The sequence below is a fragment of the Magallana gigas genome, chromosome 7 (assembly GCF_963853765.1).
Source record: "Magallana gigas chromosome 7, xbMagGiga1.1, whole genome shotgun sequence".
Lineage (NCBI taxonomy): Eukaryota > Metazoa > Mollusca > Bivalvia > Ostreida > Ostreidae > Magallana > Magallana gigas.
In genome coordinates this window covers 50,374,735-50,496,642 of record NC_088859.1, presented here as the reverse complement: position 1 = coordinate 50,496,642, position 121,908 = coordinate 50,374,735, and the positions used below count along the sequence as shown (strand labels likewise).

At 34.2% G+C, this 121,908-nt stretch overlaps 6 protein-coding genes and 2 long non-coding RNA genes across 11 annotated transcripts in view; 4 read left to right on the top strand and 4 right to left on the bottom strand.

The window, feature by feature from the left end:
* The window catches only part of LOC105327706 (uncharacterized), a 5,297-nt gene extending 3,259 nt beyond the window's left edge, over positions 1-2,038 (bottom strand). Inside the window, exons 1-5 of the mRNA XM_011428314.4 lie at positions 1,847-2,038; positions 1,687-1,737; positions 1,417-1,462; positions 988-1,089; positions 504-662 (exon numbers count right to left, since the gene is read on the bottom strand). Of these exons, the coding sequence (XP_011426616.3) occupies positions 504-662; positions 988-1,089; positions 1,417-1,462; positions 1,687-1,737; positions 1,847-2,017 (529 nt within the window). The 5' untranslated portion in view covers positions 2,018-2,038. The remainder of the gene's footprint in view (positions 1-503; positions 663-987; positions 1,090-1,416; positions 1,463-1,686; positions 1,738-1,846) is intronic.
* Positions 2,039-16,777: 14,739 nt separating this feature from the next.
* On the top strand, positions 16,778-33,753 carry LOC105334119 (voltage-dependent calcium channel gamma-5 subunit). The gene is made up of 4 exons (XM_066066158.1): positions 16,778-17,355; positions 29,429-29,506; positions 32,509-32,643; positions 32,831-33,753. Exons 1-4 carry the CDS (start codon positions 17,145-17,147, stop codon positions 33,139-33,141), a joined length of 735 nt encoding a protein of 244 aa, XP_065922230.1. The 5' UTR covers positions 16,778-17,144; the 3' UTR covers positions 33,142-33,753.
* LOC117684468 (uncharacterized) lies at positions 32,937-34,417 on the bottom strand. Its single transcript, XR_004598233.2, has 2 exons — positions 34,259-34,417; positions 32,937-34,047 (listed from the first exon to the last, which is right to left on the bottom strand). It is a non-coding gene; the product is annotated as an uncharacterized lncRNA (long non-coding RNA).
* A 3,952-nt stretch (positions 34,418-38,369) lies between these two features.
* On the top strand, positions 38,370-58,383 carry LOC105334117 (broad substrate specificity ATP-binding cassette transporter ABCG2). Of its 2 annotated transcripts, none has more exons than XM_066065370.1 (19): positions 38,370-38,592; positions 45,271-45,466; positions 46,670-46,729; positions 47,549-47,663; positions 50,059-50,211; positions 50,505-50,662; positions 51,023-51,174; positions 51,345-51,452; positions 51,867-51,884; positions 52,277-52,337; positions 52,725-52,833; positions 54,113-54,178; positions 54,650-54,735; positions 55,010-55,099; positions 55,219-55,343; positions 55,787-55,941; positions 56,613-56,702; positions 57,104-57,177; positions 57,302-58,383. In XM_066065370.1, exons 2-19 carry the CDS (start codon positions 45,297-45,299, stop codon positions 57,453-57,455), a joined length of 1,944 nt encoding a protein of 647 aa, XP_065921442.1. In that variant the 5' UTR covers positions 38,370-38,592; positions 45,271-45,296; the 3' UTR covers positions 57,456-58,383. The 2 variants fall into 2 exon arrangements, with proteins under 2 accessions (XP_065921442.1, XP_065921441.1); XM_066065369.1 differs by lacking the exon at positions 38,370-38,592 and adding an exon at positions 44,662-44,793.
* Positions 58,384-58,473: 90 nt separating this feature from the next.
* On the bottom strand, positions 58,474-75,806 carry LOC105334116 (uncharacterized). The gene is made up of 10 exons (XM_011437449.4): positions 75,165-75,806; positions 71,931-72,164; positions 70,689-70,807; positions 70,468-70,556; positions 67,079-67,390; positions 66,233-66,568; positions 64,062-64,138; positions 63,803-63,907; positions 61,480-61,599; positions 58,474-61,248 (listed from the first exon to the last, which is right to left on the bottom strand). Exons 1-10 carry the CDS (start codon positions 75,351-75,353, stop codon positions 61,165-61,167), a joined length of 1,665 nt encoding a protein of 554 aa, XP_011435751.3. The 5' UTR covers positions 75,354-75,806; the 3' UTR covers positions 58,474-61,164.
* Positions 75,807-78,159: 2,353 nt separating this feature from the next.
* Positions 78,160-82,369, bottom strand: LOC105334115 (uncharacterized). 3 transcript variants are annotated; one of them, XM_066067216.1, is made up of 8 exons: positions 82,024-82,369; positions 81,637-81,688; positions 81,365-81,466; positions 81,097-81,249; positions 78,820-78,885; positions 78,613-78,714; positions 78,387-78,503; positions 78,160-78,293 (listed from the first exon to the last, which is right to left on the bottom strand). In XM_066067216.1, exons 1-8 carry the CDS (start codon positions 82,198-82,200, stop codon positions 78,247-78,249), a joined length of 816 nt encoding a protein of 271 aa, XP_065923288.1. In that variant the 5' UTR covers positions 82,201-82,369; the 3' UTR covers positions 78,160-78,246. The 3 variants fall into 3 exon arrangements, with proteins under 3 accessions (XP_065923288.1, XP_011435750.3, XP_065923289.1); XM_011437448.4 differs by having other exon boundaries at positions 78,820-78,870; positions 82,024-82,362; XM_066067217.1 differs by lacking the exon at positions 78,820-78,885.
* A 4,821-nt stretch (positions 82,370-87,190) lies between these two features.
* LOC136269948 (uncharacterized) lies at positions 87,191-87,886 on the top strand. The gene has a single exon (XM_066065875.1). It carries the CDS (start codon positions 87,191-87,193, stop codon positions 87,884-87,886), a length of 696 nt encoding a protein of 231 aa, XP_065921947.1.
* A 19,111-nt stretch (positions 87,887-106,997) lies between these two features.
* LOC117688976 (uncharacterized) lies at positions 106,998-109,649 on the top strand. The gene is made up of 4 exons (XR_010708099.1): positions 106,998-107,674; positions 108,143-108,212; positions 108,798-108,872; positions 109,348-109,649. It is a non-coding gene; the product is annotated as an uncharacterized lncRNA (long non-coding RNA).
* Positions 109,650-121,908: the final 12,259 nt, after the last annotated feature.

Here is a 121,908-nt window from a genome sequence, read left to right as displayed (position 1 = left end):
GGACATTTGTTATTTCCACAATATATTTGTTTACATAATTTTGTAATTTTTCTCTCTAGACAATTAGAATTGAACATTTGGTTAAACAATATTATATTTCGCTCTACTATATTTAGATCTGTTTGCATTGGGGTAATTCTTTTGGTACGATCGTATATCAGTTTGGTCAAGTGTACCTATCATTTACTATAAAATGTCAAAAAATTGTTTAGTTTATTTTCAATACAATCATATAAACTGTCTGTACATTTTTTACATGTAAGGTATCTTCGAGTTTCTGCAATAACGTGCGGTTGTTTAGACAAGTCATGCATAAAGCTAGAAAGCAGTGAGGACAATTCATCCATACTAGTGTAGAACTTACTTTACATCTTTCTATCATGCTTAGAATTTTTCGGTAATGAAGTGTGACATATTACTAAAGTAATCATAATTAATTTCTGTTAAATTATAAATGGGTTAGTGTGTTTATTTTTTTTTCCACTTCAGATAAGGTCCAATACCTAAATTATTTTCATCTATGTCAAAGGACGCCAACAATTCTTCTAAGTCCTTTTCTTCTTCCTCTTCAAACTCCTCAATCTCTTCCTCAATCCCTGGGTCTGTGTCCCCCGTCGTTCTCTTTGCTTGAGTCATAGCATCAAAAATATGACACGAGATGGCTGCAAAAATTATATATTTTAAGAAGTCAGAATTTCACAGAGAGATTGTTGATGTCGAGTTTTATATACAAAAGAATTTTACAATAAAATTGGCAATAACAACTGTCAACTATCTCAAAAATGATAATAAAAACGATGCTGAAATTATACCACAGGAAATTTCATTACAATATTTACATTTACTTCAGTTGTCATAATTTATGGTCTATTTTGTGGATAGTCTTTATAGAAACTATCTACTGCAACCATGTCAATAATGTAAAAAAAATGATGATTCTAAGTACGGACGTTTTCTTCTAATCTTGCTCACATGGTCAATAATTACCTCTTGCCCAAAGCTCCGCAATATTCTTTACATCATTTAGATTATCCCTCATTTGTTTTTTGATATCAGTCATAACGTCAGTTGTAAGACCTTCCTCATGTTCTAAAAAAACGATAAAAAATAGAGTGGTGCATACAACAAATAGAAAAAAGACAGAATAAAAACCAGTGATACGAGAAAGGAAATACAATGAGAGGGACAGACAGACAGAATGAGAGACGGGCAGACAGACAGACGGGCAGACAGAAAGACGGACAGACGGACGGACAGACAGACAGACAGACAAACAGACAGACACGGACTGAAAATCGGAAAGACATATAAGAGAAAAGTAACTGATAAAAGGAAACAAAGAGATCAAAGAGATATAGAATAAGACGAACGGTCTAAATCAGAAAAGTATTATGGTAGTTCGGTGTATAAGCTAACCTTCAATGAAATTTTCTCTTGAAGTTCCAAGCAACGCCCATAAATCCTGCAAGAGATTTATGAACTTGACTGATTAAATCTATTGATATCACTATCTATCTATCTGAATTAATATATATTATAAAAATGGAAAATATACAAGCACACTTATCACAATTACAAATATTTTGCATTAATTTAAGTTTGATGGATATTAAAACCATGTAAGAAGTCTGTAAGTCTAGTAAACTAACTAATGGCAACCTCTAAACAACTTTTTATCCGACTTACCACAGCAGGCGGAGGCGGCGGGGGCGGGGGGTCCTGTCTCTTTACCTGAGGCTTGAACAAGAAAAAAAACAATATCCTGAGTTTGTGACAAAATTACGTCAATAAATTTGACCAATTTGTTTTTTAAACGTAAAAGGTACAACAAACAACAACAGCTTACCTTTCCTCCAACATTCAAATTATCTCCAGAAAATGACCTCTTCTTGAAGTTATTAAAAGATTGTCGCGATTTAAACAACGAGAATTTCTTCGCAGCCATATCCAAGCAGCTGGAATCGCTGATCAGGAAACAGACCGTAAGGAAACAGACGGAATACACTAGCCTCTCCATCTTGACTGTGGTCCTTAAACCACGAGTCGCCGCTTATATAACAACCTCTCACGTGATATCTTCTTTGGGTGAATACACTCAATAAGTCGGGTTAAAGGGTACCAGGAGAATATATTTTAGAATTAATTTGTTTTCCACCGTATTTTGCCTCTTTTCAATTGAATATAATAAAAATTACGAACTTTCGAAAGTGCGTTTAAAGTTTTTATTGCATTTAAACACCGATAAGTCACGATCTTATAAGTAACTGAATTTTAACTAAAACATTACACACTGCTGTGTGTTTGATGCCAAATTCACATAAATATAACCAAGATGTTACAATCTTAAAAGTGAATTGAAATATTTCTTATCTGAAAATCGATTAGTTCATTTCGATGTATTTAATAATAATTTTGCATGCACTTTGAATATTAAAAACACCATATTTCATTTCTACTTAATTCTTAACGTAAACTGCAAGCGTAAAATTTTTAACTTGAATTAAAACTACATTGTAGCTTTTGAAAATTATTTTATTGAATTTCAGTTTATTTTTGTTGCTTTGTATTCCGAACTACAAGAACACTAAACACTGTGCCGGATAATTATGCCAGTGCCAAGGTGGCATTTTTGCACCCGCTTAAGATGCAGTTTCGGAAAAAACCATGTATACCAAATGATAGACCATTGTCTAGAGAGTATATAACCACTTTTGTTTTTAGTGTGTTTCACCTGACAGGTGAGATATTTACCTTTGAAAATTAATATCCCATCGGAAAATGAAAATTCCCGTAGGAGAATTGACTCTCCTACAGGAATTATTGACAATCCTATAGGATTTTTTAAAAGTCCTGTAGGAATTATATTTCCTATAGGAGAATGGTAATTCCTGTAGGAATTTGATTCAGACATGTAGTTTTCCTATAGGATATTAAGTTTTCCTATCGGATTTCATCAAATCCTATCGGAATTGAAATTCCTATAGGAAGTTCTTGTATTCCGATAGGATATTTCAAATTACCTATAGGAATATTGATTTTCCTATGGGAAAAATTATTTTCCTATAGGAATTTATTTTTGAAAGGTAAATATATTACCTGACAGGTGAGATACATTGATAACAAAGGTGGTTGTAAACTCTTTAAGCAATGGTCTATCATATGGCATATTTGAATTTTTCGATACATGCAGCTTAAGCGGGTGCAAAAATGCCACCTTGGCACTGGCATAATTATCCGGCACAGTGTTACTAGAGTTTTTTACGGTTTAGGTATGTCCTTCCAACATGTTATTAAAAAAAAAAAAAAAAAGGCCCATGGGGCCACATCGCTCACCTGAGCAACAATGACTTTATATGGGCATTCAAAGATTATTGTGCTATATGGTCCCTCGGTAGAATAACCGAAAAAAATACCGTAAAATATCCAAATTTTTACACTTATTTTTGCATACACTTAATCTTTGACATTGTACCTTTATGAAATACCATTTTTAACGAAAATAAGATCCTTTGCAAGATATTTAACTATTTTTTTTTGGTAGGAGTTCACGGTTAACCTCCGGTTCTCTTTGTTTTAGTCCTCCCATCCAACCACTTTATAAAGAGATCAAAATATATGAGAGCATATAGGTACATCTTCTCCCTCAGTTATTTGGTAGTTATTGTATTTTATTTTTAAAAAAAAATCCTACATGTGAAAGAAGAAAATTGTACCTCATTACGCTCAATTCTCGAATAAAAAACATTCAAAAATTTAATAGGTTTTCCATTATAAATGATTGTCGTGTACCTGGTGTGAATTCATTTCGTATGACGTTTCATAACCTTACTCACTTGACTGATGAATAAACTGAACAATGTTGTCACATGATAATTCTAATCAATGTTTTGACAGGCATATCGCTCCATTGTACTAAAGCCCATCCATTATTTTCATCTTCATTAGAAAAGAACAAATGGTTACAAACAAAGATGCTTTTCCGCTGCAATATTTTTTCAAGAACAACGATAATGCTTGTATCCCCATAATAATAATGTGTCAGAACTATGGCAACTGTTTGAAAGCTTTCGTTTACCGGTATTTACTTGTGTCGAAAAAAAACAATCAAAATTGGTGTAGATTTTACATATAATTCATATAAGAAGGGGCACCAGAAAATAGTTACTGCATATCATCCTTTTGGCAAGACATTTGTAATGATTAACCAAAATTTCAGCGTCAGTCGTAGAATTATAAGGAAGATACAGACCTTGGTTTGAGACACATTTTTGTTTAAATGAATTTCTTACATTCAACTTAAGATTTTTAAAATTGATATTTCCTATTCAGCATTTAAGATATAAACAAATTAAAGCATGACCTCAGCTCTTTGTACAAACATAGTATTGTGCACAAAGATCTGTATCTTGCTTATAACTCGAAACTTGACTCTTGGATAAGCCAGTAAATTATAGAAAATTGTAAATAATTAAAACAAGAAAAAATGCACTTAAACAAAGAAACAGCACAATTTAGTTTTCATTATAAATACACCTTTATATTTCTAGCAGCGGAAATTATCTCCCTTTAGACTGAAAATGCTGAGCATCTTAACAAATCACGTTGCATTATTCATTATTAGAGATCGTACCGAATTCGAATGAATAGTACAAATGAATTATATTTTATAATATGCTGTTAGAGCGTCAGGTTTTGCTCATTTTGCGCAGGTAAACAATCAGCTGGCTATGTTTGAATTGATACGTAAATATTCCAAAATACAAGCGATAGTTCCCCTCAAGTTCAAAGGAATAATTAACGAAAATGAAACTAAAATCAAAGCAAGCTAAACCGTCATAAGTGAACATGTCAACGCATTGAAATATTAAATCTCAATGTAATTCACAAGATCGGCACAACTACATTATGCAAGTTTCATATATTTCCTTCCAAGTAAACTGTTGCACAACAAGCAAATTCATCTTTGTCAGTTTGACACGTTTTCGTTCGTCGAACATGGCTGCCTGGTTTTTGATGGGATGGTGTTAAAGTAGTCCAGGACATATGTCGAATCTACACTTTTGTCGAAGGAAAATCGGCGATTTTAAACTTATTAGTGTTTTATATGAAGCAGAAATTATACAATCGACGAAACTTTTTGATATCTGATTAATGGTATTTGAAAAAAAATAACTGACAAATAGACGCGAAATAGAAAATTGGGACAGCGCGTGACATATGGCCTTGACTACTTTTACACCGTCCCGTTTTCGATATACGAAATACCGACCCGAAGTTATAAACTGATCGACCCCCATTCTGTCTTTATTATTATTCTCGTAAATTACTCAAATTTGAAACTAAATTAGCCCATGATTTTTGCAATTTATATTTTCCTTTCCATAATGAATATTTAGGCTAAACTACGTCGAATTTGACTTAGTCGTTTTTGAGAAGATTTAAAAAAAATGCAGCCCCCTTTTTCTACAGTTTCGATGTTTTCTCCGCTTTGAATTAAGATCGGTCTTTCATTTCTGCAATTTATATTCGTCGTATATTCGTCTTACCATAAGGATGCTTTGTGCCAAATTTGGTTGAAATTGGCAGGGTGGTTTTCGAGATGAAGTTCAAAATGCAGAAGTTTACAGACGGACGGACGGACAGACGGACGGACAGACGGACGACGGACAAAATGTGATCAGGAGAGCTCACTTGAGCTTTCAGCTCAGGTGAGCTAAAAAAACATGAATATTTTTAATTCTAAAATTTAATTAATGTAAATGTCTTATTTTATTCCAATGCTTAATTCTGCGATTCCGGTGTTTTGTATCAAATCGCTAGAATATGAATTTGCAAGATTCATTTTTGTTACAATTTTGCGATTTTACGCGGACATTAATTCCTCGCGTTTTATAAGGGATCACAATATTTTAAAAACGAGAGTATTGGTATTCATACCCTTTAAGCATAGAACCTTCAATTTTCAAATGAGAAGTAAACTGCACTAGTGAAGGACCATGATATTATTTCGCCTCTACATAATATACCTTACTTCTGTCCTTGAAAGTCAATCAGCGGGTAAGACGTATAATAGATTGCATGTAACGTAAATAGTATATAGATATTATATTTCTAAAAAAATAATTTATTGTTTTTTATCCTTACATAATTCTAACCTATACATACATGTACCAATTTTAAGTTACATTGATAAATCAAGTCATTATTAATTACACATGGTTCTTGTTTTGTTTGGCTGAAAGGATCTTATATGTATAGATTTAAAAGAACATATTAATTCTTAATTAACTGGTCGTGTGAATTCCAGGTAGAAGCTCTAGAACTAGAAGTTCTCCTAAACAGCCAGGGATGCATGGTTCGCAGAGTGTACGCGATTTCTATATCTATATTTACTAAAGTTTATTGGCATGCAACATATTTTCTTTCGACCCCAATTACCTGAAATTTAAAATGGAAGTTTTTGCTTGGGGTATTTTCAATACAGGTGTAGTTTTGTTCGTTTAAAGATTTTAGTCCCGAATTACAAATTCAAACTTAAGGTCATCTTATTTCAACATTTTGTATTAATTTTGATAACAACTCTCTCAAAAATGGGGATTGTCATTACATTTATTAAATTGATATACACCAGATATAATACATTAAATTCAGTTAATTTTAAGATCGTGACTGATCGGTGTTTAAACTTGGCTTCTGGAGAAGCCTTTCTTTCATGGGTGAATGCTTAATAAATGTTAACGTAAGTTAGGTTATTAATATTCATAAAAATCATGAACCTCAACAAACAACCGTCTTGTATATTAAACTTCTTGCTTCAACAAATTGGCAAGTTAATAAAATGGGTTTTATAAATAAAATGTATAAATCAAGCCAATTTAAAAACTTCGGAATTGAGAGAGAAGGGATTAAGGATTTTATATTTTGTTAATATTGGCATTGAAGGGTGAAAAGATATGTAGGGACACGATGAATTTTTTCATCTATTTGCTTAACAGTACGCATTTTTGTTTACACTTTAAGTAATTAATTTTTCTAAAAAAAAAATGGCACCTTTTATATTATGATACAGAACAAAGTACAGGGGTAATGAAATATTGCCCAAATTCTTAAATAATGCGGCATAAAAATATCAATATAAAAAATTTCTTTTTCCAGACTTGGCTTGAAAGAAACATTTTGATACATTTTAACTACCGATTGAGGCATGTGAGGGAGTAAATAAGAGGTATTGAAACTTCGTTAAACATTGAGGGTTAGGTGGTTGTGTAAAAACAAAAAACCCAAAAGACACGATTTCTTGGGTAAACCAGTACAGGCCAGAAGTGTATACCTTCGTGTAAGGACGCTTTGCTTGAGGACAAGAATCATTCGCTCTGTGTTACTCGAGACTGGTGCCACATAAAATCAAAGTACTGAAGAACTGACGGGAGTGGATTTTGTCGATGTTTATTTATTTTAAAATCAATATGATATGTTATTTTGCATGACGAGTACATGTAGTTTCTAATTTGAATTATGCACATTTTTATAATATAATTTTTGGACTTTTTCGACAAGAATGTCGAGAAGCCTCCATATAAATCATGTTAAATAATATTTAAAGATAAAATTAATTCAATCAAACTATGTATCAGTAATAGAAATATTTCTCGAAAATTGTATGGATCCGAGCAATATTGAACTCTAGTCTCGTTCACCCAAACGCTCGACTGACACCGTATATCTCCCACAAGGATTTACGGAGACAGCCGAGCGTCGAGTTGAACGAGACTATATTGAACTCTGGCGTAGGAATACATACGGCTACAAAAAATATTTAAATTGTTCGTACTATTTAAAATCTGACTATTTTCAAGGTATTTATAAACAAGTTTCCTTGAAAAACAATGCTTTAGCATACATTACATCGAATTTATCAATTATTTTCAAGAACTAATTCTTGTCAGCAGCAATGATTTGTGCTGAGGTCCAAACACTGTTTCACTTTCGGTTTTTCTGAGTAATTGCATAGGAGAGTTGATTAAAATCAACTCCCAAAAACTGTTGCGTTTACCTTTCCAGAACATCTGTAGAAAATGTGGTTGAATGTACATTGATTAATGAAAGTGTTCGAACGCCTCGTAAAAATCCTCTACATCTACAAACATCACTCTTCCTGTTATTTCTGTTAGAAAAACTAAGGCAACGAGTCAAAGGGTTTGTGTAGCATTCCACGTGCAGCATATGCAGACATTATAATACAGTAAGGTGCGCTAGCGTCAGATGGGGTCAAGGGTTGTGTTTCTCATCTGAGAGACAACCACTTGCGAGTAGGGTATGTTATTGAAACGTCAAAAAAACCGTAAAGTTTTCCCAGAAGTCAATCAATCCGGTTTAACTGAAATACCAGTTTTGCAAATTGTTGCTTGCTATGAAAACTTTTCTTTACGATTTTCTGCCGTTATATCAAGGGTTTCCCCATACCTAAAATTCCCAATTCATCGAAAATCACTCTACTGTTTTAACTGCTAAAAACTTTTTTTCTGACTGAATAAAAGATACAGCCATTCTTGTTGTCGACCATCTCAAAAATCCCTAAAAAGAAGTACAAATTCAAAGCAGAGCAACACTGACGTCTAAAAAGATAAAGGTAGGATCAGGTGCCTTGAAGGAGTGAGAATCATTTGCTGACCGGTCGCACCCGCCGTGTGATCCTTATCGAAATTGGGCATGTATTTGCATAATTTTCTTATCCAGTCTAGATATGCATAGTATTATAGCATTTAAAACTAGTATTCTATTTCACCAAATGTACTATTATTGTTATAAAAGTTAATTATAAATGTAACTGTATGACATTGTTTTATATCATGTATACAACAAGGAGAGGACAGAAATGCACCAATCAAAAAGGGATATTCCAAATTGCGAACTGTCTTTAGCAGTTTGTAGAAAATCAGAAGCAGAATGTAGAGAGATATATCAATAAATGAGTCAATTTGTCTTTTTGGTTGAATCGGTAGTAAGCTAAGACGTTGAGTGATCAATCGGACGCGGGTGATGATCACCAAAAAAAACCCAAAACAAAACAAAACAAAAAACAGATTAGTTATAAGCAAAAATCAAAGCCACATTGACTGTGATCAATAAATCCAATATGGCAGCGATTGGTACTTTGTGTATTTTTAAGTAGGGGTTATTATTTTAATATAATTGCATTTTCTAGTGTCTTTGCCTGTGATAACACTACGTATCGATTTTGTACTATATAACCCATAATACAATTGACGCCAAATTGAGGCGCCAGAGGGGTTTGCTTATTTATATTTAAATATTTAATCGTACGATGGCTAAAAATTATATAAATATAAGTAATAAGGAATCATTCTTTGAATATTATGAGGTGATAATTTCGGTCGGGGCGTGATCAAATCTATCATAAAGCCCTTCGGGATTTATTGGATTTGATCACGCCCCGACCAAAATTATCACCTCATAATACTCAAAGAATGATTCCTTATTCCTTATATAACACCACGAGCTTGTGAACAGAACAGGAGCCTCGCCAAATTGACAACAAGCTGTGCTAATTTTTTAAATAAATAACTGACAATATTCTATAATTTTATCCTGTTTTCAATATGTAGGGCTACATTTTAGTATCGAAAAACCATCTTAAATTTTATCATCTTTTCTATAATTTGAAGGTCTTACACCGATGACAATTTTCGTTAAATGTATCACCAAAGAAATGAATTGTAAAAGGACGTGTATACATTAACTGGATAAGCAACTTCTTTACCGCCATGTATACATTAATTTTATCTCCGAAAATATCATGCACGTTTAAAAGAATTCGCAAATTTTGCGTTATCCTCCAACAGTAAGGACCAAATCGCGTAAAACATCCGTACAAACAAGAGATATCAACATAAGAATTTGCTTGTCAGTCGTTGTGAAATAAATGTCAGTGTACAGGGTATAGTTACAAGATTTCTGTGAATCAGAATGAAAATCTTTTAAACCTTATACTTGGTCAAACAGAGGTAAGTCTTATATCTCCCTGGTATTGCAAATGCAAAGTAAGTGCTAGAACTGTTGGGTGCTGTGTCCATGTTGCTTCTGTCTTATGGTATTTAGGTTATGCTCGTAATCAGCCATATGCATGCACAATTATAGTTCTGTTTAAAAATCTACAAAATCAAGATGCCGCAAATACAATTTAGTAAATATTTTTAAACAAGGTATCGTATTCATGACTGCAAACTTCGAGGTGATATGCTGTTTCATCAATATGTTTAAAAATTATGACATCTAAAACCTAAATTCTGCAATTGTTTCGACAACATTACAACACCGTTAGATGCCCGTGGTTCTGTTCAATGTGTTAATGAAGGAATTTCAATTAGATGAACTTGCATATTATATGTGACTAACCCAATGTTTAATCGACATATATAAAATGACGACAGTGTGGGAATAAGATATTTCAGTTTTAAGTGGAAATTATAATGAATATAGAGTCAATGTCAAAATTTACACTCGTAAACACCCGTCCAATTTTCAAATCGTCACAATAATCACGTTTACAATAAGTGGACAATTTCTACAGACATTTCTGAATGTCCAATATCATTCTATGACAACAACAATTTACCGTTCCGCCAATTTAATTGTTAAAGTAAAGAGAATATTTTGAACTTTTATTTACTTTATGTTCATATTTTAAGAAAGACGAAACGTAAACAGAAATATAGCTCTGTTCAGAAGTTTAGTACTTCAGAAAAAAATCTGCATAATCGACAAACGCGGGCTTTGTATTTTCTGCAATATCTTCTACCTTTATATCCCAGGTGAACCAATCTGATTAAACGACGCGACATATCATATAAATGGGAGCAGATTCTGATTTGAAGGAGATCACCGTGTGAACAAACAATTATAATATTTACAAAAATTGTTATGTGGTGTAAGCAGCTTTTTAGGAGCAACCCGTTCACTTTGTGATCAAAGACTCGTTCCATTAATGCTCAGCATTATCGTTTGAAGATTGTAAATGGCATTGCTGTTTTTATGTTATTTTTAATTTTAAACCGGTTTTTAAATATACAAAAGGAGACCATTGCGAAATAGGACGATTTTTCTGCTTGTTTAACCTTGAATTTGACTCAGAAAATAGATGTCTATGCACATATTTTTTTTTTAATTTATACCTTGCTCGGAGCCATAATTTCATCTATACAAAAAACTGTATATTTATTGCGCACAAACTGTCGCGATTGTTAAACTATTAAGGAATATATTCTGTAAATATTTTCATACCAAAATTTTTTTGAGATATTTTACTTCTGATTCACCAATTTACTTGCCGTGAACGTGTTTCTAACCGACCTTGGAAATTTAAGTATGTTAAGTAAATTCACATCGGGATCAAGAGTCGCCATTTTTACATGTAAACAAACCAAACGTGCTGGTGAGGGTTTATAAAAGATATTCAGAGACAAGTAAAGTGATGACATGTAAAGAGAAATGCTACAGGATATTTTTGGCAATAAAATATTTACAGAATATTTCTATATTTTGTTTAATAAGTCAAACCCGTGCGCAACGTTTTTCTGCGCAATAAATAAAATTATACGTTTTTGAATCGTAGAAACTATAGCCGAATTTCCCGTGGAGCTACAATTCTGCAGCTATGATATACATGCACCTAAAATTGCTTTGAACATTGAATTTTTTTTAGTTTTTACCATTAATTTTCTTCAACTGAATACTGTTTAGAATAAAACGACTGTCGGTTAAGGCGAGACCACCATCTCGGCAAAGGAAAATTTCTTGCGTCTTTAATTTATTTGATGAGCATTTACACAATTTCTATCATTTAATGAACCACACAATACAACATTATTTATTACATACTTAGTAATGAATACAGGTTGTTTTTTTTTTGCATATGTGATACATATGACATCACAAAACTCGTATCGGCCTCCGGGGCTGATACAGGTTATTAGCCCTTGGGCTGCACGGATCCGGATCACACCCCTTGCGGAACTCCTCTGCCTTCTTTCGTTTTGGCATTTGTGCATGTTTACAAACGAAAAAATAAAACATTTGTTAAGTCGAAATTTTTAAGTGCAATTTAAAACTACAAATGCTAGCAAATGTTTTGGAGAAGTTAATTTGAAAACGTGGGGAAGTTCTGGTTCTGTAGCTATATGTTTGGTAAAATAATAAAATCTCAAATTTTGATTTAATACATGTACAGACTACTTTCAAATTATATTCAAAATCGATTTGTGTGTTTTTTTAAATTTCATTACTAAATATGTAAAAAAAAATATTTTATTGCTAAATATAATAATAGATACCCTTTTTCCGTATCGCAGCCTCTATCAGCCCTCGACCAATACAATCCCTCTGGACTTCGGCCCTCTGGCTGACATTGGAGTCTCGGGCTGATACTGGCTGTGATATGGAAAAGGGTATGTATCATTCTCTATTTATTATACTTTCATGTTAAATACTGAAATCTGATTGGTTAAGAGGCAGTTGATAATCAGTTCTATTACCTTCAGTGTTAACAACACACTTAGCAACGGGTAACGCAACGAATTGTTACATGCGCGTAAATTATGCGCGTACGGTTCGCCGTAGAATTCAAGTCATTTCTATATAAAAGCAGAAAAAAATTCTCTAAAATTAAAACATTCAGTATAATAAAATAAATAGTGCCTGTTTGGTAAGATAACAGTTGAAATTGACACCCCAAGGTAACCATTGTCAACCGACGCGTCCCAAACAGGCACTATTTATATAATATCATTTTCATAGCACATTTTCGTGGGAAAAATATATTTTTTCATTATAATGCTGTAATTATTAAACATACAATAAATCAAAATTAAGACATGATAATTAATCGTACTTGATGGTTTTTTTTCTTAAATCGAAAAGACAAACTCTTAAACTTTTTTTGTACAGCTTCTGATCTGCAATTAAGGGATGGTTATCTTCCTTTGTATACATTTTATAGTGATTGTTAAGCAATGGTTCCGACCTTTTCTTTAATTGATTAATTTTTCTCATTATTACTCTTTCATTAGAAGAATTCATAAGTAAAATTATAAAACTAGGTTTGGGAAGAGTTATGGAATTAAACGGCTCCTCCTTTGATTTTTTCTCTATTGTGGACACGTAACATTGGGTTGTATCAAAAGTCAAGTACAAAGCATGGCAAATATCCATATGATCTTTTCTTTTCGTATTGTATCATTTCATTGTTTTAATGTATTTTTCAATTTTTTTACTTTACTTTTTTTACTTTAATTTTTTTGTATTAGTATTGTATTAAAATAAAGTATAACATTTTGGATGGTTATCATATAAACCGTTGATACAATTCAAAATACTAATTTAATATCAATGAATTTAGCATGAACAATTCACTTACCGAGAATTTCATATAAATATTCGCTGACTTTGTAACGTGCAAATGGAAAATGGGAAATAAAATAAAATAATTGATAGTTGATAAAATAAAATAGCAACCGGCTATCATCTTTAAAGAGATTATTTGTTTTTAATTCGGGTTTTTTCTAAAATCCATGTAAGTATTCTCCTAAGGCATTATAGGTTTGTGTTGTTTTGTTAATTGCATTGATTTACGATTGATTTTTAGAGCCTATTGTATGGCAACGCTGCAGAATTTGTTATTATCAATCTGTTTATTTTTTCAATTGTATAATTTCTTATGGATTTTTTATCATAGTTTGTTGCAAATATCATCCTTTATCAAACTGCATAATGCATTATAGGTGTCTGGATGACATCATCAGTCTTATCCATTTCTGGCAGGTTAATAAGATACTAGTTTTCATTACACCAATTCTAGCAGTATTAAATGCTGTGATACATCCATGAGACAATATTACGAAGATAACAAATGTCCGATAACTCTTCATTGGGATAGTGTATTTTGTATTTACGTTAAGATAATTAAAATAATAAGTAAGGATTTAAAAAAAATGATAATACTAGCAAAATAACAGTTAATAGGAGACAGCAAAGTTAAAAACAAGAAATAATCAGGGATTATTATATCATAGATCCGTCTAGACAAATTACCCATTAAATCAACAAGTCACAGTTTTATAAATTCAGTAATGAATGTGCCATCCCACTGTATTGACAGGTGCCTTATGTACGATACTTACCCAGTTCTCTGTGAATATTTCGTCACAAAAGGATGGTCTAGGAGAGGCAAGCTATCTCAAATTGACAAGTTTGTTGTTCCATTAAACTTCTATAAGTTGGAATTTTCGGAGCCCCCCCCCCCCAAAAAAAAAAAACAACGCAAATAACAAATGACTTGATGCAGTTCTTTTCTATTTATGTATCAACTATTTATCATCAATCCGCACCGTATACAAAAACTGAGGATAATTGCGTGGACCCTGAGGTCCACGCAGAAAATATATAAGCGAGGTTAAAGCGGATGCTATAGGGAAAATTCAGCCTGCGCATGAGCTAGCCTGGTTCCTGTGCGTAATAGGTAGCTCAGGAAACCAGGTTAGCACACGTTTATCTGAATCGGGATCGGGATTCCGTGCCATAAGCACACATAAGTTCAAAGGCGCTGTGATTGTAAAGTTGTCGGTAAACAGTACAGAAACAAAGTATTCCTTTAAACAAGTGAAAAGCTGTCAATGTGACAGCAAACCGGGTTTTCTTTTATGTGAACTGTATCCATAATCCATGTTATCCCGTATCCAGTGAAATGGACTACCCTATATGCAATATTTTGCCAAAAAATCCTATGCACACCTCTGATATATGTATAATTAATCTGCAAAAGAACAACTTCCAATCTTGAAAACCGAAGGAGGAGTTATCCGTACAATGAGGGTACCCTATATGCAATATATTGCCAAAAAATGACTAAGTTCAAAAGCTGGTATATTTTTCATAATTATCGGAAATCAAAGTCCAAGCAATATGCACACCTCTGATATATGTACAATTGATCTGTAAAAGAACAACTTCCTACCTTGAAAACTGTAGGAGGAGTTATCCGTACAATGAGGGTACCCTATATGCAATATTTTGCCAAAAAATGACTAAGTTCAAAAGCTGGTATTTTTTTTATAAATTATCGGAAATCAAAATCCTTGCAACATGCACACCTCTGATATATGTACAATTGATCTGCAAAAGAACAACTTCCTATCTTGAAAACTGTAGGAGGAGTTATCCGTACAATGAGGGTACCCTTTTGGCAGCCACCCGCCCGCCTGCCCGCCATTTTCACCATTTTAATAACCGGATTTTTCCGTTGGAAAACCCGGTTTAAAAAATGATTGGCATGTGATATGAACTATCAGTATTATGAAATAAGTTAATGTTATGCCGAAACTACAACATGCATCATATAGCATAATTTGCAATGTTTTGTTGTTTTCCGAATACACATGTAGCTTAACTTTACTTTTATAGTAGGCGAGGCTAGAGAACTTCCCGATTTAATTTTTTTAAGCATTTAAGTATGATTGAATAATTATGTCACTGTATAAAAGTTTAAATCTCAAGAAAAATGCATCAAAATATGAAATTTTTAATTTACACAAAGCCTGTCACTGCATAGTTAACAAAGTAGTGCGAATCGTAATGTGTGGGCAAATAGTAGAATTCACCGAATGTCTGATACTATACATGCAAATTTCATTCATAGATAGATCATAATTATTTGAGAAGTATGAACCCTTTAAATTCTGAGATAAAAAGTCAGGGCTATACATACAGGTATACGTAATACAACGTACACATTTAGTGGTTAAAAGCAGAGGGCTAGAGTCGGTGGAATCTCTGACAATCTTAAGGCTTTCACGTTTTCGTTGGAAACACATGCAAATGGTCCACGTATTGTAGTCCTTTTTTAAAGGACAGCAACTTGTTCTACATTTTATTGTGCGCTAATCATGTGCAACATGCAGAGTGGTCCTCATGGTTTCTAAAACTCATTTACACCTATATTTTTTTTAAACAAAAAACAGACTAAACTGATGACCTCCTGTAAACCACCAAAAACACCTTGCGCAATACTCATTTTGAATACAATTAAATGTAAGACAAACACATACATGTAGGAGACCCTTCGTAGCGAAAAAATATAAGCAATATCTGATAAAAAAAAAAACACATGAAAAAATCAAACATGTTGGAATTATAAGTAATGAAAAAGAATATTTATAATACAAATGAATATTGCCTAATACAAAGATAAAATTTTGCAATAAAAATGGAATTTATACATTTTACAATAAGTGATACAATTAAAATATTGAAAATTATAGAATACAAATTGAAATTATGGAATATAAATGGAAATACGCACAAAAATTAATACAACACGCATTGAAAAAATAGAATATTGCCACGGTTGACATACCATACTTTTGATATAAGTATCGTACATTATCTGTGACTATATGGTCACGCCTGTGTAGGACTCACATTTACAAAGTTCTTGTTCTTCTAAAGCTCTAAAAGCAGACAAAATGGATTTTTCAGAGTCCCAAAACAGACAAAAAACTAACACAAATAACTAATGACTTCGCGGCAGTTTTTTTTCCTATTTATGTATCATCCGTTTATCGTCAATCCGCACTGTATACAAAAAACTTAGGATAATATTTGAATAAGCCATTAGCTGTCTGTGTGGAGGGAAACAATAGGCGTTAATGGAATGAGGAATTTTCATCTCTGTGAAACGAACGCTTACTTGCGCGCGGCTTAACAACTGCTGTTAAAGATCAATTTTCCGGTGGGAAATAGTAAACACATCGCGGCAAATCATTTCCACGGAAATTCCTATATAAGTCTGTATGAGGATCGCACCGTTCCATTACTGTGTTTATATCTAAGGTTATTACTTCTGTTTCCAGAGATGCTTAGGGACTCTACTTACCAGGCAACCTGTTCTGTATGCATAGAATGAATGGCTTAATTCCACAACCAACTACTATCGCTATAGACCCAGAACTATTGGCCTGTGCTTATCGTAAAGGGAATAAAATAATGCCAGAGAAAATTCAGCAGAGTTTAACCTGAAGACCAGATATTTATATATAATGGAAGTCTACTTTCTGTGAACATTCACCAACACGATGTACTGCGGGGCTAAAGTGTTAACTCTGATCTCGTTTGTCCTGGGCGCCATCTCTATCGGGACCCTGTCTCTGTCAGTGGCCACCGACTCCTGGCTCTTCACCGAGGAAGAAATGGAGTGTGAGGTTGACAACATCACTGTGATGGTTCCGGTCCAGGTCAGGTCCGGTCTGTTCCGGTTCTGTACCATTTACTCCGAAATGAACTCCGGTAAGGGCATTGTTTTACTTTAAAACTTCTTTTTTATGCAAAATTCGGAAAGTATGAAGTGACTTCACGTTATCTTTATTAAACAATGGTCTCTCACATACTAATGGCTTCGTGACGACAAAAAGATATCATTTCTCTGTACATTGTCAAGGAACCAAATTTTATTGCTTTCGATCACATTTTAATGGCATCTATTCGATTTTCTGCAATGTGTTTTGCTAAAAAAAGAATCTTTCGACAGATATTTTCTTTGAAAGTTCTTTTTTATAATGTCAAGTGAAAAACATCAAGAAATATCTCTCGTCTCTTTTTTTAGCTCACCTGAGCCAAAGGCTCAAGTGAGCTTTTCTGATCACAATTTGTCCGTTGTCTGTCGTTTTCGTTGTTGTAAACTTTTCACATTTTCATCTTCTTCTCAAGAACAACTGGGCAGATTTCAACCAAATTTGGCACAAAGCACCACTAGGTGAAGGGGATTCAAGTTTGTTCAAATGGAGGGCCACGCCCTCTTTAAAGGGGAGATAATTGAGAATTATTGAAAAATTGTTGGTATTTTTCAAAAATCTTCTTCTCAAAAACTATTCGGCCTGGTAAGCTAACACTTTTGTGGAGGCATCCTCAGGTAGTGTAGATTCAAGTTGTTCAAATCATGGTCCCTGGGAGTAGGGATGGGCCACAAGAGGGGGATCAAGTTTTACATAGGAATATATAGAGAAAATCTTTAAAAATCCTCTTCTCAAAAACAGTTAGGGCCAGAAAAGCTCAAATTAAAATGGGAGCATCCTCTGATAGTGTAGATTCAAGTTTGTTCAAATCATGGTCCCCGGGGGTAGGGTCGGGACACAATTGGGGGATCAAGTTTTACATAGGAATATATAGAGAAAATCTTTAAAAATCTTCTTCTCAAAAACTATCAGGCCAGAGAAGCTCAAATTAAAGTGGAAGCATCCTCAGGTAGTGTAGATTCAAGTTTGTTCAAATCATAGTCCCAGGTGGTATGGTGGGGCCACAATGGGGGAATGGATTTTTACATAGGAATATATAGAGAAAAACTTTAAAAATCTTCTTTTTAAAAACTATTAGGCCAGGAGAGCTTAAATTAAAGTGGAAGCATCCTCAGATAGTGTAGATTCAAGTTTGTTCAAATCATGGTCCCCGTGGGTAGGGTGGGGCCACAATTGGGGGACCAAGTTTTACATAGGAATATATAGAGAAAATCTTTAAAAATCTTCTTCTCAAAAACTATTAGGCCAGAAAAGCACAAATTAAAATTGAAGCATCCTCAGGTAGTGTAGATTCAAGTTTGTTCAAATCATAGTCCCTGCGGGTAGGGTGGGGCCACAATGGGGGGATCAAGTTTTACATAGGAATATATAGAGAAAATCTTTAAAATCTTCTACTCAAAAACTATTAGGCCAGGAAAGCTCAAATATGAGTGGAAGCATCCTCAGGTAGTGTTGATTCAAGTTTGTTCAAATCATGGTCCCCGGGGGTAGGGATGGGCCACAAGAGGGGGATCAAGTTTTACATAGGAATATATAGAGAAAATCTTTAAAAATCTTGTTCTCAAAAACTATCAGGCCAGGAAAGCTCAAATTTAAGTGGAAGCATCCTCAGATAGTGTAGATTCAAGTTTGTTCAAATCATGGTCCCCGGGGGTAGGGTGCGGCCACAGTTGGGGGATAAATTTTTATACAGGAATATATAGAGAAAATCTTAAAAAAACTTCTTTTAAAAACTATATATTTGACCAAGAAAGCTCAAATTGGCGTGAAACCATCCTCAGATAATGTAGATTCAAGTTTGTTCAAATCATGGTCCCTGGGGGTAGGGCGGGGCCACAATGGGGGATAAATTTTTATATATAGAGAAAATCTTTAAAAATCTTCTTCTCAAAACTATTAGGCAAGGAAAGCCCAAATTTGAGTGGAAGCATCCCCAGATCGTATAGATTCAAGTTTGTTTAAAAAATAGTCCAGGGATAGGATGAGGCCACAATGGGGGATTAATTTTTACAAAGGAATATAAAGAGAAAATCTTTAAAAATCTTCTTTTTAAAGACTGTTTGGCCAGAAAAGCTTAAACTTGTGCAGAGGCATCCTTGGGTAGTGTAAATTCAAGTTTGCAAAATCACAGTCCCTAGTGGTAGGGCGGGGCCGTGATGGCGGTTTGAATTTTTACATAGGAATATATAGAGAAAATCTTTAAAAATATTCTGGGAAAGTTTTCGGTCCAAAACTCAGTACTTAGTGTGAAAGCACAGGTTATGCAGATTTAAGTTTGATGAAACCATGATTCCCTAGAGAAAAGTGGGGCCACGAAATTGGGGGGAGGGGGGGGGGGGGTTATATAGGAATTGAGAAAAATCTTCTTACAGGTACAACAACAAAAGGGGCTTGGTATTTACCAAAAACGAGAGGTGGATAAAAATTGGCAGATTTTCAATTTTTTTTAGCAAGATCTACTGTACTTAGTTGTCAAGATGTTTTGATAATGTAATGCTAATTTGATCAGAATTAAGGCAATTGTTGCTCAGGTGAGCGATGTGGCCCCTGGGCCTCTTGTAAACGTTTGCCATTGGTTAGTGGAATCATGTAATGTTTTAATCTAAACTGATTTTTAAACTTCAAATGTATCGAAGAAATAAACATTAGAGATCTAAAACATGCATCAAAAATTCGAGACAAAGCTTTTATATTTTGTTTGAATTTTTTTATCACTTTTTAACAAATAATTTACTTTTTGATTTTCGACAGATTCCAATGACTATAACCCTTAACTTTATTCGAAGGCTTCCAACTTCTAATTTAATAAAAAGGTCCCCTGTTAGGCATGTTGAACACTTGTTGTAATATACATCAAATGTGTACGGACAGAGCACGTGAATCAATAGACATTTCTCTTTACTACGGCAGGATCCATCTACAATTAGATCGACTCAAAATATTCTCACTCTGGTCACATAACCAAGTCTTTAATTGACAGGATAAGGAAAGAGCATTATTTCTGTTTCTTCATCCTTCGGAGAGGCGGGTCCGAGGACCTATTACATATTTTGATATATATATTTTGAATTGTTTATATCAAGAGTCCTCAGATGTGATTTCTCAAAGTTTCTCTGAGATTCGTTCCTTTTATTGTCTCCACAACTATGTAATGTAGGCATATTATAGTTCACTTTATGAGATAAATAGGAAGTCTCAAATCAATCCCTGCGTATCGTATCCCTCTATTAAACAGAAATCACTTACAGGATCCGCTGCCAACACATCCACCCACGCCGCCCTTTCTTTTCATGACTGGGTTTCTGACCACATTTACTAGTTATTCTGAATGATTTGTTCTAATAAAACTAATGAGGCATATAGGGAATGTCCCCACTTATTCAGTGTATTGAGTTACCATAAACTCTATTGATTGGCGGAAATACAGAGGTTTACAAGTCTCAGAGCCAGCAGTAACCGTTAAATTCAATTAATGTGAACCACGAGCCCGATTCTGACAGCTTCCTATTTGTAAGCACTGGTAAGACAACCTACAGTCTGAGTGATGGGCTTTCAGAACCTCGGTCATGCGTAAAATAAATGATACAATGACGCTTCGTTTAATTAAGGATAATAAGTGTAAAAACAGTATATTCAGAAAGGCTTACAATCGGACAGATTAGAAGGGCATGGTCACGGTTTGGGTCAAATTCTATTTTCTGCTTTTATAATACATTTCTAATGATCATATGAAATTTGAGAGTTAGTCGTAGAGCTATAAGCAAGATACAGAGCTCACAATTCTTTGTCATGTAGACAAGGGTCGTGCCCTGGTTTTGTTTACATAGCTTCAATATACCAGTAAAATCTTTTTCAAGCTGATATGTCTATCTTTTTAATTGTTTTAAGCACCAATAAACAGTTTTTAACGTTTAACACATTTATTGTAGGTCTGAAACTGAAATTTTCATTCTAACTTTAAATATATAAACAAAAGCTTTGTTTACATAACAAAGAACTGTAAGCTTTGTATTACTCGCTTTTAATTCAACGAAAGACGCTTAAATTTAAGTTGCCTATAATGCCTTACTGAAGCATCATAAACATTAAAATTCGGAAAAATAATTCCTGGTAGTAATTGTAACCTTGAAGAATAAAGTTAGAAGACGGCTCGATGGTCGTGGCCATTTTTAGACTGTATTGATCTCCAATAGAAGAAGAGCTCTATATAAAAATATAGAAATATATCCATTTTTAAAAGTTACAATTTATGAATTTTTCTTTTAGTTTAGTTTATAGGTAAACAAGTGATATCGTAAATATTTTATGTAAATCTGATGGTTCATTTGTTGACCCCGGTGTCTCCTTGAGGAGTGTCTTGGTCGAGCTTATTGTAGAATAAGGTAGGCTCATAAAAGTGTATGATAAAGCAGTTTAATGATTAGGGTACAATAAAGCTGCTTTACAAATAAAAATGTGAACAATAAAGAAGCTTTACAAACAAAGGGGTACAATAAAGCAACTGTACAAATAAAAATGTGAAAAATAAAGAAGCTTTACAAGCAAAGGTGTACAATAAAGCTGCTTTACAAAAAAAATGTGAAAAATAAAGAAGCTTTACAAACAAAGGGGTACAATAAAGCAACTTTACAAATAAAAATGTGAACAATAAAGAAGCTTTACAAACAAAGGTGTACAATAAAGCAACTTAACAAATAAAAATGTGAACAATTAAGCAGCTTTACAAATTAAAAAGTGTACAATAAAGCAGCTTTACAAATAAAAATGTAAACAAAAAAAACCCCAGCTTTACAAATTAAAAAGTGTACAATAAAGCAGCAATGTAAACAAAAAAAACCCAGCTTTACAAAAAAAAAATGTACAAATAAGCAGCTTTACAAATACAAATGTGTAGAATAAAGGTAGCTTTGGGTTAACTGTACAATAATGCAGCTCAAAAATATCGTACAGCTTCTAGATCAGCGTACAATGAAGCAGCTTCGAGGTTATTGTTAAAGGGAGTGACGCACATATATATGATTAAGCAAATATCGAATTTTTACACGATTTCCACATTTTTTATAAATCATGTGAAAAGATGAACTTTGAAAAATTATTGTGTTCAAAAGTAAATAAATCAAGTTTAAAAGAGAAAAATAGAATTAAGCGTTGGGCCAACAAAACAATATTGAGTTTTCCTTCCGCTTCATAGCCACGCAAACGCAGGGGAATGTAAATACTGCAGCGTGGCATATATCATACCAGAAGCCTCATATTGAAAACTGATGTCTTCATGAACTATATATTTAATATGATGCATTCTTTATTTATGCATATTTCTTACCACAGACATCGAATAGCTTCAAATTCAAATTCTTTTCACAGTGTGTCAATTCCACTGTAACTATCTTTAGACAGAAATCGCGACTACGTGACACTAAACCAATGTCCAAAACAACTCGGTTTGTTTATGTGTTTAATTCCGGATGAGTTTTAATGACTTGTAAATTGACACTAGAAGGTGATGACTTATGATGCGTGAAACCTTCCGTATGATGAAATTTCGTGAAGCTCTTCTTATTTTGTTGTCATGATAAAAAAGTAAAACGTCTATTTTGAGTCACCGTGCCACATTAAACAACGTCATAAAAACGATACAATTAAGCAGATCAAGAATAAGACTGCTTAAGAATAAATTACACTAAAGCAGCTTCAGGATAGATGTGCAAAGAAACAAAAAGTACAATCAGGTAGCTACCATACTTGGGTACATAAACAGCTTGAAAATTAGAGTTTGGTAGCTTCAAGACTAGGGTACAAAAACAGCTTGAAAATTTAAGTTAGGTAGCTACAAGACTAGGGTACAAAAAGCAGCTTGAAAATTTAAGTTAGGTAGCTACAAGACTAGGGTACAAAAAAGCAGCTTGAAAATTAGAGTTACATGTAGGTAGCTTCAAGACTAGGGTACAAAAAGCAGCTTGAAAACTAGAGTTAGGTAGCTTCAAGACTAGGGTACAAAAAGCAGCTTGAAAATTAGAGTTAGGTAGCTTCAAGACTAGGGTACAAAAAGCAGCTTGAAAGTTAGGGTACGATTAAACAGTTTCAAATAAGTTTACAATAATCTAGCTTAAGGGTTAGTGTACAATCAAGCCGCTCTTCGGTTATTTTACAAAAAAACCCTTTAGAAACAAAGTGTACGATATGTTTAGCTTCGGGATAAGTATACAACAAAGCATCATTCAATATATTTCAATATAATCATATGGAATATTATTGTAACCGAGCAGTCAAGGAAAATGAAGAGGGTGTACTGTGTATCTGATGACTTTATTTTTATTTTGAATATAGAGGCATTGACCTACAAAATAATACATTATATGAGAAAATTGACAAAATGAAAGTAAATACATTAGCTATAAGTTACCACCAATACATTATACGTTTCATAAAAAATCAATTACAGTACGTACTGTAAAGAAAGCTAACCTTTGAACTTTAAAGACACATTCCAAGTATTGCTACTTTAATTACAAAAATACACTTTAGTATTGACAATGCAATTAAAATAAAACCAGAGACTAAACATTTACACTGATAAGTAAAACATAAGTTAATATGAAATTTACATACCATAAGATGCCACAGATATCGACTGGATGGTATTTTCTGGAAACGGTTTACTGCTCTAACTTAATTAGAATAATAGGTAACTTATTTATACACCTAGCTTCAATGTAATTGGTTAATATTATGAACCAATGAAATTACAGATAGAAAGAACTCAATTTACTTGCGCAGTAAAACTTTGACTGATATAAATTTCAGATTCTATTGAACAAAAAGAAAAGTAGAAAAAACAAAACGAATAAATACACATAGACATATTACTCTACTATCACATTATGATTAATTCATTTACTTTAACTCTATAAAATATAGATTTTTTTAAAGCAATATGAGCTGTATTTTTTAGAATTTGATTTTGCTGCAAAAAGCTGCTAGTATGATAAGTCTGCATATAACTTAAACGTTTGTGATAAACAAGGTTTGAAAAAAATCAATTTTTGTCAGGGGAAAGATTTCTCTTCTAAAGAATATATAGCAAATCAAAGGTGTACAATAAAGCAACTTAACAAATAAAAATGTGAACAATTAAGCAGCTTTACAAACAAAGGTGTACAATAAAGCAACTTAACAAATAAAAATGTGAACAATTAAGCAGCTTTACAAATTAAAAAGTGTACAATAAAGCAGCTTTACAAATAAAAATGTAAACAAAAAACCCCCAGCTTTACAAATTAAAAAGTGTACAATAAAGCAGCAATGTAAACAAAAAAAACCCAGCTTTACAAAAAAAAATGTACAAATAAGCAGCTTTACAAATACAAATGTGTAGAATAAAGGTAGCTTTGGGTTAACTGTACAATAATGCAGCTCAAAAATATCGTACAGCTTCTAGATCAGCGTACAATGAAGCAGCTTCGAGGTTATTGTACAGTTAAAGGGAGTGACGCACATATATATGATTTAGCAAATATCGAATTTTTACACGATTTCCACATTTTTTATAAATCATGTGAAAAGATGAACTTTGAAAAATTATTGTGTTCAAAAGTAAATAAATCAAGTTTAAAAGAGAAAAATAGAATTAAGCGTTGGGCCAACAAAACAATATTGAGTTTTCCTTCCGCTTCATAGCCACGCAAACGCAGGGGAATGTAAATACTGCAGCGTGGCATATATCATACCAGAAGCCTCATATTGAAAACTGATGTCTTCATGAACTATATATTTAATATGATGCATTCTTTATTTATGCATATTTCTTACCACAGACATCGAATAGCTTCAAATTCAAATTCTTTTCACAGTGTGTCAATTCCACTGTAACTATCTTTAGACAGAAATCGCGACTACGTGACACTAAACCAATGTCCAAAACAACTCGGTTTGTTTATGTGTTTAATTCCGGATGAGTTTTAATGACTTGTAAATTGACACTAGAAGGTGATGACTTATGATGCGTGAAACCTTCCGTATGATGAAATTTCGTGAAGCTCTTCTTATTTTGTTGTCATGATAAAAAAGTAAAACGTCTATTTTGAGTCACCGTGCCACATTAAACAACGTCATAAAAACGATACAATTAAGCAGATCAAGAATAAGACTGCTTAAGAATAAATTACACTAAAGCAGCTTCAGGATAGATGTGCAAAGAAACAAAAAGTACAATCAGGTAGCTACCATACTTGGGTACATAAACAGCTTGAAAATTAGAGTTTGGTAGCTTCAAGACTAGGGTACAAAAACAGCTTGAAAATTTAAGTTAGGTAGCTACAAGACTAGGGTACAAAAAGCAGCTTGAAAATTTAAGTTAGGTAGCTACAAGACTAGGGTACAAAAAAGCAGCTTGAAAATTAGAGTTACATGTAGGTAGCTTCAAGACTAGGGTACAAAAAGCAGCTTGAAAACTAGAGTTAGGTAGCTTCAAGACTAGGGTACAAAAAGCAGCTTGAAAATTAGAGTTAGGTAGCTTCAAGACTAGGGTACAAAAAGCAGCTTGAAAGTTAGGGTACGATTAAACAGTTTCAAATAAGTTTACAATAATCTAGCTTAAGGGTTAGTGTACAATCAAGCCGCTCTTCGGTTATTTTACAAAAAAACCCTTTAGAAACAAAGTGTACGATATGTTTAGCTTCGGGATAAGTATACAACAAAGCATCATTCAATATATTTCAATATAATCATATGGAATATTATTGTAACCGAGCAGTCAAGGAAAATGAAGAGGGTGTACTGTGTATCTGATGACTTTATTTTTATTTTGAATATAGAGGCATTGACCTACAAAATAATACATTATATGAGAAAATTGACAAAATGAAAGTAAATACATTAGCTATAAGTTACCACCAATACATTATACGTTTCATAAAAAATCAATTACAGTACGTACTGTAAAGAAAGCTAACCTTTGAACTTTAAAGACACATTCCAAGTATTGCTACTTTAATTACAAAAATACACTTTAGTATTGACAATGCAATTAAAATAAAACCAGAGACTAAACATTTACACTGATAAGTAAAACATAAGTTAATATGAAATTTACATACCATAAGATGCCACAGATATCGACTGGATGGTATTTTCTGGAAACGGTTTACTGCTCTAACTTAATTAGAATAATAGGTAACTTATTTATACACCTAGCTTCAATGTAATTGGTTAATATTATGAACCAATGAAATTACAGATAGAAAGAACTCAATTTACTTGCGCAGTAAAACTTTGACTGATATAAATTTCAGATTCTATTGAACAAAAAGAAAAGTAGAAAAAACAAAACGAATAAATACACATAGACATATTACTCTACTATCACATTATGATTAATTCATTTACTTTAACTCTATAAAATATAGATTTTTTTAAAGCAATATGAGCTGTATTTTTTAGAATTTGATTTTGCTGCAAAAAGCTGCTAGTATGATAAGTCTGCATATAACTTAAACGTTTGTGATAAACAAGGTTTGAAAAAAATCAATTTTTGTCAGGGGAAAGATTTCTCTTCTAAAGAATATATAGCAAATCAATTTTTGTACAGGACGACAATAATTCAATTATGCTCCAATTAAGGCTTCTTAACGGTCTCTTTACACAAAAATATGACTAAAGATATTTAAAAATCATGATATTCTTGTCATTTTAGTAGAAAATAACATTCACATTTAAAATAAAATTCAACATGAAAATTGCAGCTCATATTGCTATAATAAATTTCATATGATAAGATAAACACAAGTCCGAGCACTAGCCAAGATTCCAGTCTATCCCAAAATAACCCCAACTAATAAACTTGAAATATGATATAATTAAAATTATATTAATTTGTATGTATAATCATATTAATCTATATAATTATAATATTATTATAATATATATTAACTATTATATGTATTTTGAAAATGTGACCCCTCTCGCATAATGCATCTCTTAGAAAAAGATGGCAGACATAAGCTGTCTGAAGATGTACAATTTATAGCAATATAAATGTATGTCAAAATGATTCAAAATACACGTTATTTAGCAATGAAACTGTGTTGAGTACTTAAACAGAACAACTTACAAACATATATAATATAAATAAACAGAGGTAGTTAGTGTCATGGCTGGATGGGGCAATACCTAGGAAAAATCAACTGTCAAATATAAATCCAAACAAAAAGTGGCATTAAGTATCACTAATTATTTTTACCCGCACCCTTTACAAATTTTAACACACAAACATATATAATATAAATAAACAGAGGTGGTTAGTTCATGGCTGGATGGGGGCAATATTGGAAAAATCAACTGTCTAATACAAATCCAAACAAAAAGTGGCGTACGGTATCACAAATTATTTTTTACCCGCACCCTTTACATAATCACAATCAATAATAAACATATATTATAGATAAATAAAATTCTAATTTCAAACCTAAATTAATGAAAAAAAATAGTAACTATGATGCGGTTAAATAATGCGTTTGGAGTTAATTAAAGGCGTACAATTGAATTTAAATGGCGAGATCCTGATTGGTTTATGTCAGTGGCTATATGAAAACGGTCCAAGTCTTTAAGAAATAAAGCAGTCAATGGGAGAAAATGTAAATTAAAACCAAAGAAAACAGTTTCTTGAGTAAATAAAGTGGCTGCAAGCCTTCCCTTCGAGAGGGAAGTGTAGCAAACACTCTTATGCACAGACAAAGTGGCGGACACTTTAATGGAAGTACTAGCCAGTAACACACCAGATGTCATTCCCTTTTAAACTGTATTCATATCTACTGACCTATTTAGGCAGCAATAAAACGCAGATAACTGATATTGAATAAGAAATAATTCAAACAAGGTGACGAAAGAACTATCCAAGTGTACGAAAATAGCCTTCTCATTTCAACACAACGCTTATTAGCCTCTAAAATTAAACACACTCGTCTGACCTCTCGGGACTCCTCGTGGTTCTTAGAATACATTCTTCTTTACACTGTATCAATTAGATGACATTTAAACGACTTTGCAATCATCTTTTCATTAAAACATCAAGCTTATTAGGATAAGTGATCTCAAATTAAAAACCTTCATGTCCTTATTCGAAATCCCTTGGTATTCTTTGATTGCATTCTTCTTTACACTCTTCCAAATGACAGTAAAACAACTCTACTGTCTCTAAACTTTAATCAGACTAGTGTGGAAATTGTCCGTTACACCTTGACGCAGCAAATAAATCCTACCACAACTGTCAGCGAGTTTTGAAGAAAGCTCTCGATTGAAATAAAATTGTGTGCTGTTACGAACAGATGCAAAGACTCCAAAGAAAATATTTATTAACATTTACTGCAGCAATTCTTCGAAATAACGTTTTTCTTAAGAAGATATGAATATACATGGTCTTGTCGCTCAACAGTTAGATGTTGTACAATTGAAACAGGAAAGGGATCTCTGATGCTAACCTATTCAAATTTTTTTTATCTCTTTTAAAAATTTAATAAAAGCTTTAAGGTTTGAAGAGAAAATCCCCGGAAACCATTTTATCCCAATAGGTTTGTTTTAAAATACAAATAAAGCTAAAACGTATTGCACTGAAAAGCTTTATCATAAAACTGCATTTACTCGACTTCCGCTTCAGCGACACTTACCAGTTTGAAATCTTAATTGAGTTACATGTACTAGTACTCATGCTTTAGGAAATTGAATCACTAGAAGCTTTTAACGCTAATATGTTCTTGAAATAATTTGTTTCTCTGTTCATTGATACATTGATAAATGTTACATCAAGTAAATCTGATCGTTTTTGCTTCAAAATGTAAATGAAGGCATTCATGAAGGTGGTTATACAAAATTAAATCAGGAATATAACTTTTAAGGCCTGTAAAAATTTCTCTTCAAGAAAGATATTGTCATCCGCCATATTTTACACATTCTTTGATTAGATTTTTTTTAACGCATGTGCTCCCTGTTTTGGTATAAAGTTGGTGCTTCTGTTCCACACATTGACACCTCTGCGTGATACGAGGACTCTGACGATGTCGCCTCTTGTCTTGTAGATGACCACTGTGTCACAATGAGTATCGACCTGAATGAAGAGAGACTGGAGGAACGACTGACGTCCACCGCCATCATGCGTAAGTTGATTCTAGTGACAAAGAGAGATAAATACCCTACGTTATACTTCTACATATAATAGTTTCATAGTTATCATAGTTGTTAGTTAATAAATCTGATTGGTAGGCTTTTTATCACGTGGTAAATTGTATTTTGTGATGCTGACTTGGGTTAAATATAAAACTGAGGGTGAATGTTATTGAAAGCATGCAGATTATTCTGGTGTTTGTTGTTTTGTTCCAAAGATAAAACATAATTAATACATTGTTCAATGTAACCTTTTCATGAAGTCAATCTAGATGCATCTTTTTTCCTTTCATTTCATTTCATTTCATTTCATCGACTTTATCTAATCTAAACCAATTATCTCCTGCTTCTTGTTCGGTCGATATCTTTTTTTCTGAAATCAATATAACATTTAATGAAGACACTAGTAGACCATCATGTTTCAAATACTTTCAAAGGAAGCATTTGACAAAAATAAAGTTCAAGTTATGGTGTGCATAGATATAGAGGATTGGAACATCAACACATCCGTAAACACCCCCCCCCCCTCTCTCTCTCTAAGATAAGGCGTCCGAGATGAAAATTAAGTTACTATTTACATTCATGCAGCCAGAAGATTAATTTGAACTCGGAGAGTCTGAGAGTATAATTCTGGCAAATGTAACTACACAGTGTTCCCAATAGGGTTAAATGCCAATTAAATAGCTAGCTAAAAATAGCCCCATCTGTTGGAATCAATCTCATGTTGCCGATGTGAAACAATGGTATAAATAAGACAGACACAACAGGTCCTAAGGGCTCGGGAATGGAATCAAGATTCAATATCAGATAATGTAAGACATATCAAAAATGGAAAAACTCCAGACAATCGCTTTATCACATTAAACAATATATAAAAGAAGAAGCCGCGATATTGAAAGACTGATGATTATTGTGAAGGATACATTTGTATTTGTAACGATATTTCTAATTCTGAGCAATTCCAATCCAAGTGTGTGCACATAATACATGTTATTATTATACTTTCATGTTAAATACTGAAATCTGATTGGTTTAGACGCAGTTGGTAATCCGTTCTATTACCCTCAGCGTTAGCAACACACTTGGCAACGGGTAACACAACGAATTGTTACACGCGCGTAAATTATGCGCGTACGGTTCGCCGTAGAATTCACTTCATTTCTATATAAAAGCAGTAAAATTTTCTTTAAAATTAAGACATTCATTATAATAAAATAAATAGTGCCTGTTTGGGAGGGTAACTGTTGAAATTGACACCCCTCGAAAACCATTGTCAACCTCTGCTTCGCGTCGGTTGACAATGGTTGTCTCGGGGTGTCAATTTCAACAGTTACCCTCCCAAACAGGCACTATTTATATAATGTTAACTAGAAGGTAACTAACAACTTATATGATATGTTACACACATTACTTAAAATTATATAATTCGTCATACACAATACTTCTAGTTACACTTATCATGATGAGATGATATCTTATAAACAAAACGTATTTTTACATGTTACACCTAATGCTTACTTATGGATCTGAATAATGTTAAACACACACAATAAGCATAGTTACATTTTATGTACAAACAATACTTTAAAGTAACATAATGTGTTACAAACAATACTTATAATATTCATAATATATTACACACAATACCTGTAGTTAAATAATAAGTTACACACAATGCTAACTTATAGGTCTGAATAATATTACACAGGATAAGCATAGCATATTTATGTGTACAAACAATACTTTAAATAACATAATGTGTTATGAACAAAACTTAAAATATATAATATTAAACACACAATTTCAGTAGTTAAATAATAAGTTACACACAATGCTTATACATATAAAACATGTTATACATAATACTTAGAGTATCACTTTTTGTAATATAATGTTACACACAATACTTATAGCTATATGATATGTTACTAATAAAACGCATTGTAACATTATATGTATTGTAGCATAATGCTAGCTTATATCAATTAATTATATTACACACAATACTAATATTCATAGCATGTTACAAACAATACGAATAGTTACACAATACTTAGCATACAATACTTTTGAAAGATATATCATACAATACTTACAGTAATATTATTTGTTGCACAAAATATTTATAGATAATTTAATTCTGGTTGTAACGCGGCATTTGATTAGTTAGAAAAATTATGTTAAGTTTGTATAACCTGGTTTGCACGTTTCAAGACACGTCACAATGCATCAACGTCAAAAACGTACTAATCCGCCTGACGTTACATTTGAATTTTGAACAGATTAATATCGATTTTAAAAGTAAAACGCATTCATTTTGTATAGTAAATTACAGAAAATTAAATTATAAGAAATGAATTCAATATCTACCCAAGTTATACTCGTATTACCTGGGTTGGAGCAATTTACGCTATTTTATAATCCGCTTCGCGGATTAAAGAGCGTAAACTGCCCCAACCCAGGTTATACTCGTTTAACTTGGGTAGACATTGAGTTCATTTCTTAATTATATCATGTGTAACATATGTACTTTTATAATAGTTATATCATATATTATACAATATTTATAGCTTATTGTTATTTGTTATTTATTATATGTTTGTTATTATCATTATTTTTGTGCACTGTTTGTTTTTACCTCTTACCTGTGTTCATTACCTACCAGGTGCTAGCATTGTACATAGTTTGACTACCTCTTACCTGTGTTTTGTACCTGCCAGGTGCTAGCATTGTACACAGATTGTCTACCTCTTACCTGTGTTTTGTACCTGCCAGGTGTTAGCATTGTACACAGTTTGTCTACCTCTTACCTGTGTTTTGTACCTGCCAGGTGCTAGCATTGTATACATTTTGACTACCTGTTACCTGTGTTTTGTACCTGCCAGGTACTAGCATTGTACACAGTTTCACTACCTCTTACCTGTGTTTTGTACCTGCCAGGTGCTAGCATTGTACATTGTTTGACTACCTCTTACCTGTGTTTTGTACCTGCCAGGTGCTAACAGAGTGTCCACGGTGTTCCCCATTGTCTCTCTCATCCTCCTCGTGATCGCCACCTCCCTCAGCGTCATCGGAAACATCAAAAATGACGTCAAGACGCTCGTCTCGTCTGGTATCCACATCCTATCAGGCTAGTTTAATATTTCAATTAGAGTGAAAGTGGTGTATTTTAAGTAATTCTTGTGGCTCAAAGAATAAGATGATGCATTCATTCATAATGACTGTTGCCATATTATTATCGAATTTATTGATGGAAACATGATTACCTTTTTGGGGTTTTTTTTTCAATTGAATCAATTGTATGCTTTTTTCTTCAGGGCTCATGTTAGCCGTTGGCATCATTCTGTACATCTCTGCTATTAACGATGAGGTTGGACATCGACCAAAGCCTTCCGAGGCGGACGAAGACACAAAGAAGTTCGATTACGAGTACGGCTGGTCGTTCTTCTTTGCCGGGACTTCTTTTCTTCTCATTATGACCACAGCCGTCATTCTGGTGTCACTCTATCTACAACGAAACTCAAAAAGAGAAGATCTTGTCAAGATTATCCCCGGTCTGGGTGACATAGTCGAATCTGACGTCAATGATGACGTCTTTGCTAGTAACAATCCAACCATCATTCTGTGAAACAATAATAAGGGTTTCTTTTCAGTGTTAAGGATATTTTGTATGAGCAAAATGTTCTACTTTGTTATACTGTGATAACTTCATGTGTTGTGGAGTTGGTCCTTGTGCTAACTACTGCTGTTATTAGCTCAATTTTTCAAGTAACATTTTTTTAGCTGCTTGGTAAAATATTGCTCATTCTTTTTTATGCTTCATGTAGCAACATATCGAAATAGCATGGTTTGAATCAACCCCGTAATAGATATACTATTAGAACTTTTTTACAGTTTGACTATCTTTGTATGCTTGTTTGAATGTACAGATGATACAACACTAATATCCCATCCAATTCTTAAAGCATTCTACTATTGATAAATGCACTTTATACGTTGTAACAAAAAAATTATGTCTTCTTTCTTTGACCACAAATTGTTGACTTAAATATGGATGCACCTTTGACCATACATAGATCACGTGATATACGAACAAAAGTTCCAGCAAACAGTGAACCATCAATTCATTCCCTGTCATAATGTGAAACATCAACAAGTTGTGATTTATGTACAGTTGTAATTTTTATAATTGCTTATAATTGCATTGTACAACATATAACTATAAAGAATTTTTACTACATAGGAGCTTTATTATTTTTTTAAATTTTTTTTATTGCATTCCATTGTACATATTTGTAATAGAGGTAATTCTTGGTCAAAATTACAAGTACCAGTCTTTCTGATTGTGTTACTTTCTAATTACCATCACCTATAAATAAAGTTCGGTTCCACTTTGTCTAAGATATTTTGTTAACGTGCTACATAGATGAGTCATATTTCCTCGCATTTGCCCGCCATATTTTTTGCAATAAAAATGGTTACTTGAGAGATGATGCTTTCAACGTATGTATTTCTGCCGCCTCTTTTCAACAAACTGGAGAAAAATGAGAAAACATCATCAAAAATTGATATCAAGATATCTGATTCAGAAACGGGGTGGTACTGATTGTGTTCAGTAGTTAAAAAAGTAAAATCGATCGAATCCAGCCGTAGTTATTTTGCATTACCGCACATATACATTACTTCCAAAGATAAATCCCACTAAGAGTTTTTTTATTCGATGAATAAATAATAGTTAAACGAACCTTAATCCTGATTTGAAGCTCCTGTGGGACTCCAAATGTGAGCGAATTTCGTTCATCGAACACACTCGCCACGTGTTCGCCTGAGGAGTCTCGCGGGCGCGATATCTCCGTGCACAGACATCTCACACAGATCATAGTGTCGTCTCGGTCGCACTTCGTTGATCGATTTTGCCGACAAATCAGATGGTTTATCCAATATATCACTTTACAGTACCATAGGTGCTCTTTCATTGGACATGCGAATATTAAAAAAAGGAATAATCCCAGTAACGGATTCTTATTTAAACGAACAAAAGTATTTCAAGAAAACCCTGAACAATAAAATGCTGATCTCAAGTTTACATCAATTTGACTACCAGTATTGTGGTAAATATGTTCATTGTAATAATCAACAAATAGAATCCTTTCTCTAGCGTTTTACTCCGAATAAAGGTAGTGAATATTGCACAAAAAAACCCAAAACATAACCTGCGTCAGCGACTGGCGTGATTTATCACTGAAACATGTTTTACAATGATTGTACAACATGGAACTTAAAAATACTACGATATCTATCGATAAAAATTACGATTATCGCTTCTCTTTTGACCCGAATGAAATACCAAGGAGCACATTTTACTGTGCATAATTTCATCTTCTTTTTCAAACTATCTTCAATTATATATATATATATATATATATATATATATAAAGTGAGTAAAAATGGGTAAATTATCGTAATTGTACATTATATTCAGTATATTGACATCACATAGAAGGAACAGTGCTCAACGTTCTCCGTTTATTACAACCGTTATATACCTTACAGTTATACAGAATATGATTGTATAGAATCAAAGTCGTCCAAATTAAATTCCTCACAATTGAGCTAGTGCATTCATTATAAGTTACTGGGATTTTTGTGATTCCTGGACAGCGTAGATTCTCGCCATGGATGCATGAGAAATGACTAGATAAATGTCTACTACACAGACTGGCACAGTTTTAAACATTACTGTCGATAATATCGAAGCTATGATGTGAGGTGGTCACGAGAATAATTCATTCAGAATCACTGAAAGAGGCGCCACAACTGAAGTGTACGTAGGTCTGTTATACTTCCAACTCATTACCTAGTGCACTACCGGGGCGGCATCTCTGCACATCAACAGAAATAGCAGCGACGTAGCATCGGGGGGATTTTTGTTACATATAAAAACATATAAAAAAAATTGAATTATCATGGAGTCCCCCCTCACTTTTTTGGAGTATGTAAAAAAATGAAATTAAATAACGAAATTAAGACAGAAGATGAAGTTATGGGTAGACTAAGGTACCCCCACCCAACCCTCTCCACATATTAAGAATTTCATGATTTTGAGAAGTTTGTTTTTTTCTTCTTGTCAACATTTTTTCGATGAGTCTGTTAATACCTTTCATCTTAAAATTTAACTCATTTTAATGAAGAACTCAACACTTCTTTACCAACGTTTTTTACTCGCTTCAAATTTACACACCATGTTGACCTTCGCACCTCGGGATTTTTCATATTTTTAAAAATGTACTGAGTTAGAGTTATCTCCTGTATTTTCTTTGATGAACAGAATATATAGCAAATGTTCAATGAAAAATTACACGTATTTGTATTATTGTTTGAGTGTATCCATGCAAATGTGATACAGGTATTGAGGAAACATAACCTAAAGAGCCTCTCATGATTTAGCCTGAATGTAATGCGCATGCGCAAGATTGTAAAATCCTCAAAAATCCAGATGATTTCCGGATTTTTAATAGGAATTTTCGTTGATTATTAATTAGTGACGCTTGATTGAGAAAAAATAAAAACAAATTGGTAATCTTCAAGTACCAATGGTGTTCAAAATATAGAAAATCGGTATTAAAGGCCAAAAATTCGAGTCTATCAATTTAATATAGTAGTATAGATTATTTTATATAGCGAAATCAATCACTGGTGTTATAATGAAGACACTTCGGACAACTAGTCACGATTGATAATAATAAAATCCGTCCGTGAAAATCTTGTTACTGTATTTTGTGGTTGTATGTTTGGAAATGATTTAAAAAAATCTGTGCGTTAGAATCTATATAGCTAATTGGAACTGTAGAAAAACTAAATTGCATCCTTCGTTAAATAGATAAAGCAGAAGAGTAAATGTAATTGTCAAAATGTTGAGTTATGAAATTCGTTTAATAAAATCAAAAACATGTGTTTTCATTCTGTTTGTATGATTTAAGTACATTTGATTATCAACGATACTATTATTTTCCTAAAATAATCAATTTACTCTTAATGCAAAAGCAATCTCTGTTTAATTCGACAGCATCATTCCAATGATTTTGGAAAGTTCTCCGTTTTGTTTGAAATCGTTTCATTGCTGTATTTTTTCCCTGGCTTTATCCGTGTTCTGGATTCCCACGGATAAAGATGATGGCCATATTTCACATTGTCTAATTCAGTTTGAACATGTATTTGTGATCAATAACACAGAGCTGATAGACAAACATTGTTATAACACGATCCAAAAAGCAGAAATTTCGCGTGTAGGACTAGATTGCTCATCTTCAAACAATTTTCGGTCATTATATGTGATTAAAGCTGAGAGGAGATTTTGAAGCCTGTGCCAGGGGAACGAAATGGTCTGTACTGGTGCCGTGTCGTCATCAGTCACTTTGATAAATGGTTCTTTGATCCTCGACATACATGTATATTGTTTCCTATCCTTGTTCAGTGATTTAATTATGAGGTTTTTGCTGTACAAAAGAAAGCAGTATTTATGAAGGCATAGCTTGCAAAGACGCGGAAAAGGTCATACTGTCTTTCCCGGTGTCAACATTCTCTTTACGATCTGGAAAACTGCAAAGATTCTTTGTGCATGCTTATTTGCTAAATATCTGTCTATCGAGTCTTCTGAGCCTACAATGTTGTCATTTTACTGATATTCAAATATTGATATTTTTAAATCCCGTTGAAGTCTTACTTGATGACGGATAATTGCTCCGTCGGGTGCGTTGGCACAGCAAGGATCTGTACGATAAAGTACCGTTCTCTCTTTTCTCACTTTTATATATTGGAACTAACCCGATCGTAAATAAGAGTCACATGTAAAATTTATTACGGTTAAAACCGGTTGATTAAAAGAAAATTAAAGAAATTGTTTTAAAATACGTTATCTTGAGGGCATCATGATGGAGCTACAAAGGAAGTTTGAAATCAATTCGCCACTCCACAAAGAAAATGGTCTGGTGAACGAAGAGGGATCAGAATGCCTGACAGATCTTACTGAAAAATAAAAATGATCTTACAATGTTGAATACTGATGTATTTCAAATGTACTGTCATAAATGTCGAAGTTTTCTTGAATGAAGATCAGATTCCATTGAAGGAGAGAGAGAGAGAGAGAGAGAGAGAGAGAGAGAGAGAGAGAGAGAGAGAGAGAGAGAGATTGGATGCAGGGTTTATAAAGTTACTCAGTCAGAATACGGACTTTGCACCATGATCATATCAATTTGTGTATTGATTTTATTTTATTGTATATGCGTTAAGCCTAATTAAATCGGCCGCAATATACACTCTTCTATATAAACACATATTTTTGATCAATAAATACGTGCATAATTGTATTTGTTAAAAAGAAGTCACAATTTCAAAAAGTGGTAATGAAAAAAAAAAGCGGTAAGGTCGGGGGGTCACGTCCACCTCATTTAAAATTAGCATACAAACGTTCACAAACCATGCAACTATTTTTATCAAACCGTCTACCGTGCGAAAAAAAACAGCGAACCGTCCCTTGCGAGATGCGTACCATACCCTGTAAGAAGCATACCGTATACATACATTGAAAAAAAAAAAACCCGTGCTGTTCATAAAGCTCGTATGAGTGGGAGTGGCCATTAGGGGCATATTTACGTTTCGAAAAATATCTTTAAAAACGTGACCAGTCCTGCCCCCCCCCCCCCCCCAACCTTCGTTATGTGCCTACTTACTGAGCTATTTAAAATCTCTGAAATGTACAGGTCAACAATGTGGCCCATGGGCCTCATACGAACTTTAACCGCAAGAAAGATAACTCTATTTTTAAACTTCAACGTTATATATTTTATCTCTTATATAATAAATATACGATAGGTCAATAGCTTGCAGTGATTTTAATGTTAAGTTTATACACTGACGACGGTCGAAGTTACATTTCAGATACGTATGAGCTTTATAGATCAAGTCACGTGCAAGGGTGTGAAAACACGTGTGAACGCTTGATGGTCTGACATACCACCCGTGACGGTTTTATAACTTACTAATGATTATCAGATCAGAGAGGCGGTTACTTTGAGAAAAGGTGAGTGGTTGATATAAAATTTGAATCATTCTTCGAATAACTACTTTGCATAGAATAATAATTATATAACAACTTCGCGCTGACTTTCTGATTTAGTGATTACGGTTTGTTTACATCGGAAACGCCGAATGACCACACGTTCAGTTCATCGATCTTTAATCGAGCAGTACAAAACGAGAGAACATGTATATACCATATCGACAACTGATATCTTCCAAATTGTCTACCTAAAGAAACACTGCACTGTCGATTTGACAACTACATGAAAAGCGCGGATCAGAGTCGGTGCTAATTACGCTGGAAAATGGGTAACCCGAATTACAGAAATGACAGTATTTACCAAAATGACGCCTGGAATTACCGGAATGACACTTATATCTACAGAAATGACACTTAATTTTATTTAAAAAATGTTTTTTTACCAAAAATATATTAAATTATATCAATTAATGTCTTCATCATTGTAAATAATTGGTATAATTGCAAGACGGAAAATGGTTGGATAGTTGGAAAATTATGAGATATGCATGTAATTGGACCCTCTGATGTTTAAAAGCATGCAATTAAAATTCCTCATTAACTGCTGTATTTATTGTTAATAAGAAATTACTATTTATATTGATTCATTTCCCATATTTTATTTTATACAAGTAATAAATCATTATTGTCATTGTAAGAGTTGTCGTTCTTTGATTTTTAACTTAGGTTTTTATTTATGTTTGGTTGTAAAGCATTTACATGAAAGACATAAACGTATAATATAATATATCCCCATTTTAATTTATTTGAAGTGTCATTCCTGTAGATTTTAGTGTCATTGCGGTAATTTCAGGTGTCATTTCTGTAAATCCTGTCATTTTGGTAATTCGATGTACGGCTGGAAAATTTAATTTTTGGGAGTTGATTTTAATCAACTCTCCTATGCAGTTACTCTGACAAACCGAAAGTGAAACAGTGTTTTGACCAAAGCACAAATCATCGCTGCTGACAAGAATTAGTTCTTGAGAATTATTGATAAATTCGAAATGATGTATGCTATTAAAGGAAACATATTTATAATACCTTGAAAATAGTCAGATTTTAAATGGTACGAACAATTTAGATATTTTTTGTAGTTGTATGTATTCTTACGCCAGAGTTCAATATAGTCTCGTTCACCTCGACGATCAGCTGTCTCCGTAAATCTCTGAAAAGCAGAGAGTCTCTCTTGCTTGTCGGGGATTAACAGCGAGAACCGAGCGTTTGGTTGAACGAGACGAGAGCTCAATATTGCTTGGATCCATAAATTTTCCAGAAATATTTCTATCACTGATACATAGTTTGATTGAATTTATTCTATCTTTAAATATTACTTAACATGATTCGTATGGGGTTTTATCAACAATTTTGTATCGAAAAAGTCCGAAAATTCATATTATAAAAATGTGCGTAATTCAAATACAGATTAGAAACTACCTGTAATTGTCACGCAAAATAACATATCATTGATTTTAAAATAAATAAACATTGATAAAATCAACTCCCGTCAGTTCTTCAGTACTCTCATTAAACTATTATATTAACCAAAAATTTAACCTCCCCTCTGCCAATCAAAATCTGAGATTTTTATTAGCTCACCTGAGCTGAAAGCTCAAGTGAGCTTTTCTGATCACCTTTTGTCCGTCGTCCATCTGTCTGTCTGTCCGTCTGTAAACTTTTCACATTTTAAACTTCTTCTCTAAAACCACTTCGCCAATTTCAACCAAATTTGGCACAAAGCATCCCTACAGAAAGGTGATTATAAATTGCAGATATGAAAGACCGATCTCTATTTAAAACAGAGAAAACCTCGAAACTGTAGAAAAAGGGGGGTGCATTTTACAAAATCTTCTCAAGAACTATTGAGTCAAATTCAACGTAATTTTGCAAAAATAATCCTTATGGAAAGGAAAACATAAATTGCAAAAATTATTGGCAAACTCTGTTTCAATTTTGAGTAATTAACGAAAATAAAAATCGATGCATTGACCTTTTCACTCATGACCGTGGTTTTACGTTGTTTTGAATTTCGTTTATGTTTTTTAACTTGAGAGGAAATATTGCTTGTATTTTGGGATTATTTTGTATCGAATCAAATATAGACTTCAGTAAATCAGACAGTTAATATTTTACCTGCACAAAATTAGCATAATCTGATGCACTAACAGCATATCATATTATAAATACAGTAACTATACATTTTATTGGTAATTCGGTACGATCTCTACCTTATGGTTGATTGTAATACAACGTGTTTTGTTAAGATGCTCTTGATTTTCAGTCTAAACGGAGATTGTTTTTGCTGCTAGAAATATATAGGTATATGTTTATTATGAAAAATAAATTGTGCTCTTTCTTTGTTTTAGTGCATGTTTCTTCTGTTTTAAAGCTGCTTGGTCCGATTTTTTTGTAATTACAGTATCAAAATTTTTTTCATACAAATCATTTATCTTAGAAAGTTATGGACTTTCTCCTATTTACACTAGCAGATTCAGTCTCCTTTCAAAGTTAGAAATATTCAAAGTAAATAAAAAAAATTTCTCTTTGGGCAAACGAAAAAACAAACCAAAATGCATCACGGGAATGTTTTAAAAAGGAAACCGCATGGTTTCGTCTACCGAATGATTGGGGTTATTCAACCCGCATGCTATGCATCGATTGTAAAGAAAGTCGACTTCAGAAATATTGGCTAACAAAACGTACACATGTTTATTTGTATTTTTTCTGATCATTTCGACCTTTCTTTAAAGCGATGTCAAATTCCTAATACAACCATATTCGTCTCGTCGTCAGGGGTGAAATTTAACATGAGGCGAAATAACGCGGTACCTTTTAATGTCGTTTTGTTTTGTTAGCAAATTTTGAACGTATTTTTCTTCATTGAAATTTGGCATAATTGACGGGTAAAACTACTGCAATGTCTATTGTTATACATATACTAAGCATAGCCATCGTTTAAAAACGTGCATAAAATTTGATATAAAATCGGACCAAGCAGCTTTAATTGTTTATTTACAATTTTCTCTTTACTAATCATTTTCAGCTGAGTCAAGTTTCAAATTATAAGCAAGATACAGAGCTTTGCTCCCAGAACTGAGGCCATGCTTTTGTTCATTCTGAATAGGAAATACCAAGTTTTTAAAATCTTAAGTTGAATGTAATTAACTCTCATGAACAAAAGATTGACTCAAATCAAGCAGAATAGTGAGTTCTGTATCTTGCTTATAATTCTACGATTGACGCTGAAAATTTGATTTATCACTAGAAATGTCTCACTAAACGTTAAATACAGACCCTGAAACGTACTACTACACCACACGCTCGCTGCACGCTCGCTACACGCTCGCTAAACGGTTCACACGAAACGCTGAACGGTTTACACGAAACGCTGCACGCTTTGCCCGAAACGCTAAACGATTTACACGAAACGCTGAACGGTTTACACGGAACGATTCTCGCACGAAACGATTTGCTCGCTTTTCACACGCTTTGGACACGCTTTTATCCTGATCGATTCGGGTCCTCTCGGATTTTACCCTTTCTCTTTCTTCTTGCTCTGTAAGTAGGAATTAATTTTAAGAAAACACGAAATAATTGAAATACTGATATTAGAAACATGTACATAAGTATTGAATTGATTAATTAAATTAATTTGGTACTTATATTTAAAGCAAAAAATTATTTATTCACAGAACTAGTCAAAAATATTACTTCTATAAAAATATTTATTGCTCAAAAGAAATATCCATGATTCTTATTAGTCCCGTAAATAATAAAAATTCCAGAGAAAAAAGTTACCGTAACACAATATTCAATACCAAAAATAAAATCCGTATGATTACAAACTGAAATCGGTTTTTCAGTATTCGGCAGGATTTGTTTTTTCTTCTCACATTAATATTTTTCTTGGTTTCAGAGAATACGATGTAAAAATACTAACTGTAAATAAACCTGTAATTATTTACATTGATAATTTGGTTTTTCAGTATCCGGCGGGATTTGTTTTTTCTTCTCACATTAATATTCTTATTGGTTTCAGAGAATACGATGTAAAAAAACTAACTGTAAATAAACCTGTAATTATTTACATTGATAATTTTGAAAGTTATGTAAAATTAAATTAGTCACATAAGTTAGAAAAATGCTATAAAACAACCAACTAATTTTTTTTATGTCGAATCATTCGCGTAAATAAAAGTTCCGTACATAATATCACAGAGAAAAATCAATGGATTAAACAATAAAGAAAGTTGTCATTACTATTTTGGATTTCGGAAAGAACAAAAAATAAAAAATGATTTAGATTTTTGTCTCAATATTCGTATACATAATCGGCGCCCTGCATAACGGCGTACAATATATCTATCATAAATTAATCTATTTGAATTAAGTACCATGCATATAGATTTCCATAATAATTAATTGCATGTGTACATTTTAGGAAAATTTCAGTGTGTAAATTACTTGTTGTTTTCCGGTATCAGTGTTTAAATAATTAAAATAATAACTTGTAGAAATATTTTTAATCGGGATTCAGAAGAATTTACTTCCCGCATTTCATAGAAATGAACAGTATATTTTCTTTCTATGTTAACATTTAATTGTGTTTAAATTAATGTTAAATAATCTATCATTGAAATTGTGTGCATCATCAAATACGGATTCCGACTACCTTGAAGTCATTAAATTTCTATTGGCTATTGACAAAAAAGGAGACGCGTGACCATCCAATGAAAACGAATACACAGAGTTTGATTGACAGGTTCAGCCAGGTGCAGGTCTTACCCGATGTCCGAGGTTACATGTATGTGTACTGGTTGTACACAGCCTAATAGTCTCAGTAACTAGTCTTCTTTCAATACGCGTACTTTTCTTTTGTTTGTTAAAAATTAATTCAAGTTTGTAAAAAGATAAGTATATTATTTCTTATAGATCTGTTTCACGAGAATATCTCAAAGGAGTTCTGCCAATCAGTTTAAAGTAATGTTTAACACGAGCGCTATTTTGAAACAATTAAATTGTCAGAGAGTTACGAATGAAATCTGATGAACGTTTCACACGGTTCTCGCACGCTTTGCTCGAAACGATTTACACGCTTTGCCCGAAACGCTGCACGCTTTGCCCGAAACGCTAAACGGTTTACACGAAACGCTTCACGATTCACACGAAACGCTAAACGGTTTACACGAAACGCTAAACGGTTTACACGAAACGTTTCTCGCACGAAAGTCGCACGCTTTTTTGGTGTAGTAGTACGTTTCAGGGTCTGTACTTGTACAGAAAAATTAAAAGGATGATATGCTATAACAACTTTTTGGGGCCCCCTTCGTATACGATGAATCTACACCAACTTTGATGGTTTTTCAGACACAATTAAATTAAAACGACCTCTTTAAAACAGTTTAAATCATTACTGTTAAGGGGATAAATTTATTATCGCTATTCTTAAGAAAAAATTACAGCAGAAAATCAGAAAACCCCCTACCCCTCCACCCAGTTCCGATCCTATGCATTGATTATACATGTAATAGCTCTTTAACATATTACATGACAACATTTTTCATTCGAGTATATTCATCGATTAAGTGAGTAAGGTTATAAAACGTAGCACGAGATCACGCCTGGTAAACAACAATTGTATATAATGTGGAAGACCAATTAAATATTTGAATGTTTTAAATTTGAGCACTTTGAGGTACAATTTTCCTCTTTCACATATAGGAATCTTTTTTAATAAAATACAATAACTAGCTAGTACAATGTATAGTTGAAGATGAATATGTACCTATGTGCATATTCTCATATATAATTTGATCGTTTTATAAAGTGAGGGGGCAGAACTAAAATAAAGAGAATTGGAAGTTAAGAGTGTACCCCTACCAAAATTTTGTTTTCTATCTTGCATTGGATCTTATTTTTGGTAAAAATGGTATTTCACAAGGGTTAATGTCAATGATTAAGTGTAGGAAAATAAGTGTAAAATTTGTATACAGTTTATTTTCTAATTTTTGGTAAAAATGGTATTTCATATATTTCATAAGGGTATAATGTCATAGATTAAGTGTAGGAAAATAAGTGTAAAATTTGGATAAAGTTTATTTCATGGTATTCTTTTTTTGTTTTTCTACCGAGGATGGCACAATATCTTTTGAACACCCAGCATATAAAGCCATTGTTGCTCAGGTGAGTGATGTGGCCCCATGGGCCTCTTGTTAGCTAAATGATGTACATACTGTCAGATAATTAATAAGATCATGGATACTGTCAAACTAAATGAGTTCTATAATCGAGATTCAATTATGTAGAGATATTATAACATTGCTGACTCTAGGGTAGCAAAATCATTATGTATGTATTGTAAATCTCAAGTGCTATATATTATATGAACATTTCAATAAAGAGTTTATTGAATGAAGCAAACTGTCATGTTTGTATACAGACATTATGAGATCCACCCATCATAAATGCAATAAATCTCTTTGGTATTCATATCTTATTGTTTATAGACTTATGTTATCCTCTTGTTAAAGGGTGTTATTTTCCAGCCAATCAGCTTGCAGAAATTCATTTGCTCACATTAAAGTAAAGGAGAGTTGTTCACTAATTGATTTTGCCCATATATCTCTCACCAGTTTATAACAAACATGTCTGACTTTACAGCAGGTAATGATATAGACCTTCCAGACATGTCATCCAAACAGAACGGAGTACACGCCGTGGAAATCTCTCGGTCTGCTGCCATGGAGACGAGGGGCTCAGTGATTTCTGGACAGAATGTGGTCTACTCTGTGGACGTTAGGAAGGGGGCATGCTGCTGTGGACAGGTCACCCAAAAAGAGATTCTGAAGGGGGTGGAGTAAGTGTCAGTAAAAAATTCTGAGATGGATGGAGTAAGTGTCACTGAGGGATTCTGGGAGGGTTGGAGTAAGTGTTGATCAGGGATTCTGAGAGGGTTGGAGTAAGTGTTGGTCAGGGATTCTGGGAGGGATAGAGTAAGTGTTGGTCAGGGATTCTGGGAGGGATAGAGTAAGTGTCAGTGAGGGATTCCGAGAGGGACGGAGTAATTGTCATTAAGAGATTCTGGGAGAGGTAGAGTAAGTGTCAATGAAGGATTCTGGAAGATATTGAGTAAGTGTCAGTGATGTATTTTTGAAGGGGTGGATAAGTATCAGTAAGGGATTCTGATCTGATGGAGTAAGTGTCAGTAGGGGATTCTGGGAGGGGTGGATAAGTGTCAGTGAGGGATTCAAAAGAGGTGGAGGAAGTATCAGTGAGGGATTCTGATCTGATGCAGTAAGTGTCAGTGGGGGATTCTGGGAGGGTGGATAAGTGTCAATGAGGGATTCTGGGAGGGATGGAGAAAGTGTCAGTAAGGGATTCTGGGAGGGATAGATAAGTGTCAGGGAAGGATTCTGATAGAAATGGAGGTGCCAGTGAAGGATTCTGAGAAGGGTCGACAGGTGTCACTGAGGGATTCTGCGAATGGTCAAAAGGTGTCTGTGAAGGATTCTGAGAAGGGTCGATAAGTGTCAGTGAAGAATTTTGTGGGGGATGGAGTAGATGTTAGTTAGGGATTCTGAGAGGGGTGGATAAGTGTCATTGGGGGATTCTGAGAGGGATGGATAAGGGTCATTGGGGGATTCTGAGAAGTGCCAGTGAGGGATTCTGAGAGGGGTGGAAAAGTGTCATTAAGGGATTTTGAGAAATTAATTAAGGTCGATAAGTGTCATTGAGGGATTCTGGGAGAGATGGATGAAGTGTCAGTGATTATGGGAGGGGTAGAGTAAGTGTTATGGAGTGTTGAAAGGGGTAGATCGTGTCAGTGAGGAAATCGAAAAAGGATGGAGTAAGAGTCAGTGAGGGAATCTAGGAGGGGTGGAGTTAAAGTTAGTAAGGGATTATTGGAGAGATGGAGTAACAGTCAGTGACTGAGGTAATGTGGAAGAGGTGGTGTAAGAGTCAATTAACCTCCAAGCAGAAGAAAGTGCATGTATATGCACTAGGTTATTCCTAATAAACAAGAACTAATATTGAATCAGATATTTATTTTGTGTTTCAGTTGCATATTTAAACCTGGTATGAACGCTATTCTTGGACCAACAGGAAGTGGGAAGTCTTCGTATGTATACCTGGGTTTTTCAATTTTGGGTAAATTATATTAATCAGGTGACCTATTTCTATTTGTTATGGTCTGTCAAGACCAACACACCAGTTTTGCCATATATGATGCAATATTTTGAATACCATTCAGAAAATTTTTAGCTATGAGATGTCAGGAGGAATAAATGTAACAGTAGTACAATACTCCGGTAGATGTGTAAAGGGAAATATAAGTATATAAATAGTGCCTATTTTAGAGCGTAACAGTTGAAATTGACACCCAAAGAAAACCATTGTCAACCAACACGAATTGGAGGTTGACAGTGGTTTTTTTGAGGGATGTCAAAATTCAACTGTTACCCTCCCAAACAAGCTCTATTTATTTTATTATACAAAATGTCTTAATTTTAGAGAAAATTTTACTGCCTATATAGAAATTATGTGAATTTTACGACGAACTGTACGCGCATTACTTTTGCACGTATAACAATTTGTTGTGTTACACGTTGCCAAGTGTGTTGCTAATGCTGAGGGTAATAGAACAGATTATCAATTGCATCTATACCAATCAGATTTCAGTATTTAACAAGAAAGTATAATAATATACAATATACCGATACCCCCAGACATATATAGTGCTGATTTTTATCATATAAATGTTCCAAATACTTCCAAAGCATTAATTACTTCTTACTGGGTGTCCTTACAGAAATTTAATTTATAGATATTTCAAAATTATTTAAAAGCATAATAATCAATAGCAATTGTTGTCTATTCAATATTACAAATTTCTGAATTGTCAATGTGGGTTTAATCAGGGAACCAATAAAATTTGTAGATTACTTGATGTCCTAGCCGGCAGAAAGGATCCTAGGGGCCTCAAGGGAGAAATTCTGTTTGATGGAGTACCTCCTCCCGATAATTTCAAGTGCATGGTGGGATATGTTGTGCAGGTAAGTTTGATGTGAAAAAAATTGATAACCTTTTCTTGAATTATTAAGGGTTTAACAAGGGTTTGAATTTGCCACCACTGGCTACATATTAATGCAATAGAAATTCATGTAAATGATTGAGATTTTAATAACAAGACAAGACATTTAGTCAAATTTCGTTATCTCAAACTAAATGGGACTGTTTAAAAACTTTGAAGTATTCGAGATATCAAGAGTAAAATACTTAAAAAATAACTAGTTGGGACTTACAAATCACTTTGACATATCCATTATTGTATTCAAGATATCAGTGTTCGAGATATTGAAGTTTAACTGTACTTGAATGCATCAGTTAAAGGTAATTTTGTGCATGTGCTGTGATGGTGAGCTCGGGGAGTTCATTTACCACAGTTAGATTCTGATGCCCACTGCTGGGCAAAAACTAGCTGTGGTCAGTGTCAACTGTCAACATATTGGGGTAGTGATGGCTTATATTGGTGTACTGTGGAATCATTTAATTCTGTTGGGGCCAGTTTTTGTGGATTGTGCCATTTGTGGGTTTTTATCTAGTTCTTGGGGATGTAATTTCGTGAATGTGTCAGTTTTCAGTTTCAGTAAGAAAGATAACCCCTTCTACATTTGTTTTCATAAAGGATGTAAATTCGTGGGGGAGGGCTACCAACAAAAACCACGAAAATTGAGCCAACATGAATTCTAATGATTCAACAGTATATTTAATAAAATTATTTTGGCATTCATTTCACAGTATACCAGTAATTTTGGAATTAATATCATTATGATAGCATGACCATTGGTATTGATAAACTGATATGGTATTGATATCATAGCATGACATTGGTATTGATATAATGGGACGATATGGTATTGATATCATGGGATGATATAGTACGGATATCATAGGATAATTTGGTATTGATATCATGGGATGATTTGATATTGATATAATGGGACAATTTGGTATTGATACCATGAGATGATTTGGTATTGATACCATGTGATGATATGGTATTGATATCATTGGATGATATGGTATTGATATCATAGTATGACATTTGGTATTGATATCATAGGATAATTTGGTATTGATACCATGTGACAATATGGTATTGATACCATGGGACGATATGGTATTGATATAATGGAACGATTTAATATTGATATCATGTGATGATTTGGTATTGATACCATGGAATGATATGGTATTAATACAATGGGATGATATGGTATTGATACTATAGGATGATATGGTATTGATATAATGGGACAATTTGGTATTGATACCATGGGATGATATGGTGTTGATATAATAGGATGATATGGTATTGATATCATGGGTTGATTGGGTATTGATACCTTTGGATGGGATCATATGGTATTGATAGCATAGGATGACATTTGGTATTGATATAATGGGACAATTAGGTATTGATACCATGGGATGATATGCTATTGATATAATAGGATGATATGGTATTGATATAATGGGATGATTTGGTATTGATACCTTTGGATGGGATCATATGGTATTGATAGCATAGCATGACATTTGGTATTGATATAATGGGACAGTTAGGTATTGATATCATGGGATGATTTGGTATGATATCATTAGGCGATTTGATATTGATATTATGGGACGATTAGGTATTGATATCATTGGATGGTATGGTATTGATGTAATGGGATGATTAGGTATTGATGTAATGGGGTGATATGGTATTGATATAATGGGATGATATGGTATTGATATAATGGGAAAATTTGGTATTGATACCATGTGATGATATGGTATTTACAGGGCTCGACATTAACGCTTGTCCGCTTGTCCGGTACCAGTTAAAAAATATACGGACAAGTGAATATTGCTTGCCACTGGTCCGACTGGACAAGTGCATTTTTATGTAAAGAAGTCTCCAACATTTTAAAAAGTAAAGAAAGTTTATCTGTAGTCCCGTTAATATAAGTTAACTGTTTATCGATTAGTTATTTTGAATTTCAATCCCGACTTCTAATTGAAAAGCAATTGAGTTACTCGTGATCGGGATTGAAGTTCACTAATTACAAACAACTTTCAACATTGAACTGTAAAGGTGTGGATCTTAGTTCTTACACAGTACCAAACACACATGTTATCAAAAAGAAAGGAAGAACAGGTAGCAAAGATAAACTTAAGGATTATGGAAAGAAATGTAATTTATATTAGGTTTCATTCATCATTGATAGACTATGATGACTTTCCATGTTTAGTTTAAAAAACAGATGAGAAATCAATATAAGAGTTACATATATATATATGTTGGTCAATATTGATTTTAAATATTTTGATATAGATGGTATAAATGTTGAACATGGATGGTAACGTTATCATGAGATGTTGTCACCAATTTTGTTATAGGATGATGTTGTAATGGGAACTCTAACAGTCCGTGAAAATTTTGAATTTTCTGCCTCCCTCCGCCTTCCATCAAAACTGTCCAGAAGAGAGAGGAACGAGCGAGTAGATACCGTGATACAGGAGCTTGGACTCGGACACTGCGCAGACACAAAGGTGAGACCGCTTGGATGGATCTCTCTTGTAGGATATGCAGACCCATTATATTCTAAACATACAGTTCACTGTTAATCCTACGTATATTATCTAAGCTAAAGAATTAAAAAGGGGCTCTTATTAATAGGTTGTTCACATTTTTTTTTCAGCCTACTTATAACGGAGAAATTTATTAAGTCCTTTGTTGGGATAACTAGTATTTAAAATTTATATACTTGGGATTTTAATCTGTAGTTTATCTTTACAAACATTTCCTGACATAATAATCACCAATTGTGCCACCTGTTTGACAGGTAGGGAATGAGTTTATCAGGGGGGTGTCCGGAGGAGAGCGTAAAAGGACCAACATTGGGATGGAGCTGATAATCTCCCCTCCAGTCCTGTTTCTGGATGAACCAACCACAGGGCTAGACGCAAACACAGCCAACTCTGTCATGATGTTATTGAAGAGGTAAACAATGCCTAGTGATTAGTTCCTTTGTAACAAGTGGCTATAAAAATAGATTATAAAAAAAAAGACAATCTAGTTTTAGATATTTCATTCTGCTTTAATTTTGGCTGAGTATTAAATTTGAATTTTTACTTAACTGGCCTTATACCAAGTGTCACTAAGTACCATTTCTTGCCAGTCCATGGGATTGGTACTTCACTGTGTATTTTTATGCATTGATTTAGTGATGTAATGTAACAATCCACTGGCAAGAAATGGTACTTCTTGAGAATTGGTCTTAGGCCAGTATGGCTCTATATCAAAATTAAGTCTAACAGATTTTACTGCAATGGAATTATTTTGGTGATTCTGTTGTTTTAGACTAGCTATTAAGGGGCGGACCATCATTTTCTCTATCCATCAGCCCCGCTACTCCATATACCGCCTGTTTGACGGCCTGATGATGCTTTCTATGGGGGAGGTAGTATACCATGGCCCCACCAAAGAGGCACTGCCCTTCTTCAAGTCTATCGGTAAATAGAAAGCAACCAAACTCCACGGAGTACCCGACCAAAATTCAGACTGAGATTCATGTACTCTTATCAATCACGTGCAAGTCACACAGTTGAATGTTATATAGTGTATATTTTTGCACGTACAGTACTGTTGACATGTCTCTACTTACTTTTTATTCCCTGGTCAGGCTACACAATCCAAGAAAACAACAATCCACCAGATTTCTTCCTCGATGTAATCAGTGGAGATTTCCACGTGGATGTGGAAACACTGGACCCCGAGAAAACCACCACAGGTAACACATACATCACTGCACAACATTGACTGCTTCTATCAGTCACAGATGTAATGCTGATACTGTGTTTGTGATCATGAAGTATACTTTAGAATGAATGTGAATTTCAGGGAAAACATTTGGTAATCATACTGATTTGATATCCTTCAGACACAGCAAACCCTTCAACATATTCACACTTATCACTTGAACCTTACCATTCAACTTTACTTCTGCAAATTATATCCTAACACTTTTGATAAACTTTCGAATTTCAAATGAGTTCTTGTACCAACTTTTTAATCGGTCAGGTAGTGAAGGGCAATTTGCCATGGTTACATATAAAAAAAAAATGGCAACTCACTGGTACAATTATACTGTACATCTAAATGGATCATGATAATTAACATATTAAAAAATGACCTGGTTTTGTAGAATCATGCACCACATCTAGTAAGTGAACCTTTATCTTGATCATAACTTTTCTGAGAATTATAGAGTAGATGTAATAAACTCACTGATTCTGTTAAAAATTGTCAAAGAGACATCTGATTAATTCAACAAATGCTTGAGATGTTTGGTTGTTTGTTTACGTAAGGTGACCTGTTGTTGATTATGTTTGTCCTCTTTGTTTTTGCATTGACCCTTTGTTGATCCCCCTCCTTTGTCGTCTTATAGCCTGAGTCCATCACCTAACTTCATCTTTTCCAACCTTTACATTATCTGATTTATAACAAAATTGTCATATTTTCCCAATACATAATTAATAGTTCAGCATAGCGTACTGTTATACATTTCCTTCTATTCTGTTAGTTGTTCACTGTTGACTGTTTATTTTTACCCAGATGAAGACAACATCCATGACTCTCTGGTCCAGAGTTACCAGAATTCTAACGTCTGTCAACAGTAAGTAAGCATCAGAGATCTAATGTAGAAATGGCAGCTAAATCTAATAAACCAAATCCAGGATCAGGAATTTAAATCAATCATCAAGGCATTATTTACAATACACGTACTTATAGAAATACGTACGAGACTATTCATGAGATTTTAAAGAATGGTCTTATTTCAAAGAATTTTGTAATTTGCAACCAACAATGAAGTATTGAATAATACGTTTTTGATTGATTAACCATTTGAGCAACAAAACATTCTAACTTACGCTAATAATTACATCTCTATTGTCAACTTAATTATGTCTAGACTAGACTTAGTTCCAAGTTGAATGGTTGAGTTTCATGTAGTCCTCTGATACAGTTTGTACCAATTTTTTTGCATGTCTTTCATCCTCAGAATACAAATGGAGGTTAAAGCTATCTTTGACGAGTACCACAGAAAAGTTTCTCAGAATGAGGTGGTGCGGTTACCTCCCATCCAATACAACACATCCTTCTTCACGCAGGTAGGAGAGCCATACGCATCCTTATTAAAAAGTTCTTGTAGACAGGTAGGAGAGCCATACGCATCCTTACTAAAAAGTTCTTGTAGACAGGTAGGATAGCCATACGCATCCTTACTAAAAAGTTCTTGTAGACAGGTAGGATAGCCATACGCATCCTTATTAAAAAGTTTGTGTAGACAGGTAGGAAAGCCATACGCATCCTTATTAAAAAGTTCTTGTAGACAGGTAGGAAAGCCATACGCATCCTTATGAAAAAAAGTTCTTGTAGACAGGTAGGAAAGCCATACGCATCCTTATGAAAAAAAGTTCTTGTAGACAGGTAGGAGAGCCATACGCATCCTTATTAAAAAGTTCTTGTAGACAGGTAGGAGAGCCATACGCATCCATACTAAAAAGTTCTTGTAGACAGGTAGGAGAGCCATACGCATCCTTACTAAAAAGTTCTTGTAGACAGGTAGGAGAGCCATACGCATCCTTATTAAAAAGTTCTTGTAGACAGGTAGGAAAGCCATACGCATCCTTATTAAAAAAAGTTCTTGTAGACAGGTAGGAAAGCCATACGCATCCTTATGAAAAAAAGTTCTTGTAGACAGGTAGGAGAGCCATACGCATCCTTATTAAAAAGTTCTTGTAGACAGGTAGGAGAGCCATACGCATCCATACTAAAAAGTTCTTGTAGACAGGTAGGAGAGCCATACGCATCCTTACTAAAAAGTTCTTGTAGACAGGTAGGAGAGCCATACGCATCCTTACTAAAAAGTTCGTGTAGACAGGTAGCATGACAAAAAGACAGGTGTCAAATAATATTTTGAACCCTGTGAAATATTGAACCTGGGTTGAAAAAATCACTGTGAAATATTGTAACCACCCCCCTTTCAACAATTGAACCCGGGGATCAATATTATATTAAATGACAGCATAAAATTTTGATCCCGGGTTCAATATATTGCAGCCATAACGTCAGATTTTTATTTGTTTTGGGAGAGGGGGTTCAAAATATCATTGCCGAAGTATTTAAACCTCTCTGATTTTTATTGCTACTGTATACAGGGTTATTTTTGCCTCGTGTAATTTTCATATTTTTTCACTTACAAACGGTTTTGCCCCATGAAATTTACCTAGATACAGTTGTGTTTAAAGAGAGAATTTGAGACATTGAAATTCATCCATTCTTAATTTCTCCCACTGACAATCGCGGCGAAAGGGGCAAAAATAAAATTGGGGCAGATATTTCCCTATATACAGTAATGTTGAGGTGATAGTTTGTTTTCTATTTCAGCTGGTGATATGTTCAGGAAGAACAATCAAAAACATTCTCAGGAATCCCCAGACGTCAGTGATGCAGGTAATCCCGAACTCTGTGTTCTCTTATAAAGCCTGCTCAATGCTGGAGAAAATGAATTTAGTTCTATTTTATGAAGTTTGAATAAACATATCAAAGTTTCTTGGTCTTTCATTTTTTGTCTACAGCTTTTTGTGATTCTGACATTTTAATATACAGCTTTTTATGAATCTGATATTTTTGTCTACAGCTGTTTGTGATTCTTATGTTTGTTCAAAGCTGAGTGTAATTCAGATAAATATTTTTTTTTTTTTTTTTTTTAAAACTTCAAAAATTTCAATTATAAGCGTACAGATAAATATTTTTGTCTATAGGTGTCTGTAATTCTGATATTTTAGTCTACAACTGTTTGTCTATATTCTGATGTTTTTGTCTACAGCTATTTGTTTTTCTGATATTTCTGTCTGCGGCTTTTTATTTTTCTGATATTTCTATCTACAGTATTTGTTATAATTCTGATATTTCTGTCTACAGCTATTCGTGATTCTGATATTTGCTGCAATCGTAGGAGCAATCTACTGGCAAATAGATGATGACTGCGAGTCAGGAATTCAAAACAGGTAAATCAATACACAATTATGCATGCCCCTCCCCCCCCCCCCCACACACACAGAACGACACACGCCCCTCCCCTTCCTACACACACATTTCATTTTGTTTTGGATCAGTTTTATTTCATTCAAATACATGACTGTTTGCTATTTGTTCTATGGAAGAGTTAAGCGCTACCTTTATAATGTTTTTCCAAGTATTCACTGTTTAAACTTCTTTATATTTCAATTATGTAAGAAATCTCACAAGATAATGTTAAACCTTGCTTAATATTATTTTCAGAGTGGGTGCTTTCTTCTTCATCGTCATGAACCAAGTGTTTGGGAATTTGTCAGCTGTGGAGCTCTTCATTAAAGAGAGGGCCATTTTCATGCAAGAATATATAAACTACTTAAATACATCTTCAGTTTATGAAAAAAAAAATTAAGCATGCACCTCAGTTGTTTTATCTCTCAGAGATGTTTGATGTGTGTTTTTGTTCAATTTTACAGGCATGAAAATGTAAGCGGCTTTTACAGAGTGTCTGCGTACTTCTTCTCCAAGATTTTCTGTGATGTCATTCCAATGCGACTATTCCCTGTGGTCATCTTCTCAGTTGTAACCTACTATATGATTGGTAGGTAGTGATTCATCTTGTCGGTTGTAACCTACTATATGATTGGTAGGTAGAGATTCATCTTGTCGGTTGTAACCTACTATATGATTGGTAGGTAGTGATTCATCTTCTCAGTTGTAACCTACTATATAATTGGTAGGTAGTGATTCATCTTCTCAGTTGTAACCTACTCATGAATATATGATTGATAGGTAGTGATTCTTATTAGTTTTGTTCCTGCTATATCACTTGTTGATAATACAAGTGACTCTACTTAGATTTGTCTTTTATAATCTTTTGTACATTTGATTGATTAAATTTTTTCTGTGTTTGTATCGCAGTATGTGAATTTTAGACACTGATGTTGTCTTTTGTGACAAAGTCTTTTGGGTATCATTTTCTTGTGTGTTCTGTCTGTCCTATATCATATTGCATGCTATATTTATGGTGTGTTTACTTTACAGGTTTTGAGGCGGGAGCAGACAAACTTTTCATCTACATGCTTGGTCTCTTCTCTGTTGCCATGGCAGCCTCTGGTTTGGCCTTTTTCTTTAGTGCACTGGTCAAGATCTTTGCCATTGCCAACCTTTGTATCGCCCTGTGCTATGTATTCATGATGGTAAGACCTTTGTATCGCCCTGTGCTATGTATTCATGATGGTAAGACCTTTGTATCGCCCTGTGCTATGTATTCATGATGGTAAGACCTTTGTATCGCCCTGTGCTATGTATTCATGATGGTAAGACCTTTGTATCGCCCTGTGTATTGATGATGGTAAGACCTTTGTATCGCCCCGTGCTATGTATTGATGATGGGAAGACCTTTGTATCGCCCCGTGCTATGTATTCATGATGGTAAGACCTTTGTATCGCCCCGTGCTATGTATTCATGATGGTAAGACCTTTGTATCGCCCCGTGCTATGTATTCATGATGGTAAGACCTTTGTATCGCCCTGTGCTATGTATTCATGATGGTAAGACCTTTGTATCGCCCTGTGCTATGTATTCATGATGGTAAGACCTTTGTATCGCCCTGTGCTATGTATTCATGATGGTAAGACCTTTGTATCGCCTTGTGCTATGTATTGTATTTATGATGGTAAGACCTTTGTATCGCCCTGTGCTATGTATTTATGATGGTAAGACCTTTGTATCGCCCTGTGCTATGTATTCATGATGGTTAGAAATATTTAATTGTTGTGTAGTTTTATTAATTATTTTTGTGTTATTTGTTTGTTGGTGTAACCATCACTAGAAACATTAGTATATTGGAATTTTTGGTGTTTGCAGGTATTTAGTGGTCTCCTAATCAACATTGCAAGCATCGCTGAATGGCTACGCTGGATCAAATGGATCAGTATCTTCAGATACGGCCTCAATGTATGCACTCAATCCTCTCTCTTGATCTCAGTTTTGAGTCTGTAACTTTTAAGGTTTCCATTTGTTTCACAAAAATGTATCAATTTTTATGATTCTGGGGTGTGATGTTTTTATTATATGTTTCGACATACATGTATAATGTTAGATAAAAGAAGTATTGTGTGAACAATGATGATGAAGTAAAACATATATGTTTGGGAAAAAATTAAACCAAGAAAGACTTTACAAAAACAGCGTTATTCAAATGATTTTTTTGTTATGAAATTTCGATAGATCATTTTAATTTTTACAAATATGCATGCTTCTAGGTAGTTGATGTTTTTGGGTCGGATTGGAAGACTACATGTATATTCACTCTTATTTGATTTATCTTATATTCAATGATAAATATTTTTCCATAGGCTTTGAGCATCAATGAACTGAAAGACAAGCAGTTTTACAATGGAACAGACGTCAATGGAACACAGCAGTTGTGGTAAGGACATTCATAGTGTTTGCTTTTCAAAATTACCTGCCATTTATCATTAACAGAACATGTAGAAAGTGAGAATGTTAGTTAAATTGTAACATCAAGCAATCCACCTATTTTTGTCTTGCAGCCGTGAATCTGGGAATGCCTATCTGGAAGCACAAGGCATCGAGTACACGACGGACTTTGATCTGTGGCAGAACATCATGGCTCTACTTGTCTTTGCCACATTCTTTCTGGTGCTGACCTTCATACGCCTTCTGACAATGAACAAGTTGAGATGAGAACATTTAAGTTCAAGAAAGGAATGCCAAGTTAAAAACAACACATGCACAGTGGGCTCAGGAAATCCTTGCCAATTCTTTTTGCCAAAACTTAGTTTCAATCTGATTTATATGTAGTTTTACCATGACAATTTCCAGATCTTAGATATTTGTTAATGACTGTCAGATATTTTTTTTTAATTTTTAGAGTTAAGTTTGTCATCTGTTTTTAGTTCTGCATTCATCTACACATTAGGTGAATAATCTCCATATATTCTTGACTTGTTGAAGACAAAAGTCAAATTACAATAATATTAGACAGGGAGTCTTCTATCATTCCTGTTTAAATAAACAATAGTCATAGTCAAATAATGATAATATTAGACAGGGAGTCTTGTATTATTCCTGTAATGTCTAATAATGTATACATTTAATAGTCAAATAACGATAACATTAGACAGGGAGTCTTCTATCATTCCTGTTTAAATAAACAGTAGTCATAGTCAAATAATGATAATATTAGACAGGGAGTCTTGTATTATTCCTGTAATGTCTAATAATGTATACATTCAATAGTCAAATAACGATAACATTAGACAGGGAGTCTTCTATCATTCCTGTTTAAATAAACAGTAGTCATAGTCAAATAATGATAATATTAGACAGGGAGTCTTGTATTATTCCTGTCATAGACAATAGTCTAATAATGTATACATTCAATAGTCAAATAACGATGATATTAGACAGGGAGTCTTTAATCATTCCTATAATAGACAATATAATACTTTCATATTAAATACTGAAATCTGATTGGTTTAGACACAGTTGATAATCCTTTCTATTACCCTCAGCGTTATCAACACACTTGGCAATGGGTAACACAACGAATTGTTACATGTGCGTAAATTATGCGCGTACGGTTCGCCGTAGAAATCCCTCATTTCTACATGTATATAAAAGCAATAAAATTTTCTCTAAAATGAAGACATTCAGTATAATAATCAAATAAATAGTGCTTTTTTCTGGGGGGGGGGGGGGGGGGGGGGGGGATGTTACAATTGAATTTGACATCCCTCGAAAAGCATTGTCATCCACCGGTTCGTGTCGGTTGACAATGGGTTTTCTCGGGGTGTCAATTGCAGGAAGTCTTCTAACATTCCGAATCCTTGATTTACGTTTAAACCATTGCTTGTTATTTGTTGTCTGATTACGGGAGCTCATTTCAACTATTACATAAAACATTCTAAAACCGAAGGTTGCCAAAATATCCAAAATGTCATTTCTGGATTACAAACAAACTATAGGACCATTGTGTAAGTGAAACAAACGAATACATGTAGTTTTAATTGTCTCCTTTGTTCTTTGTTGGGTTTGAGTTGTCAAACCGGACCCTGTTTATTTTGTATTCTTCAAATCTTACAGTTAAAACTTGGATTTAGCAAATTGGAAGACCTGTTTCAGAAATGAAAAGTTCTCCACTACTCTATATTATTATGGTGTCACTTAAGCAAGTTCTGTATCTCCATACATATTGTGATACCAGTAGTCTTGTATAACAACAGTTATTCAGTTTATTTTGATTTGACCTTGGGTTGTTTTAATCCTCTGTTTGGTAAATGCCAGTATATATACCCAATCAGAGTAAATATTGTACAGATGTACCGTAAAACCCCGTGATTATTGTAATTGATGACTCCATGATGATCACATGGATCATTTAAGCTTTATTGTTTTTTTATTCGTTTATTGCTAATAAACAATTTTTGACATGGGAAGCGTTGTTATTTATTATAGACAATCGTTCTTACTAGACAGTTCTAAATTGACGTAATGTCCACGTTCGGCACAAAATGGTTTGGTTCCTATTGCTGAGTTTTAAAAATGCGTGTCGTATGTTAAGGCTTCGCCATATCCCCTTGTCTTTACATTGACAATTGTCTTTGTCAATTTTGAAGCCTATAACCCAAGACTTTCATAAAAGATTAGCGACATAAAATTGGCGTGTCTTATAGCATAACCGAGACACGTTATATTGTCTGCATCGCGTAGTAATACATAGCATGTGCTACATGAAAAAAATAGCGTAAATTGTAAATATTGGAAATAATATAAGTAATAAGAATTCATTCTTTGAATATTATGAGGTGGTAGTTTTGTTCGGGGCGTGGTCAAATCTATCATAAAGCCTTTCGGGCTTTATTGGATTTGACCACGCCCGACCGAAATTATTACCTCATAATACTAAAAGAATGGTTTCTTATTCTTTAAATTAAATAAAATGATTTTCTACTGTTGCCTATGTACGTCATTTCCATACGACTTCGATCATGAAAGAGCCAGAGAAGTTGCGAATGGTTCCGGTCGGATATCCTTAATTATGCTGCAACACAGCAGAAATATAAAACATCTTTATCGCCCCTATATCATAAAGACAAAGATAATTTATTTCCAATTTTGGGTCCAGAGGACATACAAGTTTACAATTATTAGAAAGAAATTCCTTAATGAGAGATTCCAAATACTTAATACTCCATACACATAAATATAAAAAAAAAAAAAAACCTTGCAGTACTGTAGTAAGGTATTATATTCGGACCATTATCAAGGCAGTAGATAAATAGATAAGATCATCAATATAAGTCACTTCTTTAATACAATAAATTGTACACAATATATAATTTATCCAAGCTAATTTATTGATGAAAGTGGATCTGGAAAGGACTCTGTATTCAGTGCCCCGTCAGGTTTTGCTAAAAATATAACAGTTTTGCGTAAAACTATTCTCAATGACCTACAAATATAGTTTTGATTATAGTTGTCAGCTATCTCGCCATATCTCTTACATATATATCATTATTGTGCTAGGAAATAAGCGAGCTTGTTTATGCATGACATATGGTCAGAGCTTTAGAGGAAATGGTAGCAAACAAAGCTTAAAATAAAGAGAAAATATAAGGTCGTCCTTTCGACTTCAGACTGAGGGTAATGGTGCAGGGAAAAAGTTAATTCATCTTTGTGGGACTACAATCGCCCACTTCAGCTGTCCCATCAACGAAGGACAGGAAACTGTTGATGCTGAAAACCAAATTCTAGTGGACGTTATAGGTGTTGCAATTTTGGAGTGCAATGCCTCTATACCTACTCGTATTAAAGTGTTTTGGCGTAAATTAACAGTTCCCGAAAGTTGTCGAAAATTAATAACAGGCCTGTAAAGTCATGCGCGGATCTTTGGGGGGGGGGGGGGGGGGTCGGGGGGCCTGGAAAATAGTAATTAATTTATGTAGTAAAATTATCGCAAATATGCCTTATCCTTCGGACCCCCGTGGAAAAATTTTCTGCATCCGCGCATGAAAATATTTCTAATTGTACGTGAACATGATTGTTTACCCTTTTCTAGCGAAACATAGCATAATAGTTAGTTTGTCAATTATTATCAGTTATTTTAGGTATTGGTTGAATCTTTACTAGTATTTGAGTTTAGATCTACTACCAGTATCCTGATCCTACAAAGTCAAAAACACGTGTACCAGTCGGAGCCTACATAAGCCTGAGTTATACAAACACACGTGCAAGCTGGTAAGAATGTCTACAGTCTAATATCACAACATTTTGGGAATAATATCAAGTAAATGTTACATTTCATCACTGCTTCATACATAGCTCTGGCCACACACGGGATCTCCTCTTTAGGATTATTTCTCTTCACTGAAGTCTCCCCGGGGAGCATTCATTATTTGTATATACACGTCAGCTGCGTTTTACTACCACAGTCCAGAGATGCACAAGCAAAATTACGGATAAAAGGATTTCGGATCTATAAAACAAATGAAGAAGACTATTTCAGCATAAGTTATAAAATTCCCAATTTTTTAAACCAATATTAATTAGTAGGCCCATATATTCATCAATCTTTTTTCGACATGCAAAATAGTTCAACTAATATTACACTGCAGGGGCATAAATATTGTGTTAATCATGTCTCTGTTAAGCATTCTCTTTAATATTCACACTAAACGTAGATTAGTCGATATGTAACATGACTTACAATGCTGTTATGGTTACATTTTTCTCGGTCGTCAGGAGTACGACAACCGACATTTTGTCTCTGATTTACGTCACTTCCTTCCGCTCCCCAGTCGTAAATGATATTGTACACCCGGCTAGTCTGTTAGAAAATTAAACCTTTCTTTAATGAGAGTTGAGTCGTAAACAATTGCCACACACCATTACTTTTGTTCTCAGTATAGATTCTTTTAGGTCATAAATTTAATCTACGAGCAATAGATAAAATAAGTAATAAGCATATTAAGGGACTTGGACACGATTTGAGCTCAAAATTTAAAATTTTATTTTTCCAGTTTTAATGTTTAGAATGGTTAATATGAGTACTATTAATGCTTGATCAAAATTTGAAAGTCAAATTTTGAGTTATAAGCAAGATACAGAGTTTGAAAATCTTTGTTTTGTAATCAAAGCTCGAGCTTTGTTATGATTGACATAAGTGTTTTATTGGTACAAGTCTCAATTAAATGTTGCTTTTTCTGTTTATCATATTATCTATAAACACATTGAATCAGTTTACCTTTTTTGCAACGAGTCATATGGTCAAAGAAATGGTAATTCCATACTTTACAATATTTGTAAACAAATATAAGACTCGAGCTTTGTTAACATTACAATGATTTCTTACCTCTCTATCTCTCTTAAAACTTGACTTCTAACGTTCACATTTTGGTCAATCATTCAAAATGAGCTAGATACCCATTTAAAAAAAAAGGAAAAAAAGGAAATTTTTGATCTAAAATCGTGTCCAAGTCCCTTTAATTTAGAAGGTCGATTTAAAGCTTTGCGAAAAAGTCTATATTTTTAACAATATACATGTATGATATACAATAAGTCTAGTTAATTTTCGAAGTTTCAAGAAAATCTACCATCTGGTCCTCTTTATAAGTCATCTTAAAATGCATGTACATTTACATAGTAATTTATAGGAAGTTGCCATTTTCCACATTACAAAGCAGATTTTCAAAAAATACAATAGCGTTTTCATTAAATTTTAATATATTATGATTAGCAATATGATTTTCTGCCTTTATATTATATAACAAATAATAAATTCTATCATATGTTAATTTGCGGGGGGTAATATCAAAATATCAAAACGAACTAAATTTCATATTTAGAGTATTACAAGTGCAGATTGGTACCATAGATTCTTCAGAAAAAAAATTCTTTAAAAAAAAAAAACAATGACAACCCTCACCTACCGAATAACGGAAAATCAATTGGAAAAAAATAGATTTTTCTTATTAAAATCTAAATATTTTATCCTTATTTTGTTTTACTGTGTTTAATTTCATAAATGGTATCGAAACAATTTCTTAAAAAGCATAAATACTTACTAGATAATATTAAGTTGTAGCCTCGAAATTTTTTTTGGATGTTTTCATTGTGCAGTGAAAATATATTTCACATTATTGAAATAATTTCTTAGTGTTGACATGAAAAGTTGAATAACATAACAATTCTAAAGATCTCCAACATTAACTAACAGATTTTTATTCCATGTCATTACTCTGACAAAAATGTACCAAACAGTGTCTAGTGTGGTGTGTCCCCTACTAACCCTGTCTAGTGTGTGACCTACTGACCCTGTCTAGTGTGTGACCAAATGACCCTGTCTAGTGTGTGACCAAATGACCCTGTCTAATGTGTGACCTAATAATCCTGTCTAGTGTGGTGTGTCTCCTACTGTCCCTGTCTAGTGTGCGACCTACTGACCCAGTCTAGTGTGTGACATACTGACCCTGTCTAGTTTGTGACCTACAGGCTACTAATCCTGTCTAGTGTGTGACATACTGACTCTGTCTAGTGTGGTGTGTCTCCTGATGACCCTGTCTAGTGTGTGACCTACTGACCCTGTCTAGTGTGTGACATACTGACCCTGTCTAGTGTGTGACATACTGACCCTGTCTAGTGTGTGACCTACTAATCCTGTCAGTGTGTGACCTAATGACCCTGTCTAGTGTGTTGTGTCTCTTACTGACCCTGTCTAGTGTGCAACCTACTGACCTGCCTAGTGTGTTACATACTGACCCTGTCTAGTGTGTGACCTACTAATCCTGTCTAGTGTGTAATCTACATGTAATGACTCTATTGACCCTGTCTAGTGTGTGACCTACTGACCCTACTGACCATGTCTAGTGGAGGATCTACTCACCCTGTCTAAAGTGTGACCTACTGACCCTGTCTAAAGTGTGACCTACTGACCCTGATTAGTGTGCGATTAACTGACCCTGTCTAAAGTGTGACCTACTGACCCTGATTAGTGTGTGATCAACTGATCGTCTAAAGTGTGATTTACTGACCCTGTCTACTTTGCCGAAATTGGTGAAAGTGTCGATTGGACCGGGGTACTCGATCTCACAGCGGATAACATAGCGGGCCCAGCGCTCCAGGTGATTGCTCCAGCTCTGTAAAGAACACCAAGCCAAGCATAAGTCAGAACACAAATATCAGAGAGTACAAAGAACCAGTAGAACAGCGGAAGCAGTCGAACTATGAACTGTACTGCTATAAAAAGGAAAAGGAAGAAATTCAGTTTACATCGCTCATCCCTGTTCTTACCAGCTCTGCCAACTGTGTCCCCCGTAGAGTGTTGTGTACCTGAGTCAGTTGAAACTTGTCCGTGGAGCCCATAGGACCTGCACAATAAATAGAGACGAAGGTACCACATAAATGAGTGAGAGACTCGGGTTTTTTTCATTTGCACCGATACAATAAGCATTTATATATCACGCATAAATTTTATTTTGAAGAACAGAAAATGAACAATGTTTCCTTTGTAAACCAAACTTCAGGCGCTAGGAATATTCGTCAATTTTTTTTCTTTTGATATACTTTTTGGGCATCTTTGCTGTGTGGTTCCGTTGCCTTGAGTTAAAATTGGAAGTAATTGCTTTGCATGAATAAAAATTTCAATACATTAATGACGGGTATTTAGAATTTGCGATTAAATTTATTCATCATAACAATCATCCCAGAAAGCCAAGGATTTAAGATCCGCTCCTTTAGATCCTTTACAGAGAAAAGACCCTTGCAATTGGCTAGCGAAGACACATGCAAGATTGGTCTATAATCTCAAAAACATTAAATGGAATACGATTTTCCGTAGTAATCAATTTACGGTTGGAAAAGCAAACAAAATTAGACAATTACTCATTAATATTTTAAATGCAGCTACATTTATAAATATTTGATGGTTCCCTTGTAAATATTCATATGTTATAGATTCCCTACCACTGTTTTACCAAGATTTGAAAATTTTAACGAATACACTTAGAAATCTATTCTTTGTACCTTTTATTCATTTCATCAATTTGTATCAGTGGGTTAAGAAAGATAGTGACTATAGCATTGATTGTAACCCAGAGTTGTAACCCAGAGCGACTCTCAGTTATTCGGCTTCTAACATTTGGCCAACTCTTTGAATTTTTCTCGTTTTCTTGCAATTGAATATTTATCTTTCTCACGCGAACAATTACTATGCGAAACTCTGCATAGGTTTTGGAGGCATAAAACAAAGATGATGATAATAAATTAAAACAACAAAAATGCAAGCGAAAGCATTCACACGATTGAATAGATTTCCCTCCCAAAAGCATTCGTTTATTAAGTGTGAAGCAACCAATCGGTATAGTGCATGAATTATTCATGGTAACGAGAATACTTCAACGAGTTGTTCAATCATCACTAAGAACGCACAAGACTGACAGCAGCACAGGATGAAGCTCTGCCATTCAGTCAACTGAACGATAATTGAATGGTCTGGAAAGGTGACTGAATGACACAGATAAGCCATTCAGTTACCTTTCAATTGACTGAATGGCAGAGATTCATTCTGTGCAGGTTGTCGACGATGGGACTATGCTGACTGAAATCCCAAAACCAAATTTCTACACAGTTCAAGAATTTACAAGATATATTTTAATTTCTTATGTAGTATTCATAAAAAATTCATAAGTATCATTATTATACATAAGAAAGTAGCATTATAACAATATATGATACATTAATTACACATACATGTACATGTGTATTAGATACGCGTGATTTGTTACATTGTGTTATGGAAGCCAATGTTGCAGAGTATACACCAACACCAGAATACCTCTACTAACTCTGATTAGCATTCTGAAAATTTAGTGTACAATTATAATATTGCATCTTAATATACATTGCTTATCTCCATCAAGCTGTATATCTTTTGTTATTATATATGTCCATGTGACAAAAAAAAAGGTTCAATTTAAGTCAATTTTAAATTTAAACGACATATTCATTAAAAAAAATCTTAGCTATAAATATTTTTATAAATTAAAAACTAAAAAAAACCAATTAAAAATGATGCAACGGCAATTTCTACATAACTTTGGCAGACCCTTTCAGTTCGTGTGGAATCCGCATTAATTATATAGCTAGAGCAGGACTGCTGAATAAAGTAAGGCATCTAACAAACAAGCCGTCTTGCAATGGCATTAACACCCATTAACAATTGTTCAAAAGTGCATAGTTTATTTTTAATGATGTAAATGACAATGTATTCTCGTTTGCATTCAATGAAGACTGTAGCGATGCATAAAAACAAGTACAGCATTTGTTCATACTTGCTATGTATCAATTTAAGCCTCTTATAGATGTCAGACCTCAAACGATGGGTATATAGCTAGCTACTGACCCAGCAGATGTTCATGCTGCAATAGATTAAACAGCCAGAAAGAAAGCACCCGCCGACTTACTTTCTAGTCTCTGTGGACCCTGTTGTTGGGAACGTTCACGCTGTCTTTCCCGCCGCCGTCGCTCCTCTTCCCTTCGTCTGATCTCCTCCTCTCTCTGACGTCGCTGCTCCTCTCTCTGACGTAGCTCCTCATTCCTCCGTCGCTGCTCCTCCAGAATGCGTCGCTGGTACTCAGCCTCACTACGCGTCTCTCCCGCCCGCTGACGCAGTTGCTGGGCCTCCCACTGACGCCTCTGTCTTTCCCGCCGAAGTCTTTCTTGCTCCTCGCGCCTGCGCTGTTCCTCTCGCTGCCTCTGAAGCCGATGATAGCGGCTATCCCTGTCCGACTGCCGTTTGACTGTTTGATATGTTACATGAGGGGCACTTAACAAAATTCCTTACACTTATATCGCTTTAACTCAACATACCTTAGAGTTTACCATCTCTATTATCAGTGCTCTCTTAATTTTCTTTTCAAATTGCAGAAATATATTTTGAAATAAGTTATGTAACGGTCATCCAAATAATAAATCAATAACAAAATAAGGACAGAGATGGAATAATGAGGTACTTTGTTTTACAGCTTGAAATTAGACTTATATGTTAGAAGGTTGATTAGAGTAATGCATGGTTGGTTATCGTTCTTCTATATTTATTCTATATTTGTTAATTGACTTAGTTTTCACACCGACCACTTCGTTTAGAGAAACATATTAAGTAAATTACCGACGAACCTCACTCTCTCCACAGCTACACCCCGTATGTTAGGACAATGTGTCTTGCTTTGAGAGTCTGTTCCATCGACGCCATATTTAGACGTTAGAGGCATAAAGCTTGTATGAGACAACTACATGACACACCACATTACCTCTAGCCCCCTGGGCGGGGACTCCCCGGACGGCCCCTCTCCCCTGGGATTCCCGGTCATTGAGGCGCGTCGGTCGCTGACTGTGGAGCCTTGTTCTGGGGGGTCTGTAGATGTAACTCGGTCCCCGCCCGGTCTGGGCCAGGTATTTGGGGATCGTCCTGATACGGATGTTGCCCTCGGCGTCTAGATAGCGGTGGCCTTGGATCAGACTACCTTTGATGGGCGTGACATCCTTTGCCCCGGGTAATGACACGACCCTGTTCTTGTCTGGTGATGGGTATTTCTTTTTATTCGAGAAACGCTTACCAAGGGCTAAAATAAACGGTATTAATGAAAATAAAACTGTATTAATTTTTCAACATTACCATCTGTAGAGTAATAAAACTTGCCCTTTATTGATAAATTAATATACATTAATTAAAATGGAAATTTTTTTCATAAGATTGTAATAGGTGTAAATAAATATGAATACATGTGTAGGAATTAACCTTTGTTCGTAAATCCTTTAGGTGATTTCTAGTGAGTTAACCCATTGTTGTATGGAGTGAACTTAGATACTGCTGGGAATTGGTTAAGACGTTATACACTTAAAGATTGCCAATCTAGGATATACTTGACAGGTGTCATTGTGTACAGGAGAAGTAAGATACACCCTTTTATACAATCCCTTTGTCAGTTTGACAGTTGGGGTCTTGTCTGTCCTCTTATCACAGCGCCCCCTGACGGGGATACCTGTCATACTTGCCAACTGACCCGATTTCGTCGGGTCACACCCGATTTTTCAACCCTTCTCCCGATTATTTTTTATGACCCGGCGGGTCATGCTTTTCACCCGATTTTTGTCGAACAACCCGAAAATCTCCCGATTTCCGGATTTGGTTCGTAAATTACGTTGCGCGTCTGACTTCCAGTTATGAACCCAAGCTGAGTTTGGAATTACGTAACGCGTAAACAATGCCGATGGTTATAACAGACACATTAAGTGTAATTATTATCGTGAGTTGTTTTGACTAAGCGAATGTTTAAATCGGTAAGTGTAATGGCTTCCAATAAGAAAAGGTCTTCATCGGGACCAGCGGAATCAAAACCAACCACAGGGGCTCGTCACGAAGTTTTTTCAACCTTTCATATATACCACCTCTATACTATAAAATACACAAGGGAGGAATCAAAACTCGAAAAAATCGCTACCTCCCGATTTCGGTCGCCTCGTATTAATTCTTCTCGGACGTTAAACCCTGCACTCTAGGTATCATTAGATCGGGAAAGGACCATAGTTTTTAGGAATACATGCAAAATCTAAACATCGGCAACAATTTTAGAAGTTTTCACGCATTTTCTTCCAGTTTACTCTCCGGTGACACTTTCTTCGATCAGATGTTGCGCACCAAATTTATTCATGCGCTCTCATTGGTTAATTTTGTTGATCAAGATAAATCGTACGTTGACTCGTATTTTAGAGGGATATTCAAATGATGAGTGAAGAAGTTCTTATTACGTGGTGAGTATATGTATTAATTTTCATAACTATGTAGAAATATTTTAACCATACCTCGGACATTCGGTAGGACGTGACTATGTATTTCTTGCATCAAAGCAAGTTTGAATATCGTTTGAAAATCCCATCTGCAATACAAGTCCTCGTACGAGTTACCTTGAGCAACATTGAATTGACCAATGAGAGCGCGACATCTGATCGAAGAAAGTGTCACCGGAGAATAAACTGGAAGAAAATGCGTGAAAACTTCTTAAATTGTTGCCGATGTTTAGATTAAAAACTATGGTCCTTTCCCGATCTAATGATACCTAGAGTGCAGGGTTTAACGTCCGAGAAGAATTAATACGAGGCGACCGAAATCGGGAGGTAGCGATTTTTTCGAGTTTTGATTCCTCCCTTGTGTATTTTATAGTATAGAGGTGGTATATATAAAAGGTTGAAAAAACTTCGTGACGAGCCCCTGTGAACCAACAAAAAGAAAACGATATTTTTGTACCTTTCAACATATCTGGGAAAATGAAACAAAGTAATCGAGTACAAAACGAGGCTTTTGTGTTCTATGTAACGCACATTTGAAGATTGGATTTTGTGCCCAAAATGATCTGACTAAACATTCAAAAACGCTAAGTCATGTATAGAATGCTTTTTAATACACAAACTGACAAAAGTCTTCCAAGTCACTTACAACTTTCATGCCATCATTTACAGAGTTCAAAGCAAGGTTAATGAAGCAGAAACTCTTATTGCATTTTTTTTTTAGCTAAACACAACCTACCATTTTCTGTGTCAGATCACTTTACAAAAATCAAAATCAGCAACTAGCTGTTAGTTAAAATGCTTCTTTGCAATACAGTATTACACATAAGTTTTAACACCATATTTCTATTGTATATACCTATGAAATGCATGGTAAATATGTCGTGAATGTCGAAGTTGCGCGCTATGACCAGATTTTTTACTTTCCATATCTGGTCATGACCAGATTTTCACATGTTGGAGGTTGGCAAGTATGATACCTGTGTGATCCTGGACAGATAAACCACTTAGTCTGATATTCTCTGTTGATACTAGTGGACTGTGAGCAAATAAGGGGGATGGGGCGGGGGGGGGGGGGGGGGGTCGACAGTCAACACACTTAGTTGAATAGAAGTGGCATATGACCCTACAGCTACATGTAGCATAAGAGAGACTAAAAATGCATGTTTTTGTAAATTGCCAAATTTACGCTTTTTGGAAAATGAATGATGTGGTTGAAATGTTGAAGTGTAATTGAAAGCAAGAGAAACGTCGCACGTATATGAATTTTAAAGTGATCTGACGAATTTTTAGTGAGAAAAACAAAATCACAATAACTAAAGTAATGGTGATTACTAACTGCCGTAGATCTATATGCCAAACATCTAATTTCTAAAATTCTGCAATGGTTCAATGAGTATAGGGATATAACTATTGGTTAAATAAAAGAGTATCAATATTAAAATGAAATGTATTGGCTAACAGCATTCCCACGAATAACAAATTTAGCAAATAATATTACGGCAGCAAAAAGTGTACTTCAATTTTAATATGTTTACGTCACGCACGCCCCCCACGCCTCGTGTGTTTATGCACCTCATGCACACATGGTTTATATTTTTGTGTATAACCTAACAATATTCATCGAATATTTCTTTCCTTTGAAGAGACCGATTCTGCTAGTGTAAATTGGTAAAACTATTGTTTTTATGAGACTTACATGTAGTTTCTAAGAAAAAAAATATGTGAAACTCAAATAATAAAAAAATATTTTAAAATCAATTTAAGCTCCAGCTACTAAGATTTAATTCTTTTATCTTTTAAAGTAATATCTTATTTACTCAACAAGTTGATCAAATATTAAGTGTTTCCTTACAAGAACATAAACCTCGCCGACATCCTGAATACACTGGGCATCTGGAACACTTCCGGCCTTTAGAAAATGGCGGTTTTGCCATGTCTGTTCTGCAAAACGAAAAATATTCTTATCATTTAATGATTTATCCTCATACTTGACCAGTCATTTATTTTTTAAACAATTAAATTTTTTTTTTATTTCATCTGCACCGCGTTTACTTATGAAGACGGAAGACTTACGCCGGCGAAAATAAACAGGTTACAAAATACATATTAGCTTCCTCATCCTGTCTCTGTCTGCGCATGTGTGAACACCGAGTAAGGGAACATGCTGCATTCTCTGCGCTTGCAGTAATCATCTTTAAAATTAAGATATCATTATGTGTTGGTTTTCTAAATCACAGAATGTAAATCGTAACAAATTTAAGTCATACAGCTATATATGAACATTTCAAACGTAAATCGTAAATACGATTATACAATAATGAATGTGTTTACTCATATATTTGCTTGAATTTACATGTAAACACTTAGAATGGTATATTTTTAGTTACTGAATTGATATTTGAAAATATTTGTATATATTTTTGCATGAACAAGATGTTTTCTGTTTTAATTAAGTCGTTAATTGGTGAGATATGAAGTTTGATTTTACGCATCATTCTTTATTTTCTCCCTCATATATCTGAATTTAAATTCACATCAACGAAAGATATTCGGGAACTTAAAAAATCAAAATGGTATTTTCACCACAATATAATTTGTGTGAGATTTTTTTTTTTATGAAATTCGTAAGATTTAATGTTGCATGGGTATACACATAGTAATGCAATGCTCCCTCACCATGGCGCACGATTTGTGTATACATAGTAAAGAAAATTAGTTGTCAAAGCTTTTACAGAACTGAATGACACTGCCTCCCGCAAATCATCAGATGATAAACCTCTCTGATCTAATCTAACGATAATGAATTTATGAATGAGAGGGCGATCCCGGTGTCATGGACGTTTGACGTGGTATCGCCCACTTTTGTGGCTGTAAGCGTGTTGATGACACCGATACAAATGTTCGGAATGCAGATGTAACTTGATCCTGTTGCGATATAATCAGACAGGTATAGACAGCAAAAGAATCACAGGAGCTCAGCTTTACAGAATTGGACACCCTCTTTTCATAACATATTAAGAAAGAAATATATTTGTGTATATTGAAGGATTCATTTAAGACACCGTATAACAACATTTAACTTTAAAAAATGTCTCTTATAAAGAAAATAATTACATAAATTTATTCTCAGACTCGGGACTTAAAATTTTTCGTCTGTCAGTTTTTTATGATAAATGTTAAATGTATATTATTGTCTGGGACCTGTGCATTTGCAATTCAAAAATGTGTGCATATCTGCAGGTGCTGATGTCGGCCAGGTAGTTAAGTTGGCATTTGTATGATAAAGAACGTAGCCTAGTCATGCTGGGACCCTACCTTGATATATTCACATGTATTCCTCTCCTCACAAGACTTCCAGCCAAAGCGGGTAAAGTTTGATTTCTGTGAGGCCCAAAACCGAATAGCGTTCATGATTATCTCCCCTGGTCGAGCTGTGGGGTCAAACAGCTGTTTGTAGAGGGCGCTGGGATACTCAGTGTCCGGATGTTTGGAGAAATCACATGATCTGCCCAACCTCCGGGCCTCTTTAGCAATCGACAGATCCCAAGTCTGAACGTAACAAAATTAGTTTTAGTTCTTTAAAAATGTTGATCAATAAAAATAAGTAAACTAAAATCGCTTGTCTTCTAATTTGGCCCCAAGTTTGCCTGCAAGTTATAGGACGTGATATAAAACAAACTTTCATAAAATCATGTATATCTATCGTTATAGACGTAGTTATGGCTGTATACGTTTACATTTAGACTTGCTGAAGATGTAAGCATGTCAGTTTCGCTACGATCGCTTAATCGGATATACACAGTCACAGTGTTAGTTGAATCAATATTTGACATTTTTAACTTCTCGAGACCGAAGTGTAGGTATATGGAAAGTTTTAGAGGATTAATTATAGTTTGTTTTGTTAATTTGTGTTGTTCTCCGATGACCCCATGGTATCTGACAGCTGCTACTGTTTTTGTAGGGCAACAAAGTAGATTCGGAATATGAATGGGTAAAGGCACAGGACAAGACGATAGATGCACCGTTATCTTTATTTAATTACCGCTGTCTATTTGAAGGAACTACCTTTCATCTTAGTAAACAAACCTTCACAGCGACAAACTAGTACAGACTTATTTCTATGGAAAACGGCCCTCACTTTAGGCAAGAGAGGCTTTGTATGGGTGAAGAAAAAGGAATTTACTGTCGCCTTTTTACCCCGCCATAGTGATGATAGAGCGTCCTTTGACCTGGTACAGATACATCCCAGATGTGGCCCCGTAAGGTCATCGAACAAAACGCATTGACACAGAAACCCACACAAAAGAATGACTTATTACTATGTTGATTATTTATGTATAAACTACAATAATGCTAAACTGGCCTGTTGTTTGCATTTTACATTACTTAAAATACATTAAGATTCTCTTATATGAATATCCATTTTTTGGATTTGACTTGACCACAAAATGCTGTGGCGCCTTAAAAAGGGTACATAGCGGTATTGGATATTTCAATGCACTGGATCTTAAATTTCTGCTGTCGCTATAACTCTGTGTACATGTACATCAAAGATTTGTGTTAGTACACACGCAACTTCGCCACATATGATTCACATATGTGAATCATATGTGGATCATATGATTTGTTCCATATGAGATCATAAAAAAGGGCATCATATGTGAATCATGTGACAAATCATGTGATCCACATATGATTCACATATGAAGGGCAATACATATGAGAATCATATGTGGCGAAATTGCCTATGTACAAGATTTAGGTATGTGCTTCGTAATCTTTTACATGCATACAATCATAACTGTGTAAAACAGGGACCACAGAGCTTCCAAACAAATATACGAACACAGCGCACATGGTTTTTTCATACAGTGACATACAGGATCTTGTAGGAAAGCTAGTAACTGTGCGCTACAATAGCGCTGTAACAAAGACCGATCTCTGTCTAACCCCAGCAGCTACTCAAAAACAGGTGTCCCTCTTGTGTAATTATGCTATTTTAGTCTCTAAGATTCTGTCCAAATAAAACATTTGGTAAACATATAGAGGATGATTAATTACCAAAAAATTTCAGATTGAAGACGTTGATCAATGCCAATTGATTAATTAACAAATGATTTCATTTATAATTGGCAATGACTTTTTTTATTTACATGTACATATAAATAAAGAAGAGTTGTGGTGCATGTGTTAATATTCACAAGATTAACACTATGAGTAAAGGCGATCAATATGACCAAATCATATAAAGTTTGAGTCAAGTGCAGTGAAACAACTTTTTGTCATCTCATTCACTAGTTTAAATAATTTAAGTTTTATTTACTTTAATTATGCGAAGTTTCTCGTCATCTTATTCACTACTTTAGTTATGTGATATACGGACAAAAAGATTTCATCCCTTGAACTAACCAAAACACTGCATTCTAACATGTTCTAAAGTACGAATCTAATGAAATTTACATTTGTGCAAACACTGCATTTTAATGCGGTGCCAAAATCTTAATGACTCCGCCAGGTTTTTTGCCATTCTTGATTAATGTTCCCCTTTAACTTTTTCGTAAAAATCTAGTTCCTTCTGTAAGGAAATGGACCGGTAATGTTTACGACCTGAAACTTAATGAGAGCATAAAGCTCCGTTAAGATATATTCTAAGAAAAAATGAAATGAAATTTTAATTCTTTTTACAAGAAATATAAACTCAAATTACGATAATCTCAGTACATGCAATGGTAAATTGACTTGAAAAAAAATCTGCTAATTTTGTTCGACCTTCCTCAGGTTACCCAAATTGGGGCTCCTTTATTTTAACATCTTATCGCAAGCCTGTGAGTAACTATCGCAGGCAACTGTAAATTACAGGTGTATCAATAGCAAGGCATGTATTACTATCAACTGTATCAGAATTTGATTGCATTAACGTGTGATAAAAATACCCGCCTAACACCTGACATTGCTCTCCGATATTCATTCAATCACATTCATTTAATCTGGGAGATAATGGCCATCAAAAGCAAATTTAAACAATCTCCGACTACCCTGATTACAACAACATTCACAATGTTTCCATTCTATTTATTTGTAAAGTGAAACATTGCCCTTATTATGGGTCCTTAAAAAAGACTGCATAGCCTGGTATTTCCACGCACCCCGTCATGTGCAAACAAAGCAGAAATTGCTGATCTGTGTGTAGACGACGCAGTTGACGAAAGATTACACGAGAAAACAAGAGACAGCGTTATTCCTGTGTTATTACAGTCAGACAACATGGATAAATCGAAGCTTGTTTATGTGACCGTTATCCCAAACAGAGAACCAAGGGCTATACAACGTCTGAGTGCTATTGGGGAAAACGACCAGGGCACTAAGGAAACTTCCTACAAGGCTCACATCCACGTAAATTTGTCTGGAAAATTGGGCTTATATTTGTCATTTTTTTATCAGAACATTAAGTGTGCATTCTTGAATACAAATACCTGTAGACAGCGCTAGCGTTGTTTGCTTTTAATTCATAAATTCGTAATATGATAATAAGTTTTTGGACTACCTTACCAATGCATTCATGTCCGCCGCGCCAATATCCCTTCTAAGGTCATTAAAATACTGCACGTTCATTTTCCTGTCTCTGTGGCCTAGGTGAACCGAAACTCCGGACTGGGATATTCCGACACATTCCCCGGGAGTCACTAATATCCCAATCACCAGGGAAACTGTCCATAAAATCATCTCACTGCCAGTCATCTCAATCTCCAAAAGTGCGTATCATTTATCCATAGGTGTACCACCTGTTTTCTGCGTATCCCGACACTTCTCCCTACCTATGGCCCAGGTGTCAGAAGTAAAGATGAAAACAAAAAATCCAGGTAGTCCGTATCAGGCCAAGTTAAATTGCCAATTGGCGCTACTTAATTTAAAATAAAAAGAATTAATCGTGCCCCGCTAGTAAGGCGAGCTTTACCTGAGTCAAGATATACAACCTGACACAACATCAAGGTAGTTTTTTGCCAGGGCTTGATATAGTATTGATAAATCCATTCAAATGTCCAGAAGGAAACTTGTAATGGGCGATCTTCCAAACCCGTTATTTTACTGTATAAGGTACTTCTGATTCTGTCATAATGCATTTAAATTTTTCTATCTAAATTTAAAAAGATAACTCCAGTATTCGTGGTTTGTCGATACTTCTTTGACATGCTCGACATGATTGGGGGTCAGCTGATCAGACGGGTGCACGTCAACAAGATGTTTGAACTCGGAGGTGTTGACAATTGCATAATAAAACATTTGTGTGATCAGCACAAAGCAAACGACAGAGAGGCTGATTGCAAGAGACGTGTAGACTTAGACAGAAGTAGATATTCAAGTTCAAAGACAATAACTGGGTAATTCTACCCGGTGTGTTCAACCAAAGACGGTGATGGGCAATACCAAGTAAAGCATCGCTATAGCGCTAGCTGTCTCACAATATCCTTTTTTTGGTAATCAGAAAGGTTTTGTTCTAGCGTAAAGTATAGGTGAATTCCAGAATCGATCATCTTTGTAAAATCAGTATAATAGGTATACTTGGGTAATACTATCGATTTTCAATCACAATTGAAAACTTCCTTTCTCTTACAACTTTTTTTTGGGGGGGGGGGGGGGGGTTAGAAATGAAAATAAAATTGCCAATGAAAATTACTTTACTTGTGAAATGTGCATTATAAGAGAACTAGGTGCAAAATGAATGTATATACGTACAACTTGAATTACTTGAATCAAGTAATATATCCCATATTTTTACAAAATTTTACCCAGAATTTCCGGCCAGTGCTTTGTTCGCTGAAATGAACGATATGGAAATAGTTAACACAACACTGCATTAATTATATTTGTTTGTAACCAAAGATTACTGCTCTTTCAAATACATCAATAGACGACCTCGCCCGAAAACGATACTGTTAGAGCCGACCCACAGGTGCTGGATTACCGGAGGGTGAACTTGCAGCGTCACCGCACGAGTACCTGTTCTATCGCTGGACTCGTCTTCTCATGTCACTTAACGCTGTCGAACAGATAAAGATCACAGCTTTTGTTCACTGGAATTTGTGATGTGTCGACAATCCGATTCTTAAAAAAAAATATTGCGTGTTTTTACTGCATGTCTATTTATTAGAATATTTGCTATCGCTTGATTTTACTTTTTTATTTGAAATTACTAGTACTTAGCTTTTTAGTATTTATATAATCATTATGATTTTAAAAACTTATACATCTTCGCTAGCCAAGGGTTTATGGAGAATGAGTGTATCGAATGTGTGATGAATGAAACCTCTAAACAGCGGGGATGAACTATTTATCGATTGCAAAAATTGTTCAGTAATATAATTTTTTCTTTATTTCATTCATTCGTACAGTACAGTGTAAACCTCTTTGGGTTTTTTTTTTGTTTTTTCATTTTCCATCATCCATAAATAAAAAAGTCAACATAAGTTGATGTCCATACATTGCATGTTTTAATGCATTATTTAGTCAACTTTAAAACAAGGTTGGTAGATTGACCAGGTATCGTGAATCCGTGATCTCCCTGTATGTAGCGTTCCTTGTCTGATCGATAAAGGTTCAGTCCAGGACAGGTCCAGCGTTGACAGGCGATGGTCATTAATAATACAGGGGTTACACCGCCCAGCCCGGGGGTGAAGTGACGACAGTCAACGATTTGTATTAACTACCAAAATATGTGCGTACATAACTCTCTCTCTCTCTCTCTCTCTCTCTCTCTCTCTCTCTCTCTCTTTTATCAATGGTAAATATGTTTGAATTCTTTAACAAATAACATGCCAGACCATATCATATATAGGGACATAGTAATTATTGCATTTCATTCAATAATAGGATTTAATTTTCAAAGTTATTTGAAAAAAAAAATTTAAGAATTTAATCGATAATATAAATCTTTAAATATTATATCCTATAATCAACCATTAAAATAAGCTTGAAAATTCAATTTTGATCTCTCACAGCATTTATCGATCAGCACCTAATTGATTTATTTTAAGATAATCTTTTTAATAATACTATAGAGATATATTGTAAAAGGGAAACATTATTTTTAATTAAAAGGTGGTTTTAACACAATGGAAAATACTTGTGGAAATATTTCTATAGACTGGGCTGCGTTTAACAAAAGAACCTACGACAAAGTCTCATAAATATTGTCAGTCTCATGGAATGATATATAAAGAACAAAACTTAGAAAGAACTTTATTTCTACAACTACTCTGGTGTCCATAATAATATTCTACAGCAATGAGAATAAAACATTGATTAGTTTGTGATTAATTAGCATTCATTAATTTGGTCGTAAGTCGTAAGATCTTTTGTAAAATGCAGCTTTAAAAGGAAGCCACATTTTTTCAATCGTGCTATATAATCTCTGTTATGATGAAATCGATACTATTTACTTTTTAGCACATTGAATGTTTTTATTTGCATCAGAGAGAAATCATACTTCACGAAGATGTCTGCCATCTTAATTTGAGATCAGGAATATTTTATTGACTTTCAAGCCAAAATTTCAAAACAAAAAAATCCAGTGTGTCATTAAATTTAGAATAGTAGTGTATTTCAAGCGCTAAAGTGAGACTGACGTCAACAATTACTGAGAGGCGTTGAGTGTTTCCTCCCTCATCGTCTTCTCGTATTCTGTAATTAAAAACAAGGTTGATTTCACTTCAGGATACGTTAGTGGGTAAGCATTATGTATTGTAGGCCTTTATCAAGACGCCTGGTGTGTACCTTGTAAGTCCTTTATATAGGCCATCGTGAGGTATTCTGTCACAGCAGCACTGTCTGTCAGTACAAGCAAGATGTCTACCAGGGCCGACACGGAGATATCTGGTGGAGAGGCCAGCTCTAGCAACAGAATGCTACATACTTCAATTCACCGAATACAGGCAGCCCTAAGTACTTACATGTTTAACGTAAGTATTGTATTGTATTTAATTGATGCGAATATACATACTCTGAATTATTCCATATGCCTTGTATTGTGTCATGAAAGCGCAGAGATGGAAGTCTTTTGAGATATCGAATTCCTGTTGTCTGGAGTTAAACAACTTGCTTACTATCGAAATAAAACATACAAATAAAGTTCAGTGCAATTCAACTCCTGGTAGAGAGATTGACACGGATAAAGTAATGAATCTATAGTCTATTAGATTTGACATACCGGCCTTGCATTCCTTTAAACAGTTTGGTAACTTTTTGTTTTCCATTGCATCTATAAAAGTAAAAACTAATGTTGAAATTAGAGATCCTTAAAATTGCATAATTTTACAGGGATTCAATACCTGTTTACGAAAGATGAATAGGGCCACATATAAAAATATTCTTATCTCGTTATTACGAGAAAGGATCTCGTTATTACGAACTAACTATCTCGTTATTACGTTGAGAAGATTTCGTAATAAAGAGAAAAGATCTCGTTATTACTAGAAAAGATCTCGTTATAACGAGTAATTTATCTCGTTATTACGAGAAAACATCTTGTAATTACGAAAAAATATCTTGTTATTACTAAAACCGATTTGGTTTGACTTTTCCGATCGCGTCGCGTTCAACTTTTTCAGCTACGTCATACATAAACAATACCCGCACCTTAACCACAACTTTTTTTATTGGTGGATTCAGCTTATCGCTGATTGGCTGCTGGTTAACTAAGACTAAATTATGCACGGACAGAACAACAACATATCAGAGAATGAAAAATTCACATGGGTACTCGTGACTGTCAAAATTGGGCTATTTTTCGAAAGTGTACACTTGTGATAAAACAATACATACGGTACATAACATATATAGCTGTAGCTCTGTGTATAAATTTTGGGTTAGAAAATATAAAGCGACAGTGCATACAATACTTACATGCACAAAAAAACTTTACGGCAATAAATTGCCGCGTATAAAAATAACACTATTTTTAAAAAATATTTACATCATACCATACCACATTTTGTGCAAATAATCCATTTAAATAATTCTTCATTTAGTTTACTATACTGTTAATAATTGTAGCTTTACCCGCCCCAAACTTTCTCCTATTAAACAACCTTTAACCGTACTCGGAAAGCGGATCAAGAACTGTATTTTTTATGTATGTAAACAAACCAGTGTTCATGTATGGAGCGGGTGATTGGGGGGTTCAGAGACAGGTAAAATAAAGAAATCTGCAGTAAATGGTTTGTGGATATTTTAGTATATATATTTACACCGAAAGTGATAGGGCAACAGAAGAGAAACGAATCGGACACTTGCCTAATGAAGACGCACATGTACAATCCTCCTTGCACTCTCCACTTCCGTCTCGTTCTTTCACACCATCGTTCAATACTTTTATTGACTGTCGATTGCCGATCGAAAGGTGTAGAAATCGAGGAATTCATACCTATCACTTTGACTGGCAAGTTAGTAGGTAATACATGTGCATCATACATTTACGGTATTTACATGAAATGAACGCTTAGCACATGCAACTTTTAAATATTATATTTTTTATAACGCCGTACTCTGGACCGTAGCTTGAGGCTATGGTTTAACGCCCGTTTACCCACAGAGAGAGAGAGAGAGAGAGAGAGAGAGAGAGAGAGAGAGAGAGAGAGAGAGTTTGTTTAGCACAGAATTTAAACATACGGGATAGTCGATTTTGAATGAATAAAATTGGGGGGAAATATAAACTGTTCTGAGAAATCATTCAGCTCTGGCATTGCATAAGCGTATACTGATAACTCGGCCTAAAAATAGGAGTTAACCAATCATATAGTTTTCACACCGGCGGCGTGTATAATTTATGCATGACGTAGCTGACAGAAATGATCGTGACGCTATAGGAAAAGTCAAACCAAATCGGTTTTGATAATATTATGAGTTGATAGGGAGTCCTAGTCATAAAAAAACATAATTCCATTGGTTACAGATAACTATATAGCTTCAATCATGGATATACAGGATTTACTCCGGATTGTGTTTTATATATTCATACACAATCTATATTGCAAATAATTGTTTTTGGAGTCTTAAACAATTGTACTTCATATTTTTAAATTTGTCAATTAATTTATTTATCAATCTGCTTTGCTCCTTATGAAATTTCGTTCACTAATTTAATGAATTTGTTCATATGTTCATCCATTTTACAAGAGAATACGTGTAGAACAGTACAATGCACCATTTTATATAGATCTTATCTCAATTTTACGAAATATTTTCTCGTTATAACGAGAAAATTAGCTGATAATAACGAGATCTTTTCTCGTAATTATAATGCTTTTTATCGTAATAACGAGATGACTAATTCTTAAAAACGAGATCTTTTCTCGTAATTACGAGATCTTTTAAAAAAACGAAGAAACGATTACCACATCGTACAGACATTCCTTGCCGACGTATTGAGATTTCAATGCCTCTCAAATACGGATATCTCCCAATGAATTTTCCAATAATAGCTTACCTTTTATTGTGTCTTTTATTACGTTTATCTGACGCAATAGGTCCACCAAGACAAGTTTTTCCGTTTTGGAAAGCTTTGTTTTTATTCCTGGTGCCATGGGAACCTCCGGAAGTTGATTGTTATTACACTTAATCTCTTTCTTCCGAACGAGTTCTGAAAGTATGACAAAAACGGCATGTAAACGGTCCATCAATATAAATGTTTAAAAAATATATGTCTCTTAGAAAGAAAATGATCGTTCTGAAGAGGGATTCCTGTCTACACTAACCGATCATCTGTCCCTCCGTCTTATGTAGGTCTCTGTTTACCTTCTCCACGACAAAATCCGCCATTGTTCTCCTGCTGGCTGCCGTGGTCCTGTTTCTGACATCTTACGAAAAGAATGATCAACGACTTAATGGAGCAAAGCCAATGCAATTCACTGTATGACGTACGTATAAAATCATCATCAGCAAAATGGACTGAAATCGTTATTTAGTGGTTCGTTTGAACACTTATAGTCAACGAAACGAACTTGTTTATCTGATAGGATATTTTTACCTGATTCCAAACCATCTCGAGAAACTCCGGCTTTTTCCCAAACCCAGTTCAGCTGTACAAGTGAAAGAATATGTTAAGTAAGTATATGTTTGTATATGTTGATATTTCACAACCTTCCAATGAACATGTAATAGATTGATGGCGCTGAATGAAATTATGTCCAAATATTTACATTTTCACTGTCTTTGTTGGTGATCACACCAAAATACTCAAAGAATGATTCTTTCTAATATGAAAATATAAAAACGCTTTATTATTATTCCTTGAAGAAGTTAACCGATACAACTAGTAAAGGGTCAATGTAATTGTTACATTTTAGTGATCTCAACTATGTATCAAGATCAAAACTACACTACATCGAGAAGTTGTAATTGTTAGGACCTTTACCTGTGTATCCAGCGCTGATGCAAGGAAAACAGCGTTTAACAAGAGAATTGCTGACCGCATGCTGAATTTATCTTGTCCATGTACTGTAGTACTGGTAACACACTTGTCCATGGATTTTATAGCTTTCCGTAAATGATGGTTTGTCTGCTGCACCATGTGTCGGTGACATTGGATCATTATAGATAGATGGATAGATCTGGCTACAAACACTTTGTAGGGACAACGATTGAGGTCAGTATCCGAGGTCCGAGTTAGCACTCAGTGAATTTTCTAGTGGAGTATCTCTGAATGCGTGTATAAATTGTCTGTACTCATGGTGCTGAAAGCTTGTTGTCATTATTCGATCAAATGTTTCTAAATTCTCAAAATTTTATGCTTTCAATATTAAAATATTTCGGATTTTTACGTATTATATAGACTTTATATAAAGATATAAATTGACAGAAAAGCTAACATATTGGTCATTTGATAAGAGAGAAAAACTGATTTTAGTGATTTAAAATATATTGGCCATTTGATAAGAGAGAAAAACTGATTTTAGTGATTTTTTCCCCACACAAATCAATGTAAGAATGGGCGTTTAAAAAGCCTATGAAAATGTAATTTGATTTAAAAACATAGTCTGAAACCCAGTTATCATATCATTAGTTCACTTTGGTTAAAAAATCCTGCATTAATAATGTTGTTTTAAAAATGTTTAAAAAGACTCGTTAATCTACAGCAATTCTGAATTGCGAAACGTGTGATATTTTCCTACGCCAATATTGCGCCAAAAATATAGTCCTTGTTAGATTCTAAACAGTGATTACTATTTATATGCCTAGTTGTAAGATAGTAAAAAAGAAAGAAAAATATACAGTTTTAATTTTCTTTCATCTTGATTTCATAAACAATTAATCAAATTTACGTTTGACAAGTCGAAAACCAGAAAACACTCCTTCTTTAACCAAACACGCGGGGGTATTTTACGCGGTTTTAGGCCTACGGCGAACTAATGTAAATTTCCCCCGCGCGTAAATAATTTAACCACCAAAGTATTTGGGGGCTTTAAGACATTTTCCAATCTTTCAGCTATAAACAATTATTGACATCCAAAGGTCACCACTATTTGCAGTCTGGCATCTGTTGGCATTTGAACATTGCAACTTCCTCAAATATCATTGAGCCACACATGGTAACAAAAATTAAAATTTGTAGGATAAAGTGAAAATTATATTAGGCATATTTAAAGGTTTTCTACTTTATACTCTAGATTTTGTACATCTAGCAATCACATTAGATGAAAAAATGACAATAACAAATCGTCAACCATCTCAAAAATCCATAAAACGAAATACAAATTCAAAGCAGGGCAACACGGACCTCCAAATAGATAGAGGTAGGAACAGGTGCCTAGGAGGAGTGAGCATTCTCTGCTGACCGGTCACACCCGCCGTGTGCTCTTTGTCGTAATCGGGAAAATAAACGGGAAAGTCCGAAGACAATTGGGTGATTAATTATGGTCTAACAATTAGTATGAAAAACGTCAGTCAGCATGCGACCCAATGGAAGATTGTATCTGCTGACAAGGTCGTTGTATTAACCATAGAACTTACGAAAAGATGACTTCAAAAGAGACTGTTGATGGTCCTGTTTTATCAACTTGTTTGTCAGTAGCTTGCCTTGCCTTAGAAACTGTTCATACGAAGAGCATGCCCGTGCGTATCAAATCAACTGAGAGACAAAAACATTAAAGTTTGGCTAGGTGTTTAAGTGCATGGGTGAGCTTTGATTTGCCTACACTTATTTATGAACTTGCAGTGAAAATGTTCGGATATATTACGCATTTGCAGCCATTTAGCCAACAACTTGAGAACATATATTCATACCAATGACAATGAACTTTATTCTCGTAACTGAAAATACGCCGTAGAAAAAATACTTATGTACAGTATGTACAAACCACAATGTAGTAGATGAAAATCATTGGTACAGGCATGATGAAGGGATAACAGTTGATTGATTCAATTTAACCAAGAGAAGTAACTCTTTCAAATATAGTATCTAATACTTTACAAATATTGATAAATTGTTGGCTTATGTTTGTAACATTGAACAGTGTTTCAAATTTTACAACATTTGGATTTGTTGTGAAGTAATTTGGTAAACATATAACACTTGAATTTGATGAATATATATGCATCACTGCATTTGAAATGATAGTGAAATCCGTCCCCAATTTCACTGCAGGAACATTATTTACAAGTTCTGTTTTCTCTGGGAATATTAAACCATCTACCTGTCTCAATAGGTAGTCTGGCATTTATTTACCCGTCCTAAAATTACAATATTTCTTACATAGTTTTGTTGGCAAAATCAATAAATATTTTTTCAAAATCCAGTGATTTCCCCCTAAAAATCCTATAATTTGAACCTTTTGGAGAACTTTGTTCCTCTCTATACAATGGTTGCTTAAATTGGTCTGATAAAATATTGTATAGATTTAAACCAGGGTATTGTGTTTTCATACCATATCTATGACAATCCACATTGATTAAAGATTTTCTTAATAGCTTCGCACCGTTGGCTATCAAAACATTTTATACATTAAAAAATTTGCTGACAATTTCGAGTTCTGAAAGGTAAGTAATTTACCCCAGAAGGAAGTCATTCTAACTTTGACATTTATTGTTAAGGGGTATCTTCCAAGTTCCCCATATACCATAAAGTTTGGTATTGAGGCTCTTAAGTTCAATATATGTTAACAAACAATAACACCATACATTGCTTTTGTAGCTTTGTGAAACAATTCTTAAATATTAAGATTAAAAAATGTAACTATTTAAAGTTGTTAACTATTTCTAATTTGGAACCATCAAAAGTAAAACAGTTGGTTTGTTTATCTCTACCAAATATCACCTCTTTTTTACTGTTAACCTTAAACGCCACTTTTTACAATATCTAGAAAAAACACTGAGAATGTGTGGAAAATCTTTTTGATTCTCTGACAATAAAATGGTATCATCTGCATACAATAAAACTAAAAGATTTAAGATTAAGATCTATAAAAATTGTTCTAAGACAGGCGTGACAAACCTCTGACATTGTTTGAATATAGGTTTTCCTCGCGATCATTCAAATATAGTGAAATAGAAAAGGTGATAAAATTTCCCCTTGTCTTACTCCAACTGTACATTCGAAAACTTCTGAACAACCTCCTGTTTCTTGATATTTAACAACCTATCATGTCTCGTTTACCAAACTTTCGTGTCTTGCCTATTCACTAACGTATTAGTATTTTGCTTTGTTTACCGTTGTGCCTCACTTACCGACAAATTGTGCCTTGTTTACCGACCTTTTGTGTCTTGTATATTTACTTCCCGATATATTGTTTTGTTTACCGTCGTGCCTTGTTTACAGACCTATTGTGCCTTGTTTACCAAACTTTCGTGTCTTGTATATTTACCAACCTACTTTAAACGTATTATATTTGGCATGTACGATATTTGGCGGAAATGAGTTTTTGAACAAGTTGTCGTGGATTTGAATTAGCGAATTACTGAATGTGACTATTCGTCTACATGTATGCATGACTTTAAGCGAAGTACTTGATTTAAGCGAAAGCTGCATAGTTTACCGCCAATAGCGCTAAAAAGAATACACAGCTAAATGTAGTATGTTTACAATATATTGCTTTGTTTACGGTCGTGCCTCGCTTACCGACCTGTTGTGCCTTGTTTACCAATCTTTCGTGTCTTGTATATTTACCAACCTATATTTATTTGTTTACCGTCGTTGCTTGCTTACCGACCTATTGTGCCTTGCATATCAACCTTTTGTGCCTCGTTTTCCTACCTTTCGTGTCTTGTATATTTACCAACCGATATTGCTTTGTTTACCGCCGTGCCTTGTTTACCGACATATGTTGACTAGTTTACCGATCTTTCATGCATTGTTTACCGACCTGTCGTACCTTGTAAAATAACCAACGTACTGTGAATTTATTTGACATTTATTAAACCTTCATAAACATTTTTCTTCCAAAATAGCGTGTTTTAGTTAACTTTTAGTCATTCAATCAAAACCAAATTTACTTTGTTTCCCCATAAGTCTTTTAATTTGAATACAATTCGAATTTTACATGAAAAAAGAAGCATTTTCGCGAGGCGACCAGAAAAAATGCGAAGTTCAATAATTTAAAGGTTGTGTTTGTGGAATATTTAAGTTTTTAGTTCTGTTTTTTTTTTTGCTATGAAAAATAAAACGAAAAAGACGACATTATATGATTAATCTAACATTGATTAGTCTCAATTCTTGACAAAATATGTGTCAGTATTTATATTAACTTACTTTTAGATGCATTCATCAACCTTTTTTTTTCGAAATAGTAAATTTGAAAATTTTTATCAGTAATGAAATGTTTTGGAGACAATAATGACTATTAACAACACCGTAATAATTATTGATGTAAATGAACATTCAAATCTGAAATGGTTCCTAATGCAGAAAATTCAAAGGTGGATAGATTGAAAATGAGAGACAGGAAAAGACTTTTTGTACTGTAGATATTTATTTTTAGACAACATGATTTCGTCTTAAAGTAAGCTGAAGCTCTAATTAAGTTGAACGTCCCTTTAAATACAATAAAAATGACTTAATATGTGTACATGTATATGTAACAATATGATGTATATTTGATCGGGCTTGATGTTGGAATTATTCTGTAATAGACCTACCTGAATAAACGTAGTTTAGAGTTGACACAGACTTTTGTGTATTGTATGCTAAATACGATAACGAAGCAATATTGAAACATGGTGTCAGAAGTCGAGAACCTGTGAGTATCACCCGTGCTTGTGGAACATTTGTGTAACCAGCCACATTAAGTGATAAACATACATTTCGTTGTTCTCGAAAACGCGCCAAAACCAAAACAATGGAAAACGTACTACAACCCCCCCGAAACGATCGATGCCAGAAGTCTAACACAAACTTGAAAGAAACGGAACGAAGAAGTCCAGCTATACGTAAACATTAGCATGGATAAAAAACCGGAAACTCAAAAGGTAAAGCTCCTGCTGTACCTCCTTGGCCGCAAGGGAAGGGAAATACACAGTACAATGAACTTCCAAACAACTGACGAGCACGGCAACAAAGTCAACATCGAAGAAATAATATAACGGTAAAAATGATCCTCGCCGAATTCGACAAACATTGTGATCCAAAGAAAAATGATACAGTAGAGCGGTACCAATTCTACAGCCGAAATCAACAGTCGGGCGATACATTTGATAAATTCTTGGCAGACATTAGAATCTTGGCGGACACATGTAACTTCGGAACGCTTATAGAATCAATGATAAGAGACCGAATCATCTGTGGCGTAAGTGATTCTGGGCTCCGTGAGAGACTCCTGAGGGTGAGTGACCTGGACTTGGACAAATGCATACAAGTATGCAGAGCAACAGTGGTCTCAAAGGCCCAGAATAAGGAAATAGAACCCCAGGCAGCTGGCACATCCGTACACGCTGTGAATTTTCATAAGAAGAGCTTCAGAAAACCAACACCACAGCGACACCAGCCACAACACTACAGACAGGATCCAATCCAGTGCAGGTACTGTGGGAATCGTCATGAAAAAGGAAGACAACACTGCAAAGAATATGGATACCAGTGTGGAAAATGGCACAAACCCCACCACTTTGAGAAAGTATGTAACTCAGTCAAGTCAAGTGTTCACCATATCAAAGAAAAGGATGGCAATTCTGACTCGGACGACTACTACTCCATTTACAGCGTAGACCTTAGATACAGAAGTGAATCAGTTAATGCCATCAACCAAGGAAATGAAAACAAAGTATTTGCTTCCATGTCAGTGAATTGACAAAATGTTAAATTCCAAGTAGACAGTGGTGCAACATGCAATATCATCCCCAAAAGCTACTTGAATACCAACAATGTCATCACAGAGACTGACCAAATATTATCGATGTACAACAATACAACCATCAAACCACTGGGAAAATCCAACATGAAATTCATAAATTTAAAGAATGGGGGAAAGTACAAAGCAGACTTTGTTGTACCGGATGGACCTTGTCAACCAATTCTTTGTTCAAAAGCATCACAAGCATTAGGACTGATCAAGGTTCAGAAGGAAAATATCCTTGAAGTAAAAGAGTCAGAGACTTTGACAAGAGACAAAATAAGCAGCGCATATCAAGATGTCTTTACAGGATTGGGGCTCTTGGAAAAAGATTACCATCTGCGAGTGGATCCAAATGTAAAACCAGTCATCCAAGCAGCCCGCAATCTCCCACTTGCTATCAAAAAGGATCTAGAAAAGGAACTGGAAAGACTCGTAGAAATGGGAATACTTGCCAAAGTGACCCAGCCAACCCCATGGGTCTCAAGCTTGGCCGTTGCTCGAAAACCCAATGGTTAACTTAGAGTGTGCATTGACCTACAAGATCTAAACAAAGGACTTCAACGGGCACATTACCCTATGTCGACCATAGAAGACATCCTGCCGGATTTGTCAGAGGCAAAATGCTTCAGCGTTCATGATGCCAAGGATGGGTTCTGGCATGTCCGCTTGGACTACGAGAGCTCCCTTATGACAACATTTAACAGTCATTTTGGCAGGTTTCGTTGGCTCCGCATGCCTTTTGGAATCAACACAGCACCAGCGGAATTTCAGCGTCGCCAGCACCAAGCACTGGAGGGGTTACTGTCAAAAGCATTCACGATGACAAACTTGTGATAGGAGAGGGAAAAACAGTAGCAGAAGCCCAAGTAAATCATGACAGAAACTTTATACAGCTCATGGATAGATGCAGAGAGAAACAGTTGAAGCTCAACAAAGACGAAATGAAATTTCAACTATCAGAGGTCAAATTCATCGGTCACACTATAACAGCTGAAGGATTAAAACCAGACCCCGAAAAAGTAAAGGCAGTTCTTGATATGCCAAACCCAACTGATGTTGTCGGCGTACGCCGATTCATAGGATTTGTCACATACCTAGCTTAGTTCCTTCCAAAACTAAGCGACATCTGCGATCCACTTCGAAAACTAACACAGAAAGATATAGAATGGCATTGGACCTCAGAACATGAATATGCAGTGAAGCAAATTAAAAATCTAGTCACCGCCGAACCTGTGCTACAGATTTCAATCCAGTTAAACCATTAACACTACAATGTGACGCATCAGAAAAAGGTCTTGGAGCTGCCTTACTTCAGGATGAATTACCGATTGCTTTCGCCAGCCGATCTTTGACTGAAACTGGAACTAGATATACCAAATTGAAAAGGAACTTTTAGCAGTATTATTCGGATTGGAACAATTCAATATTTATACTTACGGGAGACCAATCCATGTCCAATCAGACCACAAGCCCCTGGAGATGATTGAAAACAAACCACTATAAAAAGCACCAAAGCGCATCCAAAGCATGTTGCTCAGGATGCAGAAATACGAAGTACACCTGAGATACCGCCCGGGAAAGGACATGGAGCTAGCAGATACACTGAGCCGTGCATATTTACCAATGAACAGCAATCAAAGTTTGAATCGACAGTGGAAGCCATCAACATGCTCCAATTCTTGCCTATTGCCCCGGAACGCCTAGAGGACATTCAGAATCAAACAGCAGGGGATTCTGCTCTACAAGAGTTAGGGTCAACAATTTGCAGTGGTTGGCCCAATGATAGAAATTCCATTTCAGGGCTCATTAGTCCCTATTACGATATAAGAGACGAATTGTCCATTCAAAGGAGACAGAGCAGTCATTCCACAAGCACTTCGTAAGGATATGCTTAAGAGAATTCACGCATCCCATCTAGGAATTGAAGGATGTCTCAAACGCGCCAGAGAATCGATATACTGGCCACAAATGAATGCCGAGGTCAAAGACTTCATAGAAAAATGTGAAACCTGTCGCACCTTTGACAGCAATCAAGGAAGAGAACCGTTGAAACCACATGAAGTACCGCCACGTCCATGGGCTAAGGTCGGCTTGAACATTTTCACATTTGATCACCAGAACTACCTAATCATAACTGACTATTTCTCGAATTTCTTTGAGATGGAATCATTGAACCAGCTGACCTCGCGGGAGGTCATAAGGAAACTTCGATCACAATTTGCTAGACACGGCATACCAGACACATGCATGTCAGATAACGGACCACAGTTTGCGTCGGAGGAATTTGCGGACTTTGAACATCTGTGGGAGTTTGACCATATAACATCATCGCCTCACTACCCAAATATCAATTGGAAAGCAGAAAAAGCTGTCAAAGTTGCCAGACAAATCCTTAAAAAAGCAAAACATATAAAATCGAATCCGTACCTTGCACTGTTGGATTACAGAAATACACCAACGCAACATGTGGGAACAAGTCCAGCCATGCGGTTAATGGGTAGGAGAACAAAAACACTCCTTCCTATAAAAGGGAACCTACACCAGCCTAAAGATGCTACCTTTGAGAAAGGGAAAATTGATATCGCCAAATTAAAACAAGCAGAGTACTACAACAAATCCGCACATCCGTTACAACCGCTATCAGTGGGAGAAACGGTTAGAGTGAAAACCCCAAACAGACCATTGGGAAAAAGGAACTATAACCGGGACCAACATAGAGACAAAATCGTACGAGGTCAAAGCAGAGGCTGGAGCGACTATACAAGAAACAGGAAACACCTGAGAAAATCAATGGAAAGCCCAGTGCCATACGACAATCCAGACGTGCCAGAAGACAATCCAAACTGCACATCTAATGACAACAAAGGAGCTTATCCTGGGCCGAACACTAATAAAGATCCAGAGACCATCACAACTAGATCAGGACACGAAGTGAAGCCACCAGCAAAATATAATGACTTTGTAAAATCATGACTCTAAACCAACTTGTCACCAGTGTTTGAGATAATCAAAGTACTGAGAGTACTGAAAGACGGGGTCTTGAAAGTTTGAATTTGTAATTGTCCTGGATTTCCTCGAATATGCTTCCAAAATTTATGAGTTTGAATTAGTTGTTACAATCTATGTTAATTCGGCTTTTTTGCAATCGTTCGATACTTTGTCTAAATTTTACTCAATCCCGGCCTTCATAATTGTAGAAAATTAACACAAAGGTATATTATGTAAAATTAGGCCCTAAGGAAAAAAAATAAAAATTACTACTAACCGGGAAAATCAAACAACTATATCAAAGTAGATAATTTTAATCATTAGATTTATTCAATTTTGTGATCCAAGGGAAAATCCACCAGTCGGACGGTATCCGTAATAAAAGTTTAATGAAAACCCCGAAAACTCTAAAACTGCTGAATTAACAAACAAAGTGAACATTTGTATACCGATAACAAACACAGGCACCTGACGTTAGAAATATTTTTTTTTACAATAAGATTCCAAGAACTTTAACAATAAAAAGATTTGTCAAGGGCGCCATTTTGATTTTTGAGACCGACTTATCTGACACGATTTTCTTCATTTGCGATTCATGCAAAATTAATAGGTAAAAATAAATCCGTTCGCCACTTACTACTTTTTTGTGTAAACTCGTGCATCACCTACACGAATTACGATACAACCGTTCCTTTCATTAAAAATCATACTCCGAAAATCAGAGACATAAATAACAGAGATTGTCAACTCCGGCATTAGCGTGTAAATGTTACGGGACCAACCTTACTTTGAGAACTACAAGTGCAACAGCAATCTTGTATAAGTCATTAAATTTGAACCTGATAGTGAACATTAACATGAAACTGTAAATATTTTAAGCATGTTTTATTTATGAAATATTTACAAAAACTCTTTATTTTGTTTTTAAATTACTTTTTTAAAACTTATTGACTTTTCACAAAGTAATGGTAATGCATTACTTTACTCATGTAATGGTAATGTAATGCATTACTTCAAGAAAATTAAGTAAAGGTAATGGTAATTTAATGTCCTAATTCATGAAGTAATGGTAATGTAATGCATTATTTTACAATGTAATTCACCCCAAGCCTAATTCCAACTAAGCCGGAAAACATGAACATTAACATTTAACTTGGTTCTTCAATCGATAAGATTGTATATATATTATACAAGTTGCTGTCCTTTAAAAAAGGGCTGCAATACGTGGACCATTTGCATGTGGTACCAACGAAAACGTGAAAGCCTTAAGATTATCAGAGATTCCACCGACTCTAGCCCTCTGCTTTTAACCACTAAATTTATACTTTGTTTTACGTATATATGTGTATAGTTGACTTTTAATCCCAGAATTTAAAGGGTTCATACTTCTAAAATAATTATGATCTATATTAATGAAGATTGCATGTATAGTATCAGGCATTCGGCGAATTCTACTATTTGCGCACACATTACGCTTCACTCTACTTTGTTAACTACGTTATGCAGTGACAGCTATACTATAATTGTGTAAATCAATTTCATATTTTGATGCATTTTTCTTGAGATTTAAACTTTTATACAGTGACATAATTATTCAATCATATATTATATACAGTCACATAATTATTCAATCATATTTAAATGCTTAAATAATTTTAATCGGGAAGTACTCTAGCTTCGCCTTCTATAAAAGTAAAGTTACTAGTAAGCAACATGTGTATTCGGAAAACAACAAAACATTGCAAATTATGCTATTTGATCCATGTTGTAGTTTCGGCATAACATTACCTTATTTCATAATACTGACAATATATATCACATGCCAATCATTTCTTTAAAAGGAGTACTTTGTTTCTGTAATGTTTACCGACAACTTTACAATTACAGCGCCTTTGAACTTATATGTGCATATGGCATGGAATCCCGATCCCGATTCAGCTAAACCTGTGCTAACCTGGTTCCCTAAGCTACCATTACGCACAGGAACCAGGCTAGCTCATGCGCAGGCTGAATTTTCCCCATTGCATCCGGTTTAACCTCGCTTATATATTTTCTGCGTGGACCTCAGGGTCCACGCAATGATGTATAAGTCTTCCAAAATGTATAATCTATTATAGATTTTGCTTACAATGCATTGTTTAAAATTTAAATTCAGTTTAATCAACGAAAGAGCCAACGGACGATAAGGCAAATTCAGACTTGTTTTTATTTTCTTTGTACAAAATTCCTTTAGAGACGAACAGCAGTCATACCGCAAGCAGACTGGAAGACAATCAAACAACTATTTAATTTGTAAAACATCTGTGTATAACCCGTCCCGATTTTAACTTCGGCTTGCGCATGAAGTTTGGTAGTATTAATATTAAGGTGAACGATTGTCAAAATAAGATTCACAACTTTTCAAAAATGGCAAATTGGGTTTTCGAACTTTAATTTCGATTCCACCATCAACCTCTTCTATTGATTAATGAGCTCGTACAACAACTGAATCGTCAACGGCGCTGTGTATTCAGTTACGTAACACATTCCACATTTGAACCCGAGCAAGAATATTTTGATCAATAAAACTATTTGTTTATTTTCTAAATAGAATTTTGTTTATACACAGAGGACTTAAAAAGATTTAATGCGTGTTTTTATAATACATATTTACTGAAATGCATGAAAACTTTCTGCACTATTTTCTTACGCGTAGACTCAATTCATGTGTTCTACGCGTGCCTTCCGGTTTAAGACTTCGGCTGACAGTAAACCAATAGACGGGGTCACGTGACCCTGTCTAAAAATAGAGTGTTGTTATATTGTTAAGTTAGAAGCCATACCAAACCAGATGAGCAATTACGTCTAATGAACTCTAGTCGAAATCATATTTCAGTTGCTAGTCAGGTTAACTGCAGGAGACAGCGTATACTTATTTTCTAGTCATTTCAAGCATAATATTATCGTTAGATATTCAAGGGTTTTATCTAAGGAAAGGGGATGTAACAATATGATGTATATTTGATCGGGCTCGATGATGGAATTATTCTGTAATGGACCTACCTGAATAATCGTAGTTTAGAGTTGACAGAGACTTTTGTGTATTGTATGCTAAATACGATAACGCAGCAATATTGAAACAGTATACTGAACACTAAGCACTTTGTAGATTGATATAGGTATATATGTGAGAGAAAAACAATTTCACTATTACATGTATAGGTCGTGAAATATTATGCTATAACGTTGTAGAATATATTCCGATTAAAGCATCATTGAATCAGATAATTTCCTCTCATTAGATGAAACGTTACGATGATCCCGAGTCACGTGACAGAAAGCGATTTTAGCGGCTATAAAAGGCCGACGCTCTATTGAACGGAGTTCAGTTGGCGGATAGCTGCAGAGACGAAAAGAACTCTACGGTTAAGAATTATAGGTATCATTTGCGGTGTCTCGGACCATTTGAGATTTATATATTCTTCAGTACTGTACTAGTAATTAATACAAAGCCAAGAGAGTGATTTTAGGCAAAAGGTTTCAGACTGCGGTCTGGGAGGCTTTGGTTCAGCACTCTTGCTGGAGCGTAGAGTTTCAGACAAATAAAGGTCTCAAGCACAGAGTGTTAAAAGGAAAATTTATTATACCATTCAATCATATCAAAGTAAAGTGATTATTTCGCAATTATGGTTATAAAATTAAAAGTAAAGTAACATTTACAAAAATAATATCAGTCGTGGTTGAATCCCCAAAAAAACATTCCAACATAAATTTAAAAAGACAACCTTACATTCATTTCAACCTAACTTGATACATATAATATGAATTCAGAGACAACATTACGATTACTGACTTATCATGCCTTATTTACAGACCTTTCTTGCCTTATTTACCGACCTATCTTACCTAATATACCGATCTTTCGTGCCTTATTTACCGACCTATCGTACCTAGTTTACCCACCTACCGTGCCTCGTTTACCGACATATCGTGTCTTGTTAACCGAACTATCTGTGCCTTGTATGATTACCAACCTATTCTGGCTTTTTTACCGACCTATTGTATCGTTTATTAACCGACCAATATTACATTGTTTACCAACCTTTTGTACATTTTTTTAACCGACTAATTGTGTTGTGTATTTACCGACCAATATTACATTGTTTACCGACCTGTCGTGCCTTATTAACTGACCTATCGTGCTTATTAACCGACCTATTTTGTCTTATTAACCGACATATCGTGCCTTATAAAAAGACATATTTTGCCTTAATAACCGACCTATCGTGCCTTCCTTACCGACTTATTTTATCTTGTTTACCGACTCATCATGCCTTATTTACCGACCTATCGTGCATTAATTACGGACCTATCGTGTTTATTTACCGACCTATTGTGCCTTGTTTACCGACCTATCGTGCCTTGTTTACCGACCTATTGTGCCTTGTTTAACAGCCTTTAGTGTTTTGTATAATTATCGATCTATATTATTTATTGACCTGTCCTGCCTCGTTTACCGACCTGGTGTGCCTTGGTTGGATTCATCAACCACAGACGTTTCGCCCTCAATGTAGGCGGGGTTCTGGCTAGTTAGCTCATACCCTGAGCCAGTGGACTCAAAGAAGGAATTTCCAGCCACTGCGTCAATTGTAGTAATGTCAGAACTACTTTTCGTAGTGTCTGTAATTAAAATATCCCGTGTATCAAATCCATCAATTTTTATCAATATTTCAATATTGAGAGCGAAAAAAACGACCAGATATCGCCTTTTTTATAACATAATATATAAATAATATTTTTCGTTCTCTCGTTGAGTTTATTTGACCTTGATCAAACCTTCAGAAACATTTTCTTTAACAAGTGTGTTTTAGTTACCTTTGATTCATTGAATCTTACCAAATTTAATTTTTCTTCCATAGGTCTTCTATGTTTGACATAATTTGAATCTTGCATGAAAAAAGAAGCATTTTAGCGAGGCGATAAAAAAATGCGCAGCTACATGTACATTTGGCTAATTTAAAGGATGTGTTTATGGAATATTTGGCAAGTTTTTAGTTCTGTTATTTTTTCGCTATATATGAGAAAACAAAACGAAAGGACTTCATAGTATGATTATTTTAGCATTTATTAGTCTCAAATCTTAACAAAATATGTGTACATATTTATATTCACTTACTTTCAAATGCATTTATCAACTTTTTTTTTAAGTGAAATTGGATTTTGTTATCTGCAATGATTTTTTTTTTCGAATTACACTTACAGAAATTAAGATTCTTAAATTTTACTCCCTTGTTGTTTTTTGTTTATCCTGAGTTGGGGCTGCTACAACACACGTACACAGGTAAACCACAGCAAATACGACCGTGAAACTATACAACACAGTTTTCGATGCCCACATTGTTCTGTAGTCGGGTCATCAGATTTGATTTCGATTTCGTTTGACACCATGGTTTATATATCCTAACAATTGCTAACGGTTTGTAGATCCAGTTTCATACATTTTCTTTTGACAAACGAATTGTACAGGCTTTAAGAAGAACACTGCTAATTGTTTATCGAATCAATGTAACAGCATTGCTAAGGATATGAATGGTTCCAACAACACACATTGTACCCACTGATTGTATGGTTATATACACTGTTAAATTATCTTTCAGTTCTCGCTATAACACATGTCCTACCCATTACGTCTAACAACGGGATTTGAATGGAGATGAACTTCTGGTGGCAACTGATTCTTTTTAGCCTGACTGTAGGCGAGATATGTTATTTTTAATGGCGAGATATGTTATTTTTAATGCAGTATCAGAGAGGGAAAAGGGTAAATTTAAACACAGTGTTATAGGAGCCATGTTACAATTATCACAAGCTATCACGATGTTTAAGTCAAGCATCTGCCCAACACACGTCGAGCTAGTATAACGGCATGAGTTGTATTGTTGATAATAACATGTTATTATAGCCAGTCAAGTAATTAGATGTAAACCAACTTCCTATTCATATTAACATGCTTATTGTTCACAGAATATTGAGATTTGTTTGCTTATACACGACATTTATCACTTTGGTGTTTATTTCTTGAACTTTTGTCAATTGAATACTGTCTCTCTCTTCTTCGTTAAGATGACCTGTTTGAGCTCAATGTTCCTAGGTGATAGTCACATCACTGGTTTAATGATTCAATGGTTCAATGATTGGTTTAATATAAATTGATTGGTAAATACCCTAAAACCAATGAAAGACCATCTTGCAGTATAGTACTATGGCGTTGATTGCCAGACAAGGATCACTCTTTGACACAAATGACCATACTTATAACGACATAACAAATTTAACAAGTTTGTTATGACAAATTTGGGAATCTGCTGATTTATATTCAAAATAACTTTTGAGAGATTCTAACTGGGATTTATGCACAAATTAAACAACAAAAGAAAATTACACTTATGGATCTAACGATTTAATAAATAAAAAGCAAGGAACCGTTGATTTAAATTCGATTTTTATTTTCAAATAATTTCATTTTACAGTAATGGAATTCAGAGGATCTAACTCTCTCCTCTAAATTGTTATATAAAAGATATTCTATCCTTCCATCTGTCAAAATTATGAACAACTTTTGAGTCTTAAGTAACTTTTTGGAAAACATGAGTTTTCTATACATTACACCGCTTTCAACGGTGTTAGAATAGAAAACCCGTTGACTTGTCAAAAAATCAAAAGAATATTTGAAAAAAGTCAATAAAATCAAATTTAAGAAATTTAAAGATATGAACTGATACAATCAATTGAAATTGTTGTCGGTTTGAATGTGTGAAAATTTCATACATATCTGAAAATAAAAAGAATTGTGTTTAATGACCTAACCAAATTGGCATTTGTACTACTAGTATCTTATTCATAGATATATAGCAGGTTCCAGTAAATGTTCTACCAAATCTCTCTCTTTACTTCTTACTAAAATTCTTACAGTAGTGAAGGAGAAACTTCAAAAGTACTGCACAAAAATATACTCCAGAAGTGGTGTGAATCAGATGTGGATATTAAAAAACTCTAAAAAAAATTATTAGAAACTTTGAGGTCACAAAATCTTACCAAAATCAATAACATCAAAACGTACGATTTTTCAACGCTTTATACAACCATTCCTCGTGACAAAAAAAACAATCTAGGCTTTTTGATATCATCGACAGTTGTTTTTAAATGAAAAATGGAAGTCGTAAAAATGCCTACCTTGTCATTGGAAATCTAAAAAATTATTTTGTTAAAAACCATTCTCATTACATACACAAGTACTCTGAAGTGGACATTAAAAAGATGCTCGTGTTTTTGATAGACAACATCTATGTAGTTTTTAGAAACCAAGTCTTCCAACAATTTGTTGGAATTCCCATGGGTACCAATTATGCCCCATTGTTAGCAGACTTACTTTTGTATATTTATTCAAAAAATTTGTACGCGAAATAAATAAATCACACGCTTTGGCCTTCAACTCAACATGCAGGTATATCGACGACGTATTATCAATTAACAATTGTTATTTCAATACTTACGTCGACTTGATATATCCCGGTGAATAAAAAATACCAAAGAGTCTGCGTCATCTGTCTCATATTTTGATTTTTTACTTGACAAAGACATTGATGGTAACCTGACAACAAATCTTTATGATAAAAGCGATGGCTTCCAATTTTCTTTAGTCAACTTTCCTTACTTATGTAGCAATATACCTTCATCACCTGCATATGGTGTTTTTGTTTCTCAGTGTGATTCGATACGCAAGGGCATGCCCTCGTATGAACAGTTTCTAAGACGAAGCAAGCTACTGAGAAACAAGTTGATAAAACAGGACTATCGACAGAGACTGTCGATAGTTTGAAGTCATCTTTTCGCAAGTTCTATGGTCGATACAACGACCTTGTCAGCAAAATACAATCTTCCACTTGGTCGAATGCTGACTGACGTTTTTCATACTAATTGTTAGACCATAATTAATCACCTAATTGTCTACGGACTTTTCCGATTTTTTCCCGACAAAGAGCACACGGCGGTTGTGACCGATCAGCAGAGGATGCTCACTCATCCTAGGCACCTGATCCTACCTCTGTTTGGAGGTCCGTGTTGCTCTGCTTTGAATTTGTATTCCGTTTAAAGGATTTTTGAGATGGTTCACGATTTGTTATTAAGGTCTTCCGTTTTCCAACGGAAGACCTTATTGTTTTCGTACGGTTTCTTTTTCCCTATTATTATTAAGGCCTTTCGTTTTCCAACGGAAGACCCTATTGTTTTCGTTCGGTTTCTTTTTCCCTATTATTATTTTTTTTTTCTTACAAAATTTGTGCAGGCGATTTCTCAGAGATGGCTGAACCGATTTTTGTGAAACTTCCAGATCTAACAGATATTAATCCGAACTTAACTTTTTTTATTTTGATGACGTCATTTCCGTTCTTGAGAAAATGACGTTTTAGCGATTTTCAGAGGGTCGGCTTGTCCTTGGATCTCCTCCTAAACGGTAAAAGATATTGAGTTCAAACTTTCAGGGATTGTAGACAAGAGATTGTCGATGTGCAATTTGGCATTCATATTTGTCATTCTCAAAAGGCGTTAAAGCTCGCCTGGTCCCGAAAATTGAGACTCAAAAAAGTCGTAATTTTTCATGGTTTTCTTAGTTTATCTCTTTCTGAAAAGAAAAATATTTTGTTAACACATGTAATGCAAAAAAAGTTTATATTTACAAGACCTTTCATTTGATATCAAGAGAAAGGGACTGGCCCCTAAAATCAGGGGACCAAAGGGCTCTAAAGTCTTTCATATGTAGCCCTTTACTGAGAGATATTTTGTGAATAGTCATAGAAGCAAATATGTTTATTTTACAGTTATGTATCCAAGCAATGTAATGATTTTATCATGTGTTACGTAATTAGGGGTTTTTAGGGGCCAAAAGTCCAGAATTTTGATCACATATATCTCAGAAAGAAAAAATATTTTGAAATGCAGTAAAGAAGAAAAGATGCTCAGAATGATGTATTAAATCATATGCAATTTTCAAAATTTCGTTAAACGGCCGCGGCCCCTACAAGGAGTTAAGGGATCGGCCCCTAAAATGTTCTTTCCCATATATGTCAAGAACGGTAACGAATTTCTAAACAGTTGTTGAACAAAATGGGTTGGAATTTAAATGACCTTTTATTTGATATCAAGAAAAAGGGGCTTGCTCCTAAAATTAGAGGACCAAAGGGCTCTAAAGTCTTTTATCTGTAGCCCTTTACTGATGGATATTTTGTGAACGGTTATAGAAGCAAATACGTTTATCTTACAGTTATGTATCCAAACAATGTATTAATGATTTTATCTTGTGTTACATGATAAGGGGTTTTTAGGGGCCAAAATTATAGAATTTTGATCACATATATCTCAGAAAGAAAAAATATTTTGAAATGCAGTAAAGAGGAAAAGATACTCAGAATGATGTACTAAATAATATGCAATTTTCAAAATTTCGTTTAACGGCCCCTATAAGGAGTTAAGGGATCAGCCCCTAAAACGTTCTTTCCCATACATCTCAAGAACGGTAACGAATTCCTAAACAGTTGTTGAACAAAATGTGTTGAGATTTAAATGAACTTTTATTTGATATCAAGAAAAAGGGGATGGCCCCTAAAATTAGGGAATTTAAGGCTTTAAATTCCTTCATCCGTAGCTCTTTACTGGGGGAAATTTAATGAAAGGCTATAAAAGCAAATATGTTTATCTTACAGTTATGTATCCAAGCAATGTAATGATTTATTCATGTGTTATGTAATAAGGATTTTTTAGGGGTCAAGAGTCCATAAACTATGACCACCTATATCTCAAAAAGGAAAATATTTTGAAATTACATTTATATACATGTATATTACATGCTATGATATGAAATAATTGTAAGTCAGAAATATTAACTTGTATGTTTATTTTCTCAATCATTTTATGTTCATAATCATTTTTCAATCTGTTCTTAATATTTTATTTGATTTATTTTTGATTTTCTTACTTATCAGTTATTACTATTCCCCGCTTTTCACTTTGATTATTGCTAACGCGTCTTTCGGAATTACCTCGTGATTGGTTCTAAATAGTCGTTTTTTACACTTCCACCCAAGAGGAAATGCGGGTTTTACAAATCTATTTCGCTAAGAGTATGCGTGCTTCACTATTTAATTCCAATCGATCGTTCTTAAATTATAATGTAAGTGTTTTTTTGTTTTTTTTACCTACGCTTTCTTTTATTTGAACTTATTTCTATATTTAACTTTAATCCACTTTACATTTTTATTTCGGCTCGTCAACATAGCCGAGTACATATGTACTCGCGCTAATAGGTTTGTAGCTAACTACTACTTGTTAATAAACATAGTTGACATTTCAATAATTATGGTCCTCATCATAGCCAAGCGATTTCTCCATTTTAGTTAATTTTCCCCTCATTTATTTTAATTTTTATTTATAATCATATGATAAAGATATGTACTTATAAAACACAGATTTAATGTGGTCAATATTCACTTAGCATGTGTTTATGTTACACCCGTGTTAGAGTATGCAGAGACTCATTTTTATTGTGGTCCTTTTTATGTTGCATCTCTATACATGTTTTGTGAAGACTCATTGTTTAGTATTCTGTTTTATTTGTCATCATTTTTATCATTTGTTTATAATAGACTTTATGCTGGATCTTCGTGGAATAAATATCTTTATTGTATATCGACCCCATTTATCAATTACAGAACACCAACCTTAACAACCACAATCCTAAGCACGAAACATTTTTCGTGACAAATATATTTTTCGTGACATAATCATGGCTGGTTCTTGTAAAAAAACGGTTAGGAAAAAATTGTGGTTTCAATTATCAATGCATAATATTATAACTTTTATTGTTATATTCAGTAGTATATTCTCACTATATAACTCAATATAGACAAATAGTCAATAACTGTTATATTAGCTCGTCCGAAAAATATTGACCGTTCAATATTTTTTTGATGTTGACCGACTAGGAATAATATCTAGAGAACATTCCCTCTATTTCAAATAATTACCTCTGATTTGTTGATTCGTAAACGATGACGTAAATAACTCTTCGCGACTCCAAAACAAGGTGACGTCATAATAGAAGTCATTCAAGGCAAGTAAACAACGGACGCGCAATGCGACGGTTTGCTATTATATAAATAGTGCCTGTTTGGGAGGGTAACAGTTGAAATTGACACCCCGAGAAAACCATTGTCAACCGACGCGAAGCGGAGGTTGACAATGGTTTTCGAGGGGTGTCAATTTCAACTGTTATCCTCCCAAACAGGCACTATTTATTTTGTTATACTGAATGTCTTTTTTAAAAATTTTAAGAAAATTTTACTGCTTTTATATAGAAATAACGTGAATTCTACAGCGAACCGTACGCGCATAATTTTCGCGCATGTAACATTATACAGTTGTTGACTGGGGTCGAGGGCAACAGTTGATCTGTCGGACCGGCTCATAAACTGTTGCCCAAGGCCGAAGGCCGCGGGCAACAGTTTGCAAGCCGGTCCGACAGATCAACTGTTGCCCGAGACACAGTCAACAACTGTTTTGTTATACCCCTTCTAATCAATAACACGTTTTCGCGGAATGTGACGTCACCGGTCAACAGTCTTTTTTAACAGTCGATTTTAACAGTTCCAATCCAACAGTTCCAGTCCAACAGTCAATATGCTTGACTTTTTTTCGTATAGAGTTATATAGTAACTGTTTTACAGGAGTATAACAATTTTTATTGTTATATTCAGTAGTATATTCTCACTATATAACTCTATATAGACAAATAGTCAATAACTGTAATATTCAGGCCCACTTTTTCTCGCAGGAACAATTTTTTTCAAAATTTACCTATAAAAAAATGAATTATAATGAGTTGGCCCCCCCACTTTTTTGGAAGTAAGTAAAAAATTGATATGAAAATAAGGAAATGAGGAGTCAAATTGTAGTTACCTCCCCCCCCCCCCCCCCCCCCCCCCCCCCCCCCCCCCCACGGATTAGGAATTTCTTAATTTGGAGGGAAAAAATTTTGGTAGGGAAGAATTTTTATTTTTTGGAAGTATAGTTTACCCCCCCCCCCCCCCCCCCCCCCCCCCCCCACGGATTAGGATTTTGAAGATTTGTGGAAACTTTAAATTTCCGTTTTTTTTTGTTTTTTTTGCTTGTCAAAATTTTTTGGATGGGTCTGGCCCCCCCCACTTTCAAAAACGATGCTACGTGCCTGATATTAGCTCGTCCGAAAAATATTGACCGGTCAATATTTTTTTGATATTGACCGGCTAGGAATAATATCTAGAGATCATTCCCCCTATTTCAAATAATCGCCTCTGATTTGTTGATTCGTAAACGATGACGTAAATAACTCTTCGCGACTCCAAAACAAGGTGACGTCATAATAGACAGTCAGTAAAGGCAAGTAAACAACGGACGCGCGATGCGACGGTTTGCTATCATAACGGATATAAGGATTTGCGAATTACCGTGAAATAAAATCAGGTAGAACGTCTGTATGTAAATTCGTACGGTCGGCGGAATAGCTACAGTAACCGTTTGATGCTGAGGATATTTTGAAAATGAACTTTGCACAAAATTGAATTCGTGAATTCTTTGTTGAGCTGAGAAAATTACGGCGATCTGTTTTCAATTACTTTCTTAAATTTTGGTTTGTTTCTTCATATAACAAAACAAATGTTGACTGTGTTTTGGGCAACATTGATTATATTAGCCCCCTTGGGACGAAAATATTGCCCTCCGCTTCGCGTTGGTCAATATTTCGTCCCTCGGGAGCTAATATAATCAATGTTGCCCTCAACCCCAGTCAATATTTGTATAATGTTACCCGTTGCCAAGTGCGTTGCTAACGCTGAGGGTAATAGTAAATATTATTAACTGCGTCTTAACCAATCAGATTTCAGTATTTAACATGAAAGTATAACAACATAACAGATAAAAGGATTTGCGAATAACTGTAAAGTAAAATCAGGTAGAACATCTGTATTTTAATTCTTACGGTCGGCGGAATATCACCAGTGACCGTTTGATGCCGAGGATATTTTGGAAAAGAACTTTGCACAAAATTGAATTCGTGAATTCTTTGTTGAGCTGAGAAAATTAAGGCGATCTGTTTTCAATTACTTTCTTAAATTTTGGTTTGTTTCTTCATATAACAAAACAAATGTTGACTGTGTTTTCGGGCAACATTGATTATATTAGCCTCCTTGAGACGAAAATATTGCCCTCCGCTTCGCGTCGGGCAATATTTCGTCCCTCGGGGGCTAATATAATCAATGTTGCCCTCAACCCCAGTCAATATTTGTATAATATACTTTGCATTGTTATATTCAGTAGTATATTCTCACTATATAACTCTATCGAGACAAATAGTCAATAACTGTTATATTAGCTCGTCCGAAAAATATTGACCGGTCAATATATTTTTGATATTGACCGGCTTGGAATAATATCTAGAGAACATTCCCTCTACTTCAAATAATCGCCTCTGATTTGTTGATTCGTAAACGATGACGTAAATAACTCTTCGCGACTCCAAAACAAGGTGACGTCATAATAGACAGTCAGTCAAGGCAAGTAAACAACGGACGCGCAATGCAACTGTTTGCTAGCATAACGGATATAATGATTTGGGAATTACTGTGAAATGAAATCAGGTAGAACGTCTGTATGTTAATTCTTACGGTCGGCGGAATATCACCAGTGACCGTTTGATGCTGAGGATATTTTGAAAATGAACTTTGCACAAAATTGAATTCGTGAATTCTTTGTTGAGCTGAGAAAATTACGGCGATCTGTTTTCAATTACTTTCTTAAATTTTGGATTGTTTCTTCTTATAACAAAACAAATGTTGACTGTGTTTTCGGGCAACATTGATTATATTAGCCCCCTTGGAACGAAAATATTGCCCTCCGCTTCGCGTCGGGCAATATTTCGTCCCTCGGGGGCTAATATAATCAATGTTGCCCTCAAAACCAGTCAATATTTGTATAATATACTTTGCAATATACGACACACCGTTTTTTATATCTACTTTTTAAGCGCTAAGCGCATACGCTAGCGCTTATTAGGGATGCACCAAATCTCATGATGTTTTTATAAGCGCCACCTAGTGATCATGCTGAGCGACGCTCGAATTCTAAAAATAGCAAGATCATGGTATCCTTAAGTTTCTATCAAGATCCCAGGTTTTGCAAAAGAACGTAGAGTTGTGGGTTTACTTAATCGAAATCAGAACAAATGGCAAACTGTCACAATATCAGTGAAGTCTGAGGTGCATTGCCTATTACACAACTAAACATGCCACGAGACATTCCATGCTGCTATTATTAGAGGCATGTTGGGTGACCTCTGTGCGATGTAAACAAAGGATGGCCAGTGGTGCGGATCTCGGAATGTCAAAGCATGCAATCAGAGATATTCTCTTGTCTTGTTGCTATATCAAAAGTTACATAGAAAAAAATTTGAGACCCTCAAAGGATGACAAATTTATCAACGTGATATTTTTAAAAATATTTGTTGTGTAACTTTGATCTTTTGATTCATGTCGTGATTTTCTTGTGCAATTTGTCAATTTTAAATTCAATGACATTAAGTCATATTTTACGGTCTCAATTAGTGAAAAGGTACGGTGAGTCTTGTTTTGCTCACTCACTGAGCAAGTGTATTCAAAACTTGGCGTACACTGTATATATCAACAAGGTTAGCATTTAAAAAAGGAAATAAAGTCAGCCAGCGGAATGCTAATTTTAGATAAAAATTGAATATACAACCTATAAAAATACAAGATATATAATGACCAGAACAATAATATTCTGCGGGTGTACATTGAGTTTGCACGCTTTACTTTTATAACTGTAGGGTAGGAGACAGGCGTGCAGCGGTACAATGTATGACTTCACACCAACTTTAGTTATTTATAATTATATAGACTTCTAAAATTGCAAAGATCGCTCTCTGAATTTTACACCACATATCCTCTCAAATTCGAGAAATGTATATATGCAGACTCCAGAACCCAGGGACAGTCAGTTTCATAACTTCGAATTTCTTAAACGAGGACTGTCTAATTCATTCCCAGAATTCCAATGTACAAAAGCGCAATCGAATTTTCATCTCTACTTACATGTAATAAGTCAGTCCGTGGGCTGACTTATCAGTTAATATACATTACAAACGCTTCTCTTCAAATTGATTGAAATGGTATGGTCCGGATCTCATACATATGATGCATTTTCATGAAACTGTTTTTTCTTTTACTTTCTGTATAATTATGATTTTAAAATATTAACAATGGTTTGAAAAAAGTAGCACTGAGGCTGGCTTAGCGCTTTTCAGTACTTTGAGTACTTTGATTGTTATTACAGAGGGTCCTTTAAAGAGAGTTTTTTTTTTTTACTAAAGTTCATTTGACTGTTACTTTGATAATAGAAACATTTCATATTTTGTTATGATTAAAAGTTTCAAATAGTTTATCACAGAGAAAAAAGGGAGACGGATTAAAAGAAATCTAAAAGACATTATATCAGAATAAAATAGATATTTATTCTTAAACGACATGATTTCTTCTTCTTAACCTGATCCAAAGAAGTTAAAATGGCCTGTAAATGAAACATAAAACTGAACATTATCATACCAAATATTGAGAATTTTTCATAAATATTTGTTTAAAATTGTAATCTCTTTATCTTGTATCATATCTAATAAAATAGAATTAAGAGGCAGTCTACCATAGAACCATGCAAAATCAAAATTTTATAATGAGGGGTGTAGATTAATTTTCATAGTTTATCTGGATATATCTAAAGTATATTGTCTATTTTATCAAATTTTCATGGTTAAATTTATCTGTACCACTGAAATCCCCCAGATAAGACCATTTCTATTTTTAGCTCATTATTCATAATAAATTTCATGCATGAATAAGGCTAATTTCATAGAGTCATTTAAGTATTAAATAGAGTTTAATCATACATGGAGTCAGATTCACATAACATCTGATACAAATACCTTTGATTTGGGGCACACATATTTTTTAATTCATTCGTTGATTTTAAGCTAGATGATCAAATATTATAATAAGATAGGTAATGTCCAAAACACACTACTTCTCTTAGTAGGATATAAAACCTCAAGAAACGTTTTAAATTTAGAGTTTCTTGGTTCAAACAATAGAATTATCCATAAAAAAATATATTTGAATGGGAATTCGGTTGCAAATAAATATTAAGCTTATATTCCGGTGTTTAAATTCGGGATTTTTACAAATTAAATTATCTCCCTTTGTGGAACTCTCGTGTAAAGAAGATAAAGAAGAATGATTGGAGAAAGCCAGATGTCAACAAAATGGATGGTTTGAAATGTAGTTTTGGTGAAAATTGTAAAGAGAAAGCAGATAATATACTTTAGGATTGTAAGAAAAACACTTCAGCACACTTGAGATTTTTTAAATGTACCTCTGAGTCAGATTTTGTACAAATACCAGAATCATCGTGCTGGTGTGCATGGGTTGAAGCTGTCAATTTTCAGCGGGCGTACATGTGCTAAACACAGGCAGGAATATGGAATTCAGTGGAAAAGGAAAAGGAGAACATGTTGTCATTCACTACATAAACAATCTCAATCTGGCATAATCGCGAGTGGAATTACATTCATTCAAAGCCGAGAGATATGGATGAAGCTGAGCACACATTTTCCAACTGGTTCTGGTAAGAAAAAATTGCCTTTACCCAATGACATAATTCTTAACAAACCAAAAATATTTATATAACAGTACTCTTATGTGTACCAGTAATATTGCTAGGACAAACTACATGTATGTATGCATAAAATAAATGCACATCAATATCAGATTAAAACTGCCCCCCTCCCAATTTGATTAGATATCTATGGAAAAGATATACAGTTCAGTTTTTATAGTGGTATAGTGTTCTAAACTTAAAATTTACTTGTTGAAATACTCATACAAATTTGAAAACCTATTTTTATTATTCAAGGAATGAATTAGTGCTTTTATAAACCCATGCTTGATCTCAATTTCCTTACCTGTTGTCACTGATAAATTATTGTTTTGATTATGAACAAAAACTCTGTTAAATGAACCAACGTTTACGGGGAAATTAATGCATAATGGACACATCAGAATGATCAGATGTTTGGAATTTTACCATTAATAGGTGTTCGCAGAAAACGCATTGAGAGAAAACTGTGTCAAGATTAATACAGATCTAAAGGAGGAGTTGAAAGGTGTGTTTTTTACACAATTGATTGACTGAATTATTATGATGTATTCAACTCATAAAACTTTGTTGTACATTACATATGAAACAGAAAATATAAATACAAAGGAGTTGAGGAGTACTACATGTAAGAACAAATGTTGTCCAAAGATATTTAGGGGGGGGGGGGGCATGCCAGGCCTGGATCTTTCATTTAAGTATTTAAGAGAAAAACAGGTTTATACATAAAAATGTCTTAAAAATCAAAGGGAATTTCAAATGGTTAATGTATTTGTCCCATTAAGATAGCATTATAGTTTGTATTCATGCTAAAAACTTATTTAGCTGGACAACATTAGATTAACTGATAATAACAGTGTCTTTTAATGGTTAAAGATCTTTAATCATCTACACTTTATATTTAGTTATTTTACAATATGTCTATTGAGAGTTCAACTAATCAACATTTGGGATATCCAATTGATACTTGTATATGTACATTAGATATTGTGTATGAAAATCAGAAATAAGATTTGGCTATATTTTTGTTAATATATAGACTACATATACATTACCGGTATATTAGATATACATTAAATGTACTCTTTTGTAGAAATATGCTGTTTATTAGAGAGAACTACAGATTCTGAAGCAATGGACGCTGATATATCTTTTTCTAACCCAAGAGGTATAACAGTGAAAAAATATTACATGATGTACAAGATGATTAATGACGCATACTTGGCATTATTATCATAGATTATCATAGATATTCCAAATATGAATTTTTTGACCCTTTTCATTATTGCCGCATGGGTGGTATATATGTTTCTTGAACTGTATTGTTGAATTTCAGTTTTACAGTTCAATGAGTTTAAATGTGATTCAGGCACAAGGACAATGCTAAATGTAGATAAAAGTCACTGTGATCATCTTAGGGATCAAGGTCATTCAAAGATTGGCTGCCACTTGAAATGATTATCATATGTAAATTTTACAGTGCATAATTTTTTCTGAAATGTCATATAGTTGTTATTAAAGCTGTCAATGCTTTACATGTGTATTATAGTGGTACATATATGTGTGTATCCAACAGCTGAGTTTAGTCTAATACTTTGAATACATATATTTTAATGAATATACCGGTATATATTTATTTTCAGATTTTGATCTTCTGTCATCTCAGAAAACTGTGGGGTCAGATCAGTCCAAAGATGAAAGAACAGAGCATGAAATCTTAAATGAAGCTGTGAAATTATTGTCATATGGAAAGTACTCCCCTGTAAAATCACAGCCATCTATGAATCTTGATCAACTTCAGTATTCAAAGAGAATTGTGATACATGCATGAATTCATATTATTATATTTTCATGTTAAATACTACTCGAAAACCATTGTCAACCTCCGCGAAGCGGAGGTTGACAATGGTGTCCTTGGGGTGTCAATTTCAACTGTTACCCTCCCAAACAGGCACTATTTATATAATGTTTATATATAAAATTTATATATATCTAATAGCACTACATGTGTATGAGTTGATGACGTAAGTCTTCTAATAGCGCTACAGGTATAAATTGATTATTTTAGGCCATTAATAGACAAACATGTATCAATTGAGGATGTAAGCTAGATAATAGCACTTCATTAATGATTTGATGATAAGAGTTGTCTAACATCACTTGTATGAATTGATGATGTTATTTGGCCAAAAGTGCTACATGTATGAATGTTGGCTAGTAGCTCTACATGTATGAATTAATGATGTTAGTTATTTAATAGTGCTACATGTATGAATTGATAATTTTATTTGTCTAATAGTGCTACAAGAAGGAATTGATGATGTAAGTTTGCTAAAAACATTACATAATTAATATATGAATTGATGTTGTCTGTTCTATAATAGCATTTCATGTACGAATGATGATGTTAGTCCTCTATTAGCACTACACATATATGAATTGATAATGTTTTTGTACTAATAGCGCTACAGGTATGAATTGATTGTTATTTGGCCAATAGCGCTACGTGTATCAATTGAGGATGTAAACTTTATGAATGATTTGATGATAAAAGTTGACTTATAGCACTAGTGTGAATTGATGGTGTTACCTGGCTAGCTAATTGTGCTATACGTTTGAATTGATGATGTTCTTAGACTAGTAGCGCCACATGTATGAATTGATGAGGTTACATGTATTTGGCTAACAGCGCTACATGAATTAATGATGTTATTTGGCCAATAGTGAAACATGTACATACATGAATTAATGATCATTGTTGTCTTAAATTGCTACATGTTTAAATTGATGATGTTATTTGGCAAATAGTGGTTCATGTATGAATTGATGTTGTTTGGTTATCAGTGCTATATGTATGAATCAATAATGTTATTTAGCTTTTAGTGCAACATGTATGAATGATGATAAAGGTTGTTCAATAGCACTACATGTATGAATTTATGATTTTATTTGACTAAAAGATAAGTGCTACATGTGTGAATTGTTGGTGTTTGGTTATTAGTGCTACATGTATAAATTGATGGTAATACATGTATTTGTCTAACAGTGTTAAATGTATGAATTGAAAATAGATGTCTTATACGGCTACATGTATAAATTAATGATTTTATTTGACTAATAGCACTACATGTATGAATTGATGTTGTTATTTGGCCAAAAGTGATACATGTATTAATTGATAATAGTTGTCCACTATTGCTACATGTATAAATTGATGATTTTACTTGACTAATAGCACTACATGTATTATTGATGATCTTATTTGGCTAATAGGGATACTTGTATTAATTGATGATGATAACTTTCTAAATTTAAATTAATTGCACATCTCTGTCTTTTTTTCGTATGTAACTGAATAATGAATATTTCAATTCACTGATTTTGTATCTTTTTTTCTAAAATTAAAATTCTCTTTCCGATGTATTCATTGTAGGTTGAAATTTGGTTGTATTGCATATTTTATTTCATAGCTTTGTAAACAATGGCTTTTCATATTTCATGAAAATAACTGCAATAATTTGGTCTTTGCTTTTTGCTCCATTTGAAGCAAAGGCTCATTACAAGTATTTCTTATAAATGAGTGTTACATGTAGGCTTTTCAGGATTTTTTTTTCATATCAGGTGGTTATATGTACATTTTGAAGTTTATAACTGTAACAAATAATCCATGAATATTAAACAGGTTATTTATTAAGTTAAAGATTGTTATTTGCTGTGTTCTTCTCAGATATCATCTTAACAATATACTTATGTTGTAAACTCTGCTCAAAAATACAAATGTATATGATAAAAAAAATGTTTGATATGTACATTCATTTAAATTTGAATACATGTAACATGAAATCCATTGTTATTGTATTTTAACAGTTTTATGTCAAAGCGGATGCTTATATAAATTGAGGTGCTGTGGGACATAATTCGATTTTAATATGGATTAATGTACATTGGGATTGAAATACTTTCACCGGTTTAAAATTTTCAAATTTTACAATATTTAACCAAAACAGAGCTTTTAAAAATATTTGGAGAGGTAAAAATTGTAAAAACCCAGAGCGGGAGTCAAACTCATGACTTACAGATTCGTAGTACACCCTCTAACCCACTGCACGTCGCTGTTAGGTGACAAACTTAATGGTCCAAGTTTCCTTTCAATTGCAGCCCCCCCCCCCCCCCCCCCGCCCCTCGACTGAGGGCAATTCATAGTAATTCTGTGTGTTTAATTTTTAAGACTACTTAATTCTCCATTACTACTTGTTTTATTTGGCAAGGAAAATCTAAATAATTATGTAATAGCATTTTTCTTACCCTAGATAAAAGTGCACCATGTCCACCCCAACCCCCTCCCAAATCCACCCACCCCCCAAAATTTCCACTGAATTTCATTTGCAACCAAATTCCCTCAACCAGATTAAAGACAAATAAAGACCATATAAGCTGACAAAATATTATATTAATTGATGCGTTTCTTGGGCAGTTATGCCAGTTTTAGTGCAAATAGGTCAATTTTGGTAAAATTTCAGTATTTTCATGAAGTTAAGGCCCACATATCTTTGTGTATTGTGTTTAGAAATTTAAATTCCTTATTATTCAGAATACCTATGGGTTTCCACAATGTGAAGAAACGGGTTTCATTCAATTGCAGTGTGTAATATTTCCAGTAAAATAAAAAGAATTGTATGCTGTCTAATTTTTCAAAAGTTCTATAAATAGAACAAGGGGAAAACCCAAGTGCCATCCGTTTCCATAGTTACTGATGTAATGTAATAAAGATCATTCTCATTATAATCAAGTTAGGTTATCATGAATATCTGTGCCAAGTCTCATGAAATTTCGATATACTTCCATTGATAGCCATTTGCATGGTTCTATGGTAGACTGCCTCTTAAAAACACAACCATAACATTTTTATTTCCATTCGATTTGATTAAATGAATTCAGTAAGCAGTAATCACATGCGTTTACCGACCCGCTATGCCAGCTTCGCTATCTTTAGCCTTGGTATCTTCCCTTATTTACCGACCTACCATGCCTTGTTTACCGACCTATCGTGCCTTGTTTACCGACCTATCGTGCGTTGTTTACCGACCTACCGTGCCTTGTTTACCGACCTATCGTGCCTTGTTTACCGACCTACCGTGCCTTGTTTAACAGCCTTTAGTGTCTTGTATGATTATCGATCTATATTATCTTGTTTATTGACCTGTCCTGCCTCATTTACCGACCTGGTGTGCCTTGGTTGGATTCATCAATCACAGACGTGTCGCCCTCAATGTAGGCGGGGTTCTGGCTAGTTAGCTCATACCCTGAGCCAGTGGACTCAAAGAAGGAATTTCCAGCCACTGCGTCAGTTGTAGTAATGTCAGAACTACTTTTCTTAGTGTCTGTAATTAAAATATCCCGTGTATCAAATCCATCAATTTTTATCAATATATCAATACTGAGAGAGAAAAAAGACCAGATATCGCCTATTTTTATAACATAATATTTTTCGTTCTCTCGTTGAATTTATTTGACCTTTAACAAACCTTCATAAATATTTTTCTAAAACAAGTGTGTTTAAGTACCTTTTATTTATTGAATTTAACCAAATTTAATTTTTCTTCCATAAGTCTTCTATGTTTGACACAATTTAAATCTTGCATGAGAAAAGAAGCTACATTTGTTTTATTTTAAAGAATGTGTTTATGGAATATTTATCCAAGTTTTTAGTTCTGATATTTTTGCTTTATATGAAAAAACAAAACGAAAGGACTCCATAGTATGATTATTCCAGCATTGATTAGTCTCAATTCTTATCAAAATATGTGTCCATATTTATATTCACCTACTTTCAGATGCATTTATCAACGTTCTCTTTTTTTAAAGTGAAATTTGATATTGTTATCGGCAATGAATTTTTTTCGAATTCCAGAAATTAAGATTCTTAAGTTTTACTCACCTGCTGTTTTTTGTTTGCCCTGAGTTGGGGGTGCTACAACACACGTACACAGGTAAACCACAGCAAATACGACCGTGAAACTATACAACACAGTTTTCGATGCCCACATTGTTCTGTAGTCGGGTCATCAGATTTGATTTCGATTTCGTTTGACACCATGGTTTATATATCCTAACAATTGCTAACGGTTTGTAGATCCAGTTTCATACAGTTTCTTTTGACAAACGAATTGTACAGGCTTTAAGATGAACACTGCTAATTGTTTATCGAATCAATGTAACAGCATTGCTAAGGATATGAATGGTTCCAACAACACATATTGTACCCACTGATTGTATGGTTATATACACTCTTAATTCATCTTTCAGTTCTCGCTATAACACATGTTCTACCCATTACGTCTGACAACGGGGATTGAATGGAGATGAACTTCTGGTGGCAACTGATTCTTTTTGGCCTGAAAGTAGGTGAGATATGTTATTTTTGATGCATTCAGTATCTGAGAGGAAAAAAAGGGTAAATTTAAAAACAGTATCATAGGAGACATGTTACAATAAAAGCTGTCACAATGCTAAAGATCAATCTCTGTCCAACACACGCCAAGCCAGTATCGGCGTGATTTATAAATACTAGAAGTTATCTGTAAACTACATACATACACACATTCATAAGTGATAATTCAATATTAAGGTGATTTTGTTCACCCACGACATATAGCACTATGATTTTTTTTAATCTGTTGGCATACTTTTTAAAAAAAAATTAACGGCATTGATAAAACCGTTTTATTTTTTTATGCAAAATCTTGTATGTTTAACTTCGATCTACTTCCTTAAATGCACATTTACTCTTTGATTTGAAGATATCGCTGGAAAAAATTCACTTACTTACATGTAAAAGCAATCAACTGGAGCCATACCTGTGTAAGCACGCTTTGTTTGAGGACAAAAATCATTCACCTTGTGTTACTCAAGGCAAATGCCACGTAGGAAAATGATGCCGAGAAAAAGCTGTTGCGTTTGCTTTTTCAGAACATCGATAGGAAATGGTACACTTCTGGGAGATGTACTGCGAAGTAGATGCAGTTCTTTGCAAAGAACATGTGCATTGGTGACATTTTATGCCATAAATGCAGGAGAAAGGTTTATGGATTAGAAAAAAGGAGGTGGGTCAGTAAGAGTTTTCCTACCCATACCATCCCGCCATTAGTTTCTTCCCCTTATACAAAGGATGTAGCTGTTAATTAAGATGAAAAACATTTGAATGTACAGTGAATGCTGATAGTGTTCAAGCGCCTCGTAAAACTCCTTCTACATTTACAAACACCACTCTTTCTGTTATATCTATTGGAGGGAAAACCTAATGCGAAGTGTACTGTTTGTCGCAAAGAGTCAAGAGTTTGCGAGACTTTCGATAGTTGCAAATATGTCTTTAGTTGTAAATAAAGTTAACCCATATAAAGTTAACTGAAAATAACATCTATACTATCTATACTACTATATTAAAATAATAGACTCGAATTTTTTGGCTTTAATACCGAGAAATCGAAAGAGTACTGTCTATTGGTTTATATATTTTTAACATCATTGATACTTGAAGATTACCAATTTGTTTTTATTTTTTCTTAATCAAGGTTTGCTAATTAATAATCAACGAAAATTCCTGTAAAAAATCCGGAAATTATCTGGATTTTTTGGATTTTACAATCTTGCGTATGCGCAAGATACATTCACGCTAAATCACGGAAGGCCCTTTAGTTTATGTTTCCACAATATCACATTTGCATGGATAAACTCAGAAACGATTTAAAAATTCATGTAAATTTTCATTGAAAATTTGTCATATATTCTGTTCATCAAAGGAAATACGGGAAATAACTCTAACTCTGTGCATTTAATATGAAAAGTCCCGTCGAGGGTTCCGAATATCAGCCTGGTGTGTAAATTCGATTCGAGTAAAAACGTGGTGAAAAAGTGTTGTATATGAATTAAATTTTTAGATGAGAGGTATTTACAGCTTCAAAATAGTTTGTTATGAATAATTTGACTGTTATTTTAAATGCAGCTGCATTAATTTTCTGCAAAATCGTGTCCCGAATTTTTAGCAACATTACGGGTATATGGGATGCATTTTAACTGTGAAGGCCTGTCCAAAGACACAGTTAGATTATTCTAACTAAGCAGAGTATAGTAAAAATAATAGAATTATTGTAGGCTTAAAATTTGGTTATATAAATGTCAACAATACGGTGTGTCAATGTATCTATTTCGTAATTGTCCGATATCATAATTATGCAATGTCAACCCGTGTTCGCACGGGTCAAAGTCTAGTTAAAGATAATAAAGTAAAAAAGAAAGCGTCCATAACACATCCTGCTTGGACAACGACTGTGAAACTTTACATTATGAGAACAAGAAAAGAACCCAATAGTCTACTGTGTTTGGCCCAAATTCAAATAGCGGAACGGAAATCGATATGTTTTTTTGTTAAGACAGAAACCAATTCCGGCCCTATACAATGTAGGTCAATTCTTTTGTTATTCTATAGATCATTATATATGAATATGAATAGTCAGAAAATTATTATTTGACATGTTGATGTGAATTTTACAGTTTAGCCTGTATATTTTCTATGTTAAAGTTTATATATTTAAAATTAATCTTCGATCATTGGCAGTCGGATACTTTATAAAGTACTTTTTTATCTAACTAAAACTTTTGGGTTTTTATTCTAGTATTACAACTTTAGTACTATAGACCCATTGTTATTTGAAAAAGATTGATATATCCAAAATATACTACTATGTATACACTGTACGTTAAAATTCAACGTGAACATGTACATTTGTAATGAATAATTTGAATAAACGCATCATAAAAAGCGAATTCATCAAGCGTGACATTTTACAAAAACGAGACAGCATCCTTTTTTGATGAGTAAAGAGGTAAGCTTATACGCAATCCTTAATGCTTAGAAGAGGTTAAAGACTTTATCACCTTTAAAGTTTGTTATTTTTTTTAAACTACTAAACAATTCACAAAGAGACCTTGTATAAGCAGGTCGACCTTCATATAATGTTTTCGTCTATTTTGAGATGTTTATCAATTCACGATATTAATTTTTTAATTTAAGAAGTATTTTATTCAAGTGTATAAATACATTGAAATGGATTGAACAGCAGGCACAATGCCTATTTATTTTCTCTCCTGTAGTCAAGGTATAATATGAGTAATTATATAATTTTATATAAGATATATATACATATATATTGCAATGGAATTTTGTATCATAGATTAATATTATAAATAGCATTGGAAGGAGGTACAGTACAAAAAAAATAAACAAAACAAATAGCTTAATTATGATAGGAAAATGAAAATTAAAGAAAAATAGAAAAATAATGGTTAATTGCTAAGGTTGAAAATAAAAAAGTATATGTAGTGTAGAGAAAAAATGAGAAAGAAAAGAAAAAACATGTAATAAAAAAAACAAAAATTAAAAACAGAGTAGAAAAAAATGGAAAGGTTGGGGGGATGGGTGGGAGGAGGAGGGGGAGAACAAATAAGCAATAAAAAACAAAAAGAAATGAGTGTAAGGAAAGTCAGTGGTACCCATTTTGATACATTTTTTATACAATGTGTACATTTTTACCTATTAATTTACTTAAATCTGTTTGTACTTTTTATGTAAAAATGAATTTTATCAAATAATAGTAAGTTATTTTGAAATGTTAGTTTATCACTTCCAAAAAGTAGATTCTTAATTGTGATTGGTATGGTAATGTCGTTCATATAATCAAATAGAGATTTTCTTTGGGAGGCATATGATGGACAGTGTAAGAAATAATGTTTAGAGTCTTCCACTTCAAGAAAGCACTTCTGACATAGTGGCGAAGCAATAAGGTGGTGTGAGTAAAGGTCAGCATTTAAGTTACTACTGTTATTTCTCAACTGACAATGCCAAATATTTTCTAATCTTTTGCCATGGTTAAATAATTTATGCATATTCAGTTTTTTACTATTAATATTTTTGAGGCTGTTCTTAAATGCTGAAACTGTAGTTATATTTTTTGTATTTTGAGGTAGATTGTTCCACAATATAATTGTAGATGGTATAAAACTATTGAAGTAAGATGTTGTTCTTGCAACAGGAGTGCGATAGATGAAATTGTTTCGAAGATTGTAGGTATTATGTGGGGGAAACATTCACCACCAATATTAGATAAGTATTCAGGGGTATAATTGTTTAATATTTTGAACAATAATATTAATTTATGGTTATTTCTACGTTTCTTAAGTGTTTCCCAGCCTAATTCCTGATATAGGTATTGTTTAGATGAGTTTCGTCTAAGACCAGTAATTATTCGTGCAGCTTCAATCTGTATACTTTCCAATAAATTACTTTGTTCATCTGTACAATTGTCCCAGACTACATCACCATACTCTAACACAGGGCGAATAAATGCAAAGTAAATTTTAATCAATGATTCCCTATTTATTTTATATTTAAGTATGCGTAGCATGTTCAATCTTTGGCATGCTTTTTCGTAGATATTTGATATATGATGTGACCATCCCCCATTTGATTGCAAAGTAAGTCCTAAGTGACAATGATTATTTTTTTGGATAATATTGTTTAAAGTGTTACCAAAAGAGACCTGGGGATGGGTTTTTTCTTTCTGGAAAAGTTAACATTTATTGTTTTGTTTGGATTAAAATCCACCAGCCATTGATTAGACCACTGTTTGATTTTTTCAAGATCAGCTGTTAATGATTTAGCTGAATTATTATCATTATCATCAACTACTACAAAAAGTGATGTGTCATCTGCAAAGAGTCTTATTTGGTTGCATATATTTTCAACAATATCATTAATGTAAATAAGAAAGAGGAAGGGTCCTAACACTGACCCCTGGGGTACTCCTGCATTAGTGGTTTCAATTCCTGTGGAATAGCCCTCGATGACAACCTTTTGTGTTCTATCAGTAATATAGTTTTCTATCCATCCAAGGATTTCTCCTCTGATTCCATATTTTTGTAATTTATAGATGAGACCTTTATACCAGACCTTATCAAAAGCTTTTGATATGTCACAAAATATGAACATAATATCTTTACCTTTATCAAGGTTAGATATTATAATATAAATTTCAGTAAGCTGATTAATAGTGGAATCAGAGGGCTGAAATCCTGATTGGTTTTTAAAAAAAAAATTGTGGTCCTTCATATAATTGTGCAGGTTTTTGAAAAGAATTTTTTCCAGTATTTTGCATAAGGTGCATGTGAGTGCAATTGGTCTATAGTTTGAGGGGTCCTCTGGGTTGCCCTTATTCTTATATACAGGTGTGATATGTGACAATTTCCATATAAAAGGTAATTCTTGATTTTGAAGTGTAAGGTTAAATAATTTAGCGATTGGATGCTTGATTGAAGGTATGATATTTTTAAGAATCTTAGGTGAATCTTAGATATTAATTTTTTGACATTTGAATAAACACTACAATTTTCCTTGGCAAAAACGTTTAATGTTAGATGACAACATTCTGTTGAAAGCTTTGCCAACTTAGTAATAATAATATGAAGGCTTAACGTTAATTCTTAAACTTTAAAAAAAATGTGAAATAAAATTGGTCTTTGGGATTTTTCACACATTCATATCTCCCAATCCTCAAAAAATTATTAATTAAATGCTTTTCATTAGATTGATGTACTGTATACACAGTTTTTAATTCATTATGACGTCACGATTTCACATATTTTGAGTTGTTTAGCCTTGTCACAGTGTTTATAATTTTAATGATTAACTCAATAAATCAATCGAAAATGAAAAGAGTCTGTGTTTTTAAACAGTATTTTTCCCGTATCATAAGCAAATACTTAATTTATAAAATAAAATGTAGGAGAATTTATATTGAGTAGCATGAAAAGAGGGCTATTACTTTTCTTCAACGATTGGGGTTTGTGGGACATCATACTTTTTCACGTTGTAATGCTTTCATTGCATTTGTTGATTGTACATTGTAAGAGAAATTCGATTTTATTGCCTTGAATGGATGTACATGTAGAGGATTATATATAATAAATATATTAATCTAATTTTTTATAGGCGTCAGAACAAGGGGGTGGGGGTAGGGGGCTTAGCCCCCCCCCCCTTTTTTGTGCAAAGTTAGACCTAACCATTAGACACATAGCATCAGGAAAGGGCCAGCCCCCCTACCCCCACTTTTTCTCGCAGCAAACATAATTGTTCCTAAATTTACTTAAAACCTTAAAAGGAATGAAACACTTAAAGTGATATTGAAAAGTGGAAATCATTCTAACCCCCTCCCCCTCCCCCCCCCCTTCCCAACAGAATGATTTGGGGGGGGGGGGAATGTTTAGGTTAAATTCTATTTTGGAGTTTTAGGTATACCCCCCCCCCCCCCCCCTTAGATGTTTTATGTTTTGTTTTTATTTTATTTATTTTTTTTGGATTGTGGAGATTTCTGATAATTTGTCTAGCCTCCCCCCCCCACCCCCCACTTTCAGTTTGCTCCCGACGCCACTGATTTTTATATTTAAAAATCTTATAAACCCATTTTTAATAAGGCGTGTTACTGACAAAGAAAGCGAAAAATAGCAAGCGAGAATTGAGAAGGAAAATCGTAAGAAATTGCGAGTCATAAAGAAACTGAACAAAAAGGAAGCTAAAAAAAGGAAGGATAAAGCAGAAGCAGAGGAGAAAAAGGAAGCAGATTTTTGTAACTATTGTCATGGATAAAACTATGATATGAAAGCCAATTGAGCTCATTTTCGTAGGTAAGAAAAATTTTTCGCGATATAACGCGTAATTTTCGCGAATAAACGCGAAACTTAAATATAAATATTGTTATTTCACAGAAGAGCCCCTATGAAGAATTTAAATAAAACAAAATAATATATAAAGATGTAAATGAATTAGACTTAACCTTATACAAATTAACATAAATTCAAACGTAGGAAATCTTTAAAATCTTCGTACTGATTTTCAAAGGACATAATGCATCGCACTTCTCACATTCTAATGGGTGCTGTATTATTGAAAATGAGGCAGCAACATATTTTAATTATAACAATTTTAATTCGAGTTAAACGTTTTATTAAGTATCATTTTAGATTTTAAAGGATATCATTGTTTAAAACGTTATAGTATATGTTATATCGCCGCGACATAAATTAACGTTTAGTTTAATATCAGAAAGATAAGTCAAGCTGTGAATTGAAATTGTTCAGCTTTTGTTCAAATCTAGATGACGTAAACTCGTCCTCCAAATTTATCAGATATGTCATTTGAAAATTAATACTAAGATTTTAAAGGTTTCCGACGGTTGAATTTATATCAATTTTATAAGAAAAAGATAATCAATGAATGCCTATTCGAACACAGGGTCGGCGAACAAATGAAAATCGTAAGATGATGATCAAACTTATTATCTACTTTGGACATATAACATATAAAAATGTTATAAAGTTTTATCAGATTTATTAATATATATATGCAAAAAAGATCATTTTGTCTTCATAAATCAACGTAACACGGATATTATAATAATAATGAATAATAAGTATTTTATGATATAAAACTTAAAATGTGTTTGTTTTCAATCGTTTTTCTTCATAAGGGTTTAGTATGAAATGACAATATTTATATAATGGTTTCGCGTTAAATCGCGAAAGTTTCACGTTCATTTGCGAAAGTTACGCGTTCATTTGCGAAAGTTACGCGTTAATTCGCGAAAGTTACGCGTTTATTCGCGAAACTAACGCGTCTATTCGCGAAACTAACGCGTTATATCGCGAAAGTTTCACGAAAAAAAACGCGAAAGTTACGCGTTTTATCGCGAAAGTTTCGGTTAATTCGTGGAAGTTACGCGTTTATTCGCGAAAGTTACGCGTTATATCGCGAAAGTTTCGCGTTTATTCGCGGAAAAAATATTTACCTACGAAAATAATGGACTTTCGTTCTATGATGATGAGTCTGATGTCGAAGACTAAGTAAAATGCTCTGACCAGGGATGTAATAGATGGTTTCATGAGTCTTGTACTGGTTGTTTTGGAAGAGGGGTCGATGCATTTAAATGTGATGCTCACAAAACTGTTTGATGTCAACAAATGTTTGTTCAACAGATAAATTCTTTAAAGGTTTTTTAATTTGATAACTCAATTATTTCAATAAAATGAGCATCTTTTTTGTATTTGAAATTTATCGTTGTAATATCAAAGTGGTCAACAGAGTTTAGCTAAGTAAC

Coding starts and splice junctions, on each gene's coding strand:
- LOC105334119 (XM_066066158.1), top strand. CDS start 17,145: ATGTACTGCGGGGCTAAAGTGTTAACTCTGATCTCGTTTGTCCTGGGC. Junction 29,507..32,508: donor GACGTCCACCGCCATCATGC/GTAAGTTGATTC, acceptor TGTACCTGCCAG/GTGCTAACAGAGTGTCCACG. Junction 32,644..32,830: donor TGGTATCCACATCCTATCAG/GCTAGTTTAATA, acceptor TTTTTTCTTCAG/GGCTCATGTTAGCCGTTGGC.
- LOC105334117 (XM_066065370.1), top strand. CDS start 45,297: ATGTCATCCAAACAGAACGGAGTACACGCCGTGGAAATCTCTCGGTCT. Junction 45,467..46,669: donor GAGATTCTGAAGGGGGTGGA/GTAAGTGTCAGT, acceptor TTTGTGTTTCAG/TTGCATATTTAAACCTGGTA. Junction 55,942..56,612: donor TGTGCTATGTATTCATGATG/GTAAGACCTTTG, acceptor TGGTGTTTGCAG/GTATTTAGTGGTCTCCTAAT.
- LOC105334116 (XM_011437449.4), bottom strand. CDS start 75,353: ATGACTGGCAGTGAGATGATTTTATGGACAGTTTCCCTGGTGATTGGG. Junction 70,808..71,930: donor ATACATGTGAATATATCAAG/GTAGGGTCCCAG, acceptor TTAATTTTAAAG/ATGATTACTGCAAGCGCAGA. Junction 67,391..70,467: donor TCGGCGAGGTTTATGTTCTT/GTAAGGAAACAC, acceptor CGTTTATTTTAG/CCCTTGGTAAGCGTTTCTCG.
- LOC105334115 (XM_066067216.1), bottom strand. CDS start 82,200: ATGATCCAATGTCACCGACACATGGTGCAGCAGACAAACCATCATTTA. Junction 78,886..81,096: donor AATAAAAGACACAATAAAAG/GTAAGCTATTAT, acceptor TTTCAACATTAG/TTTTTACTTTTATAGATGCA. Junction 78,715..78,819: donor TTTAAAGGAATGCAAGGCCG/GTATGTCAAATC, acceptor TTATTTCGATAG/TAAGCAAGTTGTTTAACTCC.
- LOC136269948 (XM_066065875.1), top strand. CDS start 87,191: ATGATCCTCGCCGAATTCGACAAACATTGTGATCCAAAGAAAAATGAT.